Source organism: Microcebus murinus, chromosome 4 (assembly GCF_040939455.1).
Source record: "Microcebus murinus isolate Inina chromosome 4, M.murinus_Inina_mat1.0, whole genome shotgun sequence".
NCBI classification, from domain to species: Eukaryota; Metazoa; Chordata; class Mammalia; order Primates; family Cheirogaleidae; genus Microcebus; species Microcebus murinus.
The window spans coordinates 76,445,604-76,567,499 of NC_134107.1; the positions used below are offsets into that span (position 1 = coordinate 76,445,604).

A 121,896-nucleotide genomic window follows, 5' to 3' on the forward strand; every position below is an offset into this window, starting at 1 on the left:
ATAGATAGATAGATAGAGAAAGACAGATAGGTAGATATAGAGATAGAGATATAGAGATAAATGAGAGGGGATTTCTTAGTGGAATGGATTTGTGACTATGGAAGCTGAGAAGTCCCAGGCCAGGCTGTCTGCGAGCTGGAGACCCTTAAGAAGCAGTAGCATGGGCAGTTCAAGAAGGAAGCCCAAGAACCAGGGGAGCCAGTGTAATTCTCAGTCCCAGGCCTGGGAATCTAGAAAGTTGCTGGTGCGAGAGCGAGAGCTAGAGAGAGAGAACTGTTCTTCCTCTGTTTCTGTTCTATCCAGAACCCCAGCTGTCTGGATGCTGCCCACCCCACATCGAGGGCAGATCTTTCCCACCCACGTGCCGGTTTCCTCTGGAAATGCCTTCACAGGCAGACCCGGAGTGATGCTTTACCAGTTCCCTAGGTATTCCTTAATCCAGTCAAGCTGACACCTGAAATTAACCATCACACCATGCTATCTTGTAAAGTTCCTCTTCAGCCCACTTCTCCACTCCCCTTTCGGCTCAGCACCCTCACCTGTGGGGGCTAGTGAACTCTTGCTGCTCACACCCTCAGGACCCACGGAGAGTCCTCTGGAGTCCTGCGAGTCCTGGGCAGGGCTCACCAAAGCTATTCATATGTTTCGTGTGTTACTGTTTGTCTCCATCCATCCAGGCCACCAAAACAGAATACTTTAGGCTGCATAATTTACATAAGATAGAAATTTATTTCTCACAGTTCTGGAGGCTCTGGAGGCTGAGGAGTTCGAGATCAAAGCTCTGGATTCTATCTGATGAAGGCTCACTCTCCATAGGTGGCGCCTCCTGCCTTGTGGTCGCATGGTGGGAGGAGCCAGCCAGCTCCCCTCAGCCTTTTTCCTAGGGGCACTAATCCTGTTCACCAGGGAAGAGTCCTCGTGACTTGATCACTTCTGAAAAGCCCGACCTCTAGATACTGTTAAGTTCCAACATATGAATTTGGGGGTAGTGGGGGGGACCAATATTCAGCCCATAGCATGAATAAATAATAATTTATTTATGCGGCCGGGCGCGGTGGCTCACGCCTGTAATCCTAGCACTCTGGGAGCCCGAGGTGGGCGGATTGCTCGAGGTCAGGAGTTTGAAACCAGCCTGAGCAAGAGCAAGACCCCATCTCTACTATAAATAGAAATAAACTAATTGGCCAACTAACATATATATAGAAAAAATTAGCCGGGTATGGTGGCACATGCCTGTAGTCCCAGCTACTTGGGAGGCTGAGGCAGTAGGATTGCTTAAGCCCAGGAGTTTGAGGTTGCTGTGAGCTAGGCTGACGCCACAGCACTCTAGCCCAGGCAGAGTAAGACTCTGTCTCAATAAATAAATAAATAAATAAATAAATAAATAAATAAATAAATAAATATTTATTTATAGACTGCAGACTGAGTGAACCATACACTTTAGCCAGTTCCTGGGTCTTCAGTCTTTTATCTGTAAATACTGAGAGTGGAGAAGTGAACATTGTGTTGGGTTAATAGACTTGTAAAAGATTTTCTTTTTCTCAAGTATCCACAAAGAACATGGGGGAAACGAGCTATGCAAAGTCTCCAGTCTATTTCAGAAAGGGGACTTTCACGAAAATTATATGGATCAGGGCCTTCTCACTATGATAGTATCTTCTGCAGAATTCTCCTGGTGCTATCCCTCCCCCATCCCACCACTAACACAGCTCACAACCCATAACACAAAATCAAGGGGCAAGCAGGAAGACTTCTGATATTTGGCTACTTGGGGAGTTTCTTATCTCCATCCCACAGTTTGCCAGAGCTCTTTGACATTCAAGTCACTTCTTTGCTTCTCCAATCATTCCTGCCTTCCTGGCACCTACCATAATATTTTAAATTCAACTTGTAAGAAATAATTGCCTATCAGGAGGGCCATAAAATACTGCAGATAAGAGGAAATACAGATTGCAACAAAGGGAGATAATTACATAAACAGCCTTAAGAGATGTTTGGCCTTGGGGAAAATGTGACTCACTTGCTCTGCAAAATCACTTGTTAGAACACAGAACACAGAGGAGAGAGTAAAGCATATTCTAAAATCTTTTGATTTTCAGGGCAGTGCCAAGCTATTATGTTTGAAAATAGACTTCTGTAAAGAGAGACCTTCAGCCTCCACAATTTCAATAAACGTTAACATATACATTATCTTCCTTGATCCTCTCCACAGCCCTTGGGAGGTCAGCATTATGGAGCCCATTTTGTGAATGACATTACCAGGTCTGGGCTTTGCAGGAACAAAGGCAGGAATGTAACATACCTCCTGCGGGTATGGAAGCGTAAAACTGAGAGTGGGAAATATGTAACAGAGGGGATCATCAGAAAAAAAAAAAAAAATGGCAGAGATGTTTCCTGTCTCTTTAAAACTTCCCTAACTCTTTTTGGGAACTGTGGCCTGGCCCGCATCCCTGCCAGGGGGAGGGAGAACATCTTTTGTTCTTTGTGTTACAGGAGACAGCTCAGCCAGCCCAGGCCCAGTGCCGGCCTCCCAGGTGGGCCCAGTTGGGAGGAGATCACAGGCTTTGTCTTTGACAGAGATGGGTGATTAGAATGGTTAACAATAGCCTAGAAAAGGGGAGCCCTCCCTTTAAAAGGTCTGTATTTCTGCTTATGTTCAGGAATTTGGATTTTGAGTTGAGAAAGTCTACCATTTTCCCTCCTTTGCTGGCAAACTAATAAACTTCTCTTTCCTTCTCCTCAAACTACTTGGTCTTGTTCTTCTGTGTGGCCTCAAAAACAAGCACGGAGCTTCGAGTAACAGGAAGAGAAGGCAAGAAGTGAGGCTCCACAGGCAGGTAACTTTTCGTAGGCAGCTGGGGCCATGAGAGAGTTTTAATCAGGGGAAGACAGGTTGAGCCACCTCCACATGTGGCATGAAGAGTGAATGAGAGGGGCAGGGCTGGCACACGGAGGTGCTTTGGAGACCAGGGAGGCAAGTGAGGTGCTTCAGGTACAAACTTTATAGAGGTGCCCACTCTCAGAGTCGAGAAGGTGCCTCCTTAAATTGTGCCATCAGCATCTCACTTGCCTGACCCTGGTCCCAAGTCCAGCTGAGAATACGAGCGAATGCATCCGTAAGTGATCATTTACACATTACCTGAGGTGTATTTGCTTTCCTGAAAACCTTCAAGCTGGAGGAGTCATTGGTAAAAATTAGACCCTATAAAATGCTAATGCACCCAGCATGCAACAGCACACATAAACTTGACAGTGAGTGTGTCCAGAAAAGCTCCATCCCTCTCTCCTGTGGTCAGAGAAGTGGGTTTGACTGCTCAGGATGAGGTGCTTGGGAGGGTAATGACAATGGAGAAGAGAGAGATGCTTTTTCTTCTGATGCGGGAGCAACTCTATCAAAAAGAGATGGTGGCTCCTCGGGGCGCAGGGAGCTCAGCTTTAAGAGCCAAGATAACCCCGAGGAGGGCAGTGGCCATCTGTGTCTGAGGCAGCCTTAGACTAGAATACAGTCTAAGCTTCCTGGCACCCACCAGTGTGCTTCAGAGCAATGGCTTTTGAACGTATTTCCCTGGGTGCCCTCTAAACAAATAAATTGCAAACCACAACCAAAGCCTCAGGGATGAGCACAAACGGGATGATGGATGCAAAGAATAAAGCCTCACGGGCTTGTTGTGAAAATTAAGTGAGAGAGAGAATAGAAATCTGTGGAAGCACACTGCCGGACACAGTCTTTGCTCTCTCCGCGTTCATTCATTTCATCCTTTCTTTCTAAACTATGTAGGGAATCTTATTGGTAATAATAATAGCTGCTGTTTGTTAAACAATTACAAAAGTAGAATCGCTTTATCTGCATTATCTAATCTTTACACTATCCCCATTTTACAGATGATAAAGTCGAGGCTCAGAGAAGTTAATTTTGTTGCCCAGGAACACGAAGGTTGTATATATGGCTCAAAGGGATTTAAGTCCCAGTTTGACCCTAGCAGAGCCACACTGAGCGTGTGTGTTAGTCAGGGCACCCCTGCTGCCTCTCCTGGCTTCAGAGCCTCCGGGGAGACACATGGAGCACAGCACCTCTCCACTGGGTTCCATTTCGCAGACAGGCACCTCCAAGGAGAGATGTCTCAGCCTTGCCGAGGAAACCATTTCATGTCTCAAAGCTTCACACTGGGACTGCTCTGACAACTTATGACTTCTGTCAAAATCTAATTGTTTCCTGCTGTAATTTCAACTCATTGTGGCTTATTTAGTTGAATTGGAAACTCAGACTAAAATGAAAGTAAAATGTTATTTCACAATACTTATGTCAGGCCGGGTGAGGTGGCTCACGCCTGTAATCCTAGCACTCTGGGAGGCCGAGGAGGGCGGATTGCTCGAGATCAGGAATTCAAAACCAGCCTGAGCAAGGGTGAGACCCCGTCTCTACTATAAATAGAAAGAAATTAATTGGCCAACTGATATATATAGAAAAAATTAGCCGGGCATGGTGGCGCATGCCTGTAGTCCCAGCTACTCGGGAGGCTGAGGCATCAGGATTGCTTGAGCCCAGGAGTTTGAGATTGCTGCGAGCTAGGTTGATGCCATGGCACTCACTCTAGCCTGGGCAACAGAGCAAGAGTCTGTCTCTAAATAAATAAATAAAAATAAATAAATAAAAAATACTTATGTCACCATCCATCATCACAAACAGCTCCACCTTTCTCTAGACTTGTTGGCAACAGGGATTCGCGTCTCCCTTTCAAGATCATGCCCCAGTTGGTAAAAACAAAATGTATCTTTTTTGGGGTGGGTGGGTAACAAAATAAAAAGTATTTGTTGCCAAGGAACTGAGGCTCAAAAATCATTTTTTAATAGAATTCATGAAAAAAAAAAAGATGTAGCTTGATTTCCTAGCCCCCAGTCCCCTCTTCTTTGTACTTTTTCCTATTGATGTGCTTTTCTTTTCATGTTGAACTTTGAGGGTGACCTCAGATATGTCTATTTCTAGCATCATCTGGTTCCATCATCATCTGGTACCAAATATTCACCAAACGACTGAACTTTCATTATTGTACCTTCAAAAGAAGACAAAACAAGTTGTTTGGTCTCACTGACATAAGACAGCAGATCCTTGACATTTTCCAGGGGCTTTCCCAAGACTTTGACAAATCCCTCAGAATGGCATATGTTTTGCTGGCACCCGATTGCCCTCCAAATTGCATTTTCATCTACAACCTTACAACCCGATTGTCATTTTTCACTCATGTTCTATCTTCCTCTTAGTAAGCAATTGGGACTGACTGGACACTCACCGAAAGTCCAGCAAAGTTCTATTTTAACTCTTTGTGTGTATGGATAGCTCCTGTTCACATGAGGGACACAAGTCCTAACATTCCCCTCTTTAAAGTAGTTTGAACTGTGAATCTCAGACCAACCACAATGACTTCCTCTTAGAAAAGTTACTTTGGTCATTTTTCGTGGTAGGTAATCAAAATAGCTGGTATATATGTGATAAAAAGGAAATAACATTTAAGCGAGTTATTTATAATGATACCTGTTGTGACAGAACTGTGTCCCCCCACCCTAAAATCCATATGTTGAAGTCTTAACCTCCAATGTGACTGTATTTGGAGATAGGGCCTGTAGGGAAGTAATTAAGGTTAAATGAAGTCGTAAAGGTGAGGCCCTCATTGGGGAAACCAGTATCCTCATAATAAGAGGAAGAAATACCAGGTATCTCCTCTCTCTCCCTCCCTGCCTCTCTGTGCACACACAGAAGAAAAGCTACACGAGGACACAACGAGAAGGGAGATATCTACAAGCCAGAAAGAGGGTTCTCCCTAGACACCAGCCCTAATGTCGCCTTGATCCTGGACTTCCAGCCTCCAAAACTGTAAGAAAATACACTCCTGTTGTCTAGGCCATCCAGCCTGTGGTTTTGTTACTGCTTGAGCAGACTAATATAATACCACTAGATGGCCTAAAATGATGATTTAACCAACAAAAGCAGGAAGTGGTGAGGATTTGGGGAAAGAGCCTGGGAGAAATGAAGAAGTAGGGGATTGCAAACCAACTAATTACTCATGGGTTTTCAGTTGTTGTTTTTTAATAGACTTGTTTTTTAGAGCAATTTTAGGTTCACAGCAAAACTAAGTAGAAGGTACGGATTTCCCATATATCTTGTGCCTCCCACATGCACAGCCTCCCCCATTATCAACATCCCCCACCAGAGTGGCACATCTGTTACAACTGATGCACACCATTATCACCCTAAATCCATAGTTTACATTAAAGTTCATTCTTGGTGTTGTATATTCTATGGGTTTGGATAGATGTATAAAGACATGCACCCACCACTGTAGTATATCATACACAGAAGCTTCATTGCCCTAAAAATCCTCTGAGCTCCTAGTCATCCCTTCCTCCCCCAACCCCTGGCAACCACTGATCTTTTTACTATCTCTATAGTTTTATCTTTTCCAGAATGTCATAAAGTTGGAATCCTACAGTATGTAGCCTTTTCAGATTGGCTTCTTTCATTTAGTAATATGCATTTAAGTTTCCTTTATGTCTTTTCACAGCTTGATAGCTCATTTCTTTTTAGCACTGAATAATACTCCACTGCCTGTATGTACCACAGTTTATCCATTAATCTACTGAAGGACATTTTGGTTGCTTCTAAGTTTTGGCAATTATAAATAGAGGTGTTATAAACATCCATGTGCAGGTTTTTGTATGAACATAAATTTTCAATTCCTTTGGGATTGCAAAGGATATCATGGAGTGCAATTACTAGATAGTATGGTAAGGTTAAGTTTAATATTGTAAGAAACAGTCAAACTATCCTCCAAAGTGACCATACCATTTTGCATTCCCACCAGCAATGAATCAGAGTTCCTGCTGCTCCACATCCTTACTAGCATTTGGTATTGTCAGTGTTCAGAATTGTGGTCATTCTACATAGGCGTAGTAATATCTCACTATTGTTTTCTGAATGCTTTCATTTACCTATTAAATTGCAAATTCTCTTTAGAATTCTCATCATGCCTGAAATGTGCACATCTTTTCTGCTTGATTTTCAGTTTATAGTGACTCTCAAGTAAGCTGTTAAGTTGACTAAATGGCAAACCATCTCCCAAATAGTTAATGTTTAAGAAAAGGCTGGGTTTTAAAAACTACTTTAAAGAGTCTTTATGCAAAATGAATCATTGGACTTTTGTTCAAGATGCATGACAAGGCTGATGCAAGATGTTCCCTGCCTACTACAAACACATAGAAATGTCATTTAAAACTAAAAAAATGGAAAAATCCTGATGTCCTAAATAAGAAGTAAACTAACAGCTAAACTGGTAAGTAGGAGTTGATGTCAGAACTGATCGTGGTGATGTCAGGATTGAATACACATTTTAGATGTTGATGTTATATTGCTTTTGTGAATACGGAGGCTACATTCATTGATGGGGAAGGCGCAGTGGAACTCCCTGCCTAAAGCTGGAAGCCTGTAAGTGGCTGTGCTGTCAGAGTGAACCGTGGAAATGGGACTAGAATACTTACTGGCATGGGTAATGATATGAAGCTTCCCACCCATCCTGGACCATAGATGGAAAACCAGAGTTACCCACAAGAAGCTGGAAAGCAAAGACAGTCCTGTGCTGGGACGTAAGGCCAAATTCACCATGCTCATGGAATACGGAAAGCCTAAGCTGAGAAACAACTTTAAAACTCTTCACAGTGGTAATGACAGAATAATTTGATCAGATTCTGTAATAACAGCTATAAACCCAGAAAAATATCTTAAAACAACTATATACAGGCACTACAGAGGAACAAAATGTACGTAGAAATCAGATAGGCGTCCAACCTCAACATAGAACAATTACAATTGGTGTGATTTGGGAGTTTAAGATTTTTTGTCTGCAGACATTCCCCAATATACAGGAGACTCAGAGGACAAAGTTCAGGGCTCATGGAGTATCTGGAAAGTTAGGGGAGAAGTTGCAGAACAGAAAGAGAGGTGCAAAAAGGGTGAACCGTGAAATATGAATATACACTGAGCCCAAACCCTGTACAGACCACTAAGTTATGCATGTTTTGGGGGAGGCCCCAGAAAGCCTCACAGAGAAGCAGCAGGTAGAAGCAAAGGAAACTGAGTAGAGGCGTCAGTTGCTGCCCACCACAGGGATATCAAGGTTAATTCCTGTAAGACCGAAAAAAAAAAAAACCAAACAAACTCTTCAGAGAAACAGAAAATCCGGAGTCTCTCTAACATACTACCAATGCCCCCAGTATGCAATCAATCGAAAATCAGTAGACATGCAAAGAAACAGAAATATATGACCCTACTCTAGAGGAAAATCAAGCAATAGACATGACCTAGATGTTGCAATTAGCAGGCAAGAAACTTTAAAGCAGTCACTATGATCAACGTTCAAACATTTTATAGAAAAATATATTTAAAATGGATAAATAAAGAATCTCTGCAAAAAAGTTGAAATTATAAAAATAATCAAACGGGGGAAGGATGAGACTTCTGCAATGGTGGCATAAGAAGGTCAGGCAATTCCTTGTAAAGATAACAGTTATAAAAACTGGATAAAAGTATGAAAAACAACTATTTGGAGATACTACAAAAAGTCCAAATAACAGGCAGAAACTGGGGAAGAGTTTACTCATGAATGGCCAATTGTGTACTAAGTAAGAGATGTGAGTTTCTGGCTTTCTGTCCTCTTGGAGCTGCCAAGCTTGCCAAGCTCTGGTGATGAACCATGGCAGCCTTGCCATCTGGCAGGGACACAGACAGGTTTCAGAGCAGTAGAACAGCTGAAAATTTAAGAGAGAAATTCTGGGAATTAGAACACTACAGAAGGGCTGAGATCCAAAATCTGAGTCTACATTTTGCTAAAATCCTTGGCTTATCACTAAAATATGCAAATACAAGGGAGCCCTCCAGGGAGCCAGGCTTAACAAGGCAGAAGCTGAGAACTGAAAAAAAAAACAAAAACAAAAACAAGTAGAGAAGTCTGACCAAGGTGGCAGCATAAGCCCACTATAGCTCATCTCCTCCCACTGATTATAAGTAAAAACTCTAGACAAAATTCTAAAAGCAAGTACCTGAGGACTCTGAAAGTAAAAATATTAATAATAATAGTAGAAGAAAAATACAGATTGTGGAGGCCAGACAAAGCTTAGAGAAGTGATACTCCAAGGGGTAAGTTTTCCAGTTTTTTGTTTTTTCTTTTTTTCTCCAGGTTATGCCCTAGATGCAGAGCCTCATGGTAGAGCAGTGTAGGCAGCTCACATTTCCATAGAAACTCCATAATTCTGGCCAGGGGAACCTGATGAGGGGTGTCTGTGAGCTGGAGAGTATGTGTATATGGTGGTGGTGGCTGGGGGGTGTCTGATGAGGAGAGAAGTCTGAGAAGGGGATCTCCTAATTCTGTGTATAAACCAGTGTAGGTCTTGGAAACACCCCTAAGCTTCACATGCATGCGACAGACCCGTCAAAACACAGCAAAGTCATCGAGAACTACATTAAGATTTTAAACTGACACTCAAGTCTCTGACTAGCCACTGAGTGGTGCATATATGAGATAGACACAAAACAGTAGATTTGAAAACTGAACTGAGATTGAAAGTGTTGGTCAAAATGGGTAAGATAGAACCTGTAGCCTGAACCCAAGTGGGTCAATTGCCTAGTAAAACAACAAATTAACATTCTTTTAGAGGATTACAACAGGGCTTGAGTCTAAACAACATAATATGCAAAATGGCCAGGATACAATCCAAAATTATATCTGCTGCTGCAGATATAATGTTCTCTGCCCAAGAGGAAACCAATGCAATGAGACAGCAGGTGTTACTGAAGTGAAAGAGATTAATTCTGTGGAGCTCTAAGCAGGGAGACTGGAGGAATTCCTCAAATCCGTTTCCCTGAGAATTTGAGAGACATGGTTTTTAAGGATGGTTTGGCAGACAAAGGATTAGGCAATTGGGTTTCCTAATTGGCTAGGTTTGGAGCAAAATCACAGGGGTGTAGAAAATATTTTCTTGTATTGCTTCAGTTCCTGGGGTCACAATTCCACCTGAGTCAGTTTCTTGGTATGAGCCACTGGCTGGGTCAACCAATCCACTGGCATGCAGGACCTGGGAGATATCTCAGAAACTACCTTTAGGTTTTGAAAATGTGATGTTATCTATGGAGAAAGCTAATAATCTTTATGGCCACCAGCTGTGTGACTCCAGAGTACCAATTATAGAGAAGCAAACAGGGGACAGTGACTAATTATTATCAAGCAAACTGGGGGACAGTGGCTGATTATTATCATTGTTTTTAGCTAGGCCTGTGTCTTCACAGAGTTTTTAGGCCCTTACCCCAGTTCTTATCTTGCACCCCTTTATTGAAAAGTGTGGTTTCAATATGATGTATAAGGAACTAAGAAAATGTGACAAATTTTCAAGGAAAAATGACAATCAACAGATGCCAACCTTAAGAGGACATGGATATTAAAATTATTAGACTTTAAATAACTATTAAGCTATTATAACTATGCTCTATGAGATAAAGATAATCTCACTTGAAGTAAATGGAAAGGTAGAAGTTCTTGTCAAAAGAAAAACTAGGAAAAAAGAACCAATTGAAAAATTTAAAACTGAAAAATATAATATCTGAAATAAAATATTTACTGGATGAGCTAAATATCAGAACGGTTATAACAGAATAAAGACTTAATGAACTTAAACATAGATTGTTTTCAAACAATCCGATTTGAAGAACCAAAAGAAAAACTTTAACAAAAAAATAAATAGAGACTTGGGGATTTGTAGGACAATATCAAAAGGTCTAATATATATGTTATTGGAGTCCAAAACTTAGAGAAAAAAGAGAATGGAACAGAAAAAAAAATTGAAGAGAAAAAGTAGCTGAAAACTTCCTAAGTTTGCAACTAGACACCAATTTTGGGGTTCAAGAAGCCCAGTGAAGCTGGGCAGAATATATTAAAAAAAGCCAAGCCTATTCAGATCATAATCAAAATGCTGAAAACCAAAAAAATCTTGAAGTAGTTAGAGGAAAACAACAATTCAAATGAGTGTAAATTTCTTTTAAAAATCATGAAGGTCAGAACAGAACATAGCAGCATGACATTTTTAAAGTTCTAAGAGAAAAGAACTATTAACCAAGAATTACATGCATTCTACCAAAAAGAAATCCTGAATTTAGTATGGTTGCAGGATACAAATTATGCACGCATACATGTGCACACACACACACACACAAAATAACCAAACAGGATTTATCTCAAGAATGAAGGGCTGTTTTGATATTTAAAAATTAATTAATGTAATTTATAATGCTCTTAGAACAGAGGAGAAAACCTATGTGATTATCTCAATGTATGGAAAAAATCATTTGACAAAAATTCAGCATCTATTCATAAGTACTCTAAGCACAGTTGGAACAGAAGGGAATATTCCCAATATGATAAAATTTATCTACAGAAACTTATGGCAAATATCATATTTAATGGTGAAAGACTGAATGCTTTCTACCTAACATCAGAAATAAGACAAGCATATCCACGTTCACCACTTCTATTTACTATTGTACAGGAAAATCTAATTAGTGCAACAAGACAAGGAAAAAATCATGTCATATACATTAGAAAGAAGTAAAACCTTAGGTTTAAGTCTATTATCCACCGTGAGTTGATTTTTGTGAGAGGTGAAAGGTGCAGATCCTGTGTCAGTGTTCTACATGTGGCTATCCAGTTTTCCCAACACCATTTATTGAATGAGGATTCTTTTCCCCTGTGTATGTTTTTGTCTGATTTGTCAAAGATTAGATGGCTATATGAGGATGGCTCTATATTTGGGTTCTCAGTTCTGTTCCATTGGTCTGTGTCTCTGTCCTTGTGCCAGTAACATACCATTTTAGTTACTATAGCCTTGTAGTATAGCTTGAAGTCTGGTAAATTGATGCCTCTCAATTTGTTCTTTTTGTTTAAGATTGCTTTTGCCATACAGGGTCTTCTTTGGTTCCATATGAAGCATAAAATTATTTTTTCTATATCTACAAAAAATGATGTTGATATTTTCATAGACTTAAACCTAAGGCATGAAACTATAAGAATTCTAGAAGAAAATGTTGAAAAAACTCTTATAGACATTGGCCTAGGGAAAGAATTATAAAGAAGACCTCAAAAGCAATCACAGCAACAACAAAAATAAATAAATGGGACCTGATCAAATTAAAAAGCTTCTGCACAGCCAAGGAAACTATCACGAGAGCAAACAGACAATCTACCGAATGGGAGAAAATATTCACACACATCTGCTAAAGGGCTGATAACTAGAATCTATATAGAACTCAGGAAAATCAGCAAGAAAAAAAATCAAACAACCATATCAAAAAGTGGGCAAAGAACATGAACAGAAACTTTTGAAAAGAAGATATAGACTGATGGCCAAAAAAGATGAAAAAATGTGCAACATCTCTAATCAGCAGGGAAATGCAAATCAAAACCACAATGCGATATCTCTTATTTCCAGTGAGAATAGCCTTTATCAAAAAGTCCAAACACAATAAATGTTGGTGTGGAAACAGAGAGACAGGAAAACTCATACACTGCTGATGGGACTGCAAACTAATACAACCTCTGTGGAAAGTAATATGGAGATACCTCAAGGAGCTACAAGTAGAACTACCATTTGATCCAGCAATCCCTTTACTGGGCATCTACCCAAAGGAACAAAAGACATTCCATAAAAAAGAGATCCTCACTAGAATGTTTATAACAGCATAATTCACAATTGCAAACATGTAGAAAAAATCCAAGTGTCCATCAGTACATGAGCGAATTAATAAAATGTGGTGTATGTATACCATGGAGTTCTACTCAGCGACAAAAAACATTGGTGATCTAGCACCTCTTGTATTATCCTGGATAAAGCTGGAGCCCATTTTACTAAGAAAGTATCACAAGAATGGAAAAACAAGCATCGTATGTACTTACCATCAAATTGGTATTAACTGACCAACACATATGATAGTAACATTAAGTGCACATGTGGGAGTAACATTCATCAGGTGTTGGGTAGGTGGGAGGGGGGAGGAGGAGATGAGTATATTCACACCTAATGGGTGCAGTGCACACACTCTGGGGGATGGTCACACTTGAAACTCTGACTTGGGTGGGGCAAAGGCAATATATGTAACCTAAACATTTGTACCCCTGTAATATGCTGAATAAAAAAATTAAAAATTAAAAAAAAGAAGAAGTAAAACCAAGTCCAGACCCTGAGGGCTCACGCCTGTTATCCTAGCACTTTAGGAGGCTGAGGTGGGAGGACTGCCTGAGGCCAGAAGTTTGAGACCAGCCTGAGCAAGAGTGAGACCCTATCTCTACAAAAAAACAGGAAAAAAAAAAATAGTAAAACTATCTTTATTTGCAGGTAACATAATGACATACCTAAAAATCCTAAGGAATCTACAAAAAGAGAAAAATCTTCTAAAATAAACTACTGAATTTACCATGGTTACAGGATAAGAGTTCAATTAAAAAAAAAAAACAAAAACAACAATGTTTTTTGTATCTTGGAGCTACAAGAAGGAAAGAGAAGTGCCAGAAGTGAGACCTAACAAATGCCTTTAGTGGCTGACAGAGGGAAGGAAATTTAATCATATAGAAATTGAAGTGAGAAAAAGTGATTCAGCAAAACTTTATATAATAAAGGCAGAAAGAGATTCCAGCTTCCCCCGGAAAGAAAATTGTCTCCGGCTAATAAAATTGATTTCCATGTATAAGATCTAAAACAGCATTTCTGAGAGGCAGAGTTACACAGCTCTTCTTCCTTTGAAGTAACTAGTCTGGGTTAACTCCCTGCACTCTACCAAGGATAGAAGCTTCTGATCCCTGGGATCTACAAATGTTACTGACTTAAAAGAGGAAGTTAAAGTCAGACTCTTCTGGTTTCATTTCCACTGAGGGACCAATTCTTTGGCTATCACATTGACATCAAAGTGAGTGTTAGATAGACCTCAAACTCTATCTTCTTTTCTTGAATTCCTAGGTCAAATCACGGTATAAAAAGGATTCAGATTTGAAGAAGGAGAGAAATTTATGGGAAAAATTTTTTGTGGAGAGCTGTTGCCTATTTATGCCCTGCCCTCTCCCTTTGGATGAGAAGCGTGACTTTCAATCTTATTCATCTCCAGTCTAATAAAGGAGTTCCTTTGAGAGTCTGACATGTGTCCTCTGGAGTCTAGGGACACTGTGGACATGTGTCTCATTCTGGTCCAGGGGATCATAGAAGGCTGACTCATTGGTTTGGTGTTAGCAAAGAGAAGGTTGCCACACCGGAAGAGCCTGCATTGCTTCAGCGTGTCTAGAAAAGAATGCCTGAGTGTTTTCTGTGGACAAGACGTCAATCACATGGAGAGAGTGAGGAGACGGCAGTCTCTTATAAAGCCAAACATAGTCTTACCATATGATCCAAAAATTGTGCCCCTAGGTATCTACCCAACTGATTTGAAAACTTATATTCACACAAATCCCAACAAGTGAATGTTTATAGAAGCTTTATTTGCAAATGACAAAAATGGAAAGCAACCCCTATGTCCTGGAATAAAGATAAATGGATAAACATACTTGTATGTTCATACAATAGAATACTATTCAACAAAAAGAAATACAAAGGAATGAGCTGTCAACCCATACAATAATGGGTGAATCTCAAAGGTGTATGGCTAAGTGAAGGAAGCCAATTGAAAAGGCTACATACCGTATGAGTCCAACTCTATGACGTTCTGGAAAAGACAAAACTATAATGATGGTAAATGCATTAGTGGTTGCAAGGGGTTCAGAGTGGGGGGTGAAGTCAATGTTGAATAGGTAAAGCACAGGATTATTTTAGGGTAGTCAATGGATGGCAGATGGTAGGAGCTATGTTTCTCGCTGTTGGAGTGGGAGCTTTGAGATAAGCAAGGGGAGGAAGCTACATTGATCCATCCTGACAATGGATTAAAGTTGAAGACATCAGAATGAGCTCATGTTTAGTTTAATATAGACAGGTGGTTATATATAGAAATATTTCAGCTATGTATATATATACAAGTTAGTCTACACATACATATTTCCCTGCTTTGCCAGCTGAGGGGTCTTAGAAGTAATGACACCCCAGTAGCAATGGGCACACCTAGCACCCAGATCTTGATTTGTAAAATCATTTTTCAACAAAAGGAACCAATCTTCTTGAGGAAATAGCTGATTCTAAGACAAGGACAGAAAACATACAAGATAAGCCTGGAGCATCTTGTACCTCCAGAAGGAAAGGAAGTACTACAAATCCCCCAAAACAATAAAGAAAACCTGCATTGATGGAAGCATGTCAAACAGATACAGGAGCCAACTAAAAGACACCTAATGGCCAAACCTGGAACAAAATTAGCAAAATAAAATAAGTAGTATTGGATTGTAACCCAAGTATAAAATAAATATCCTTGAGTCCATACTCATATAAATAAATGATTGCATAAATAAATGGGAGAAGAGACAAATGTCCTGTACACCAGAATTCCAAATAATTTGTGTAGCTACTTCACCTTTAAGAAAGTGAAACATAACTCTGGTTCTTAAGTATGGGTTGTGGATAGTGACTTGTTTCCAAAGAGTGCAATATGATAAATGAGCCAGGGGTGAGGGTAGTAATTTCACCATGGAAAAACCTGAGAAACAGTATCTCAGCCAGGCAATCAAGGTTAACATCAGTACTGATAATTCATGTTTTGATATGATATCATGAGAACAGCATTTTACTTCTATGGTCTTTCGCTCCAAAATCCAAAACCCCATCTAGTCATGAGAAAAACACCACATAAATTCCAGTCAAGGGACAATCTCCAAAATACCTGACCAGTCCTCCTTAAACCTGATGAGCTCATCAAAAACAGGAAGAGTTTGAGAAACCATCCCAGTCTAGAGCTCAACACATATGACCAAATGAAATGTGGTGTCCTGAATGGAATCCTGAAATATAAAAAGGACCTTAGGTAAAAAAAACTAAGGAAATTTGAAGAAAGTACAGACTTTAGTTAGAAGTCATGTATCAATATTGGTTTATTAATTGTGACAACTATACCATGCCAATACAAGATGTTTATAATAGGAAAAATTAGGTACCAGGTATAGGATGTTGGTCAAAGGGTACAAAGCTTCTCTTAGATAGGATGAATAAATTCTGGAGTCACAACATGGTGACTGTAGTTAATAATAATGTATTTTATAGTTGAAAATTGCTAGGAGATCTTAAATGTGCTCAACCCAACGCAAATAAAATTATAATTATATGAGGTGATGGGTATGCTGATTAGCTTGGTTTAATCATTTCACAATGTGTCTAAATATATATGTAAACATCACATTGTACACCATAAGTATATAGAATTTTTATTTGTCAATTATACCTTAATAAAGCTGGAAAATAAAAAATAAGGTAAAATTAAAAGGCTACCTACAAAGGAAAAATATTCAAACAGCAGACTCCTTATCACCAACAATAGATGCCAGAAACAATAGAATAATATCCTTTAAAGTGTTAAGAGACATAATAGTTGGTCTGCTATTCTCTGCACAGCTAAACTATTATTCCAGAGTGAGGGAATAATAAAGTAATTTTTAGACTTTCAAAGACTGAGAGCTATTACTTTCTGTGAATCTCTCTGCTATAATAGATCAGACTTGTTCCTTTGATATTGATTCCAACTGCTTTTTTACACTACAGAGGCTAGACTACCAACCAAAAAAAAGAAGAAGACATATTCCAGGCCCTTTTTCAGTTAGTGATCTGCTTGGGACCCAGGTTCTGGCAAGGGGCACACTCACAGGGACTTGGAGGGAGTCAACTGTGTGAAGTAGAGGCTGCGTGAAGGTCAGTGCGCTCCTCTGGTGAGCATTGAGTTGGAGGCATTTGATTCCTTCGTGGCAGCTGCAGCAGAGAGTCTACTATCCTAAGTGTTGATTGATGGCTAGTTGCATCAGTGGATTTTCTTCTAGCATAGTCCCATAGGATAACTGGGCATTTCTTTTGGACTCTGTTCATAAAACATCCAAACCTGGTTCCCTAGTGTTCCTGAAAATCTTGTAATCTCTAGATGTCCTGTAATAAATTGCTTTTAGACGTAAACTAGCTAGAATGACTTCTGTTTTCTATCAACAAAGAACACTGGTTAATAAAGAATTTGTTCCAGAAACGGTGGCAGGCTATAGATTTTCAAGGAACTGGGAATCTGGGGTTAGTTGTCTTATTTCATCCGGTTTGAAGGCAGCGAGGATTGGCTTAGCAGAACAGCATGAGGCACGGGTGTTCCAGATCGTGCAGTGGCCAGGCAGTCACCACTGTAAGTTCCTATCAACCCTGTGGATTTGAGCAGGTCAAATGATAAAGGGGTTGGCCCGTGTCCGACTCATGGGGGTGGCGGGTGCGTGGGGACCACAAATCTCTCCTGTGGTTAGTTCCTGAGTTTCTAAGTGTAGAGTGGAATAGTTAACAACTGGAAGGATCTACACGTGAGAACAGTTACAGTAGTGTCAAAGTGGAAGCCCCTGAAGCTTCCCCTCCTAGTGAAGACAGTAAACCCGAAGCAGTACCAATCACATCCTTGGAGGAATCACAGAGGCTGGCGCCAACATTAAATGCTCGGAAGCTGCGGAGATGGTGATTTAATAAGCCCGTTCCTCTCACCTGCTTGGCCTCTCTACCTATGACACCTGGGTCTCAGGCCACATACCTAGGACTGGGAATCAGAGAAGCACCCAGTTTCTCAACAGAGGTGCTGGAAAGTAGAAGACAAAGGAGCAATGTTGGCAGGCAGCATAATGGTCTCCTGGAGATGTCCACATCACAGATCCCCACCTGTGAATATGTTCAGGCAGGGGAGAATTACTAACACTTTGCAGATGGATTTAAGGTTGCTAGTCAGTGACTTTTAGAGTAGCCTGGACTACCCAAGTGGGGCCAATATGGTCACAAAGGTCCTGGAAAGTGGAGGGGGAGGAACGGAAGAGGAGGGTCAGAGGGAGACATGACTAGAAGAAGCCTGGAAGGATGCAGTGTGTCTGGACTTGAAGCTTGAGGAAGGGGCCAAAGGCCATGGAATATGCGTGGCCTCTAGAAGCTGAAAAGGGAAAAGATACGGATCCTACCCAGAGCTAACAGAAGGGAATGCAGCCTTGCTGAGGCCTTAATTTTAGCTCCAGGACGCCTGTGTCAGACTTCCGATCTACCTACAGAACTGTTAAGATAATAAATGTGTGTTGATTACGCCACTAAGACTGGCAGCAATAGAAAACTAATACAAATGCTTCAAAATTCTATGAAGAAGTGCTTTTCAACCTAGTATTCTGATTATTGCTAATTAAGTATGAGTTTAATTTACGGACACTTTTAGACACACAAGATCTCAAAAGAAGTGAGTTCCTATGAACCTTGTCTTGGGAAACTGCTGGAAGATGTAGTCTTCCAAAATAAGGAAGTAGACAAAGAGGAAGGCAGGGATCTAGGAAACTGGACTTAATCTAACACAGGTGAGAGTAGAGGAAAAGGGTAACTTGCCCAGAGCAGTTCAGACAGCGCAAGAGGTCGGGGTGGGGGTGGAGGGGCTTGTGGGTGCCTGCCAAGACACTTCATGTGTGTGACTATGTTACAAAGGGGTTTCTATTTTTTTTTTTTTTTTGAGACAGAGTCTCACTTTGTTGCCCAGGCTAGAGTGAGTGCCGTGGGGGTCAGCCTGGCTCACAGCAACCTCAAACTCCTGGGCTCAGCGATCCTACTGCCTCAGCCTCCCGAGTAGCTGGGACTACAGGCATGCGCTACCATGCCCGGCTAATTTTTTGTATATATATTTTTAGTTGGTCAATTAATTTCTTTCTACTTTTGGTAGAGACGGGGTCTCGCTCAGGCTGGTTTCGAACTCCTGACCTTGAGCCCGTCTCGGCCTCCCAAAGTGCTAGGATTACAGGCGTGAGCCACCGCGACCAGCCGGTTTCTACTATTTTTAAAAGTTGAGGAAGAATTAGTGATATAGAAAACTAAGCAAAAAGCAAAGAGATATATTTTAATTCCAGAAAAACAAGACTGTTTTGTAAAGGAAATGTAATTGTCATATCCTGATTGTCTTGGCAGTGGACTTTATTTGCATACTTTAATACAGGTATAGATGTAACTTGATTGGGAGGACACAGGAGGAAAAGTGAAGGCCTGGGCCTCTGGGCCTCCATTTCCATTGTTTGTTTATAGACTGCAGGGGCACAGAATTGGATTAATCATAATCCTTGGTTTAACTCTTAACGTTGGCTCGTGTATGTCTTGTATTTAGTTTTCTGGTTAGTTATTTGATTAGTTATTTTTAATAATGAAATAAGCACCCATGAATCCACTGTCCAAAACAAAAGCTAGAACCTGCACAATTATCTATATCTAACCTTGTCCCCTTGCCCATACCAATCCACACCTCTCCCCTATCTGAGGCCATTAATATCCTGAATCCTGTGTTCATGATTCCTTTGCCTTCCTCATATTCAAGCTGAGCACCTCAAATTCATGACCAGTTTGAAGACAGAGTCCCTGATGTTTAGAAACAGGAATAGAGAAGGAGCTGTTAACATTAAGCACTTTGTCCCCATGAAATAGCAAATAGCTTATTCTCTGGAAGAGAGGTTATAAAACCTCAGAAAGGAGACAGAGCTCCAGAGTCTTCTCACATTAAATACCACTATTGTTTGTCTTTTTTTCAAAATGCATCCATCATTACATGTATTTTATTTTGTCCTTCCCTAACTACTCCTTGAAATGAAAGAGATTGGGGTGGGGGGCAGGGAGGATGCCCAGAGGTGCTGAAGCAAGATGCTAACAGTTCCATAGCACTAGGAGGCTGGTAGCATCTTCCTACCTTCTTCAGGCTACACTCTAAGACATGTAGGTTTCCCAAGTGGCTGCTCCAAACCCCAAATCTTCTTAGATTCCTCCCCAGCCCCAGACACCCCAGAAGGTCTCTCATCACCACAGAGGCCCTGGTGGCACATCACAGCAAGCTTGGGAACAGTGAGGGTTTAGCTGCATTCTGCATGTGCTGCATGAGGACTTGAGGCCTAGGCTGGCCATGGGATGGCTGTTTGCCTTGGCAACCTGCCATGGTCAGTCAAGCAGGCACCAGCAACTTGGGAGTCACTTAGAAGCTTTCTTGGAAGATGATTGTCACCAGAATTGAGCTCACAAGGCAGCCATCGATCCTGCCTCTACTAGGCCCATGTGTTCATTGACCACTGAGCTGCAAGGGCCCTTGGATTCACCTAGCCAAGCATTTTTTTCCAAAGTATGTAACTCAAGCACTGGTTTCTAGGATAGTTAACAGATTTTGCCTTTAGAAAGTGTCTCATACTCAAGGAAATTTGTAGAATACTAGATTTTAAAAAATTAAGATTCTGTTACACTCTTCAGAACCTAATCTCCAAGAGGACAGCATTTTCTCAATTTAGTTGCGTGATCTTCAGCATGTTACTTACATTAGCTGAGCTTCAGTTTCCTCATCTGCAATATGGAAATAATAACATCCACCTTGCAGGACGCTGTGATGTGAATGAGATAATGAGCTCGGAGCATTTAGCCCAGTGCCACACACAGAGACAGTGGCAGCGAATCTCAGTTCCCTCTCTTCCCGTGCCTTTCATTTTTCTTTCAAATTTTCCTCCAGGCTTAGCAAATTACCTCCATTTACGACCGTCCATGAAATTGCTTTAAAACTGATTTTCTGGCCGGGCGCTGTGGCTCACGCCTGTAATCCTAGCTCTTGGGAGGCCAAGGCGGGCGGATTGCTCAAGGTCAGGAGTTCAAAACCAGCCTGAGCAAGAGCGAGACCCCGTCTCTACTATAAATAGAAAGAAATTAATTGGCCAACTGATATATATATAAAAAATTAGCCGGGCATGGTGGCGCATGCCTGTAGTCCCAGCTACTCGGGAGGCTGAGGCAGAAGGATCACTCAAGCCCAGGAGTTTGAGGTTGCTGTGAGCTAGGCTGACGCCACGGCACTCACTCTAGCCTGGACAACAAAGCGAGACTCTGTCTCAAAAAAAAAAAAAAAAAAACTGATTTTCTGGGCTCTGGATGGCACCAGGGTAATCACATATGCGATGAAGGCTCCCACCCAGCTTACCTGGTAGAAGAGTGGGACCCTGGGCCCAGTGGGGGCAGAAATCACAGTCCACATGGGGAATATGGAGCCCACCACACGCTGCCAGGTGGGAGAATTGTTCTCAAGTCCTGAGTGGCAGCTCTACTTCCTACTAAATCGCCAAAGAACAGATGGAGTCCAGGTTAAGAAGCAGAGATTCATGACTACAGAAGAGGGAACTTGTCAGCAGACTCAATGGAAGAAACACTACACGAAGAGGCAGGGGGTCCTCCCTGGCTACTTACCGTCATCTGTAGGACGTGGGGGTTGGTGGCCGGCCTTCGTGCTCCCTTCATCTAATCTGCCTTGGTCCCCATTTTAAAGGTCACCAGCTGTGACCTAATTACAAGTCCAAGAGGCACAGTCCACACACTCAAAATAAATTTTATTGAGACTGGAGCAACTCACGATAAACAGCTCTTTACAGCACATTGGGACAACTCAAGTTTCATAAATTTCCACATTCACAAATACAAAAATCACTTTTTACTCTGGGCATACAGGGAACGGAGGGGAGGGGGCAGACCTAATGGGCCATAGGTGGGTGCTCCCCCAGAGAGGGTTTCTCTGGAACTTGGCAGTACATATGGTCACCAACGAACAGTGGTTAGACTTAACAATTTTTTGACATTACAACTGTATGAAAGTGATACGCATTTGGGAGAAACTATACTTCCAGAACTCACACAACAAAATTCAGTTTTTTACTTTCAGTACAGTATCCAATAAATTACATGAGATAGTCAATACTTTGTGATAAAATAGGCTTGTGTTGGATGATTTTTGCCTCACTGTAGGCTAATGTTAAGTGCTCTGAGCATGTTTAAGGTAGGTTAGGCTAAGCTACAGTGTTTGGTAGGTTAGATGTATTAAATGCATTTTGACTTACAATATTTTCAACTTGGAGAGGTTTACCAAGATGTAAGTCAAGGACATCTGTATTCCTAGACATCCTCAGAGAGGAGTGAAGCTTCCCCATCAGTCCCAGAGCAGGGCAGGCTTTCCGTATCCCTGCCGCCTGTTCTCACGCTGGTTCACAGCATTTCTTTGGCAGCATTAGCTACTTCTTGACGCGACAGAGACAATAAATACAGGCACATAGCCATTTGGCATGAAAATCCCACTTGGGAATCTCCATGGGCTTAGAGGACTCTCTCAGTCCAATGAAAGTCACTTTTTTTGCCCACTATTTAGTAGGTACGTTTTTAAAATTTTGTATCTTGAAAATTTTCAAACGTCTTCCTAAACGAACCTCCCTGGTTCGTTATAGGGAAGCAGACGATGGAACCAAGTTCAGTTTCAATTACCAGCCAAGGGACCCTAAGTGAATCTAGGACTCCTTCCCCCCCACATCTCAGTTTCCTACTCAGTTGCACAGCCTTGCTTTGCTTTCGGGATCTATCTGGGGCTAGAAGGAAACCTAAAGCCAGTGTGATATTAGCAATTATCTGGGTGACACAGTGAGTCACATAGGACCAGATGGAAGGTGATGAAAATAATCTGTCTCTGGAATGAGATTTCTCTAGCAAGCTGGGCCCTGAAGGAACAAGGTTCCTTAAGGATTCCATATTCAACACCTGAACCACTAGGATGATATTGCCAGCGAGTCTTCTTTCAGGAACTGGTGTGGAAAAAAAAAAACAAAAAACAAAAAACTCATTATTCAGACGACACAGAGAAATGACCTGTCTAGACAGCTTGGGAGGATGAGGCGTCTAAGCACAATTATTTCTAGCATGTTGGAAAGCCTGCTCCCTCATCTCCTGTGAAAACAGGGCCGTGTTTTACCACCCCGTGTGTTTGCGTGATTGCAAGAGAGAAAGAACTATGCCTCCTGCCTGAGTTCTGTTCCTTGGCAAATCATGGTGGCGGCTGTCTGAGGAGAAGGCACTTCCGCCAGGCCCTTCCCACCACTGGCTATGAGATAGGGCCAGTTCTGTCCGTGTGGTTACTGTTTTCACTTTGGTGACACTGTCTCCTCTCTTCTCCAACTCTGCTGGTGGACACTACTCCTGGAGAGGGTCTCAGAAATACTCTACTGTGCCCCTGTTTCTGGTGGATCATTACAGTTCAAATGGAAAATGAAAATCAGAATGAAAAAAAAAGCTGTGCAGACACACAAAAGAAAATGTTGCAAACAAATCCACAGCACGTTAACGGAAGTTATCACAAATGGATAGGATAAGGGAGTCATTTTTTAATTTTTTTCTTTGTGTTTTTCTGAATTTTTCAGTGACAAGAATAATTTCTCTTTGCTTTAAGGAATCCAAATTGGTCCATTCTTATCTATATAGGGCCAGGCCACTGAAGACTTGCAATTTATCACGGTCCTGTGATTTTAGAAAGCGAGGCATGAAACCTCCATGCCGGCTCTGGCTTGCTAATGTTTCCCTGGCCAATGAACCTGCGTGAGGCAGAGCTCTGGGCACCTGGGTCACCCGTCCCCACAGTATGACTCAGGCTTCCTTTAGGGACACCCAATGGCAGGAAGGGCTGTAAGGCAGCAGCTGCCTGACAGATGGAGGCAGTTGACTGGCTCAGTGCCCATCTGGGCCAAAGTTGTCCTCGGTTCACTCCCTCAGGGATCCAGGGTGCTATTCCTCACAGCACTTCTTAGATGGGAATTTATGAACACATGTTTAGTTGGTAGTTGCCTTTTAGTCTTCACATCACATGGGGCTAGGAGGCTGGACGTAGTTTCCTACGAGCTCGAGAGTCCTGCGGCTGCCAGCACTGTGAAGATGTGTGTGAGAGAGCAAGCTCTTTCCCAGGCTCAGCTGGAAACAGACTCCTCCGCTGCCCCTTCCCAGCCTCCTCTAACTCATCGCCACAATGGGTTCCACAGACGACAGGTCTGTCTTCCCAGCCTGGAGTTGGGAGGAGGGCAAGAGGTTATTGGCTAGTGGAGGAGCCTTCCGGCCATTGCTCTTCTCTGTCCAAGCCACCCTGAAGGAAGGGACTGGGGACGGTGGCCTATCCTCCTGAGGCTTGGGCGGCCTTTGGCACATGCTCAGTAATGACTTTAGCTCCACCCTGAAGTTCTCGTTCAGCCAGCAGTAGATGAAGGGGTTGTAGCAGGTGCTGCTCATGGCGAACCAGTGGAAGGCGAAGTAGAGGGCATTGTTGGTGCGGATGACCTTGCTGGACAGGAGGAGGACGTAGCAGTTGAGGGGGAACCAGCAGAGGGCGAAGAGGACCACCACCAGCATCAACATCTTGATGGTCTTCTTCTTTTTGCGCCGCAGGGCAAGGTACTGCTCCGTGGTCACGTCGCCGATGGTGTTGCACAGCCACAGCTTCTTGGCCACCCGGGCGTAGGCCACAGAGATGATGAGGAGGGGCAGGATGTAAAGCAGGATGAAGGTGGCCAAGTCCAGGTACTTCCAGAAGAGGTCAGCTGGCTCGGGGAAGTCGGGCAGGCAGAGCGAACGCACGGTGTCCTCGCTGTGGGTAGAAGGAAGGGAGGGAGAGAGAAGAGAAGGTGACACGGGATATTAGTGCACAAAGGCTTCATCCCTGGGAGCACTGGGCTCCCCCTCCTCTGGGGTCCTGGTACCTACACCTGTACCTGCCTTTATCTCAGACCCTGCTTCTAAGGAGTCTCGTCTAAACAGCTATAAAATGACAAAAATCACTCTAAGATCATTCATTCATTCATTCAGTGAATGTGTGCTGAAGGCTTGTAACGTGAAGACAGTAAGCTAAGTGTTGAGATCACCGAGGTAGCAAAATCAGACGCAGGGCCAGTTCTTCCCAAACCAGCGGTAGATCACCTTTAATGAACTAGTTTGCAGTTGCTGAAAACGGAGCGTTTGAAAGAAAGACATCCTCGTTCAGTGAGAGCATATGATAAAGAGAACTGAGAGGAGGTGGGGGAGGTAGAGAAGCCGGCCTCAGACAGAGGGCATGCATATGCGTCTCGCATCTCATTTGTGGCTTGTGTGAGAGAATTTAAGCTCATGTTAAGGCCTTGGCGATTCCCATCTCGGGCTGTGGGACCGCACGCCCCCTGGTGACAGAAGCCGATAACTACCGCCTGGTCCTGCAGACCAACTGGAAGGAGTAAGGAGGAAGCGAGTGGTTGACAAGAGAGAAAGCAGGGAAAGTGCAGAGCACACGCATGCACCCAGAGCACACGCATGCACCCAGAGCACACGCATGCACCCGGAGGCAACAGGATGGGAGCCAGGCAAAAAGAACAGCTCAGGGAGGCAGGTGCTAGTTACTCTGAGCACGGTGGGTTCCCTGGGGGCTCAGATTTCCCTCTATTGAGCTCCGGGTCCCTGCCTGGCTCAGGAGAAGGCACAGCGCTTGCTCCTCTGGGTCCCCAGACTGCTCTCTACGAAGTCACCTTACCTGTACTTGAAGGTGAATAACTTCTGGCAGATAGCATGCGGGAGCGAAAAGAACGTAGCCATGGTCCAGATGACAGCGATGTAGATGACACCCTTTGTGATAGAGATCCGGGGTTTTAACGGATGCATAATAACCTGGTGGACAGGCAGAGTGTGTCACTAGCTGGAGAAGGTTAGAGGCAAATGAGAAATCTGGATGATGCAGCTCACATGTCACATAAGGCAGGTCCCTTTTATAAAGTCAAGCACCCCTCACACTCATGACTGAGGCCCTGAGCTGCACCAGGTAGCTGCTCGGGGTGGGGGTCCAGCCATGCCCCACCCCGCAGCCCACCTCGGGGGGGTGGAAAGAGGGGGTCACCTGGATTCACAGACTCCTAGCAGTTCAAATGTCTCCTGCTGGTCATACCCAGGCAGAGCCAGGGCCCAGGGAGAGAACCAGGGAGGGCTCCCGGAGGTCTGCTCGCGGGAGGTCTGTTCACACGGAACCACGGCAAAGCCGGCACAGGAACGAGCCCGTGGTCAGCTTCCACCTCCTCAGGATCCGAGCTCGCCCTCCCAGGATTCCAGACCCCTGAGGTTGTGCAGGGCTCTGAGAGGGCCTGAGCTGACAGACACGAAGAGGAAACTCTCATCATTTATCACAGTGTTTGCTCACAGCACTGTCTATGAAAGCCGCGGCTAAAATCGCAGCGGGGCCCAGCTTTCCCGCGCCTGTAATAAAGCCATGATGTAGGCTTCGGGCTGAAACCCATCTTGAAATTGCCACTGTCTGTCAATCAATTCTCCTCAAATATTCAAATAAAGATTTGGGAGTTTAAAACCATCCTCCTTTTAAGATGAAAACATTATTTTTTCAAAAAGGCATTTTGGGGTAGGTGAGTCCAGGGTCAGGGGGAGAGGGCAGAAAGCTGCCACTGCCTCAGCGTGCCATCCCCGGGCATTCTGCCCGTGTCCTGAGGATTTTGTTTTCTCCCAGTGTTTTCAAGCTTCTGTGGGAGGAAGTGACAAGGCCTCAGAAGCTGACCCATGCATCTCCATTCTGGACTTGGCCATGTCTGCCCCTCACATGCCTGTGATCAGATTGCTGCGGGAAGTGGCAGCCTGGGGCAGAGGCCCTAAACACCGCTCAAGGACTCCATGGGCTTTGGGAGAGGACCCCATGTTTGGGTATATGTCACAGCAATGTGGCCAACATGAGCAAGACTCACCCCCCACACCCATCCCTCAGACCTGTCTTTAACTCACGGGTCAGCTCTCAGCAGTGTTAGCAGGGGTAAGCAGAGGCCAGGTAAAGGTGATCCAAGCCCTTCCCATTGAATTAGGGGAGGTTAAGAAAAGGCAGGAGATATTTCTATGCAAACTTCTCACACTTTGTACTAAAGCATCTGCTACATAAATAAAGAGTTGATTCTTACTAAATTATGGCATTTCAGAGATAAAGAGAGCTCAAAGTTTGGCTAGTCTAATCCCTCATCAGATGCACGAATCTTCTCTAAAACATCCCTATCAAGTTGTCATCCAGACTTTGCTTACATACATCTGGAGGCACGAAACTCATTACCTCCCAGGCAGGTTTGTCCGCCTTGGATACCTCTATGAGAAAATTCTCCCTCATACTGAACTGTATCTTTGAATCTGCACGTTTGAAGCCTCCTATCCCCTGGTCCTTGTTGCATCTCTTGGTGCTATTCAGTTAAGTCTCATTTCTCTTTGTCCTGGTGGCTCTTACGATACTGGCCTTGTAGGTTCCTTTGAGTTTTCTCAGAGCAGGATGGTCTAATGATCAGAGCGTGGGTTTGGAGCCGGGCAGGTCTCAGTCCTAATCCTAGCTTCATTAACAGGCACGTGATCTTCAGAAAGCCATGCATGCTCTTTTCTAAGCCCCCGTCCCTTGATTTAGCAGCAGTCTAAGCACATGACATGGGCTCCTTGAGTTCGCAGGTGCAAGGTGCCTGGCATAGAGCCGTCCTCTTCTGTGTCCTGTTCAGTTCCCGTCACCATAACTGCCCAGGTGCTTGCGATGGGGCCAGGGCAGCGAGCAGAGCCTTCCTGACCCGGGACAATGCCCTACTCCAATGCCTGCTCCTGCCACCTGAACGTCCTAGCTTGTTTTCCTCCTCAACAGCCGGGCCAGTGAATATCTATCTCCCACTCAGAAGCCTTGTCTCTGATCTGCAATTGTTTGTCACTTTCTTTTTATCTGATTTTCCAGGTTTGTTTTTCTACCCCTACAAGCAAGCTTATTAAGACAGAAAATGAGTCTTCATTGCAACAACAAACTGGGAACAACTTTCTGCAACGACTGGGACAAACGGTTTAATGTCCCTAGTCTATGTGCTCACATTCAACAATAAGAAGATAAACACACTTATTGGAAACTGGGCTAAAACACTGTCTTGAGAGCCCCTGCAATGCCCTGGAAAGCAAAGCAGAGCGGGGAGGACAGAGCGCTGGGGGTAGGTGTGCTCACCTGGTGGCGGTCCACCGCGATGGCCGTCAGCGTCAGTGCAGAGACGTGCAGGGAGCAGTACTGGGCAAAGCGGCTGACGTGGCACATGCCCTTCCCGAACACCCATGTGCTGTTCACAAAGCGGACCTGGAGAGGAGCCCACAGAGGTCAGGAGACAGACAGGGCCTGACTGTGACACCGACACCTACCAGAGGTCTCTGGGGAGCATACCCTTTGGGAGGCCTCTCCCAGCTCCTGCCTTCTTTCCATCTACAATGCTGAATTGTGGATCAAACATGATTTTCTCCAGCAAAATTCATCCTTGTTCATTCAGTTCAGCAAACCTTGATCATGCTTCTGGGCCAGGCCCTGTTAGGTACCACGAAAGCTTGGGAAGGATGTGGGCTATGGAGTTGGACTTCCCACCTCTAATAGTTTCTTACTGTACAGTCTTGGGCAAGATATGTGATCTCTCTGAACCTGTTTTCTCATTTGCATAAAAACGGGGGGGGGGCTTCAAAATCCCTACCTTATAGACTTAGTGTAAGGATTACATTTTTTTTAAGTCCATAAAGGCTGGAACACAGTGTCTAGAAGATTGTTAGAAAGCTATTATTAGAAAGAAATAATATCTATCTTTACATGTAATAATAGAATTCATTCTTGGGCCATACAAGTTCAGTCTAGTGGAGAAGACACATCTGAAAAGTCACAACTGAAAAGCGTGTGGGCTGTGCTAGCACATCTTGGCTAAACTGGCCTTGAGACTTATCATCTGGGAAGGAGACCCAGGGCCCTGGAGAGGTGTGGCAGGGAGAGATGACAAGCTCCCAGAACAGGGTAGGGCCCTGGGAGCAGCATAGCCCGCATCCCACTTCATCCAGGGCTATTTGCTCGTTCAATTAGTACTTGAGCAGCTCCTGTAATGTCCCATGCCCGAGAGAGACTGAGCACCCATTCTGATTAAGGAGCTTCCGGTCTGGGCAGACGAGGGCTCAACTAACTAGAATGCAAGACAGAAAGTGTCAGTGCTCTACAGAGGCCCAGACAAAGGGCGATGGGCCCGACAGGTAGGGATGGGAGTGGGCAGAGGCAGAGAGATGATTGAGATAGAAATAGGGCAAGTCAGCCCAACGAAAGAGTATAGTGTAGTGATTGACAGCAGAGTGTTGCCACTGATAGCTGTCACCTTGAACAGCTCTGAGCCTCACTTTCCTCGTCTGTAAAATGGGGCTAACCTTGTCACATGCTTGTTATGAAAACCAAATAAGATAGATAACACATGTACAGTAGGTACAACACTCCCCAGTATGTGGTAAGTACTTAACCCTTAAACCGCCATCATTATAATACAACATATGGGACATTGGTAGTGAGGAAGGATGTGCACATGTGGAGACGAGAATAAGATATGGGCACTGGATCAGAAATCCCAGGACCTGCTTGGGGACTAAGGAGTGGATTGATTTGGCTGGAGTGTGTGGACGAGAGTCACGATGAGTCTAGCCAGGTCTTCAAACCAGGACAGCAGACCCCAGGGACTTTACTCTATTTTGGCTAGGCAGGGAGGAGCCCTTGAAGCTTTTGAGCAGTCCTGTAATATTAAAGAGCTAGAAATCTTCAGCTACTCCTACTTCTCACCCCGACATTCAGTGAAATACCAAAGCCAACCAGTTCTGCCTCCCGATGGTTTTCAAATGTATTTCCTCTTCTTCAGTCCCAAGGCCACAGCCCTCATGGGGTCCCTATCATCTCTCACCTGGGCTGTGACAGCCTCCTAACAGCTTTCCTTGCTCTCCGGGTTTGTCCCCTTGTAATTCAGCCTTCACACTGCTGACAGCATTTTTCTTAACCAAAATCAGATTGTTGTCACCCTCCTGATTAGAATCATCGTGGCTCACGGGACAGAGCCACATGCCGTAGGAGTGTCCAGGCCCATTCTCAACCTGGCCCGGCTATTCTTTCTGGCCCACACCCATCCCCCCTCCCCTGCCCGCTCCTCCACTGGGCATCGCATCTCTGCTATGTTGCCCCAGTTGCTCTAAGTTCCCTCAACACACCGTGAACTTTGATGCCCCCTTGCCTTTGTTCTCTCCCGCCCCTCTGTCTGCACTAAGTGTTCATCTCGACCTGGGACATTCCTACTCAACCAGGTCCCATTGGAATGCCATATTCTTTGTAAAGTCTCCTTTGACTCTCTCGGGGGACTCTGGTAGGTCAGAATGAAAGGCTCCCTCCTCCAGGCTCCACCACATTCTGGGCATGTCTTTAGCATGGGAATTGTAGGCAATTGTGTGCTTTTCTCTGGATGATCAGAGCTGGGCTTCATGCTGACTGGAGTGTGTGAAGTGGATTGGAAGGGAGACGGGAAAAAAGGAGTCTGTCACCAACCAGCTGAATGCAGAACATCTTGCCCAGTTGAATACCTCCCCTGATCCTTTTCCCTCCCCCTACTTGCCAACACCTTGTAAGCTCAAATAGGAGTTTGGATTGGGGAAATTCTATGGGTCAGGTTCAAGGCCAGGCTGCTTTGCCTAATGCTGGAGGGGATGAAGCGGTGCTGGGTTCTCAGGACCTTGACATCCCCTGTCTCACAGAAGATCGTCTGGCTCTTAGCTAGCCTGAGGTCTGGGGCCTCCCCACCCCTTCCTGTGTCAGCTGCAGATCCAGCCTTGCATCCTGGCTCTGGGAAGCAGCACAAAGACCATGATCTGTGGCCTTCCAGTACCCAACTGGGTGGTGGCCCAGCTAAACCCACCATTGCAGGTTCTCAGGTCAGAAATCAAGGGAGGAGCCAAGGGGAGCCAGACAGGCTGCTGCCTTGTGCTTCAAGACAGCCAGGGAGGAGGGGAAGTATTTGAAAGCCCCCTGGTCTTGGCTAGTGCCGAGGGGACCCTGAGTGGCCATCAATAGGTTAGAAAGAGGCTGGAAGGAGAGAAAGAAAAGTCCATGATTTGGAGCAGTAGACACTAAACATGCTGCAAGAGTACCCTCTACTCCCAGTGGAAAGACCTCTGGATGGAGTTAGGGGATGTAATTCTCATCCTGGCTCTGCCAGTTACTAGCCAGGTGGCCTTGGACAAGGGATTGGACCTCTCTGTGCCTTAGTTTCCTCATCTGTAAAATGTGAGCAATGTTCTCATAAGTGAGGACAAGAGAGAGAAGGTGAGAATACTTTTTAAATGTAAGGCTTGGAAGGATGTTCACACCGGTTGTTGGACTTATGGGGGTCCATCCTCTTCTTTTTGCTTGTGGGTTACTTCTGGTTTTGTGTTATGTGCATGTGTGTGTGTGTGTGAGAGAGAGAGAGAGAGAGAGAGAGAGAGAGAGAGAGAGATACAGAGATGGAGAGGGATAAACAGAAACCGCTTTGGTAATAACTCAAATAATAGTAGTTATTCCATAAATTGATAAATATAACACACTACAGAAACATGCGTTATAACTGTCATTACGATTGCTCAGTCATCGCCCTCACTCCCAAATCATCCATGAGAGCCACACTCTCTGGTCCCAGATGGAGAGATATGACCACGAATGCCAAGTAGCCAGGGCTTGAGAAGGAAGCCAGTTAACCACGCATTTGCAAATGCCAGGGGCCTGCCCAGATCTGGCGCTCAAGCCCACCTCACCCTCATTCATTCCCCAACACAGACCTCCCCCACAGCCTCATTGTCAAACCACAGAAGGGAAATGCACTTTAAATAAGCGGTCAGGGAAATGCACTTAAGCTTCCATTAACAGTTAGCAATTGTTTGATATTTCAGTTGCAGCACAAAGCAGCATCCCGTGGGTAGGAGGTGGGCATTTAACAGGCTGCACTTCAGAGGGTGGGGAGGTGACCTAATAATCTCTGCTGACATTTCGGGGACTTCGATTTACTGCTCAATTATCAAGCAAACCCATGCCTGCTGAAATTAAACAGGAAATGGGCATTTATTTACAGCCGGCTGCAGGTTCTCAAATCATTGACCTAATGCCATCGGCTGCAGAAGCTCTGGCTTAGAGGTGAGGAGAGAGAAAGCAGGGAGGGCGGGTGACGGAAAAACAAAACCACAGAGGCGCTGACAAGAAGAAAAAGAGATGAGAGGTGAAGAGATCGAGGCAGACGAATAGAGAAACACAAGGACAGAAAAAGAAATAGAGGCAAAGAAGAAACACAGACTTCAGAGAGAGACGAAGACTGACAGGAAAGATTAAGAAACACAGGAGAGAGCTGAGAGATGAGAAACTGGAGGGGAGAAAGCAAGAGAGAAAAGAGACCAGGACGGGAGGAAGACAGGCAGAGGAGACAGAAATGAGGAGGAGGAAGAGAAACTGTGGCGGAGAGAGGAGAGAGCAGGGGGGACCCAGGGAGAGAGCCGGAGAGTGACAGAGGGGCTTGAGCGAGGAGAGGGAGACTGAGGCAGCGGGGCGGGGGGAGCCTGCCGGCAGGCTTACCAGCGTGAAGGGAGTGTTGAGTAGCGTGATCATTATGTCGGCGACCGCCAGGTTGACGATGAAGAGGCTGGTGGCCGAGTGCATTCGCTGGTTCTTGAAGATGACATGACAGACCAGGACGTTGCCGAAGAGCGAGAAGACGATGATGAAGGAGTAAGCCACGATGAGCAGGGCTTTCACCGTGGGGTTCTGGGACTCGGCCCCGTAGCGCCTCCTGCCCACAAAGTTCTGCCAGTCGGAGAAGCTGTAGTTGTTCCAGGGGAAGAAGTGCGAGGCGTTGGGCGCGGCCAGGGCCGCCTCCGGGCCCCGCTCGTCCGCCCGGCCCTCGGGGCGCTCGGTGGCCCGCGCCAAGTGCAGGAGGCAGAGCAGCAAGAAGTGAGGGACCATTTTGCAGGAGCGGGCGGGCGGGCGCAGGGGCGCAGGGAGCCGAGCGCGCCCCGGCCGTCCCGGGAGGCACGCAGCCCCCGACCCGCCGCGCGCAGCCACCAGCCCTCGGTCGCTGCGCTCGCTCCGCGTCTGTTTGAGCACTTTTATATCTCTGCTCCCACCAGGCTGCTAGCGAGCGCCTCTGCCCATTGGCAGCGCGGCGACGGTGACGCGCTCGGGCTCCCCCCGCAGTGCTGGCGGCGCGGCGGCTGCCCCCACGCCCGCCGGCTCCCGCTCCGGCTTCAACTCCTCCGGCGGGGCTGCCGGGTCCGCCAGCGCGCCAACGCGTTCGCTGCGTCTGCGTCCCTCCTGGGAAGGAAGCAGGCAGGCAGGTGGAAGATGCCCACGGGGACGGGTTGGGACTTTGTGGGGTCATACTGCCGAGACCGGGTCTGCTGGGTCTCCTTGTTCAGTGACAAGGATGAATTCCGTTTGTTTCCATCTGAGCTGTAGCCTTGGCACAGTTTCAATACCGAGGTGGATCACTGAGTCCCCGCGGTTCCCGGAACAAGGCAAACAGCGAAATAGAGACGTTCGGGGTTCACCAAGCCCCCTGGACATCCAGATTTCCGACGTGCTGGCGGGCTTATTAAAGGCTTACTGTGTCTTTCACAGCGCCCAGGAACGCAATGTGGGGAGCTTTGTCTCCCAAGGAAGTTCTTCAAGGCAGTTTCGACAGGATCAAAGAAACAAAGGAACTAGGCGCTTAGCTATGTGGCCGTGGAAGTTTGCAGTAGCCATATCTTTAAGGGATATTATGACCCACGCTGTTTTTCCTTTCTCACTTACTTCTTCAGGAAACCTTGGTATCTTGGTCGCCTGTTTTCACCCCCACTGTGCAAACTCCCCCAGGCAGCCACTCACCTGCCTGATCCTGCAGTTAAGACCATGAGCTCTGGAATCAGGGTCTAATTCCAGCATTGTCACTTCCTAGCTGTGAAATCTTGGGAAAGCTATTTAACTTCTTTGGCCTTGGTTAAAAGCTTTTCTTTTCCTAAATATGGGGTTTTCAGAAACCCCTATACATATCTCCCACCGCATTGCTCTCTGGTGCAGAGATGCAATATTTGGTCACTACTTGCAAGCACCCCCTCCACTCCCATTCTAATGGTAAACCTCATGTAGACTCCATCGCATCATCCCACCCAGCAAAGTAGTGTCCTTGTGTTGGGACCCAAACAATGGCTGAAGCCCAGGTATCTTCTGAGGTGCCCACTTGGCCCAGGGCGGAGCCTGCACCTTAGTCTCACCCAAACCCTGGAGGACAGACCCACCTACCAAAGTCCTCCCTTTTACTGGGCCATGAGGGGAAGCTCCTGTCACTTCTCAGTTGGCAACTTTTCCAGGAATGTTAGGCATCAGCTTCTATGCCCTCTTAAACTCCAGGGACACAGGTCAAGCTCTCCTATTGATAAACAATTAGAAAGTGGTTTGGTAAGTGTCATCATAGTAAGATACCAGGTGCACTTATCCAGATTGGACTCGGGAAAGTCTTCCCGAGTAGGTGACACTTCAACTCGATCCTAAAGGACCAGCAGGAGATAGGTCATGGAGGAGGTGACAGAAGGAAGAAGAGGAGTACCCCATAAGCATGGAGTTCTAGTATATTCACAGAGGTGGAGGTGAGTACAATAATGGCACCTTCAACAACTGCAGCAGTGTGGAGTAGCCTGGGTATGTCACACAAGGCTGGAGAGGCAGGCAGGGTCCTGAACAAGAGGGCCTCATAGGTCCCGCCAAGGATTTGAATGATCTCCTGAGGGCAGTGGGAATTCATGGAAGGGCTTTGGGTAGAGACTGGCATGACGGGGTTTGCATTTTAGAAAGAACGCTCTAGCACCTGAGTGGAGAACAGAAGGGCTGTAGCTTGAGGCAGGAGGTTTGAAGGCTGCTCAAGTGACCCAGGAGTGGAGGTGAGACCTGAGTCAAGGTGCTGGCAGGAGGAGGAACAAGGTTGATAGAGATTGGAGGGAGGAATCAAGGATGATTGCTAAGTTTTCAGCTGCATTAAAGTCAAACAAAAAGCACAAAATTCTCCATTGACCTCAACCCCTCCTAGAGCTTTTTGCCTTTCTTTCTCCATTATTTTATCAGCAAGTTCTCTTGTCTCCAGTTTTTCACTCCACATTCACTCTTCAACCATGTCTGGGGAAAGGGTGGTGAGCTGCCCCTCAGTTCCGCAGATTGAATTGGCAGTGCCCACAGGATTAAGTAGCTGAAATAGGGGATTGTGTGACTAATCCCCGGAGAAGGGACAGGGTGCCAGGCAGATGACATAATAGGTGTTCAGCTACAGGGTATAAACCAAGAGCCTGCCTGTAAATATGTAACTCAGGAGCTTGGGCAGACTTGATTTGCCATCAAGACAGCTTGGCTCCATCTCAGGGAGGCAAGGCTGGATATGATGGTATCTTAGAAAACAAAATCCCAGTCAATCTAATTTTTCCCAGTGTTGGGAAAGAGCATATGGGCAGAAGAGGACTTGTGAGCTTCAGGCACAGAGAAATAAGCCACAGGTAGGCAGTGTCCTTCCAAGCACTGTCTTCCTAGGCCATCTAACTAATGCCTTTGCTTTGGTCCTTGCTCATCACGCCCGCATCCATGCTGGGTGCCTGAAGGTGTCAGGGCATCCATGCTGGGTGCCTGAAACCTTCTCTCTGAAACAGGAGGTGAGGTGTTTTAGTTTTTAGCTTTCCCTAGAAGCATATCCTGAGACAGAGATTCCAGTGCAAGGGTTTATTTGGGAAGTGAAGGCAAACTCTGATAGGCAAGTGGAGAAGTGACACAAGAAGGGGAAGGCAGCCACTGAACAGTGTTGTCAAGCCACCTAGCACCGTAGGCTACTGGGACTTCATGCTGCTGGGAAGGCCAGTGTGAAGCATACACATGAGCCACCCAAGCCAGTGGGCGACGGAGCTGGGGTTTCTATACACCAACTCCTGCCAATCATTGGTTGAAGGCTTCTTCTCGGGGCATGTTAATTCTCCTGAGCTTCAGGCCTGCCAAGTAGGCAGTCAAAGGGGGTTCAGGAGGCAAAAGGCGGCCCCACTCAGGCAAATAAATGCCGATGCCAGTAGTTGGACTGCTGTGGTCTAAAGGAGTAGGGGGTCCTGACAAAATCCAAGGCAAGGCATTAAGTCTAGAGTCACATCCTCATCCAGGCATTCGGCTCTCCGCTTGGCCAGGCCTGGGCCTCCCGACCCCACTGAGGCAACCGAGCACCACTGCCCCAACTTACCCTATTCTTCTGGAACAACCCAATCTCTAATGACTTGTTAGAACATCTCCTCACCTTACCCCACACTAAGGCTAAGTTATTAAAAGAAGTTCTTTCCTCTGAAGCTGTATTGGTCTTGTAAATTACCACTGCTCTTACTAAGGAGTTATAGGAAGACACAAGCAGCTCTTACAGCATGAACCAGCTCTTCTTTTGTACATTCTGAATAGAACCAAGGACACTGTGTGTGGTCAGTATGTGCCTAATAGTAATTATATTTTGACATCTCTAATAATAGTCAAATGTATTAAACATACCAAAGAGCAAAGAGTTTAGTGATTAACTCTCTCAAATGGACTTGAAACAAACAACAAAAAATAGTAAACCATCTCAAAAGTACTTTAATAACAACAAGACAAAGAATTATAGAAAACAGTAGTCCCTCCTTATCCACATGGGATACATTCCAAAACCCCCCATGGATGCTTAAAACTGTGTATAGTACCAAACCCTATGTATACTATGGATGAATTTCTTTTTCCTTCTTTATGATTTCACAGATAGAAAATTCATTCTTATCACAGACCTTAGCAACCTCAGCATATGATTTTTTTTTTTTGCTTCAGTATTAAGTAGAGAACTTTCACCTTTTTATTTAAAGAAAGCACTTTACAGCTTCTCATTGGCTCATCCTAGTAGCCAGCATCACCTCTCTTGAGCTTTGAGCCCACCATTGTCTAGACACAATGTAAAACCTACATTCTGTGAAAATAACCATTTTCTGGTTCTGTTGCTGGATAACCACTTAAAATGAGAATTTCTTCATTAGATCTTGGAGGGTGCAGAAGGAAGAAGATACAGTTCCTCTAATAGGTACAGCCATGAAATTGTTTCAATGAGATCTTCTGTAATTGCTATAGGTTGAGTCACAATTCTTAGCACTAATTCTAATTCTATGCTCTTAATTTTTTTTTTTTATTTCAGGAAAATATGGGGGTACAAACATTTTGGTTACATGTTATGACTCTGCCATATCCCAACCATGATTTGAGTATGCTCTTAATTTCTATTGGGCTTTTTCTCCCCTACTTTTTTTTTATTTCTGCTGTGTGCTTTGTTTCAAATCAGATCCTGCGAATGTAAAAAAGGATAACTAATCCTAATGTTTAAGCCATTTAATTAATACTGCATTTTGTAGAGGGGAAATGATGATTAAAGTGGGGTTTTTTAAATAGCAACAATACCAAGTAAAAATTTTATTAACACTATTTCCAGAAAACAACACCAGATCTGCAACTAATTTTTATAGTATATAAGCAATTGCTATCATTGACCTTACAATCTTTTGAAAATGCTTTAGTAAGATTTTTTTAATTACCAATTTGAGGCTATTAATTTTGAGCACCAGAAAAAGGTTTTTTTTTCATATTAATTTTACATTGACTTCTATCTCAAAGTTCATGCTATGATAAAGACAAATTCTAGCAATTACAGTTGCAATTTTAGCTTGATGGCAATGGAACCAAGGGAGGTTTTATGTGCCAGGACTATGCTAATCACTTTATAAACATCATTGCATCTAATCACCACAAAACTGTATAAGGTACATATTTTTATCCACTGAATGAGGAAGCAGATATTCAGACTGAGTTGCATAAATCACTCAGCTATAAGGATTGAAGCCCAAGTCTGACTGACCAATAATCTTATCATTACTTCTGAATGAAGAAGATTTTTATAAATACACTAAAATAAAAAATAATAATAATTAAATAAAACCCCTGAGAATCAATGGAAGAAAGCCTTTAAAATGCATTTCATAAAATCAAATAAAATGAGTAGGTGTTGGTTAGGGTGTATTGAAAGAGGTGTTATCATGTTGCTGGTGGGAGTATAGATATATCCTTTCCACAAAGAAATTTGGCAAAATTGTCATATTCTCAAAACATTTTTGTCTCCTTTATCTGAAATCCCATTTTTTGGACTGTATCCTAGCATAAGGACAGAAATGTGGACGAAGATTAATGTATGTATAACTGACAGGATATTTAATTTTTAAAAAGGTCCTTGTTGTATATAATACATACATAAAAATTAAATGATACTATGTCTGGACTTTGCTTCAAATTAATTTAGACCAGGTTATTTTAAATGGATTGAAGCTGGGTGATGGATACATATATGTTTATTATACCATATCTCCATATAAAAAGTCTAAAAATACTTACATAAAAAGATTTCACCAAGTATCACTTTAGTGAAAAATATATTATACTGTGGTATTCCAAGAAGACAAAATATTATGAAGCCATTAAAATGGATGCTTTTGAGAAAACTTTAGTAACATAGAAAATGCTCTCAGAATAATACAAACAGGACAGGAAATGGATAAAAGTTCATTTTAACTATATAAAAGAGTTAAAAGAAGCAAACTAAAATGTTAATAGGATTGTGACCTTTTTCATGTTCTTTTGCATTTTCAAATTTTTCACAAATACCATTTATATTCAGAAAAAAAAAATAAAAGCCAGTAGTGACAGAGAATAGTCAATCTTTACCCATAACAGCTTCTTTATTATTGTCACTGTCAGAGATGGGTCACTGGTCTGCCCAGCCAACTGAGCCAATCTGACCCAGCTGGCAATTTTTGGTTACATGTAAGGTTTTTGGCAGAGGAAATCGGATTGTTGGCTTTGTAATTTAGACTCTATAATTCTACTGCAGAACATAGCCATTTGTGTTTATGAGATGTATTTCCATTGTGAAGGATTGATGGTGAAATTAATAGCTCTGCTTTATTTCTGAGTGCTCTGGAATTTTTTTTAAATGAAATCTATGTCTTCACATACTCATGCATTAAGTATTTAGTAAGAGCCTACTCTGTGCCAGGTACCATGCTAGGCTTGGTTTAAAAAAGGAAAAGATAAAAAGCAACTGAAGTTGTTCGAAAAGAAGGAGAGGGGTAGGGGAAACTCAGTCTAATGGGAAAGGCAGTGTCAAGACTTACAGCATCATGTAACAAAAGGCTGTGTGTGAACCCAGACTGGGAGTCCACAGGCTTGACAGAAGTCACTTGCTGTTAAGAATTTTTATTTAACAATTAAACTTCTAGGTATAGTATATATAGTGTGGTACATTTTCCTCACACAATTTAGATTTTCATACTCTGCTCTTAATTTCAGGCTTTTACAATATCCGTATATGTGATTTTTGGGATTAGTCTTAACTGGTGGGTCAAGTCAAGATCTCACTCTTACTTTCAGATCCTATGTGTTTACTTTATTGTGTACAGATTTTTCCTTTGAGAGGTATGAACACTATATTTCAAACACCACAACCTTCTGTGGTTCCACAGCCAGCAAGCGAAAATTTCAACTGTAATTGCTAGAATTTGTCTTTATTATAGCATGTGCATTTCACAGCACCTTATGAAATAGAAGTCAATGTAAAATTAATATGGAAAAGGATAACTTTTCTTTTTCTGGTGCTCAAAAGGAATGGACTCAAACAGCAATTTAAAAAAATCTTATTAAAAGCATTTTTCAAGAGTGTAAGATCAATGATAGTCATTGCCTACATCCTGTGAAAATGAGTTGCAGATCCAGTGATGTTTTCTAGAAATATACTTAACAAAATTTTTACTCGGCATTGTTAATTAAAAAAAAATAATACTTTAATCATCATTCCCCCTTTGAAAGATGCAATATTAATCAAATGGCTTAAATATCATAGTTAATCAGCTTTTCATGGTCTGAGGATCTGATTTGAAACAAAGCACACAGTAGAAACAAAAGAAAAGTAGAAAAAAATTGCCCAGTAGCAATTAGGAGCATAGAAATCAATTTCCAGCCGGACTGTACAGTTAAACATGAAAGGCAAAAACATGCAGTTCTGAAAGATAATAGGGAAGAATCTTCATGGCCTTAGGGTAGGGAATAGTTTTCTCAAACAGAACACAATTGGACTTCATCAAGTCCAATTATGAAATCATAAAAATCAAAAAAGTTCTGTTCATCAACAGAACTTCTGTTCAAGAGGACACCATTTACACAACAAAAACTAAGTCCAGATTTTAAAAAAAGATAAATTTGACTACATTAAAAACAAACTTGTATTGCAAAAAACACTTTAAGAAAAAAACGAAATGCAAACAACAAATTGGAAAAATATTGCAATGTATTGTAGACAAAGGGCTAATATCCATATTAAAATTACTTTTTATATAGAGGGGAGAGAAAAGGGACCGAACATCCTAGAAAAATGAACTATATACATGAACAAGCAATTAACCAAAAAGGGATGTAAAAATGGCCCTTCAAGTTCATCTTTCAAGTTCAACTTCAAGTTCAACATCTTTCAAGTTCAACTTCAAGTTCACCATCTTTCAAGTTCAACTTCAAGTTCAACATCTTTCAAGTTCAACTTCAAGTTCAACATCTTTCAAGTTCAACTTCATTCATAATAAAACTACACGGAGATACCATTTCTCATCCATCAGTTCAGCTAAGAATCAAAAGTTTGATTCTGATGGTGAGGCTATGGAGGAACAGGCAGTTTCACACATCGTTGGTGGGCATACAAAATGGCACAACCTCAATAGAAAAGAATTTGGCAACATTAATAAAACTACATATGCACTTACTCTTTTACACAACAATCACACTTCTAGGAATTTACTCTGAAGGTAAGACTTCCAAAAATATGAAAATACTAACACACAAGGTTAGGATTGCAGTATTATTTGTAACTATAAATACTGAAACTACCAAAATGCAGAAATATAGGAGAATGGTGGAATAAACTACAGTATTTAAACTCAAGGAAGTACCATGAAGAGAGAATAAAGTAAGGAAGATTTCTATAAAATGACATGAAGTAATTTCCAGGACATAATGTTCAGACGAAACAGAGTACATATAGGAAAAAACCTTTTATGTAAGACAGAAGGGGAAATGCCAAACAAAACAAAACAAAACAAAACCAAATCTGCTGACTTTGGCAAAAAGAAATTCAGAAAGAATAAACAAAAATGCAATTGGTTACCCAGAATGGGTGGGGCAGAAAGAGGTGAAAGGGAAGGAGAAGGAAATGATATTTGAAAGCACATTTGAATGGATTAGACTTTAGGAAGCATGTTAATGTACACATTCAAAAAATAAAATTAAATTTTGGACTTGATCCTGGACTAGAGGGAAAAATTATGCTATGTAAGGAAACTACTGGGACAATTAATAAAATTGGAAAATGGACCGTAAATTGTACCGTGGTTATGGAAGAGAATGTCCTTGTTCCTGGGGAATGTATACTGAAGTATTAAAGAATAGAAGAACAAGACATTGCAACCTATTCTCAAAAGACTGAAAAAGTATGTGTTCACATCTTTGATATGAGTATGTATGTATTTAACATATACATATATGTATATAAAATTTTTTAAATGACAAAATGTTAAAAATTGGTGAATCTGAATAAAGGATTAAAAGTTCTCCATTATTCTTACAAATTTCTACAAAGCCAATACTATTTCAAAATTAAATATTTTTAAAACACGATCTAATTTAAAGCACTACTTAAAATCTCAAAAATCAATATTGCAGTGATAAACCACTGAGGGTTTTCATGTATACCTATGACGGATTTATTTACTTATTTCATTGTTTACAGTAAAACTTTTTTTTTTTTTTTTTGAGACAAGGTCTTGCTCTGTTTCCCTAGCTGGAGTGGAATGGCATCATCATAGCTCACTGCAACCTCAAACTTCTGGGCTCAAGCGATCCTCCGGCTTCAGCCTCCCAAAGTGTTATTATTATAGCCATCTGCCATTGTGCCCAGCCCTTATGGTAAAAGATTTTAATGAATGCAAAATGGATCCCTTCAATTTCACTGCCTTCATTTCCAGACTATTGAAGGAGCAACGGAAATGCAGTTGTGCCTCTCATCCTGTTAGGCAATGCTTTTTGTCTCTAGCAAAATTTGCCCAGTTAGATATACTGCCTAATCAGTTCAAATGCACTAATAGATAGACTGGAGTTACATTTTAAGCTCAGAGTATAGAAAATATTGACTTTTACATAAAATATAACATGAAACACTTGAAATTAAACAGGCAATGTGATCAAGAGTACTTACGCACTAGTTCTGAGTATTTGTACATGAACCATCATAACTGCACAGTGGCTCTCAGAGGCAGAAAAGTGGCACAGGCCAATCAGCTTAATATAATCAGCGCAATCACCAGCCAAGAGCCCTTTAACAATTACTTCACCACTTTTAACTTGAAGGTACCACAGATTAAATATCCTTTTACTTGACCCAAACTGAGCAATAACATTTAAAACACACATTATAGAGCAGTGCAATTATCCCTCAAAATAGGCAATGATTAATTAATAGGCACAATTAAGAGGTTGACAAAGCAGATGTGGAAAAATCAGGATGTCACGATAAGTAGCAAGGAGAACATATACCTTGATATGGGGACCAAAATATGTGGCTATCTAATTGGGGGTTCTAATTCAAAAATTTTTCTTAGTAGTCATTTCAACAGTAATTCGAGAAACATGCACTTAACTGCTGACAGGGTGTATCTGGGGAGAGGATGACAGGTAAGCACATGCACTTTGATACATATTGCAATGCCTGAATTTTGAAGAGTATGCATTACTTTTACCATTTCAAAAAAGCTAAAATCAGATCTAGTCATCTGACAGGGAAAAGATATACAAATGTACATGGCGACAGCAAGTTGTGTGAACTGACTTTATAGAGATCAAACTGAAATTCTAGTGTTTTCAGACATAATAAACATTAAGTTCAAAATTATTAAAAGCAAATGAGACGGGGAGGGGTATATACAACCACAATGAGTAAGATGTGCAACGTTTGGGGGATGGACATGCTTGAAGCTCTTACTCGAGGGGGGAGGGGGGCATGGGCAATATAAGTAACCTTAACACTTGTACCCCCATAATACACTAAATAAATAAATAAAGCAAATGAGATAAGCAAATGACAAAATGTAGACATTTTTCATTCAAGAATGTGGAAGCTCACTGGACTCAAAACACCAAATCTTTATTATATAAAACTTTTATAATAATATTAATGGCAGTTAGCTTTAAAAAAAAACAGCAAAATACTATGAATTAAATGTACAACAGATACACAAAGGACATATTACTTTGGGGGAAAGTTGCTTTTAAATATTGTACATTTCCAAAGAAAAATTTGACATTGGGAGACATTTTATTTCACTCAATTTTTTAGTAAGAATTTTGCTCTTTAAAAGACATAAAAAATTTTTCTTCTTCTTCAACTTTTATATGTAAAAGTTTATATGGTAAATTCCATAGTAACAGGCTAAACCAGATGAAATACATATGTAAAGCAATTTACATGATTAGAAGGCTAACTATGGTATTACTGCATAGGTCTGCGATTACTGCATAGGTTTAATATTAATATTATTGCATAGGTTCTAAATCTATTGCAAATGCAGTGACTCCTCAGTTTTAGACTTATAGTTGCACCATCCTAACTGCATCTAATGGTAGAAGCACCACCTTGTGGCAAAATTAAGAGCTTTTAAATTACAGAAGTCAGGGCTGGTTAACCAGAGAGAACAATTCTATGGGTTTCTGAGGCACAGCGATATTTTATTTCTTGACCTGTATAGCAGTGCCACACGTGCTCACTTAATAATTTGTTAACCATATGACTTTTCTGTATTTACTGTATTTCACAATTTTGAATGTTTAGGAAAAAATGTTTTGTATGTAAATGAATTAAAGGCCATGTCTCAATGCTTGATTTTTCCAAGCACTAGTTATATTCCTAGAATTTCCTAGAACTACAATGCATTCTTAACCTTGTAAATGCACTGTTGTATTTTTAGGATATGAAACAAAACACCAGAAAAAGATTTATTCTTTGGTAAACAACAAAAAGATTCCCTACAGATGTTTTCCTTACAATGTTTTCATCCCTGCTCTCTCATAGCCCCCATGAGCAAATGCAGGTGCTCTGCAATCACCTAAAGACCTCTACACACCTATAACAACAGGTCTGACAATTTTCAAAAGAAAAAAAATAGATTTTCCTGCATCAATATAGAATATCAAGGATATATGACACAATTAACTTTGCAATAATATTTAATCAAAGAAGTTTTCCTTCATGTTTTATTTATCATTTCCAGGGCTTGATACACACTACTCACAAAATGACTTGAATTAACTGGAGAGATTTTCACCCTCTGTAACTGCTACCTTTCTTGGCCCAGCTAACTGCATCACATTTAGTACCTCTTTTCATACCTAGAGCAATATTTTTAAAGGGAGAAAGCCTTATTCCTTTTTCCCAGGAAGCTGTTAGGATACTTCAGTGACCATCTCCTCTCTCTTACCCCTCACCCATCTAACAGATGAATGAGAAGAGCCTGTAGCTGGTGCAGCTCGTAGCTCGGTCTGAGGCAGTGTGCCCTGTGCAGAAGCAACACTGAATCATCCAGACCTGCCTCCCCTCCTAGCTTCTATTCCATCATGCACAGCAATGCTCACTCCTGATTTAACCTCTGCTGTGTTCACATATTGGGAATATAAGATTTAGAGTGCAATAAAAATGTGGGCAGGTCCGCCTGAGAATACTTCACAGGACAATGCCTTTCACTGGGTTAATGCTACCTGCTAAAGTAACCCTTATGCTAAAATTAGGTACAGAAAATATTTTTTAATTAAGTCATTAGAATGTTATATAGCAACTTTTGACTGAGCCCATTTCAAAGGTGCCATAATATGGAGGCAGCCACTAGCCAAGTGTCTGTCTCCTATAATTTGACACATTCCAGGTATGACTATTGGTCATGAGTACCATTCAGTCAAACGTTTGTTTCTACCTATGAAGAAATGTCAGGTTGCTGCACTGCCAAGATCTATAACCTCCTTAAGCAGTCTATAAATATATCTGCCTCATAAGATTAAAGAAAGAATACTCTCAGGGGTCTTTTTAGGGAGTGTTAAAGAAGAGAATGGGATTATTTAGCTTAAATCTGAAGAGGCCAAATTCTTACTTCCCCCTTAAAACAAGTAAGAAAATATAAACTTAACATGATCTACTAAGATTTTTGGAATTGTCCATTCAGAAATATTTCATAGAAACCAAAGTTAAAATAAAATATTATTAACGAAAAGTCTTAGCACATTAGTCTTGGATATTCCACATTAGTTATATTTCAATATTGTAATATAACCACAAGGTTCAACTGACCATTCTATCTAAAAAAGTTCTTTGATATTTTCAAGAAGCTATAGTTTAAAATCTTTTAACCCTTTTTCTCCTAGAAATAGGTGCATGCATGAAAAAGAACTATTAACAGCAGAGAATAATAGAGAAAATTACTACAATTCAATGTGAATATAATCTTTTGAAATCTTTGCTACAATTGGAATAAAAAACTCAATAATTCTAACAGAATGTTCTTTTTAATAAAAACATATCTATTCAAACTAAAAGGTACTTCTAATCATTCAAAATCTTATAATAAGCATAGAAAAAAACACATCCTTAATAACAAATAGTGAGCTTAGGCACAGTTTTACATAGATTGTTTTACTTTCAAGAAGTCAAAAGCCTCTAGGAAATCATTAAAATTCACAAGAAGTTAAATTTTTTAAGCTCTTTCCATCAACTTTGGCTAAATGTAACTACATTAAAATACTGACACAGTCTATAATCATGAAGCAGAAATGTATAATGGTAAATTTATTTTAATCCTTATTCAAAAATGATATTTAAATAAAGCTGTTACTATACCAGATTTAAAAATAAGGAGAACCAATGCTATTATGTATGTTCTTGAGCTGTGAAATTTCTCCAGTAATGGAGTAATGTTCAAGGAAATGATATTCAAAAATATAAATTCTTAAACATTAGCTTTTTTCTGTTAAGTCTTTTTCAACTTCTTCAGTTAACAGCAATACTTCGAACATTTTCAACTGTAAACTCTTAGCTTGTAATGTTTTGCTTTTTCCTGTATCTTGAAAATTTCTAAGTGCCATTAAATATATTATCTTCTGTTTCTTCTTAAAGAACTAATGTTCATAAACGGATCATCATCGTCATCCTGAAAGGATATACAAATGTTATATTAATGATTGTTCCATGTTTCACTGAAATAAGATAGAAGTTCTTATGGGCAAAACAATATCAGTAATAGTCACTTTCTTCTTTCACATGGGGTAGACTCCATTTTTCCATTTCCTTTATAAATGCAAAATATATAAGTCTAATTAAATTCTTAGCAAGCATTAAAAGTAAAAATTTATGCTGCTATGTATGTGTATGTCTATATACCTGCAATATATACCATATACATTTCCTTCAATTATTAACTTTCATAAGGCAAATGAGGTGCGGGTATGCCAGAAAAAATATTCCTCAAGTCATTTATATGTGGTTTTTGAACAGGTTTTTTTCTTCAGTTACATTACAGGTTTATCTGCTATTCTGGAAATTCACAGCCAAAAAATCATGAAGCCACATGGAGAAGATCTGCCTCAAAAATAGCTGTAATTCTTATTTCCCATTACTCATTTAATGCTAGAAATAGCCTCTTAGACTGATGCAAAAAAAACACACAAAAAAAACAGCCTTGCAAAGCAATCTTTCAAACAGTTTTTTTGGAAAAAGAAGTAGATGGGTATGTCAAGAGTTACCATGCTGCTGGGCTATAATAGATTATACACATGGTAAGAATAAACAGAAATATCAAACATTAACTAAGAATTTAGTGAAAGACAACGAAAACTAACAAACCTCAGATAAGTACAAGGTATACATTTTGATAAGGATAACATAAAATTGATCTTTATGTATTTTATATTTTTATGTATTCTATAACTAAATATTCAGAAGATAAAGCAAATTTGTTTAAAATTTTTGATTTATATTTCTTTTAAGACATTAATAAAAGAAACTATTATTTGATGTTAGGCTTTGTTGATGGTATTAACACATTGGAATGTTAGCTAAGTTAACTATTTCATAAGAAATACAAATTCACTTTCATTTATTGATTCATCTTCTGCTATTATAAAAGGCAGAACTTTAATAAATCAGAGATAAGTCCAAGTTGAAGTCTAATAGAGAATTTGCTAATAGTTCTTTTTTGCAGTCCACATAAACTAGTACACAAATTTTTAACTGTAACATATAAACCATATGTATATCTATATGCTTTAGAATAAACAAAGGAGGCAGTAACTGCTCATTTCCCTCCTAGAAGCAATGTGCTAGTATTAATAGCAGATTGAGCTCTTGCTACTGTTTTTCTTCACAGCCTGAGTTGTGGTGAGCCCTCTCAAGCTGTTTAAAAACTACAGGTGAGATTTAGGGAAGACAACAGCAGGAGTCGAAGCTCAAAACGAAAGGGGTAAGTCATGTGTTGCAACATGGATAAACCTTGAGGACACTGTGGTATGTCAAATAAGCCAGTCACAAAAAGACATATCCTGTATGATCTCACTTCCATGATGTGACAGGCCTAAAAGAAACAGCTGCAAGCAATTCAATTAAAAACTAGCAAAGGCCCTTCAAATGGCAGCCATGGAGGAAAGGGAAAGGCCAGCATCCTACAGTCATGCAGTTTAATTCAACTTAATTGAAACAACAAATGAAAAAGGCAAGAGGCAAGTTCTAATTAGACCTCTTCCTATTCCTCCTCATTCAAGCTAGAGAACATCATCTTGGAGTTTCTCTCACACATTATCTTGGAGTTTCTTTCACACATCCTGCCATATGGCACTTCAGTCAATGCCCAAATACCTCCATGACACGAAAATCACCACCATGTACCATCTCATATACGATGCATGTAAAGCATACAGTTAGTCCTTAATAAATATTCCATTACAGTACTATTAAAAGCTCTTGGGATATCACCATCATCATTCATCCAAATATGAATGGCAGAAGCTAAAAAAATATTCTGATCCTACTGTTAACTGGGCAAATTAGAGTTGAGTCAATATCATATTTTACAAATCTGCAGGCTTTTTATATCTAAGATAATTACCTTGACGGGCACTCAACAGATGTTACTTGTTGACTCTTAACTATAGTTCAAAGTAAGGTTATCAGTGAACTATTTTTAAAAATAATTTCTAGCAATCAGCTAGTAGTCCCTATTTAAATTTTACAAAGTTAAAAATTAATTGAAATTTAACACTATTACTTTATTACCTCATCTGATTCAAAATCAACCCCTTTGGCTGTTTGGCTCTGGGACATGCGTTTGCTGGAAGATGCGCTTGACCACCTGAGGCAAAAAAACAAACAACAAAGACAATGAACTACGGGATGTATAAAATGTGCCTTTCTAGCTAATTTTTTCAATCTAGTAGCAGCCATGAATAAAAATAACACACAATTCCCTTCAATCTACATTAGAGGCAGTCAAAATGGAATGAGGAGAAAAAGGGCTTGGGGCCAAGGTTTGAATTACAGTTTTGCCATTTACTTATTATGTGGCTTTGGGCAAATTATTTAGCTTCTCTTTGCCTCAATTTCCTCATCTGTAAAATGAGGATAATAGTCTTTTAAAGATAAAATGTGTTAATATGCTTAAACACTTTGAACAGTGCCTGACACATATTAAGTACTACAAAAATGCTTATAGTTCTTATATTAAAATGTATCTACTACCAACTCCTACTTATGAAAATTGTGAGAACACTGAAATACTTTACATTCAAATCTGAGTTAACAAGAAAATCATGATTCCTACTCTTATAAGGCTTGACTTGTAGTAAATACCTAACTCTTTATTATTATAATAATAATTTTAATCATCTTGGATCAGAAGCCAGTAAACTCTGGCCAGCAGGCCAAATCTAGTCTGCCACCTGGGAGGTAAGCCTGGGTTTCACATTTTGAAATGGTTACATTTTAAATGGTTATTTAAATACCTACCTACATAGTATCCTCAATTTTGCCTCTTGGCCTACAAAGCCTAAAAAAAATATTATGCTATTAAATATGAAATGTCCAATTTTGAATAAAAGTTTAGTTTATATTTCAAACAAGAAGCAGTGCAATTAATCAAAGTATATGCTTAAACTATCAACACAGTTTTGCCTTTTTTTTATTTTAGCGTATTATGGGGGTACAAGTGTTAAGGTTACATATATTGCCCATGCCCCCCGCTCCCCTCCCCCCTCGAGTAAGAGCTTCAAGCGTGTCCATCCCCCAAACGTTGCACCTCTTACTCATTGTGGTTGTATATACCCATCCCCTCCTCCCCCCTTCCCCCTCCCACCCTCCTGACACCCAATAAATGTTACTCCTATATGTCCACTTAGGTGTTGATCCATTAATATCAATTTGCTGGTGAGTACATGTGGTGCTTGTTTTTCCATTCTTGAGATGCATCACTTAGTAGAATGGGTTCCAGCTCTATCCAGGAATATACAAGAGGTGCTATATCACCATCGTTTCTTAAAGCTGAATAGTATTCCATGGTATACATATACCACATTTTATTAATTCACTCATGAATTGATGGGCACTTGGGTTGTTTCCACAACTTTGCAATTGTGAATTGTGCTGCTATAAACATTCCAGTGCAGGTGTCTTTTTCATAAAGTGACTTTTGATCTTTTGGGTAGATGCCCAGTAGTGGAATTGCTGGATCAAATGGTAGATCTACTTGTATCGCTTTGAGGTATCTCCATATTGCTTTCCACAAAGGTTGAACTAGTTTGCAGTCCCACCAGCAGTGTAGGAGTGTTCCTCTCTCTCCGCATCCATGCCAGCATTTATTGTTTGGGGACTTTTTGATAAAGGCTATTCTCACTGGAGTTAAGTGATATCTCATTGTGGTTTTGATTTGCATTTCCCTGATGATTAGAGATGTTGAACATTTTTTCATGTTTGTTGGCCATTTTTCTGTCTTCTTTTGAGAAGTTTCTGTTCATGTCCTTTGCCCATTTTTTTAATTAAAAATATTAAATATTTTTACTTCTTTATTTATTTATTTTTCCAGAGGAACAAGAGCAGGTTACAGGAATTGCCCATTTTTTGATAGGGTTGTTTGATTTTTTTCTTGCTGATTTTCCTGAGTTCTAAATAGATTCTAATTATCAGCCCTTTATCAGATGTGTAGCTTGCAAAAATTTTCTCCCATTCTGTGGGTTGTCTGTTTGCTCTCTTGAGAGTTTCTTTGGCTGTGCAGAAGCTTTTTAATTTGATCCTTCTTAATGGTAGCTTGTTCATGCCAGCAGCAAAGAAGCCTAGAGAGCAAGTGGCAATGAAATCATGAAAGGCATTTTCCACAACTTGTTGAAAACTGAATAGTTTTTCTTGCAAGACGTGGTCCAAAGCCTGGAAGAAGTGGTAGTCAGTTGGCACAAGGTCTGGTGAATACAGTGGATGACAGAGAGTTTCCAAGTCCAGCTTCTGTAGTTTGAACAGCATTGTTTGTGTAATGTGTGATCTTGTAAGAGGATTGACCAATCTCAGCTGCTTCACAGCAAGCATCCTCATCATTTAATCCAGTTGGTTGGAGGAAACATCTGCTGACTGACCAGGTTTCATGAAGCTGTTGTGGATAATACCAGCGCTGGACCATCAGACACCATTAGCTTTTTTTGATAAATATTTGGTTTTGGACTGTGTTCGGGCACTTCATCTTTATCCAACCATTGTGCCAAAGGCTTGTGATTGTCAAAAAGAATCCATTTTTCATTACATATAACAATATAGTGCAGAAATGGTTCACCTTTATGTCATGACAGCAAAGAAAGGCAAGCTTCAAGACAATTTCTCTTCTGATACTCATTTAATTCATGATACTCATCTATCTAGCTTCTTTATCGTGCCCATTTGTTTCAAATGGTCCAATACTGGTGGAATAGCAATGTCAAATCTTGCTGCTGATTCACGTGTAGGTTGAGATGGATTCGCTTCCACCACAGCTTTCAGCTCATGATTAACCACCTAGGTCTAAGGTTGCCCACGTGGCTCAATTTCAAGATTAAAATCACCAGAATGAACTTCTCAAACCATCAGAGTACTGTGTGTTCATTAGCCACATCCTTCCCAAACACTTCATTGATATTTCACGCTGTCTACACTGCATTGGTTCCATGACAGAACACATATTCAAAAGAAACATGAATTTTTGACTTATCCATGATTTTACAAAAATTGCTGTTAAAAACAAATTTAAAAGACAATCACAAGCCAAAACATGTGTTTAAAGGAATGAGGAAGTACATTCACAATAAAAAAAAAAGTGTCAAAGTGAAATGTCAGAGCTATCAACTGTAAAACTTAGTACATATAGAAATTGGACATTCCATACTTAATAACCTAGTATTTACTGTCTAGCCCTTTATAATTTACAATTTTATTAACATGTTTTCAGATGTTCTTATAGCAAAAAAAAAAAAAAAATGTCCAAAAGTCTTGTCTAGACAAATTAAGATGGAAATCAAGGGATCTTGTGTCAGATGTAAACAGCAAAATTCACAGGTCCTCATACACAAAAGTAAGGGACAAGAGGATTTCTCAGGCAAACCTGAAGAGTAACTAAGGTTCAGAGGCAAAGGATCAGCAAATTTATCAGGGTCCACACCTAAGCGACAGAACTTAAATGCTTTAAATCTGTGGTTCTCAAGCCCTGGGCTGTAGCCTGGTACCAATCAGTCCGTGGCCTGTTAGGGACCAGACGGCAGAGCTCCACCAGCCTCCCCCTGCTCCCCACCATGGAAAAATTGTCTTCCACAAAACTTAGGAACTGGGGGGCCACACAGCAGGAGATGAGCTAGCAAGCAAAGGTTCATCTATATTTACAGCCCCTCTCCACTGCTTGAATCACCACCTGAGCTCCTCCTTGCCAACTCCCACCCCCTGACCCCCATCTGTGGAAAAAATTGTCTTCCAAGAAACCAATCCCTGGTACCAAAAAGGTTGGGGACTGCTGCTTTAAATTATAAATGAAATACCATACACACCCTGCAATTACTAAAAAATTCTGCAAAAATATTCTAAATCGTCATTCAGTTGCTGTCATTAGAAACACAAGTCTGTAAGGCTGATTTCAGATTTGTTTCTAAAATGTCCATTTCTAAATAGCCTCTCAAAATTTAAATGATTCTTACTGCTTACACAATAGTTTGAGAGCTTAATTACTGTGTTTAGAAGCAACAACATAGAGATGAGTTTGGGAGAATGCCTGGCTTGTGTGACTAATTGGGTGACCTTAGGTAAGTTACTTAGCCCACTGTGCTTCACTTTCTTCATCAATAAAATGGAGATGATAGAGTTATGATTATTTCTATCTCTTGGGGTTTTTGTGAGCATCACACAAGCTCATTCATATGTAAAGTGCTCAAAACAGTGCCTGGCACATAGGAAGTACTAAACTACTGTCAGTTTACTACCTCATGTCTAAATAAGAAGTCAACAGACATTTATATTGCTGAAAAGTAAACAACCCAAAATGATAACAAAATATTTTTCTTTAATATCCTCAAACATATGTCAAATACTAAAATAGTATTTTTCATTAATTCCTTGATCCACACCTGAAAAAAAACCCAGAAAGCTAGACCAGATTTGTTTGTTTGTGCTTTAATTTACAAAGGCAAGAACAACCAAAAAAAGACCTAGAAAGGGGCTTTCACTTCCTTCCACAACCTAAGGTATCCTGATATGGATTTCTTCCATATCCATTTATTGGATTTCTTCCAATAAATCTCCTTTTCCCTAAGCAAATTTGAGTTAGGTTTCTAGCAGCTGGAACCAAAGGAGTCCTGTTTAATATGCATAAATGAGCCTGAAAAATTCAAGTAAATCTTCATGAGCTAAAAGAACTCCCTCAGTTATCTACCACAAGATATATAAAACTACTTGCATCTGTGCCCATCTTAGTATTTTTACTCCTCCTATAAAGGCCAGTATGGGCTTATGCAACTTTATACTCTACTGGAATTTTCTCGCGTCTTTCTTGTTGCTTTTTCTACTTTACCCAAGCTTTAAAGATTGTAACTCCAGGATAGGAACACAAGCCTCTGCTCTCTCTGCCTTCTCTTTCAAGGTCACCCCACACACCCCAATGGCTTTATGTACCATCTGTATGCTGTCCCACGGTAAATCTAGGTATCATTCCTAACCTCTCAGCTGAGCTCCAGACTCTTATTTCCCATCACCTATAACCTCCTTTCATGTATGTTTTGCAGGCATCTCAAACTTTTCACATCTAAAGCAGAGCTTTTGATTAAATATGCCTATCATCCCCTATAAACATCTGTTCCTTTCCTCTTTTATGCTCTTCTCTCAGTGTATGGCACAATCTAGATGCTTGAGCAAAAAACCTGAAAATCAATCTTGATTCCTTATTCTCCCTTACTCCAAATAATTCTATCCATCCCCAAGTTTTGTTATGTCTATTTTCAAAACATACCCCCAAACCACCTATTCTTTCCATTCCCCCTGCCATCAGCCTGTGCAAGCCTCCATCATCTCTTAGCTGGACTCTGCTACGGTACCCTCCTTTCAGGTCAGCCTGTTTGCACTCCCATGTCCTGCAACCGCAGGGATCCTTTATAAATGTAAGTCAGACATCACCACTTCTCTCAAAATCCTTCTCTGACTTTCCAGTGCATTTATAATATATAAAAAGTTCAAATCCTCACCATGCTCACCTGTTCCTGCAGTATGATTTACTCCTGCCTCTTTCTATTCTTATGTCAAACCACCTCCTTTTCCACTGTTTCTTCTTCAAGAGACTTTGCATGTGCTTTTCCCTCTGCTTTTTGCAAAGCCAAGTCTCTCTTCTTAAAATTTCTATGGCCTCCTCAGAGGCTTTCCCTGACCCCTTCAAAGTGGATGTCTGTGTTCTATGCCACTGTTTGTTGTCACTGCACCCAGATCATCTCCTTGAATGCATTCTAACACATCCACTAGGACTATACTTTCCAGGATTGTTTCTATAGTTTGTTTCTAACACATCTGGTGAGCACCAGCTCAAACACTACCTACTATCTTTGATCTATCGCAGAAAGAGGTTGGCACTTCCTTTACATTTCATTAACCCTGAATAAAATTTATCCTGGTGGATTAGCAGTCCCCTGGAATTAGCATACCACTTTAGTATAAATTCCTTGAAGGGGTATTTCTTTCATCTTTCTAACACCAGCACCTAGCATATGTTTAAGGATCTAATAAGTGAATGTGGGGCTATATTTACCAACTTTTCCAATATTGACCCTTAATTCTCAAAGGGTCAATACTGTAGCCAGGGAACAAAAACTGGTTCCGGGGGGTGGGAATGGGGTGAAAAATTGTAGGGACTACAATGGTTTTTGGCCCTCTCAAGCTCGACCTTTCCCAACATAATTTCATTCTTCAGTATTTAATTTCCATATAAATTGTTTTTTCTCCTTAGGTAATGAAGAAATGGTTAAGATCACAGGAAAAAAGCTTGAGGAACACTGATATAAATCTCCCTCTCCCCTCCATTGCTCCTGTTCATGTCATGCTGGGATCATCACTTTCTGCCCTACTAAGCCAAACAATTCCCATCCTTGAAATTTCAAGTAAATTTTACTCCCTCAGTGAAGCTTTTTCTTCTTCCATAGCCCACACTAACCCACGCTTTCTGCTCCTTTTTCCACCTGCCCATAAGCACTCATATTATGTGTCTGTATCATAAAACTTCACACATAATTATATACTGACTCAATCATTCTTTAAAGAATTCAAAAATGTGTTCATTTTTCTTTTCCACTAAATTTAAGTTGCCCAAAGGCAGAAACCATCTTAAACATTTATGTCCCCCATCAGACATAATATAATACTCAAACAGAAAACAAGTATAAACCAGGTTTTTTCTTAAGTAGAAATTCTCATTAATTGAGCTTTAGTTAAGTTAGTATCCACCCAAAATGGTGACAGTAAACCAAGTCAAGCTTAACAGCAACAGGCCAAAAGCAAGAAGAAAAGCATGTAAATACTCTGAAGGCAGAATGAGCCTACATGATTCTCTTTTTAGTGTTTAGCACAGCACCATGTATAATTAAGTATATAAAAATATGATAATGACAAAAAGCTAAAATCATATATTAACATAATACAAAATTATTTTCTATTAATTGGAGAGAACAAGATTCCATTAGGAAAACCACTGGGTAATAAAGATAAAAGGAAATGAAATATAGGTGATTTAAATTTTCAATGAAAATACTTGTAATAACACTGCATCAACTCTACAAACTAGCTCTTAGTCTGTTTTCACTCCTCTATATACTTTACTGCTAAAAATAAGTCTGTTAAATTTCAGTGACATAGAAAAATATATAACTATAGAATTCTGGATAATTTTAATTTTTTTCAGATGTTTCTTTCTGCAGGAAGTCCATGAACCTACCTCTGTTCTGTCTTTGAAGTGGTAGGAAAAATGTCATCGTCTTCCACATCTGATTCATCCACCTCGATTACCTAAGGTGGAGGGTGGGGCACAAAGCAACAAATAGGTTTTGTGGGAATGGAACACCCAAATAAAAATAGATTAAATGATTAAATCTCAAAGTGTTTTTTTTAAAACATACAAAAAAGCCAAAATAAGAAGACAGAAACAAAGTGAGTAGCAACTATTATATTAGAACTAAAGGTCAGCCTGAGCTCCATCCAATGTCTCTCTTCATTCATAAATACTATTCTCTATTCCATGTTTTAGTGCACTTCTCTCCTGGCCATCCCTGGAGCGTGGTACCCAAAGGAACAGATTGGTGAATGACTCCCACAGGCTCGTGTGCAGACTGTGCCTGTGATTTTCTTCTTAAGTTCTGATGGGTCACCAGACCATCAGTGTTCCACCTCCAACTTTAAATGAGGTATCAGAATGTGTGGGACATACTGGATATCCTTCTGTTACATTTATCCCTGTTAAATATTGTTTGTTAGTGTTAAGACCCAATAAAGATATTTCTGATTCTTGATTCTGTCACTTAAAATACTAACTATTCCTCTACATTTTGTGTTATCTTGACACTTGATACGCACATTTCCTAAGTCTTCATCTAACTAAAGTGCAGATGAGGATGATGCCAAGGACAAAATACTGAACAAACAGCACCTGGGGCCAAGGATGCTGCTAGACATCTCACAACGCACAGGATAGTCCTTCACAACAAAGGATTATCTGGTCCAAAATATCAATAGTGCCACTACTGAGAAACCCTGATAGAGAGGAAATTGTATTGGCTTGGGAGTTAAGACACATGGGTTTTGAAACAGGTAACAGGAGAGTCATGCCAATACCAGACTCTTTGGAATCCAAAGGAAGAGCAGAAGGTCTATGTTAAATCTACAGCAGAACATAGAGATCTTTAGACTCCAACTTTTTAGGCTGTCTTGAGTCTAGCATCAGATGATAAGGCACAAGCTGGTATTATGAGAGTGTAAGAAACAAAAAGAACGCAGGTATAAATAAAACCTCTTATATGCAATGAATGCACCCTCAATATTAGCATACCATGCATGGGGCCTTTTGGTTCAATACTGTTATCCTTAAAAATATTACTGCACATTTAACACTTATGGATTTCTAATAATATGAATCATTATTTTTAAAAAGAGAGAAAAACAAAACAAAACAAAATCCTAGAAACCCTGAGGAAAGATGACCGGTATAGCCTCCCTCAGCCTCCACTATGGCAAGCAGTAGCGGTAGCAGAGAGAGAGAGAGAGAGAGAGAGAGAGAGAGAGAGAGAGAGTGTGTGTGTGTGTGTGTCATCCGTGGAGGCAATTCTGAATGCCATTCTGCTTGACAATTCAATAATTTTGAATACTGGCTTACTTATGGAAACTTGGTCTATTTGTGTATGGTTTTGTGAACAAAATTAACCCAGAGGCTTTAACATTGGTTATTAAGGAGCTTCACAAAGCTACTGAAGCACTAAAGGCTGCTGAAAATACGGCAAGCAGACTTTCTGGAGAAATTCTGATGAGATATGTCAAGCTCTGCAAGATGATTTAAAGACTGCTTTGTAGTCAAGAATGTACAATGAAATTAATGCATGCATCAGTGTAGAAATATTTTCCTTTTTAAAATAATTATAAAACCATAGCTTTATAAATCAGTGGAAAGTGGCTTACAGAGAGAACTATCTTATGTGTTTTCATTACATCTTGCTTTTTTTTTAACAGCTTTGGCATTATGTTCATATTTATGTATTCCTTATTTATGGCTCTGGTAACTTTAATTTTCTAAGCAGTCTAGCAGATGTACACATCTGCTGTACTTGGTTGATGTACAGTGGAACCCATCGGTAGTGATGTGTAGTAGTAGTTATGACTTATTGACATTTCCATTATAAACTTAAATTTTGAACTGTTTATGCCTAAAAACTGTGGATTTATGTTGTATGGGATGGAAGTTGACAGGATTTCGGCTATCACTTGTAAATTTTGATTGAGATTCATTATGTATATCAGAATGTTTTTTAAAAATAAGAGCATGGAAAACATTTCTAGCCATCTGCTCTTTAACAAAGAATATTTACCTTTCTAAACACTTTGTTGGGCAGTTAATAATGTGAACCAGATCATTTTTGTATTGACTGAAAAACTTTTAGAAACTTAGATTGTAAAGGAAATGACAGTGCTTAGCTTAGCATTATTTATATTTAATAATTTAATAATTTAAATCTAATGAAATAATTTAAATCTAATGAAAATGTTAGCTGAGAATTTTTTTTTAAGTTTTATACCCTATAAATGAAGGCCTAAAAAAATAATGTGTAGGCCGGGCATGGTGGCTCACGCCTATAATCCTAGCTCTCTGAGAGGCCGCGGTGGGTAGATTGCTCAAGGTCAGGAGTTTGAAACCAGCCTGAGCAAGAGCGAGACCCCATCTCTACTATAAATAGAAAGAAATTAATTAGCCAACTAAAAAATTAGGAAAAAATTAGCCGGGCATGGTGGCGCGTGCCTGTAGTCCCAGCTACTTGGGAGGCTGAGGCAGAAGGATCCCTTGAGCCCAGGAGTTTGAGGTTGCTGTGAGCCAGGCTGATGCCACGGCACACTAGCTCAGGCAAGAGAAGTGAGACTCTGTCTCAAAAAACAAAACAAAACAAAACAAAATAATGTGTAAGATGAAACATAGCCAACATGCAAAACTTCTGTTTACTTTTATTATGTAAAAGTAATTTGAGTGCTTACCTAATAAATCTTGAGTAGTTATTTAATAAATCACTAGATGGATGGTAAGTTTCAAAAGATATTCAATATTTTCTGAAGAAATAAGGATTTCTAGTCATTAAACAAAAACTAATCTAAAGTTCTGTATCAGGAATTATAAGTATATATAAGTATGGCTTTTTGAAATCATTTTGTGTGTCATTATTTTTACCCTTAAAGCTTTAACTCATGAAAGTGATGATAAAAAATAAAATTTTAGAAAATTTAAGATAATACTGATTCTGTTCTATAACAGAATCTCAGTGAAGTTTTTTTGGCAAGATTATAGATTTAATATGATTTTATTGTTTCTTAAATTTTAGATTTTGTTAGCTACCATTTAAACAATGGTATAAGCACTCACTCTTTAGTAGCATGTTTTGTTTTTCAGACAAGTTGAAGTGGTTTTAATAAGGCTGAGTGATATTTTTTTCTCTGTTGCCCAGGATAGAGTGGCATAGCATCAACCTAGCTCACAGCAACCTGAAACTCCTGGCTCAAACTCCTGGATCCTCCTGCCTCAGCCTCCCAAGTAGCTGGGACTACAGGCATGTACCACCATGCCCAGCTAATTTTTTCTATATATTTTTAGTTGGCTACTTAATTTCTTTCTTTCTTTCTTTCTTTTTTTTTTTTAGTAGAGACGGGGGCTCACTCTTGCTCAGGCTGGTTTCAAACTCCTGACCTTGAGCAATTCTCCCGCCTCGGCCTCCCAGAGTGCTAGGATTACAGGCATGAGGCACCGTGTCTGGCTGAGACTGAGCGATATTAAAATAAAACTTTCTCTGCTATTTTTAATAATCTAGGCTTTTGACCATTTTGACTTTTTAAATGCATGCCATTTTTACCAAGTACACTGCAAGGTCTATTATTCGCAGAACAGGTTGAGAGATAATAAGAACTTATGATATTTGATAACATCATATTTGATATTATATTTGATAATAAACACTGCAAATACAGCATGTTGTTATTTATAAAATCATAAAGACAACACTTTTGTTAACCTAATCCAAAATTTGAACATAGTTTTAGGCCATACAGTTGATAGTTTTACTTATGATTTTATAGATTAAGTTATTTATGTATGAAACAAAAAGCATGAAAATACACTGAGAAGGGAATATGTTTACAGAGGACTTCTTTAATATGTCATATTTCTTAAATGTAAACATATATATATATATTTTTTTAATTCATACTTAAGTAATGTTTAAGAAACAAAACAAAATAATGATACCATTGCAGTGTTGCACTTGTGACAATAATGAAACCATTTTGGTCATATTGGCATGTTTAAAAAAGTAAAGTTCTCTCCAGCTTTAATATTCCATAATTTTTCTTCTTTAATTTACTTTGTAAAACAAAGAGTTGACAATTCATATGTAGGAAACATAAATAACTAAAACAAACTATAAAACTTTTCCCCCTTACCTCTGAATAATTCTTAGTAGCAACATTTCGTGAGGGCTGCTGTCTTGTAGATTTAAAGACTAGAATGAAAAAGATGAAACATGCGTTGTCATATTTTTAAAATAACTTAGAAAGACTTGCACATTTCTTTAGCTGAAGGTCTTCTAAGTCCTATCTACAAAACCCATGATGACTAATTATAAAACCATTTATATTTTTTAAAATCTAAAGAGATGTAAAATTGTATGTTCAAATAACTCAATGCTTACCTGTCAGTCTCATGATTTCCCAGCTTATTCAAATACAGTAATAAGCAGTGCTCATAAATACACCCACACTAAAAATATTTTATAGAAAAATGCCTCAAGGATAACTCTGATCACCTAACCAACTCAACTACAAATACACTGAAGGGAAGCCTCCTAATCCCTTCCTTCTTTGTAGTCAGGATACCCTTCCCTGTGGCTGTATTAGGAGCCATGTGGTTCCAGAGGAGCTTTCTCATCCTCCTCTACCTTGACAGCCATACTGACTACCTAAGAAATGCACCAGAGGAGAATTCTACAAAACAGCCTTATCTTTTATCCCATGATAAAATTCCTTTGAATTCATACTTTTTTTGCCTTATAAACTTAGATACTTGAAATTTAACTAATCCTTTATCTTTCTCCTTCTTTTCCCTTGGGATCAAAACCTATAATAAATTTCAAACACGTAACTGAGGTTTATTTTCTCCTTTGCCTTACCAGTTTGCTAGTATCAAAAAAATCTCCTCCAAGTTGACCCACAAACTAAATAACAAGGCAAAGAAAGAAAGAGGATTTTAAAAAGCCAAACAGTCAAAGAATTCCACAAAGTCCAAAATTGTCCAAGTCAGAAAATGTTAGGAATCTTTCTACCTAGCCTAAGTTTATTATATGCTCATGTTTCTTATTCCAGGTTTTAACCCCAATCCTGTGATATCTGAGTGGAGAGATAGAAGCAGAGTTCTTATCTGCTCTGCTCAAATTACTGCTGTCACATCCCACTCTAACCAAAAGGCGAGAAATGGCAACGGAATGAAAGCCAGTGATCATAATACTTTCCAAGAATATTTCTGCTCAATATTTATTCACTGAGTCCTCAAACTCTGGAGAGTCTTGAAAATCAGACACCTTTCTTTTTATCCCCAGTAGATAGCAAAAGGTGAATAAATATCTGTGAAATAAATAAACCTGATCAGAAAAATAAGCACCGTGTTTTGTTCGGAAGGCAATATAGTGTGATGATTAAGAACTCTGGTTTTGGAGTTGACTCATTTTGACTTAGTAGCTTGACTATGGCCAAGTTCCTTGGCTTCTTTAAATCTCAATTTCCTCACCTGTAAAACAATGTTAATATTAATACCAAAATACTTCATGCAGATAACTGTTGACAGGATAAGAGGCAGTTAATATAAATAACTTAAGCAAGTGCCTAGCAGGTAGAAAGCATTCAAAATATGTGGCGATTAGTAGTAGTAAATGTAGCAGCAGTGGCACTCATAGTGATAAATTAATGTGAAGGTAGTGGCTTCAGAGCTATCTTTTATTTGCTTAGTCACCGTCCTTTACTAACTTCAATGGAAAAATATGGGCTGTCAATTCTTATATAAGTGCAATTTGTTCCTTTCCCAGTAAAATTTCAGTACATCAATAAATCTCCATACTCCATGGAGTTTGTTATAATAGAATTTGACTTTATTTATTTTTTCATTCCTCCACTTATAATAGGAATCCAGAATTTATAGTCTGATTTGTTGCTTCTGCCCCATAGTGATGGCAAGTAGAGTTAGTATCCTATGGTTATTTTGCCAGAGGCTTACAAAACATCACATCTAACCTGATAAAACTGTTTCACAAATTCACATTAAAAAAATCAGTTCATTTTTTTTTAAAAAAGGCCCAATATTGAAAGTAACCAGTTAAATTAGCAAAACCATGAGATCAAATCAGTTAGATAAAAGACACATTTAGACCAATGCTTTATATAACATACATCTCCATAAACTTACTGGAAAATGCTGCCACTGATACTATTAGCAGCAAGCATCTATTGAATTTTTACTAGGTGCTATGATCAGTACTGCATATACTTAAGCTCATTTACTATAACTACTCTGTGAAGTCAGCACAACATCACCAATTTTATAGCTAGACATTCAGACACTACCTAGTGTCGCTTTGTTGCCCAGGCTAGAGTGAGTGCCATGGCGTCAGCCTAGCTCACAGCAACCTCAAACTCCTGGGCTCAAGTGATCCTACTGCCTCAGCCTTCCAAGTAGCTGGGACTACAGGCATGCACAACCATGCCCGGCTAATTTTTTTTCTATATATATTAGCTGGCCAATTAATTTCCTTCTATTTATAGCAGAGACGGGGTCTCGCTCTTGCTCAGGCTGGTTTTGAACTCCTGACCTCGAGCAATCCGCCCGCCTTGGCTTCCCAGAGTGCTAGGATTACAGGCGTGAGCCACCACACCCGACCAGCACACATGTGTTTTAAATACAGAAAATAATTATAAAACCTCTGCATCTGTTCACTGTAGGCTGTTATCCAGACAGACTACCCAAAATGCTACCTCAAATATTTAAAAATCAAAAAACCCAAACAACTTCTTAATGCCATTTAAGAGATGATCACATAGTGAGGAATTACTAGGCCAAAACTGAACAAAAGCTAGACTCACAGAGGCAAGTGGAGTCCTTTCCCTGAGTTCACCTTCAATCTGGGAAAATGTTAACATTAGTTTTGAGAGTCCTGGAGGGGAGTGGGGAGATACTATAAACCAAGATTTGCCCCAGGTGGGAATTCTGATGCATTTCCCTCTTTCCTTAGGACAGACAGGACCCCAATGGTTAAACAGAGAAGTAGAGGTAAACAGGATTTCATAAGCACGTATCATCTGACTGGTCCAAATACTCTCAAATTATACATTTAGTTCAAAGTGGTCTAAGACTTGTGGTGCCCTACAAGGTTGGAGAAACAAAATGAATCTTCTCTGGAGGAAGACAGCTGCATCCAAGGTGTCTAATTATGGCTACTGATAATTTTCTAGGGATGACAGATAACAAAGCATGGAAGGAAATAAGTCGCCATAAATAAGAACCAACAGAAACAGAAATTAGAGACAACAGAAAGAGGCCAAAGACATTCAGACACTAGGTTATTAGACACAAAATGCAAGTCAAATATCCTTACTATGCACACATGAAAAAATACAGACCTAAAAATATCTGCAGGGAATTTTTAAAAACTATTAAAAGTGACAAGGCATGTTTAAAAAGAAACAAATAGAATTTCTACACCACCCCCCAACATACAATAAAAATTAAAAATTAAAAGGGCAGTTGAAAGAATAGATGAGTAGACTGGATGACTGATCAGAAGTAATGACTAGGAGTGTTGCACAGGAAGAGAAAACAACAGAAGATACAAAAGAGGTTATGAGTCATGGGAGGACAGAGTAAGTCTTGTATTTATTTAATTGAAGACCCAGAAGGAAGGAAAAAAAGAATGGCATAGACATCATATCTGAAGGTATAATAGCTAAGGATTTTCTAGAAATGATAAAAGATACCAATTCACAGATTCGTGAAGCCCAATAAATCCTAAGGAGGATAAAAAAGAACATCATATTTCAATTCGTCATAGTGAAACTAAAGAACACCAAAGTCAGCAAGCTGAGGGAAAAAAAAGATTACTTAGGAAAAAAAAGCAATAAGCTTAACTGGTATCTGATTTCTTAACAACAATGGAAACCCAAAGACTCACTTTAAGTGATTAATTCCATTCGTGTGTCAAGGAAAGCTTCATATGAAACAATTAAGCCAGTACTACAGAAGGCCATTTGGGCTCAGGTAAAGGTGGGTAATTGACAACATCTATGACTTTGTCAGTTGCATGCTATCCAACTGTTGGTGGTTTAACATACAAGTATTCATATTTTATTCACTCTTTTTCCATGTTCCTGTTTTCTTATTTTTTATAACAGTAACAATAACTAACATTCATTCATTCACTTATTTGAACTCCATGTCCCCCCATTCACAATACAGACCAGGCACAGGGCTGGGGTGCATGGGGGTAGGTTTACTCTGCCTCCTCCTTCTATACAGTCAGTTTAAGATCATAGCCTACGGTAAGCACCAGAAGACTAATAATGATAACGTTTCATAGATGCCTACTGTGTACCAGGCTTTTTGCTCATTTAATCTTCAGAATAACCTGATACAGTAATTATTCGCAATTCACATGTAAATAAACTAGGAGATGAGTGTCTTGTCTCAAGTCACAAGGCTGCCAAGTGTTGAACTCAGAGTTGAACTCTGCCTGGATCCCTGTCAATTTGCCAGGCTGTCCTCTCTCTCTATCTTCTCTGCTTTGTATGAGACCTACCAAGAATGGAGTGGCATCTTTCTGTATGCCATTTCCTAAATGGCAATAAAGACTTGTTTCTGAAGTCAAAAGTGAAGGATCTTAGCTGGCTTTTCTGAAGCACTGAATAATACTTGAGTAAAAATACACCAATAGAATTTTTGATAAGGTTCCTCAAGAGACATTTAATCAATTTGATGTTTGTATCCTTTCTCCAATGTCAGCTGTCATCCAATAAATGTCAAAAACTTCATTTAATGGAGTGACAACTCAATTCCTTCCAAGGTAGCTTACTCCATCTTTATATTAATTGGATAGGTTATTCTGTATAATGCTAAGACCCCTCTACTGAGAACCAGTAGCCAGGTTTCTTATCTTATCTTGCTCTGGAAATGACTATAGTGGTCAACTGCTGGTTCTGGAGTCCAAAGAACATGAGATCATTTCAAGCTCTGGTACTAGTTATGAGACCTTGGGTAAGTTACCTACGTTTCCAAAGTCTGAGTTTCCTTTTCTGTAAAACAGCGATAATATAATAAGTATCTACCCCACAGACCTGTTAAAAGGCATGCAATTTCATAAATATTAGCTATTGTTGTTACTATTAGTAGTTTTATCAACCCAGGACAAAACTGCTTAGCTCAGTTCCCTCATCTGTAAAATGAGGGGACAGAAAGTTGTTCTTAAGCCTTTGGGTCCATTCTATCAGATGATAAACTTAAGCATGCCTGCTTCTAGTTTTTTCCATCCATCCTCATTGAGCCGTGAGTCCTTAATCTGGAGAACATGGATGTGCTTCATAGGCGTCCCTGAACCCTTTGAAATTGAGTGCAACTGCATGTGAGTACTTATTTAGGGAGAGAAGACGTAGCTTTCAGATTCTTAGACAATCCATATGCCAAAATAGATTTAAAACCATTAACTTTGGGACTAAATAAATTAAACCTATTTCACCTTTCACATGATAGAACATATTCTATGGAAAGATCAGAATCTTTCCCAGGGTAGATACGCCAAGTCCCTTCAACCATTTTTTACATTATTTGGTTTCTCTTCTGAATGATCTTATGTAGTTGATGTCCTTCTTGAAATATAGTTCCAAAGTTAAGTACAGTATTCTTGGCATGATATATCCAATTCAGTACCCAGGAGAACTTCCTCACTGTGGAGGCTCACTACTTCTATGAATACTGCTTAAGACATCATAGATTTGGACAGTTAGGTTGACCTGCACAACTCTTACTGACCTAAGTTTTTTTCACCTGGGTTGCTATTAAACTCACATACCTCTCACAACTCTATTTGTGCAGCTGTCCTTATGGACATAAATGCAGTTTATACTTTTTACCCTTGATAAATTTCATCTTGGGAGAATTATTAACAGTTCAACTCCCCAGTGTGTCAAAAATTAATCCTAGCTGAAAAAGTGAGAAAACAATTAACCTCAAATAATAGATAATATAAATAAAATACATGCGAATATATTCTAAATGCTAGATAGAAAAAAACATTACCACCTATCTTAACGTATACTTTTTGTAATAAATATGACTAACAACTTAGGCTGATCTCATAAACTGTAATATTAAAAATAGTTTAATAGATCCCCTTAAGTTGAAGCCAATTTTTAGACCACAGAATATACACAAATTAATTCCAAGATCTTAGTCATAATTTTTTTCAAGTGCAGCTCACCTGACCTGTCTCTATGGACAGCAGAGACAGACAGAAGCAGCACAGGGAAAGCAAGAAAACAGCACATTAAGAGGTGGTTCCCCTCTCTTTGAACTACTGTCAGTATAGTAACTAACTGCCTCAAAGGGTGATAACAATAAAATTTGTCTAAAAGTAAGGAATTACAAACATAATTTTTGAAGCTTACCCATTTTAATAGCTCTGATGCATGGCAAAGATATATATATATATATATATATATTTGAGACAGAGTCTCACTTTATTGCCCAGACTAGAGTGAGTGCCGTGGCGTCAGCCTAGCTCACAGCAACCTCAATCGCCTGGGCTCAAGCAATCCTACTGCCTCAGCCTCCCGAGTAGCTGGGACTACAGGCATGCGCCACCACGCCCAGCTAATCTTTTCTATATATCTTAGTTGGCCAATTAATTTCTTTCTATTTATAGTAGAGACAGGGTCTCACTCTTGCTCAGGTTGGTTTCGAACTCCTGACCTCAAGCAATCCGCCCATTTCAGCCTCCCAGAGAGCTAGGATTACAGGCGTGAGCCACCGCGCCCGGCCATGGCAAAGATATTTTAAGGAATAATTTATCTGGTGATTCTAATTGCTCTTTTAAGTCTCCCAATGATGGTGACACAAATAAATGAGGGTTCCTAATGGGGATTATGTTGGTCCCCCATGTTGGAATTGATAAAGAACTTGCAGTTTATACTTACCATCTAAAACAGACATATTTCTAGATGTTGACACAGTAGCCTTTGAACTCCTGCTCCGGGTAGTGGTCTCCAGACCTGTGCCTGCTGTTAGAATGAGCAGTCAATATATAATCCTATCAGTAGCTAAGGTTTTTTTTTTTTTTAAACACACAATAGCAAAATGAAAGCTAAATAAAGTTACATAAAATAGTTTATTTATAAAAACCCAAAGACACATATAAGAAGAAACCAATCCATCTGACCAATCCATTTTCAGAGACTACTCTTTTAGACTATATTTGGTTCATATTTGTCCAAGTAAAATTTAAGAAAAAATTTTGTAAATGTAAGGATAATGAAAATCATCATTAGAAGATGGGGATTTCTCTCCCTGGAAATTTTAAACTAAATTTCGATTCATTTTCCCAGCATAAAATTCCTATGGATAAATATTTAATAGAAACAATTTAAAAATATCCCTGGAGATGGATTTATATAATTTGTCAGGAAGGCACTGGATCACCATTTTATGTTTGTTTGAACTATTCAATGACAATAATGTTACATTAAATACAATGATGGAAAATAATGTTAATGATTACTTTTAGAAATCAAATTGTCTGGGGGTAGTTTTTTCTTTTAAACAAATTTTATGATGCCCACTTTATAAGCATGTGGGTATTTGTATCTTGTGACAGTAATGACAATAATAATTTTGATGGATCTGAAATTTTCCTCTTCCTGCCAATGGCTATTAGCTAGCCATTTCCTTAACAACTCATATTTGCCTATTATCTTGACATGTGAGTGCAAATATAACATTAAATGTACCCAGAAGGTACTGTGAGAAAACACAGTGAAGCTTTTAAAAAATATGTGTTAAGAACAATTAAAACCCTGTGGGCATGTGACCATTCATTTGAGTAAATGGTACATGTCAGAACTGCATTAAAGACTGTCTTCATGCATTATAAAAATAAATTTTAAAAAAATTATGTTTTAGGCCGAGTGTGGTAACTCACACCTAGCACTTTGGACGGCCAATGGGGGAGTATCTCTTGAGATTAGGAGTTCAAGATCAAGCTGAGTGAGATCCCATCTGCACAAAAAAATAGAAAAATTAGGCTGTGGTGGCACACGCCTGTAGGCCCAGCTACTCAGGAGGCTGAGGCAGAAGGATCACATGAGCCTAGAGTTTGAGGGTACAGTGAGTTATGATGATCCCACTGCACTCTAGCTGGGGTGACAAACAGATGCTGTCTCAAAAAAAAAAAGAAAGAAAAAGAAAATTATGTTTTAGAATTAAAAACTCATTACTAAATTCTGACAAGATAAAATTCTGTATTTCCCACTCAACTGTCAAGTCTGAATGTGCAAAAGACTGTACTCAGTGCTAACCTCTTCCTCTTTGAGACTCTCCTCTCGATGTTGAATTCTGCCCTCTTCCTCCTCTTCGACCTCTTCCTCGGCCTCTTCCTCTGTTGGCTGCTGCTGAGATGCTATCATCAGAGTCATTGCCCATCTGTTCTGCTAAATCTATACTCATAAAGTCATCAGCACTGAAAGCAGAAGCAGAGTCCTCTGACTGAGATCTGAGAGCTCGGGCCCTATTCATGGCCTGAGAGGGATAACAAGGAGAAAGTACACATACAGAGATAATGCAGCATCCTGAAAATCATTAATATAGTCATTCAGATAATAATTTAATGTTGCCAAATTATCTATATAATTTTTCAATAATCGTGCTATAAAAATATGAAGACCTTCTCCACCAATCAAATGTAACATTTTTTAATGCTTACCTGTCAGATCAATTTATAATATTATAATACCTGTAAAATGAGACTTTTTGAAAAGGTTTACCAAGAAAAATAAAATTTCACAGATTCAAAACTTTCAGAACTAGAAGAAATATTAGCAATCATCCCTAATTTAGCACATCCTTTATAAGAGATTGTCATCATTTAAGCTACTTTTTAGAATGGCTCTTTATAAATAACAAGAAAAAATCTAAAAATAGCTGTTATCTGAGTAATAAAATGGGTCCTTTTGTTTTCTTATTTATTCCCAAATATTACCAAGTTTTCTATAATATACTAATACTTCTCCTAAAATATTACTTTTGTAATCAGAAAAATATGAACAATCTTATAAATTTATAAGAATTAAGTAGACTATATTAACGGAAAGCCTAAAAAAGAATCTAAACCAGTATGTCACATATTTTTAATCTGATAAGAAACCATCTGGAAAGACAAGTTTGAGAATTAACCAAATATTCTAACTCTAAAATGAATACATATTTTTGGATTAAAAATAGAATAAAATCAATTCTGCCCTGATTTTCCCTTAAAACAATCAAAATGTAACAAGAACAAAAACAAAACATTTTCAAAAAAATTAGAAAATAGCTCCAATCACAAACACACAAGCTATGAAGAAGAATTAATGAGTATAATGAATATTTGACCTGGCTAAGGGAGAAAGCTGAGAAGAGTTTAAGGCATTGTAGAGCTCTCCAAAATTGATATATATATATCCCAAGAAGCCATGACAACAGTCTCTCTTGCTTGCAATGGCAAATTCTGGGTCTAAGAATAGATGATCACATAATTTTTAAGCTCTGTGATACCATAAAGTAAGGAGAAACAGGGCTAAATAAGCAGATGTCAAGAAGGCAGACAGGATAGAAGTAGGAGTGAAGTGGGGGTGGGGGTAAGAAGTAATATAACCTCATGATGATGATCTTAGTTGAGGTGAAATAACAGCTAAATCACTGCATTAAGGGCTTGATGGCCTTACAATGCAAAGAGAAAAGACTTTAAGGAATACAACAAAAAATAAAAAGAAACAATGGTAGAAAGATTTCCGTTCATCTTTCCTGTCCCAAATGAAGTACAAGCAATCCTCCTTATTCATAAATTCCATATTTAGAAATTCAACTACTTGCCAAAATTAATCTGTGATCACAAAATCAACACTTGTGATACTTCTATGGTCATTTGCGGACATGGGCAGAGTGGTGAAAATTTTGAGTTGCCTGACACACACTTCCCAACTGAGGTCAAACAATGAGTCATTCTGCCTTCTTGTTTTAGCTTTTGTACTTTAGACAAGTGTTCTTTCTATAGTATAGTCATGTGTCGCTTAACAACGGAGATACATTCTGGGAAATGTGTCTGTTAGGTGATTTCATCTTTGTACAAACAAGATAGCATGTACTTACACAAACTTAGATGGTATAGCCTACTACACACCAAGGCTATATGGTACAGCCTATTGCTTGTAGGCTACAAACCTGTACAATATGTCACTGTTTTGAATACTGTAGGCAACTGCAACACAATGGTATTTGTATATCTAAACATAGAAAAGATACAGTAAAAATAATACAATCTTACAGGACCACTGCACATGACTATATATTTATTCCCACTTTTTTGCATTTTTGTGCTTTTGCTTGGTAATTTGGTGTTTAAAATGGTCCTCCAGCATAGTGCTAGAGTGCTATTTAGTTAAGTCTGTGATGTGCCTTATGGAGAAAATATATGTTAGATAAGCTTTATTCAGGTATGAATTTATAGTGTTCTTCGCTATTCGTTCAATGTTAATGAATCAACAACATATTTTAAATAGTGTCTTTAAATAGAAACACATAAACAAGATTATGCATTGATTGGTTGACAAAAATGTTGTAACCTGTGGCTCATAGGAATCTAACTCTGTACTTCCTCTAGGAGCAATGGTTCAGTACTTGCTAATTGAGTCCTACAAGTAACTTTATAGAATAAAACTACCACAAATAACAAGAAGCAGCTGTATATTTTTTAAAGTAGACTTTAAAAAGGTGACCTAAATTACATAATTGATAAGATAGATCTAACTGATACATGTTGAATTCTGTACTCTGAAATTAAATATACTTCTTTTTAAGATCCTATGAAACTTGATGGGTGTATAATAGGCTGCAAAGGAAAATCCCAATAAATGCTAGAGAGTAGAAACAGAATTATCATACTGTGTGATCATCATGCAATAAAATAAGTTGCTAATAATAATAAAGCAAAAATTCTGCCTCCTGAAGATTAACTGGAGTCAAACTATAAAATAAAACTAAAATTGTATAACATCTAGAAAATAATAACAAAAATATTGCATATCACATGGGAGAACTAAAGCAGTGCTTATAAGAAAGTCTATAGCCTGCTAAACAAGGATGAATGTAAAAAAGTTAATTCTGTATTCAAAAAGTCAGGAAAAATAAAATAATGCCTATCCAAGGAAAGTTTTAAAAAGAAAAAAACATATTAATAAATTTTAAACAAACACACATTTGTCTAAATACTGTACCTTCATTTTTATAATCTCAAACACTACATTCAAATCATATTTTAACTCTACTTTTTCTACACAAAAGACGAGTTTATTGCTATCTTTGAAATATATTACTTCTAAGACTTCACTTCATAAGTACAGATCTAGAGCCAATCACAAGGATGTTTCCATACACTTCTGGGAGATCTGAAATCATACTATCTTAGTATTATACTTTCTTTTTATTGTGGTGAAATATAAATTTATTTTTTAACCATTTTTGAATGTAGTACAGCGGCATTAAGAACATTCACGTTGTTATGCAACCATCGCCATCATCCATCTCTACAACTTTTTCATCATCCCAAACTGAAACACCCTATCAATAGTAACTTCCCGTTCTTCCCTCCCCAGTCCCTAGTAACCACTACTCTACTTTGTCTCTATAAATTTGACTACTCCAGGTATATCATATAAGTAGGATTATAGAATATTTGTCCTTTTGCATTTGGCTTTTTTCACTTAACATAACATTTTCAAGTTTTATCCACATTGTGGCATGTATCAGAATTCCGTTCCTTTTTAAGACTGAATAACATTCCATCACATGTCTATACATCATTTTGTTTATCCATTCATCTGCGGATAGACATTTGGGTTGTTCCTATCTTTTGGCTATTCTGTATCATGCTACTATAAACACTGGTATACAAATATTTGTAAGGCCCTTGCTTTCAATTCTTTTGGTTATATACCTAGCAGTAGAATTGCTAGATTATAGGTAATACCATGTTTAATTTTTCTGAGGAACCATCATACTGTTTTCCACAGGAGCTGCCCCATTTTTCATGCCTACCATCAATATACAAGGGTTCCAATTTCTCCACATTCTTGCCAAAACTTATTTTCCTTTTTAAAAAAGTAACAGCCATCCTAATGGGGTATGAAGTGATATATCATTGTGATTTGCATTTCTCTAATGGTTAGTGATGTTGAGTATCTTTTCATGTGCTTATTGATCATTTGTAAATCTTCTTTGGAGAAATGTCTGTTTAAGTCCTTTGCTCACTTTTTAAATTGGGTTTTTTGTTTTGTTTTCTTTTGTTGAGTTTTAGAAGTTTTAAAAATATATCCTGGAAGCCGGGCGAGGTGGCTCACGCCTGTAATCCTAGCACTCTGGGAGGCTGAGGCGGGCAGATTGCTCAAGGTCAGGAGTTCGAAACCATCCTGACCAAGAGCGAGACCCCGTCTCTACTATAAATAGAAAGAAATTAATTGGCCAACTAATATATAGAAAAAAAATTAGCCGGGCATGGTGGCACATGCCTGTAGTCCCAGCTAATCGGGAGGCTGAGGCAGTAGGATTGCTTGAGCCCAGGAGTTTGAGGTTGCTGTGAGCTAGGCTGACGCCACGGCACTCGCTCTAGCCTGGACAACAAAGCGAGACTCTTGTCTCAAAAAAAAAAAAAAAAAAAAATATATATATATATATATATATCCTGGTATTAATTTATTACTGGATATATGATTTATAAATATTATCTCCCATTCTGTGGGTTATCCTTTTCACTCTGCTGACTGCATGCTATTATAATACATTTTAAAAGACGATATTGACCCTGCCTCAAATTCAGATAGAATATAAGAAATTAGAGGTGAGGTAAACTAAGGACTATGGGTCAGACTAAGAATAGTTTTTATATTTTTAAAGGGCTATTTAAAAAAAAAAAAAAACCAAGAATATGTGATAGAGACCATATATGCCTGCAAAGCCTAATATTTACTGTTTGGTCCTTTATTTAAATGTGAATTTCTAATTAAAGAAAAGACTTGAAAGTTTTTCCATGTTAACAAGAGACTTTAAAGCATAATGTTCTTTCTCTGAATGAAAGGGCTAATAATTTTGTCTGTTTGTTTCAATAATTTAAGCATGGTACTGAGATTCATATTCTGAGCTAAATGACTCTGCAAAGCCGTAAATTATATTATATTATATTTGGCAAAGTGTCAAACTCCACTACCTAAGTTCTAAATAGTATATTGAGAATGGAAAAATGTCTAACATACTATGGCTTGCTGAAAAATTACCTAGGAAACATTGGTTACCTGCAAAAGTCTTAAAATATATCTGGGAATCTAAACTTGTAATTCTTCCCTTGTATAAAATGTTTACTCTTTCTCTTTTAAAATATTAAAGAAAAACTGAAATTAGTAGCTTCAAACACAAAGGAGCCATTCAAACATAAATATTTCTGTAATCCATTATTAAAAAATTCAAAGGGTTAATCAAGTTTAAGCCAGGTGATCTAAGAACCAGGCATCATTTCTTCTTAGAGCTTGAGTTTGGTGTCAGTCTTCTCATTTATAAAATGGGAACTGAGGTAGTGTAAGGTGCTTAGCAAAAGGATCCAAAAAATATTTTCTTCACAAATGTCTCTTACCTACTAAACCGAAAAAATCTTATGGACATAGACCATACCTTTTTCATACTTGTATTCCTAATATAACAGGTACAATGCAAAAGGTCTGCTGAATGAAAGCAATGAAATCAAAACCAACAATAAATAATTTATAACTTTTAAATACCAGATAGCCATCATAAAACACTAAGGACAATTAGAAAATAAGAAAATACATTTCAATCATGAATTCACCAAGTACCAGACCAAGGCCCAAAATTCAAGTAAATGGTTGCTAATTTATAGTTCCTGCAAAGGTACCTGCAAAGAGACTGAGAATACACTGATAAGGGTGCTTAAGACAATTTTAATAGCTTAGAACAGACGGTGGAAACTGTCTATTCACCCATGGTAACATTGCTAACCAAAATACCAGTTTCTTTTTTGCACAAAATAGTATCAGCTCAATGGGGTAATATTTTATCTTGTATCTATAAGATGCTTTGTTAGCAATTAGATATTATTTTAATTAATAAGGGCTCTTGTTGCATATGCTCCCCCCTGCACACACAATAAAATAAGTTTTAGAAAAGAGCAAAAGGAAAATTTTTTAAAAAAGCAATGTCAACAGGCAGAATATTTGCAGGCTGAACTGAAATCAATCAAAGGCAGCTATCCTTAGCCAACCCCTGCTCACTCCTACCCATCACACCTAGGGACCAACTATTCTAAATAAACCTACTAGATATTCTAGTTTAACAAACTGACATATAAGCATAGGAATTTACAGCAGAAAAATTACCTCTCGAACTTCGTCATCTTCTTCATTAGTATTTTTTTGTCTGCTTTCTCTGAAACGACGTACCTACATCATAACAGAGTAATCACAAACATGTTTATTCCAGTTATATAAAAATAAGGTAATGGCCTACAATTGATTAAGAAATGCTTTACATTATAACATAAAACTTGGAAATTTAACTACAATTTGTCTCACAGAAGAATAAGAAATATTTTTCCAGTTACTTACATTAAAATTTTAGAAATGTACTCTAAAAAAATATACTGGCCCCAAGCAAAATTATATACCTGCTGCCAAAATGTTAAATGTCACTAGAAAACAGTCTATTAGATTGCAGAGGAAAAAGATCCTAATATTCTATAGGTGTTATACTTTAGTACAACAGATAAAAACAAAAATCTCTCCTTGATGAGGCTTGAATATTTATTACATCGCTCAAATCAACCTTGTGCATCTGGCTGCAAGACATCCAGGGGGCTCTCTAAAATGTTATCTTAGGTGAGTGGGACCCTAAAAGATCCACTTTTATCAACAGTCAACTACTGAACGAATGTTTGCTGACTGTGGTCCTGGTACCAAGAGAGATAGTATAGCTTTCTTTTGTAATGGTTCCTGCTCACAAGGCTCTTATAATATAGTTATGTAGTTAGAGAAAAAGCCCCATTTATTTAAAATTCATTTAGCACATATTTACCTACTATGTGCCAGGCACTCTTGTAGGAACTGAGAATACAGCAATTAACAGAAGAGTCAAAAATTCTGCCCTCACGGAGTTTATAATCTAATGTATATATTGGAGAGGGGTAGCAAATAAGTTTTATATTTCAGAAGGCATCAAGCATCAAGTTAGCTAGACTCAGAAAGTTTATCCATGAGGAGCCTCTGGGATGGTTTTTCACTGATGGTTTTCAACCTGCACAATCTTGCTATGTGACCTGAGAGCATAATCCTTGGGAATACTGAAAAATCTTGGTGTTCAATCCAGTGACAATCCAGGTGTGCAAATAAGGACATTGGGACCTCATGCCTGGGCATCTCTCAGATCCTTAATGCCTGCCTGTACTTTTTCTCACTGCACTACATCCATTGCCTATAAATATAAACCTTAAGTGAGTATGCTCAGAAGAGTTTTGTAAGTCCTTTCAAATATCTGAACCTGTGAAATCTTTGCAAAAAGGTAAGTACTCAGAGAAAAATCAGGAAGAGAAATAAAAGTGTTGAGAGGTTACATCTCAGTAAGATGATCACAAAAGGCCTCATTGAAAAGGTAATATATGAGAAAAGGTTTTAAGAAGCAGGGAATAAATCATGGAAAAAACTGGGAGAAATCATTCCAATCAAAGGAAAGAATATGTGCAAAGGCACTAGGACAAAAGTATGCCTAGTATGTTTAGGAAACAGCAAAGAGGTTGCTGTAGCTGCAGCAGATATGAAGGTAAAGACACAAGTCCAGACTGAATAAAGCCTTGAAGAACTTTTTTTTGTAGGCAGGAGTGACCAGATCCAAAATATGTGAGGATTCAGTCAGCTGAATTGAGGATAGAATTGGGTGTGGAAAAAAGAATAATCCAGGTGAGAAAAGATGATGCCCTGTACCAGTGGCAGGGATAAAGGTGGTAAGAAGCAGTCAGATAGCATATACATTCCAATTTTCTTTGTAGAGACAAAGGAAATTCTAGACAGTCAGCATACAGGTGACAGAAAGAAAGGAGTCAAGGATAACTTCGAGGTTTTGGCCTGAGCAACTGAAAAAATGGTGCTTCCACTGGAACACTATAGGGGAGCAGATTTGAGAGCAGGGGATGAGAAATAGCAATTCAGAATGGAACTGTTAAAGTCTGAAATGTCTATTAAGCACCCAAATGGAAATGTCTAGCAGGCTGTTGGCTATGGAAACCCTGAGTTATAGGAGGGGGTTGAAAGTTATCACCAAACAGATGGCATTTAAACCCAGGACGCTGGATGAGATCATAAAGGGTATGTGTAGATGAAAGGGTATCCAAGGACTGAGTTCTGGGCACTCCAATTTAAGAGGTTGCAGAGATAAGGGGAATCAAGAATAGAGACTGAAAATATGCAAGCAGTGAGGTAGGAAGAAAAACGAGAAGAGCATATAGTCCTGAAAGTCAATGAAAAAAATGTTTCAAGAAGAGGTCAAGTGAGATTTAAGATAGCAAAAACAGCAGATTTAGCAATGGCAGTCACAGGTGACCTTGACAAGATCAGCTTCACTGGAATGATGGGGCCAAAAGCCTGAAGGGATGGGTCAAAGAAAAAAGGAGGGAGAAGAATTAGGGCAGAAAATATAGAAACTCTTTGAAGCAATTCTGCCACAAATGGGGAATAAAGAAACAGAGTAGTAGCTAAAGGGAAATGGGATTGAGAGTTTTGCTTGTTTTTTAAGCTCAAAGACAAAACATGTTTGTTACAATTTAGTAGAAGAGGGAAATACAAGAATAATACTTTTAAAAAAATGGCATCATATATAATAGTGCTCTAGGTGGTAAGCAGCATACCAAAAGTGCTAAGTCACTCATAGAGGAGACATGAATGAGTCAGGGTAAAAACACCAAGCAGGCACTATGTGTCAGGCAGTATTCGAAGGACTTTATGTGGCTTAATTTTTTTAATTCTCGCAACAACCTTGAAGGAGGTTCCACTGTTATCCCCACGTTTTAGAGGAAACCAAGGCACAGAGAGGTTAGATAACTCACTGATGGTAATAAAGGTTCTGATTTTGAACACAGGTGGTGGGATTGTGCATAGTTTTGCATCTTTTGGAATTCTTTTCCCACTTAACAATATATTGGAGATATTTTTACATGTTCTTCTTTAAAAATGTAATTTTTAATGGCTGCATAGAATTCTACATAGTATTACGTGCCAACATTTATTGTACCAAAACATTTGCAATTATTCTCTGCTATAGATAACACTAAGGTAAATAATTCTATACATAAATCTCTCACTATTTTTGCAGGAAAATTCCTGGGGCTGAGTTAAAGGGTAAATCTTCCTAAATCTCTTGATATACATTGCCAAACTGCTTTTCAGGAAAGTATTATGTTCAAACATAATACTATAACAATAATGTACCAGATACTATTTTTCGCAAATCACTGTCAATTTGACAAATAAAAAATATGAGTTTCTTTGATTATCATAGGCTAAACACCATTTTCATATGCTTATTAGCCATTTATATTTCTTTTATAAACTATTCACATCCTTTGTTCATTATTCTATTAAAATGTTTAATATTTTTTAAAAATTTATAAGAGCTCTGCCTACATACAAATATTTTCCCATGTCAACACTTTTAATTTAGTTTTCTGATAATTTGATGTGCAAACATTTAAAATTTCTATGTAGTCAAATCTAAACAGCTTTTCTGGTGTAATTCTACTGTTTTTATGCTCAGAATAAATTTTCTAGATAAAATTCAAAATCTCAATCAAAGCTTACTAAAAAACTGAAATGAGCAGGAATTTTCATCCTACAAGGTTCATCTAAAAGTACTTTCAAGATCTTCAAGAGAAGATACTATCTATGGGGAACACAACTAACATTTATTCAGTACAATTATATGTAAAACTATTCTAGGCACTTTCTAACTTAATCATTTATTATCTCAATTTTTTAGATAAGGAAACTAATCAGGCAGGTTAAATAGTGATTTACGAGAAAAAAACTCAGAGCTACTCTTAGAGACTGTCTAAATAGACCTAGACACCCAAATTAATTACTCACTTCTTCATCAATTTTATCTTCTAGGGCATCAATATGACGTTTTTTAAGAAATTGCTGTGTTTTCTCCAACTGGTATTTCACTAATTCCTCGATAGCATCTTTCTCCTCCTTGTCCACAAATTCTTGTACTGCTTCACCCATCCCTCTTTCTGTTAGCAGTGAGAGCTGGACATTCTGTAAGACAAAAATACATCACTGAATACAGAAATGGTATCTATTCCTTACAAAGTAGTTATGTATGAGCAAGAAAAATTACAGAATAATGTTACCGGGGAAAAATACAAAAAGTTACCTAGTTATTGAAGGGAAAAAAAAAAAACCCAAAACAGTGAACAGTAGTTAAGCCTACTGGTAAATATGATGGGCCAGAAAAAGCAAAGTCAAAACCAGAAGAGAGAGAGGAATACAGGACAAGTGACAATGTAGAGGCCTGAGTGGCTAGGATAGACAGTCCAGAAATGGAAGATGATGATTATGAGAGATTAGGTTAACCAGTGTGTAAGGCAGAATAATGGCACCCTAAAGATGTCTATATCTTAATTTCTGGGACCTGTGACGACATGGCAAAAGGGAATTCAGGCACTAATGAGCTGTCTGTAAACTAGAGAGATTACAGAGACTACCCAGGTGGGTCTGGTGTAATCACAGTTAATAATAACTAAATTATTAATTTAGTTAAATCTCAGCCCTTGAGCACATACCTTTTTAACACTCTGTAAGACAAATGGGAAGAATGCTGAAAGCACTTTTGCTGCATTCCTAAGCAAGATAATTGTCTCAAAAACAGTGGGTATAGACTGGAAAAAGTGCTAGGCAGGAAGTCAAGAAACATCAGGTACAGTATTGGCTCTACCAATAACCTTTACCAGGTAAATGAATGTTAAATGTCTAGCAGGTATGGGATCTGGTGTTAAAAACACAACAATGAAGCTGGGCACAATGGTACACACCTAGAGAAGAGAGAGACAGAAGGGAGTCTGAGGGAGAAACACCTGTGGGAAAGTGTTCAGAGAGACACAACATTGCTAGCTTTGAAGATAAAAGAAGGGAACCAAGAGCCAAAAAATGTAGGCACCTCTTCAAGCTGGAAAAGGGGAGGAAATGATTTCCCCTTAGAGCCTCCAAAAAAGGAACACAACAATGCCAACTCCTTGATTTCAGTCCAGTGAGACCTGTGTAAGATTTCTGACCTACAGAACTTTAAGGTAACACCTCTGTGTTGTTTTAAACCACTAAATTTGTAGAACTTTGTTTCAACCGCAATAGGAAACTAATACAACCAGAGGATCTTAGAGTGGCAAATACACATGGTAGTAAGTTTGAGTGCTTTCACCATGTGGCTATCTTTGTAACATAATTCTGAAATTACAACCATATGTGAGAAAATTACATACTGGATTAAGATTTTTGCAGTAGAGATAAAAAGATAGTGAGAGAATAACAACATCAACAGCCATGTTAATGATATTAATAATATTAAACACTAATTTTTCTTGATGTGCAGCAACTACAAATAAATGTAATTGTCACTCTACTTCACAGAAACATTTTAAGGATTCATTTTGTTAAACATATTCTAAATAAACATACCCTAAATTAAAATTAACATATCCTAAATTAAACATATCCCAAATTAAAATCTGCTATTATAAGATAGCCATTGTTCAAAATGTGAACTGTAGGAAATTACCTTCTCTGCAGTTTGAAAATACTGTTTTACAAGGTCTTCTACCCTTAGAGTTGTTCCTTCTGAAGGTTTTGTAATAAGCTTCCCAAAGTTGATCTCTTCTTCTAGAAAAAAGAAATCCATCAAAAAATTATAGCTTTTATTATGATGGTAAAGTGGCCAAACTCATCATAGGCTGTTGTCCGTGGAGATGGTAACACCAAACTTTATCAACTGCCAGCTTGCTCAACATGGTAAAATTCAAGGCAAAACAAGCCATTTTTGCTAACACCCACAGTCTTTTCCCCATAGTCAGTATTCCTTCTCCACATCTCCAAGTGATATATCTCTAGCAGGTGTACCCACATGGTGGACCACAAACCTCTGGAGGTCCCTAAGATCCTTTCAGAGGGTACACATGGTCAAAACTACTTTCACAATAACACTAAGATATTGATTGCCTTTTCACTGTCTGGACATTTGCACTGATGATACAAAAGCAATCGTAGGTAAAACTGCTAGTGCCTTGGGATGAATCAAGAGAGTGGCATAAAATTCTACCAGTAGTCACCACGACATACAATTCAAAACACCATAAGCCAGTTTCACTTAAGAATGTCCCTGATCTAACAGTTAAAATTATTAATTTAGTTAAATCTCAGCCATTAAGCACATACCTTTTTAACATTCTGTAAGACAAATGGGAAGAATGCTGAAAGCACTTTTGCTGCATTCCTAAGCAAGATGACTGTCTCAAAAACAGTGGGTATAGACTGGAAAAAGTGCTAGGCAGGAAGTCAAGAAACATCAGGTACAGTATTGGCTCTACCAATAACCCTTACCAGGTAAATGAATGTTAAATGTCTAGCAGGTATGGGACCTGGTATTAAAAACACAACAATGAAGCTGGGCACAATGGTACACACCTGTAGTCTCAGCTACTCAGGAGGCAGAGACTTGAGCCCAGGAGTTTGAGACCAGCCTGAGCAACATAATGAGACCCTGTCTCTAAAAAGAAAAAGAAAAAAAAATAAAAAAAAAAGAAAACCCAAAATACAAACTTGAAAAAGACAGGATCCTTGCCCTTAACAATAAATTATTACAATCCAAGGTGGTAAGTGCTATAGAGAATATGACATGTAGAGAAGAAAGCAATTATTCTTCCCAAAGAAAGCTGAAAATCATGTGCAGGTACTAAAGGCAGCTATCACTTGAATCAAAAGTTGCAGAACAAATAAGATTCACTGAGCAAAAAGGGGGGAAAAACATTTCGGGCAGCAAAAAAGTGTACAGAAAGGCCTAGAAAGGACGGCACAAGTTCAATGTTTCTCTTGGCAGGTGGTAGGGACAACTGAACAAAAGTCTTTTTTGAATTTCAAGGCAGGAGGGTTAATATTAACATTACTTCATAAATATGATAACTACGTTTTAATAAGCCAGACACTATGTTAAGACCATTTACACACTGTGTATCATCTAATCCTCACAATAATCCTGTGAGGCCAAGCACTGTTATTATCTTGTTTTTATAGATGAGAAAAAGCAGAAGTTTAGTAATTTGCATAATATCATACATATAGTTAAGTGGCAGAGCTGGCCAAAATAAAAGTGCTTACACTAAAACATATAAAAGTGCCATTGTTTCCACTGAGCAATTTATGTTTAAACAAACAAAACAATCACTAGAACAAAACTCAATATGATTGTAACTAAGGTAAGATAAAGTACTAATTGTATATTCTGTTTTTTTATGAATGCCACACCCATAACGTTTCAAGGAATTGATAAGGATGTGCAATTAAACCATTATCAAGAAGCAACTAATTAAAATTCACAACATAAAAACACAATTCTCTGATAGGGGTCCCCCACCTCTACCACCCAAAATAGTATTATATAAGCTCCACTTAAATATATGAATGATTGTTTCAGTTCACAGCATACCCAATTTCTGATCACAATTTGACAATGAAAATAGAAGCCCATTAAATTTAAGCTAATAAAAACTTAGGTAGCTTATTTATAAATGAGGGCCATCCATGTCTATGAAAATTCTCTGACTCAACAGCACTAAGGAGAAGAGTCTCTGTATTTTACATGATCAATATGTCCTGTGAAAAAGCACTATTTCAGTCAGATGACCTTATTTTGTAAGTGCAAAAAAGGACAACTAGTTTCTATGAAATTTAACTGAAAATTAATTACCTGGATCATCAGAAATAGCAAACTATGGAATACCTTATTTCAAAAGTTTGAAGTCTTCCTAGATCACTGTACACTTTAAAGTCAAAATATATAATAATGCAAAAATTGAGTGTATATTCTCTGAAAATTAATAATATGCAGTGATATTTATTTTGAGCAATAAATTTCTAAAGTCTGTGTTATTATTCAGCAGGACTGCTTAAAAAATAATGTTTGCAGAGAAAGCCTTACATTTCTTTATTGGTATCAATAGGTGTAAAAATGATTGCTATCTAATTTTTAGATGACAAGACGTTTAATTATTCCCACTATCAGTTTATTTGTCTAATATATTGCAATTATACTCAAAATCTGTCATTATTTTGTATTTCTTTTACTAAAGATGGATTATACAACCCTTTAAGAGCATTTTTTAACCTATAAAAATAACTAGCTTACCTGTTTTTTCCTTTTGTTCTCTATGCCTGAAAAAATGGATAATGTCTTTTGGATTTGCTACCCGATCCACAAATTTCTGGCTGAAGCGAAGAACACTGAAAGGTTCAAAACCTCCACTATAGTCCACCTGGAAATACAGAATAACCCCATGAAGGCTAGGTTTAACAATTTCCCAATTTTCAAGAAACATACTCATCCTTCAGTATTTATAGGGTTTATGCTCAATACTTTTAAATTTATAAATCAATTTGTTACATTTTAAAGATCATGATGGTGTACAATTTATCCTATTGAGAAAATGATTCTTGGAAGATTTATAAGCATAAGCAAAATACTTTGTTTAATGGAATCAAGATATAACAATAATTTCCAGTGTTGGAATGATTACATCTCCCTGTGACAACACTAATAGTCTGGGTACATCCCAGGCACACCATCTAAAAAGAAGGTGAAACTTCTAAACAATTTTCTGAACTTTCACAACAAAATAACAAAACCATCAAAATAAAACACCAACCCTAGATGCATTAGTTAACCGGTCTATCATTTTAGGGATGTGCCTTCCCACTAGACAAAGATGAATGCTGGGAGAATCCAGATAGCAAAGCATCAAATCTGTGAGCTTGGAGAATGATTACCTTCAAAACATGTTATCCTGCTGGAACTAATAATTTCTTTCAAGGCAGGCTCTTTCTTTCTAAAGAAGTCTATAATGCTAAATACACTTTACAAAGAGAAATATCAACTTTCCTTGTAAGAGGTATGATCATTTTCCTACACTAGGTGTTCTCAAAGTATGCTCTGGGAAGCTGCATGCTCCCATCACCAGCTTATCCAGAATGCTCCCAGCCCAACTACCACCCACATACGTTCATCACACATAGCGCTTTCACTACATTTTCTGTTCATTTACCTGATATTTGTTTATTATGTCTCTCCTTGCACCTCCACCTCCTGTAAGCTCAACAAATTTAAAACCTCATCATTTTTAGCATCACTGTATCCCCCAGCATCCATAACAGAAGGTATTCAATAAGGTTTGTTTAATGAAATAATGAATTAATGAGGCTCCTTTAGTCAATACAATGTAGTTTTGTAATATTATTAATACTTACATGACAATAGCTGCTCTTCTGATTCATGAATTAATTAATAATTTACTGTGTTTAGGGAAGGAAATGCCAGTTTTCTATTTAGGTCTAGTTAGTTCTAATGGTGTCAGACATACATAGATGAGAAAAATGGGATCTTTTGCTCTCATGAAGACTGACTATGTGGTTTCCTTAAAGTAGCTGCCTTTGTATCACCCATAGTCCCAGACCATCTCTACAGATGCCATGTTATAAAAGAAACTGCTAAGTGCTAAAGCTGTTGGGTCTCCCCAAAACTCCTCAGACATTTTAACAAGTATACTCTAGCCTAGCTTTTTATTTGTAATTTTCTGCTCCTAAGAGTCATAAAACTGATTCATTAAACTTTGTTGGGTATCCTCAATGTTCTAGGCACTCTGCTAAGGGCTAGGGACACAACTATAAATAAAACCAATCTTGACTGTCAAGAAAAACACAACTTAACTGGGAAGGCAAACGCACAGATAACTGTAAGCAGAATGTGACTGGTGCTTGCCCGAGCTGAGCAGAGTGGCATCTGGTTGGCAGTGCCCATCTCATAACAGCCAGGGACAAAGCAACCCTATTTGTCCCAGCTTGGCTTTTGGTCTGTGCCCATACATGGTTCATGCCTTGGACACGTGGGTTTAAAAAAAAAAATTAAAAAAAAAAAATGGAATTGGTGCTGTCAGAGGTATCTACAGAGTAGAACAAGTACATAGAGGAAGTAGCATCAACTTTGAGGGGAGGTCAAGAAAGGCTTCCTCGAAAAGGGAGGCTTGCAGGCTTAGGTGGGTGCTGATAGAGGTGTAGAGAAAGGAAGAGGGAAGTGCGCTCCATGCAACAAGATCAACATGACAAAGGTTCCAGTGAAACAAACTCCACTGGGTCCAGGGAACAACTTTTGGCCCGATAAGACTAGAGCTTAGGATGTGCTTGCAGGAAGAGGAGGAAGAAACCAAAGAGGTTGGTTTAGACTAGATCATATAGACCCCTGATACTATTCTAAAAAGTTTAGATTTTTTCCTGTTAGTCCCAGGGGATCATTAAGATGTTTTCAGCAGGAAAGACAAGATTGTGTTTTACAAAGACCATTTTGGCATTAGTGTGGGGGAAAAGCTAGCTGTGGGAAGACAAGGAAACTGGAGGCATAGTCCTGGTAGGATGCTGCAGCAATAGGCCAGTAAGTAATAAGCGCTTAGCTACAGCAACGACAGTGGGATACAGAAAAGGGACCACACCACTTACTGTGCATAATTTAATTCACTTGGATCTCATAAATCTATGATGTACAAACCCAGGGACAAGACATCCAGTTGCTCAAGGTCATACACCTAGTGGTAGGGCCAGAATTGAACCCAAGCAGGCTGGCTCTAGACTGGACTCTTTATCCCCTTTACATCCAGAATCCCAGGACTTCTCAAATTTTAATGTGCACATAAATTTCTTGGGGATTTTGTTAAAATGCAGTTGAGTCTAAGTGGTGCCTGAGATTCTGCATTTTTAATAATTTCTAAGGTGATGCCAATGCTGCTGGTATAAGGACCACACTTCTTTAGTACCATGCTTTAGGGGATCCCTAGATGTGCAAATCACATGAAGGTCTGGGTGGGCACAGTGGCTTAAACGTGTAATCCTAGTGCTCAGGTGCTCAGGGAGGCCTAGGCGGGAGGATCGCTTGAGCTCAGCTCAGGAGTTCAAAATCAGCCTGAACAATAGAAAAATTAGCCAGGTGTCATGGCACATGGCTGTCTGTAGTCCTAGCTACTCAGGAGGCTGAGGCAGGAGGATTGCCTGAGCCCAAGAGTTTGAGGTTGCTGTGAGCTAGGGTGACTGGTGCACAGCACCCTAGCCTGGGCAACAGAGTGAGACTCTGTCTCAAAAAGAAAAAAAAAAACAGAAACAAAAACAGGAAGGTCTAAATAAAAATTTGGGAGTCATCACTCTATAGATGGTTGTAAACGCCATATGCCTAGATTGAAAAAGGGGCTAACTAAGGGCTAGGAAGGGATATAGATAACTCAGAGAATGCCAAAGAGTGATGCAGTAAGATGAAAAAAAAATCTACTAGATTCGACAACTGAAGGTCACCTTTTCTACTTGATCCGATGAGGTCACAGCCTTTATTACAGTGAAATGGGGAAGAGAATGTTAGATAAGGAGGATAGGTTATATATTTTTAGGGGCTTGGACGAGAATAAGAAAGACAGGGTAGGAGCCAGGAGAAGGGAAAAGCACAGTGGCTAAGAAGAGGTCTGTGGTTACATCTTTGTTTATATCACTATGGAAAAGATAAGCAGGTTTATTAAGGCACAGAAAATAATTTAAACAATAACAAAAACAAACTGCATGTGTTATAGAGAAAAAAAGAGAAGAAAGTAAGTGAAATCAGGAGCTTTGTAGAGAAGGTTTGGGGAGTTAATGAGGTGGGCCCTAGTGAGGTAACACATAGCAGACTGAGGGAGATAAGAGTGCACCTGACATGCCTAAGAAACCACAATGAGGCCAACGTGCCTGCAACAGAGTAAGAGGAAGAGAGTAGTTAAAGGTGAAGTCAGAGATCACAGCTAATCCATTAAACAGAACGACAAATTATTCAGAAAATGAGAAAAAGAAGAAAATATCAAAACTATCAATTAAACTGTGATTAAGTCAAATCCTTACAGCTTCATTGTTTTTGTCTCCAGTGGTGATTGCTCTTTATTACAATAAGTACTCTTCTTACTACTTTTCAAAAAATCCATATAAACAGTATACTACTATACTTTGAAAATTAATACTTTAATTTATATAAATAGGACTTACTCGAAGGCGTATAAGAGGCTTCTCTGGCTGTTGAGAATTCCCCAGACGTTCCCGTTCTGCATTTTCAAGCATTACTGTAATCTTAAAACAAACATTAAAATTAAAGTATTAAATTTGACTTAAATTGGCTGAATAGCAGCTTATAATGCCTACCATAGGAACTTCTCTGAACTACTTAATCATCTTTATTTCCTTGGTCATTTATAACACCTTTTAAAATATACCTTCTTGTAATGCTCCCACTAATGCCATTCCTTAAAGTTTTTCTTTATAGAAGTTCTAAATAAGATAATTTTTCAATCTCTAAAGTAATTATTTAAAAAAAAAAATTTAAAACATTACTACTGCTCCAATTTTCTACTCATGTTGCAATAAGGCTTCTCTCATTTCACCAGCTTAAAACCAAATAAATCTAGCTTTCTCTGTCATATCATCCATAGGAGACTGACCAGAACATTTAGAAATCTACCTATAAACAAAGGATCTTGGGTTATTTATCTCGGAAGACTTCAAGTTAAAAGAAAGTAATACCATTGTCTTCAAATATCTTAAGTTATGTTATACCATCAGAGGACAAGATTATAAAATTTTAGAATTGAAGAGATCCAAGAACAAAAACACTTGTTCTGGCCAGGCGTGGTGGCTCACACCTGTAATCCTAGCACTCTGGGAGGCCGAGGTGGGTGGATTGCTTGAGCTCAGGAGTTTGAAACCAGCCTGAGCAAGAGTGAGATCCCGTCTCTACTATAAATAGAAATAAATTAATTGGCCAACTAATATATATAGAAAAAATAAGCCGGGCATGGTGGCACATGCCTGTAGTCCCAGCTACTTGGGAGGCTGAGGCAGTAGGATTGCTTGAGCCCAGGAGTATGAGGTTGCTGTGAGCTAGGCTGACACCATTCACTCTAGCCTGGCAACAAAGTGACATTCTGTCTCAAAAAATAAAAACAAAACAAAACAAAAAAACACTTGTTCTTATGAAGAGAACCAAGTTACAAGGAGGCAATACTAGAAGTCTTTTCACAAGTGGTTGAGTGCACAGTGATGAGGTATCTTCAGATGGCCAATTTGATAGCTGAACTCTAGTTGTCAGAAAGGTGCGGTGTATACAATGCTCAGAATGGCCCAAAGGAAAAAAAAAAAAAAAAAAAGAAAGGTGCGGTGCTGGGAATTAAAATCTTCCACCTTATAACTTGGTTCTGAGCTTAGGAACAATACAGAACAAGTGTTTTTGTCCTCAGATCTCTTCTAAGATTTTTAGATCTTAGATTTTCTTGTAAACTTAACAAAGCAGTCTAACTTTTTTTCTTTCTAACAACTTTCTGTGATGATGTTTTGTATCTGCAATATTTAATAGAGTTGCCTTGAGCCACCTGTGGATTCAGAGTACTTGAAATATGGCTAGTACAAGTGAAGAGCTGAATTTTTAATTTTAATTAACTACATGTAAACAGGCACATGTTCTAGTGATTATCATATTGGACAGTTCAGATCTCCAATAGGATATTGTAGGTCAATTCTTTGAATTCAACAAGAATTGACAGAGCACCTTTTTTGCCAGGTACTAGGTCAAACACCTAGGTATTTAAAATGGACCTTTATTGCTTTTGTGTCACCAGCATCTACTTTCCTCTCTGGATTCATGCCACCACTCAAAGTCATTTAGGTGGAGTTGCACCAGTGGATCTCAACCAGAGGTGATCTGGCCCCTCCAGAGGACATATGGCAAAGTCTGGAAATAGTTTTGATTGTTATGACTGGGAAGAAAGGGTACTACTGGCATCTAGTAGGTACGGGCCAAGAAGGATGCTGCTAAACATCCTACAATGCACAGAACAGCTTCCCACAACAAAGAATTATCTAGTCCAAAATGTCAACTGAGCCAAGATTGAGAAACCTTGGGCTGACTCCAGGAAAGGGCATATTACTCATGTCTGGATGCAATCAATGCAAAATCAATCAATCATATAGCATCTTTCTGGCTTCAGAGATTGGGTTTAGGGATGCATACATGACCTCGGCCCAGTGAAACTCAATGCTAGGGGTTTATCTGGAAATACTAAGAAAAAAAATTCAGCTGTAAAGATAACATAAATCTGTGGGCCACCATGTGAAAATGTCTTCCTTATAGAGAAGCTTAACACAGAAACCAGCAGAGTAGGTGGCAGGGGACTGGACATAACAGAAAGAGAGAAATTAGCAATCCTAATTTGAGTTTCTGGAGTCAGTCATCTTGAAACCAGCATACTATTAAACTTTTTAGTTACGTGAACTACAGGTTACACATTGCTTATACAGCTGTGTGACTATGATGACTTACTTTATCTTAGGTTCAGTTCCTTGTATGTAAAATGTAGATGGTAGAACCTACCTACTTACAGCATTGTTGACTGGATTAAATGCTGTCAACAGTGCACAGCACATATAATCAGTAAATATTGATCATAATTATTATCATTCTTTCTACTTTACATGAATTTTATGATAATAAAATATAAAGTAGAAAAACTGGCACAGAGTGAAGAACTGAGTGTCAGTAATTAGTGTTATTAAGCCGTCCACCTACATATTATTAAATGCATTCACCTGATTTCAGTAATGCCTCCAGAATTTCTAGAGGTTTAGGCGTAGCAATCTGCATAGAAAGGGAGGTATGAGAATTATGCTGAAGGTACAGGGTGAATAGCCAACACATCTTAAGATTTTATTTGAAGCACCTTTCAGGGTGAAAGGGACATTTAATAGAGATTATTAGAGAGGCAAGGCTTTCCACATGCACTACAGTATTCTCTTATCCCAATCAAGGCCACTGCCTGCTTTCATAAATAAAATCACAAATTGTCAAATCGGGATTAAAAAGGAGAAAGGATTATGTATATGTTTTTGAAAAGAAGGAAAGAACCTGAAAGAAAGATTTAATTAAGGTTTTTTTCTATATCCAGCATTCCTCAATCTCAATGACTTAAAAAAAAAGATTTTTGACACAACTAAACTCATTTACTGAACAACAGTGGTTCTTTACAGGCTTCATGAGAATGCAACCAATATAAAGGCCTCTCTCTCCTCTATGAAATTATGTACTACAAGGTAAATAATTCCTCAACTAAAGCAGGCCTCAATGACTCTATCTAAAAGAATTACCTTCTCCGAACAGAAGCTTTGTATGGCTTGGGTTACTTTAGGATTATCTGGGTTAAAAATGTCCAGATGATTAGCCAGAACAACATCCTCCATATAAAACTGCCGCACTGTCTGAAGAGGAATTTTCTGCATATTCATCTTCCTCCCTTTAATACGCAGCAAACCAACATGTCTAAAATGGAAAGAAATGAAAATCTAGTCACAATGCAAATTTTCTCAGGAAAATGTGCACATAAAAGCTATCATATTCTCACTTATTTTCTAAAAGTATTTCTTCATAAAATCATACCCTTAAAAATAAATTTTTGGCAATTTAATCTTAACGTTACCAAAGAAAAAAATGGTAAACATTCTTCTTCCCCAGAATAAAATCCACTCATCCATTATTCTTCCTGCTTGAACAAATATATAATCTCATAAGGAAAGACAGACATTACAATAAGTATAGTAAAATGTTATCAAGACCATGAAAACAGTATATATAGACTACATTATGTATAGATGTATTATGTATGTATGTATGTATATACATGTATATACATAAAATGATTTAGCAGAATCATGGGAAAAAACCCAACATACATCCTATTACCATATTCTTTAAACCTATTATTATCATCATAGCAATGAGAACTTGAATAGATTCAAAGGGAAAAACGCATTATAAAAATTAAGTTCAATCACTGTGAAGTACTCTTTTTTATCACATCATTCTCCTAAAGAATTAAAAGAAATGAAATATTCTATAATATTGCATTTGTAACCAGAAGAAAACCTCAATTAAATTCCCTTAACCCTTTGCACTCGGATGTCAAGTGTGACTCTACATGGTTAGCATCGACACGTAGTTTCACCAATGGGGGAAGGGGGATTTTTGTCTATTTTTCCAGTGTCTTTTCTTGTTTTCATTAGCATGAAAGGACAAGTAAAATGTAAATGCAGAGATGGTACACTAACTTCCAGGGGTAGATTATTATCCACTAACTTAGAGCAATGTTTAGATGGAAAGCTCCATGTAATCACACCTCACCCTAACAAAAAACACAAAGATTGTGTTGTTTGTTCTAACAGAAAAATCAAAGGAGGAAGAAGAGAGGCGATTTATATTTGCAAAACTTGTGAATGTAAACCAGGTCTTCATGTGGGTGAATGTTTCAAAAAATATCACACCATGAAAAATTATAGAGATTAAAATTACTCTTTGAATGTATCAATAATTTGAAATATAAAAAAATCCAAATAAATAAGTTTGTATGAAAAGAAACTCCAGTTTTTTATTCTACTGCCGCACTTTGTAAAATCTGGGGTATTTAAAAAATTAAATCCCGAGTAGAATAAAGGAATCGAGAAAAAAGCAAGCAAGTGCAAAGGGTTAAATCTCAATTTAAGGTAATTTGTTTATAAATGGACTTTATGAAATTAGTAGTCATCACCTGTAGCATCTAACTTAAATGTAATAAATAAAAATGTTAGTCTTGACTAGCTCTCTGGGAGGCCGAGGCGGGCGGATTGCTCAAGGTCGGGAGTTCAAAACCAGCCTGAGCAAGAGCGAGACCCCGTCTCTACTATAAATAGAAAAGAAACTAATTGGCCAACTAATATATATAGAAAAAAAAAAAAAAATTAGCCGGGCATGGTGGCGCATGCCTGTAGTCCCAGCTACTCGGGAGGCTGAGACAGAAGGATCGCTTGAGCCCAGGAGTCTGAGGTTGCTGTGAGCTAGGCTGACGCCACGGCACTCACTCTAGCCTAGGCAACAAAGTGAGACTCTGTCTCAAAAAAAAAAAAAAAAAAAAAAAAAAAAAAAAAATGTTAGTCTTGAATATGCCTAATGAGTACCAAATCACTAACACCAATTGCATGCCCTGTTACTGAAAATGGCTTAAAATCTGGGAAAACAATAAGACTATACAGAATGATCAATCTTCATAAATAAATCTATCACAGAAATAATAATACTGCCAGTACCCTGAACTTATGGGATGATTAGATTATTCTAGCAAGGATTTCTTAGAAATTGATTTGAAATATATAACAATTACTTACTTCTTTACAGCTTCTCCTGGAGAAAGAGAAGTAACCACTGAACTTCCAGGTTGTGATATATAAAAGAGTTGTTGTTCATTTTTGGTTGGAGCTATTTTACACTCATGCTCATGGCCCCAAATAACAAGATCAATGAAGTCATCCAAAAATTGTTCTGGAATAAAGTTAGTGCTTCCATGTTTACTCCTAAACCAAGATTTTGAAAAATAAATAATGTAAATTTATAATCATATAGAAAAATTTCATATTAGGTCTCTAAAGGTCTTTTGATCCATTCTCTGAAGATTTATTACATCATTTTATGTGCCAGAAACTGTGCAAGGGATTAGAAACGCAAAGGTAACTAATATCTAATTCTTGACCTCACCAGGTTTATAAACTTGCAGAACACAGAGAAGTAGGAACCTTAAAAAAGGAAACAGTCAATTCTACATTTAGAGGAAGATCATGAAAGGCTTTATGCAGGAAGGACTCCCCCTTTGGTCATGTCAGAAAAGCATAAACTTTATCAATAGCAGAAACCTATAAATCAGTATGATTGTATACCAAAAAAATGAATATGGAAAATGAAATTGAGTTAAGTATAAATGTCCAATAACTTTTTTAATGTTGTCTTTTTTTACTGATTATGAAAATAATGGGAGTAAAAATGTCAATCTTACATATGAAATAAGAGTTTCCAATATCAAATATTGTACAAATAAGTGATTTGCAAACTCTGGTTTTATACCTAGACTAGTTTTTTAAAGATATATGAAACCCCAAGTGAAGACAAGAAGGAAACGTTTTCCCTAACATTAACTTATATCATTGGAGATTTAAGTTAAAGTGTTCAAATACTTCAACCTAGCATTTGCATAATCCAAACCAATAGTCTTTCATTCACCCAACAAATATCTACTTCATGCTAGACATGCCAGGCTTCTTCAAGACATGGAAGACACAGCAGTGGACAAAGTCCTTGCTCTAGTGCAGGAATTAAGCAATATACATTGAGCATCCCTAATCCAAAAATCCAAAATCCGAAATGCTCCGAAATCTAAAACTTCTTGAGTGCCTACATGACACAAGTGGAAAATTCCACACATAAGTACTTTTTTGAGAGAGACAGAGAGAGTCTCGCTTTGTTGCCCAGGCTAGAGTGCTGTGGCATCAGCCTAGCTCAGAGCAACCTCAAACTCCTGGGCTCAAGCGATCCTCCTGCCTCAGCCTCCAGAGTAGCTGGGACTATACAGGCAAGCACCACCAGGCCTGGCTAATTCCTTTCTATTTTTCAGTAGAGACTGGGTCTCGCTCTTGCTAAGGCTGGTTTTGAGCTCTTGACCTCAAGCGATAAGCGATCCTCCTGCCTTGGCTTCCCAGAGTGCTAGGATTACAGGCATGAGCCACCACACCTGGCCCACACATAAGTACTTAACATAAACTTTGTTTCATGCATAAAATTATTTAAAATCTTGTTAAAATTATCTTCAGGTTATATGCATAAGATATATATGAAACATAAATGAATTTTGTGTTTAGACTCTGGTCCTATATCCAAAATATCTCATTATATATGTGCAAATATTCTAAAATCCAAAAAAATCCTAAATCAGAAACATTTCTGGTCCCAAGCATTTCAGATAAGGGATACTCAACCTACTATACAATACGTACATGCTCTCGTGTGTGTACGTGTGTTTAACTCAACAGGCAATGATAGGTGCTATAAAGAAAAATAAAGGGAAAAGTTACATGAAGGGGCATATTATCCTCCATATACATAGGGTAGGCAGGAAAGGCCTCTCTGACAAGTAACAACTGAGCAGAGAACTGAGATGAAGGATAGTATGCAAGGGAAGAAAGTCCTAGGCTGGGGAAGAGCAGATGGCAAAGGTGCTAAAGTAAGAAAGTGTTCATAAGTTCAGGGAGATCAGTGTGGCTAAGCAGAAGGAATGCAGGGAAGACAGTGGAATCAGAGAAGAAGCAGGCTGTGTATCCAGGAATTTTTTTTTTTAAATGTAAAAAACATACATCTAGGGTATGAGATTATCACGATTACTAAAAAAAAGCAGGATAACTCTCAAATACAACATGATGCCATTGTGCCTTCATGGAGTGCTGGCTCTTTCAGAGATGACACTGGTAGGCTGGTTCTAATTTGTGACCTAGAAGCTGATCGAAACATCCTTGTTGATAGATTCTGCACAACAAAATCCACTTCTGATTCTTCCTTCTTTTGCACAGAGGTAAAAAACCCATCAATGTAGAGAAACAAACGGGAAATAAAATAAAGTGTAGAAGACTCAAGAATTCTCAATCTGAAAAATCCTTCTGTTTTTTTTTTTTATAACTCTTATGAAAGCAATAACAAAAGAAGTTATTTATGAATGCACAGGTGACAAATGAATCCTAGCAGTGTTGCAGAAGAACCACATAATCTCAGTGCAGGGAGTGGGAAGAAAAAGAGCTAACAAAGTAACTTTGGAAAATGGTGTTTTGACTAAATATACTAAGGGTAAAGACTAAAATAACTTACATAAACATTGTACCCAAGTTGGCAAATTTGTTTCTGACATGGGTATGGATTAGCAATTTTGAAAATACTTTATATGCAAAACCATCATTGAAATAATAAGTAAATATATTGTAGATAATAGAATCTAAGCTTCTGCTTGAGAAAGAAGTCATCATGAGGAAGGGAGAAGACATAAATGGACCCTGTAGGGCTGGATTAGAATCAGCGTGAACTCATAGTTGTTTCTTTAACATATATATAGACAAATATAGAAATACAGATGTGTGTGTATATGTGTGGGTTATTATACATATCAATACAAATATATTTCCTTAACTCTGTTTGCTGAGAGGGCTGAGAGAGTCGCATAGCAATGAGCACAGCCAGTACCAACAATAAAAAATAATACAAATTTAAAAACAATACAGTATGACAAATATTTGCACAGCATTTATATTGTACTAGGTAGCATAAGTAATCTAAATTTAAAGTATACAGGAGGATGTGTACAGGTTACATGCAAATGTTACTCCATTTTATATAAGGGATTTGAGCATCTGAGGATTCTGAAATCCACAGAGCATCCTGGAACCAATCCCACCTTGGATATAGAAGGATGATTATAATAAATTATATAATCAGGCCTCAACTCTCTCAGATTCTTTCTCTACAACTTCTCAGGTTTGTCCCTCCCATCTCATTGCCATCACTGTCCCAATCTCACATTTTTTACTGCAATGATCACATAATAACTCTTGCTTCTTTAAGTCTCTCTTCCTTTCACCCGTACCTTACCAACAGATTATACTTCTTAAAGCTACTAACAAAAGAAAGCTAATCTAGTTATATACTCATATTCTGGAAAAAAACCTGCATATATGCACCGGTACATGTGTATAAGAATGTTTATAACAGCAAGGTGTATAAAAGCAAAAATCTGGGAATGACATATTAACTATTCACATCAGTAAAATTGAATTGAATTTCTATGCAGCAAAATCGATGAATCTCAGTAATGTAATGTTGAGCATTAACTATTAAATATACAGCATGATACAATTATGAATATATATGTGATTAAACAACAAAGAAAAATAATGGAATGATCAATCCAAAATTAAGAATAATGAGGAGGCAGATAGGATCAAGGAAAGGGATGGGATAATGTACTGATTTAAGATTTTACATTTTTGCTGAATTTAGGAATATTAATTCTATGGTTATTATAATGGCTTATCCATATGTTAAAAATATTATTTTATAAGTATTAATATACACTAAGAAAATATTCAAAACGAACTCACACAAAGCTAAATTTTGCCTGATCTTGCACTAACAACCTTGAAAGATTCAGGGCATTTAACTGAAACTGATGTGCTTAGAAACAGAGATTTGGAAAATCTCAGTACTTGGCTCAAAAAGTTTCAGAGAATACTTTTACCTGTTCTGATGAATCACAAATAAGTTAAACCAAGAGTTCTCATCTTCTTTTGGTCTCAACATTGTTACTTTTTTATTGACAAACATTCGATAGAGCCTTTCATCCGGAATGGAGCCTGAAATGGACATTACATTATTTTTAAATTGTTTTCTTACTTCGGTTTAAAAAAAAATGAATATATTTTGCTTCTAAATTATGTGTTGTCTGAAAGTATTTCATTTTACTGTTTAGAGATATATTGGAATTCCAGAATGATTCATTAATGAATATGTTCCAGGTTCTTGAGAGCAGTTAATTGTATTCAAAAAATGTTTTACATTTCAGGAGTATGTACCTTTAAAATCAGCAAAATGTGGAATAAACATGTGAGTTGCCTCTACTTAAATTCTTAGTAAAACTTCTAGTTTTCACTATCTTTTTATTATAAATCATAAGTATACATACTTTTGATGTGATGTATACATAACATTCACAGAAATAGATATTGAAAGGGATAAGATTCAGTATTTAAAAACACAGTATTCTTATTTATATTATAAAAACAAAAAATAAATAAAAGTATTAATGCCTTTTAATAATTCAATGACTTTCAAATAATTCTTTTCATATTCCACAGGCTCACCTTGGTCTAAGGGAAGGAAACCAACAAAAACAAGTCAACAAAATAATTACAAATTGTAAATATTATAAAAGGGGGAAAAACTAGGATACTAAGATGGAGAATAACAATACAGGGCAAGGGTACACTGATTAGAAAAGGTCTTAGAGGAAAAGCCAACAACATCGAAGTACGGGAACTAGAAGTGGCCCAGCGCCCAAAGAGAATTCCTCAGGTGTGGCCAATGGACTAGATGGCTGAGGTAGAACACTGAACATATAACTGAGACAAAACAATCAAGGCATTCAAAGCCCAGGACATTAGGAAGTTAATCTACTTAGGTGTTGGAAGCACTGAGAACACTGACAAAATTAAAGGTGGGTAGGTAGGTAAGAAATCTGGGGGAAAGGGGAAGGTGGTTTAGCCAGCCGGCATAAGCCTCAAAGGAGCAGGGTGTTTGCGGGCAGGAAGGGAAGTGGTGGTGGGTAGTAAGGAGAACAATGATCCACTCCTCTGCCCAAAGACCATGAGTGAGAAAACTCCATGAGACACAGGAACTACAGGGCCCAGCTGGGCTTCACCAAAGGTCAGAAAATGGAGGCAACATTCAGAGAAGAGAATGACAACACTGAGGACTATGCCCATTACAGAAAGACTTCTAGAGTTTCCAGGGAAGGGTTGGGGTGAGGGTAGGGGTGGAGGGTGGAGACAGAGTTCATTTAAGGAAAGAAGAACAGGATGAGACAAGAGTTGGCAGAAAATGGATGACTGAAGAGATGTGTTTCTGGTGCTGACTGAGGCATAATGTATCTGTCCTTAGTCTGAATGTAGGAGAAACCTTTTTTTGGAGACTTGATCCCTAACTTTGCAGTAATTAAAACAACTGTTACAAGCTTTCTTTTAAAAAAGTATATTTCACTTCTTGCTCTGTCAATTGCAAAAGCAGACATAATACCCAGACCTCATTTTCCATATTTCTAAAATATAAACACCTCTGCTGCTTTTCTATCTACTTGCCAGAGATTATGAAAGCTGGACAAAGGCTGTAAACTAGTGGCTACTGTATTGGAAAGCGAAGCTTTAGACCTTTCAAAGACTTTCAAAATATCAAAATGCAGTTTTGCTAATTATTCTATAATTCTAACATTCAGGATTCTGTATCTGAATCTAAAAGGAAAAAAAATAATAAATAGATAGTAAAAGAAAAATATTTTTCACCCAAACTGCTATTAAAAACAGGTATTAACAGCTATTGGTCCTTATTATATACTAAAAAATTTTTACCAAAACCTTTCATCATTTTTTTACAAACTCACCAATAAGGAATAATCAGATTTGCCCCACTTTTGCTGAAGTTATCTCTAAAATCCTATTTCCTAATTGTTTAAACGATCACTTATTGACATAAATAATAAAGTAAAACCATCTTACCTAAACCATACAGTGCAATTTTTGTGCTTCCTTTTTGAAGCAAAACTGGACTAATGTCTATCTTCTCCACAGACATTGAACGTCCAAAGTGATTTACAAATCCAGCACAACTTAAAATATCCAGGGCACAGAGTGCATCTGCCTATGCAAAATAATTTCAAAGAATATTAATGTGTATATAAAAATAGGTGATCTGTATGCATATCACCTGTTAAAAGCATACTTCATGTACTAGTTACAAAAACACAGAGGAGGATAATGTCTTCTTAAAACAAAATTACAAAAGTAAAAGTATTTGCTACCTTTCTTCTATTTCAAATCACCTACAGCAACTGGAATCACATACTAAATACAAAGTTAACATCTCATCAAAGTTTATCATGATGTCACTAAAAATAATAAACATCAGCCATGAAATAAATGCTTTGTAATATTAAGCAGACCTCTTAAAACCTGGGGAGAGAAGACTATAATTAGTGATTCATAATATTAATAACCAGATAAAACAAAAAGATCCTTTGAGCTTAGTATCTCTAATTTTACTGCCACATCAAATAGGTAATAAAATAATCTAATTTAGATTTAAAGATGTTTGTAAAACAATCATTTCCTGTAAGTGAGATTTTATAAGACAGACAAAAAAGCAATAGTAAACCGTAAAGCACTTTACAAATATTAGATATTTATTCCTACATCTGGCTACTTATTGTTAACCTTAGCACTCATGAAGTAAAAACATAGCTCATACACCAATTCTTATGCCAGATTAAAAAACAATTAAAAAGCAATATAAAAGCTTATGATGATTAAAAAGTCAGTTTGACTTTTTGATTCAATATGACTATAAATTGCTAGGAAAAGGGAAAGGAATACTTTCCACAGACTAAACTAAATATTTCTAAAATTTGAACTATAATAAAACAATAATTACCCCCGTGGGATCATCATGATTGCCATGAATACTAAACACTGGAATTGAAATGTTGAGATTGCCATCTTGGTAGTTCACCCATGGAAACCTTAAAAAAATAAAAAGTTAAGTAAAGTTTCTATAAGGGACAAAAGCTGTTTCCCCTAAGATTCTCCTCCAAAATATTAATGCAATCATAGGCAAACTGTATGCTCTGAATTGGCAAATGACCACTAGTTCAGAGCTTTAAAAATGGAAAAAAAAAAACAAAAAAACATAGGCAGCAATACATTTCAATTAAAGTTCGAAAATACTTTGACATACTACATTTTACAGAAAACCCAACAACAATAAATGGTGCTTGTGAATTGTATGAAAGAGTGGGACATGTGATTAATAAAAACTTAATAGGCCTTCAAAATTATGAAAACCTTTGTGTAAAGTGTTTATTTGTAGTGCGGGGAGAGGAAAAAACCCATGTACTTTAGAATCCAAAAGACCTAGATTACTACTCTACCTATGCAACTTAAAGTCTCCTGCCAGCTCCTGTCCCCAGCCTCTCTTCTCAGAGGCAAAGAATGTTAGCAATTTCTAGTGCATCTTTCAAAAAGATCTTATACCTATACAAGTTTATGTGTTTGTGTGTCTTATATGAAAGTATTATACACAAGTAATCATTCACTCGAGCACACAAATATACTTACTTACTAAAACCAAAGTTGACTGACTGATCACTGATAATTTCAAACTGGACAGGACGATCACCCATACAGTATTTTCTTAACAGCTCGAGGCAGGTATGTAATGTTTTCCTTGAGGGCTTATTTTCATGAAAAAGATCACCACCTAACAAAATAAAATCCACCTAATCAACAGAAAATGGTGTTAAAATTAGTAGGTTTTACAGGTAAAATTTTTGTAAACTACAGATGAAAGAGGTAGAAAAAAACACTACTAAGTAAGATGATTTAAAATTTTACATTTTATTTATCCAAAGCGGCTTCCAATCTGGCAATTAATCTCACTCCAATTTACGTTACCAAGCCACCTTCAAAAAGGCCATCTTTAAATTAGTACACCAAGTCCCTGACTCAGGCCATCCAAGGTGATCATATTTCTTTTTTTATTATTCAAATCAAACATAAATTTGGCACTTTAATAGAAAGTACAGGAAAGAGATACCAAGTTCAATTCAAATTATTCACTCAATTCATTCAACAATTATTCATAGAATTCCTATAGGTACCAGTAGGTAAGGAAATAGCAATCTACAAAATAGATGATGTCCCTGTGTCATTAAGTACTGACGAGGTGCAAGACCCTGTAATGGGCCCTAAGGATACAATGATGAATAAAATATGATCCCTATCCTAAATATGTTCACATTCTAATGGAAGAGACAAACTGTTATGCACCTAAATGTAAGTCAATCTCTGACATAAACTGGAATGAGTATGTAAACAACCAGCAACAGAAATGACATTATAGTGAATTCCAACTCAGGGGAGCACAATTCATCTGAGGATAGAGTCCAGGAGGGATGTGCTAACTTGGGGCATATGAGTTGTACTATGAAGGATAAATGAGATTTTGAGGAACAGAGTTCTAGGAACAATCTCAGTGAAGGAGGGAAAAAAAGTCTTATACTCTCTTTCAGGAAGTACATAATCTAACTAAAGAAACTTAAGTTCTTAATTATACAAAGGAACACTGAAATACAGATCACTGTGGCCATAGTATTAATAGCTAGGGGAACTTTAATAAAAATGTGGGATTTAAGGATTTAGGCTAGGGCTTCAAGAAGAAACATGATTTAAGAAAAATGATCATAATAAAGAGATGGAATCAACAAAACAAAAAATATATTTGGGGAAATGAGGAGTTGTTGCTTAATAGGTTATCACCTTTGCAAGACGAAAGGAGTCCTGGAGATTGGTTGCACAGCAATATGAATGTACATAACACTACTGAACTGCACATTTAAAAATGGTTAAGAGGGTAAATTTTATGTTATATATTTTTTGCCATTATTAAACCATTTTTTAAAAATATTATTAAAAACTGGCTTTTAGTGACTCCAGGAAACATTGAGAAGAACTCAACACGCTTCTGTGGTATTCCTGCCAAAAGCGTAAAATTTGAATCTAATCATGAGGAAATACCTGATATATACAGTTTGAGGAACATTCTACAAGATAACTGGCCTGTGTATTCTTCAAAACATCTGGGTCATGAAAGACAAAGGCTGATTCAGGAAATGTACCAGATTAGAGAGGAAAGAGAAATTACAACTAAATGCAACATATAATACTGGATTAGAACCTGGACACTACCAACCTGTCCCCAAATTACTATACCAGACAATACTGGGACAACTGGCAACATCTTAAGATTATCTAAAAGCATTGAATCAATATGAATTTCCTAGTTTTGATACGTGTACTTTGGTTATACATGCAAGTTACTTCCAAATGATTCAGGAAAAAACCAATTGTGTATAAAGAAAGAGAAGATAAAGCAAATGTGATAAAATGTTAGAAAATCTGGGTAAAGGGTAAGGAATTCTTGTACTATTCTTGTACTTTTCCATAAGTCTGATATTCTTTCAAATTAAAAGTTTTCAAAAAGAGTCCAAGGAACGAGGCAACAGAAATAAGGCTGGTTAGAGGGCATTGGGTCCATATAACAGAGGTCTTAAAAGTCAGGAAGAATTTAGACTTCAATAGTAAGAAACACAAAATACAAATTAAGGGAAAGAGTGAAAGTAGTATGCATAAGTCCTAGCATGTGGCTATTAGGGGTGGAGCAGTTAAGATTAAGAGATGTAGGGAAAGGAAACAAAAAAAACGTAAGGGAAGGAAAGGACAAAGTAGAGGAAAGCTTACACTGGGGGGGGGGGGATGTTTTAGGGCCTAAGAGTTAAAACATAAGGAGTACATGTAAGATTCTCTGGCAGGAAACAGACTTCCTTTGGCCTTAAGTTTCTCTACCCTCAGGGAAGGAAGAATCCATCTTAAAGGGAGACAATACTAGCCATTCCCTCCATTCAATTAAAAAATGTAAAGGAGTACCTACTGCTCTCTAGATCCTTTCTAGGTACTAGGACACAGCATGATTTTTCACTCTGGTGGTGATTTTTCACTTCTAGTGAAGAAGACTGATAATAAACAAACAATTCAATGCATCGTTTCAGATGTTGCCATGAGAAAAAAATAAAGCAGAGTAATGTGACAAAAGAGTACATGGAGGTATCAAGGAAGACCTCTCCAAAAAGGTAAAACTTGAACTGAGAAATCAACCCTGCTAAGATAGAGGTGCTCCAAGCAGAGAGAACCAAACATACAAAAGCCCCAAAGTAGAATAAGCCAGTGTGGATGCAGACTGTAAAACAGGCAGATAGCTGTAGGAAACAAAGTCTCCTGGTAGGGCCCCAGATCATGTTGAACCTTGTAGAATGCATTTTACTCTAGAGTCAATGGAAGGCCATTTGGAAAAGTTTAAGCAGCAGAGGGACATGATCTGATTTATTATTTTAAAAGTTCACTTTGGCTGCTACACTAAATAGATGTAGGGGAAAAGAATGGAAGTAGAAAGACCAACGGGGAGCTACTGCAGGCCAAGCAAACTATGATAAAAGTTTTGGACTAAGTTTACTGGCAAGATAGAGAGTAGTAGAGAGGTTCCATACGTATTTAAGAAGAAGAACTAAAGGCCTCGCAGATAAACTGCAGAAAAGTCAAGGTTAGAGATGTTAATTTACAAGTCACCAGCATTATTCTCCAACTCTCTCCTGGGCTCTAGACTGACATTTCAACTGCCTGATAGAACTCCCCTGAATGTCCTATTGGAATCTCCAACTCTAAATTTGTCTAAATCAGATTCATCACCCTCCCGCATAAAGTATCTCTTCCTTATTTACTCATTTCTATTATTGATATCCCCACTCACTCAAATGCAACACACTTCAGAGTCAACGTCACCCTCTTTTCCATCATCCCCACCTCCTACAGCCAAAGTACAAAAAACCTACCTTTGTAATATCTTTGCATTCACTTCCTTTTTCACCCTTAATGCCAACACTTTTAAAAAACATCAAACTGCCGGGCGCGGTGGCTCACGCCTGTAATCCTAGCTCTCTGGGAGGCCGAGGCGGGAGGATTGCTCGAGGTCAGGAGTTCGAAACCAGCCTGAGCAAGAGCGAGACCCCGTCTCTACTATAAAATAGAAAGAAATTAATTGGCCAACTAATATATATACAAAAAATTAGCCGGGCATGGTGGCGAATGCCTGTAGTCCCAGCTACTCGGGAGGCTGAGGCAGGAGGATTGCTTGAGCCAGGAGTTTGAGGTTGCTATGAGCTAGGCTGACGCCATGGCACTCACTCTAGCCTGGGCAACAAAGCAAGACTCTGTCTCAAAAAAAAAAAAAAAAAAAAAAACATCAAACTGATCTCTAATTCATCCTATAATACCCTGCTGCCAAAAGACTTTTTAGCAAATTGGGTACAAACTCCTCAATCTGTCATTTGAAGCCCTCCTTAATGCATCTCAAACCCTCATTTCTAGTCTTTCAGCATGCTTGCTAACACGTGGCCTGCTGGTAAGCCAAACTGACCTGCTGGTCCTCCAACATACCTCATATTGTCTCACTTCTGTGTCCTCACTCCTGCTTGAAATGAATGTACACTCCCTAAGCTCCTCACTTGTCCTAAGTCTACCCCTCTTCAAAAGCCCCTGTTAAATGCCACCTCCTTCATTAAGTTTGCCTTGCTATATGCTCATTTAAATGTGATCTCTTCCACCTCTAAACTCTCAGGAAATGCTGTTTATAATTTTCTTATGGCTCTTACCACACACCTACACCTGAGCATTGTGGATATTTGTCTTAGCCACAAACATACTGGTTTGTATGTATGTTCTCTGAAAGCAGAAACTTATGACAGTCATCTTTACATTTCAAATAGAAACTGCCACAGGATCCTGCACTTAGTAAACACCTGATAGACATTTATAAATTTTAACAGACATTTGTAAATTTTACTATTTACAAAAGCAGCTCCTACTCGAATTAAGGACACACAACATACAAAGTCTACTTTAGGCTTTTAGTACACTGATATTCAAGTAGGCAATCTGTACCCCTGAGCTTATAACACAAATCTCTGACTTCGGAAAGGAAAAGAACCTGTTGACTAAGGGAATATAGTAGAAATTGCACAAATATAAACCAAACTCACTTCATTTTCCTGGGCAAGTCTTAAAATTTCATCAAGTGTTACAAATGTATCATTTCCTCTGACTGCATCTTTCTCCATAAATCCAAGATGAATATCCGTTGCAACTAAGATTTTAAATGTATTTTCATCATCACTGTATTAAAGAAGAAACATTTCAATATAATTCACTGAAAAGATATTAAAACAAATTGAGACCTAAACTTATAAAATAAAAAATAGCAGTTACAGAGTAAAGTCATTTTGCTAGTCTTAGACTCTGTCTGAAAATTTGAGGTATTCAACAGATAATTAACATCACATAGTTTTCCTAACCACTAATTCAACATAGAACAAATGTACACGAATTTTATAAAGGTTCTCTAACTGCTTTAAAGATGTATAACCTTGTATGTAACATGGACCCGAAACTTTGCTTGTTTTCCCCTTTTGCTTCACAGCAAAAATGAGCGGGGCTTTGACCCATATATCTAACCTTGCTGTTTATCTAATTTTGCACTTTTCCAGGAAAATCAGTTAATTAAAAAGTCGTCTTCTAATTTTATAAGTAGATTTTATACTAATATGCTACTAACTTACATTAAGGTCCTGAAGACACTTTCTTAACATCACTGTCTATAGAAAGCTAGTTTTTTTTTTTTTTTTTTTTGAGACAGAGTCTCACTTTGTTACCCAGGCTAGAGTGAGTGCCGTGGCGTCAGCCTAGCTCACAGCAACCTCAAACTCCTGGGCTCAAGTGATTCTGCTGCCTCAGCCTCCCGAGTAGCTGGGACTACAGGCATGCACCACCATGCCCGGCTAATTTTTTTTTTCTATATATATTAGTTGGCCAATTAATTTCTTTCTTTTTTTTTATAGTAGAGACGGGGTCTCGCTCTTGCTCAGGCTGGTTTCGAACTCCTGACCTCGAGCAATCCGCCCGCCTCGGCCTCCCAGAGAGCTAGGATTACAGGCGTGAGCCACCGCGCCCGGCCTGAAAGCTAGTTTTTCATTATTAAATTTGCCAAGTTAACAAAACAGAATTGTTTCAATCTAAATTAAATTTGCTAGTATTCAAAGGTATTTTCATGTAAAGCAGCAATGTAGTAGTTATTAATATTCTTTTAAACTTAATGTACTTTTAATTCTTTAAAATACTTGTATACCTGAGCTCATCTCAACTCCCACAAGTAAAGAGGCAGGCATTAATATTCCTGAAAAATGATAAGTCTAAACACAGAGAAATTAAATAATTTATCACACAACTAGTGGCAGAACCAGAACTAAAACCCACAATGAAAACTCAGGCTATTTTCTCTAAACCACAATAAACTTTAAAAAATATATTGTATATATCTCCAAATTCAAATTTTTATATGCAAAAGATATTTCCACAAAGGATCTCTCTTTAAAGACTTCAAAAATGATATGCACACAGTTCTGATTGCTATATATAAGCAGGTAGGTCAGAATATTTTTGAGATCATATGACTACATGCTTTCATAGCAATTTAAAATGTGTTTTCACATGAATTCTCTCAAACCTCAAAATTAATTTGAGAATGGCATTATTATTCCAATTATACAGATGGAGAAACTGAGGGCTCAGAAAAGTTTTTTCCACATAACTTTTACAATCCTTTTATTTCCATTTTACTCAAATTCATTTACAGTTTATTCAATACTAGAGCAAGTTACTCTAAATATCTATTTAAACAGAACTACACTAAGATTTCATCAGGAAAAGTCAAGTTTATTTTATTTTTTTTTTTCTAGGGGAGTTAATACAGTTGTAGGAAAAGTCAAGTTTATAGCTTCAATAATTTAAGACAAAGCCTAAGAACAAAACTTACATGCTATAGAACTATACCAAATTACTGCAAGACTCCAATCTATAGCAGTATATTATCTTTTAGTTAATAAATACATAGTATGGATTTTTATACATTACAAATATCCTTTTTGATGACTCACATTCCTGTTCATAGCCAGGTTCCTTACCTACTGCTAATTTATTAAGCTGCTAATTTATTTTAAAATTTTTCTTTTATGGTGATCATACCTGTTGGGCTTTAGAAACCCAAAATAACAAAGGATTCTAGAAGTCACATGCTTACAGTGCATCTGCAGGACTCATTTTTACAGGCAGTCCAGATCCTCTGGGACCAGATTCCTCTCCAAGAACCCCTGGGTCTTGTGTTCAAGTATATCAGAAAGTACACTCGATTCCAAATTCTGAAAACAAAATTACATCATAAAACACAAAATTTTTAAAAGGCTGCATGTATTTAACCAACATAACAGAAACTGCACACAGTACAGATGTCTTACATAAGTAGTTGACAATTTTGGAAACCTCATTTTCATCTAAGCACTCACTTATACTTTGTTTTAATGTGATATGCTAAGAATAGAAAACATCTCTGGTGCCATTCTAGTTTCACCATTATGATTAAACTTATCTCTTATTTTCGTTTTCCACACTCCTATGGAAAATTAATGAGTGTTAAATAGGCAAAAAGGGTCACATATAGTTCTGGTTTAGCACACAAACTCTGTATGTGCAGAAACGTTTAAGTTGCATGCATGGTTTACTCTGGAGCACAGAGACAATCCTGTATTTCCTGCTCTGACACAAGATTTTTTTCAAAGGACGGGGCTTGTTTTTGAAGAATAGGTAGTATAAATAAACAAAAAGCTAGTGTTTAAAGCGAGTGTAAATAAACACGTGGTCTGCGGAAAAACATCTTTAGCCTCCAGCAGGACAACTGAAAATGACCAACAAACTTGGAGAGGAAGGGTTGCCACCGCGAAACAACCCCTCCCACGTCTTAAGTTCCAGACTCTGTCGGGATAAGAAGCTTCCCCTCGCCCTCGACACGGGATTCTGAAGTCAGAACGAGGAGCCCTCTAGAACCCCTTCCCGGCCGACTCGGCCCATCTTCCCAGAGAGTCCAATTCACTCTGGCCTTCCGCCCTGGAACCTGCAATAATAGGAGACGGATGTGATTCCTAAATTACCCCACACCTGGACTCTTCAAAGCCCCACCATCGGGACCCAAGGCCGTCTTCTATCGGGCAAGAAACAGCGGGATTCGTGAGAAGAAAACCAAACAGAACTACCCGAGCTTGCCTCTGAGAACCAGCTGGTCCATAAAGCTGAATTAGGCGGGATCTGTTTCTCTCGCGATACCTTCTGGATGACGTAGGCGCTGCAAGCCCAGTTTGGCTTTCATTGGCTGCCGATAGGCCACGGAGGGCAGGGAAAGTAGCGGCGAGGCCCCGCCCCCGCACAGGAGCCAATCCTAAGCAGCCGAGGGGACGAACCCGGAAGCGAGATCCGCGGCGGCGATTTTCCCTGGTATAAGGTGGGTAGCTCTAGCGTAGTCTCCGACCTCGCTTGCTGGTAAACTCGCGCCATCTGTGAACTCTTGGGCTCGTTCGGGCGGGGGACCTGTCGACCCAGGTCAGGCCCCGTCTTAGGTCCCAGGGGTAGGCCGAAAGCTGCTTCTCCGCTCTTGGCTGTTGGAAGGCCGCAGGCGGGACTCCCGGGCCTGTGAGTGACCAGCGGGTGCCAGAGGGCCGGAAATGGCAGCCCTGTCCCTTACTCTCACTCTGTAGACCCTAAGGTTTACGGGCCTTTATTCTGTGCTTCCCCTTATTGTCGTCCCTGTGTCCTCAAGCCTATGTCTATTGCTTTGTGCTGAGAACGGTAAGATGTAGGGCAGTGAAAAATAATGTGGAACTTTTGAATTAGAGTATCTGGCCTTTCAGTTCCATTGAAGAACCTTTGATATAGGGCAAGTTGTTTTAATCAATGCGAGCCTCAGCACTCCAACCTGTAAAAGGGGGGTTGTAGCCCCGCCTGTCACTGAGTAGTTTTTGAGGAGTTGACATAGGCTCTCTTTCAAAATGGAAAGTGCTCTTTAAGTTAGGAAACATACCCTATAATCTCCTGATGGAATATCATCACGTAAGAAACTTGCTCGATTTTTTAAAATCTCTGAATCAGGTAGATACACCGGGGTTCGATTTTTTAAATTATATATACCAAGAAAATTTTACATATGATTTACTGTATCTGGATCTATAAATTCAGAATTTATATAATGAGAGGGGAGTTTTTACAAAAAGGAAAGTCATGTTGAGGGAAGGGATTAAGATCTGGGCTATAATGTTAGTATATTTGATATAATTACACATGAAATTTACATTATTTATTGGCATCCATTAAGTGTTTAATGAATTGATGCATGATCACTTTTGTGTTGTTGCAAGGTTCAGGAACTAGTTTGAGAGTAAAGGAAAAAGTGGTAATTCTAAGAGGTCTAATAAAACACAAAGCAATTCTGATGAGGTCTCTCAATAGACTGAAAAGCTGAGCGGGTTTCAGAAATCCTTTAGCACAATCCTTACATTTTATAATGAAGTAACAGACCCAGTGAAGTTATTGGTCATAACTCATAATTTTAAACTTGGGTTTAGTGCTTCTGCCCTTTGTAATAAAATATAATACCACATTAGGATTGTGTACTATTAAACTTATGAAATTAGGTAGAAAGAATCAGTATCTTAGGGATATGCTTAATTCTGGAACTTCTCAGAATCCATTCCAATCAAAATCAAGTGATGGGACTTTAATGCTACAAATATTTCTTAATGCCTGGTGTATACAAGTGGGACATAAATGTAAGTTAAATGTGGTCCCTATCCCTAAGTTTATAATCTTCAGGGGTTAAAATAAGAACAAAGTTAATGGTGAAATAAGACAAAATATAGCTACAAAAAAGGTAGAAAGCACAGATCTAATTGGGAGTATCAAGAAAGAATGTTCATCTTCTACAGTTGTCTTAAAAAAAAAAAAAGAAAGAATGAAAGAGATAAAATCTGAAGAGCTTTGAAAGACTGATAAGATTTCAACAAATATAGTTGGGAGGCTGAGAAGTGGTATTTTAAAATTACCTATTAGTTATTATCATTTTCTTTAACTGACTGAAGCTTATATGCTGTGTAACTCTTTAAGCTGATACTGGTTTATAAATTAATATGGCAGGCTAGTAGAGTAAATCACTTCCTCCAGGAAGCTTTCCTTATTTCCTTAGGACTAGAAGAATTTTGACCCTCCTGTATACTCATGATATCCAGATGTGATCCCATCATAGTACTTACTGTGTTGTCTTTGCCAGTCGCTTCCACTAGACAGCAAGCTCCTAGAGGTGAACATGTGGATCTTATTCATTACTGAATCCTAGTACCCAGAGACTGGCACATACTGGACATTCTATTCATAGTTGTGAATGAAGGAGTGAATTGACAGCCAAATTCAGTTAAAAACAAGGAATAAGAACTATAGATGTCTATCAGTGAATAGGACTACTTTTTAAAGCAGTGAATTTTCCTAGGCCTGAAATTATTAAAGTAGAAATAGATCTTATTTCAGATATTTTGATAAAGATATCTGCATGGATGAGAGATCGGGAGGGATGTCCTTTTGGGGGCTAGTCTATCTTTAAGAATCCCTAATTCTTTGAAGTGTTTTTTAGGAACTAGAAGTTTTTGTTTTATACACTATATTATCTATGTGTCTATAAAAATCTTAAATGTACTTGCCTTTATTATATTAGTTAAACTTTAAAAACTTCATCATTTTTAGCATAATATCTAAACCAATAGATTTGAAACAATAGTTAAAATAGTAAAACAGTTATGATAATATGGTTGACTTAGTAGAAAAAAACAAAAAGAAGAGTTAGACCATTAAAGGTAATAGATTACTGAAATCTGTCAGCTCCAATATTTAGTATATGTAATGGGTATCATGATAAAACAGCAAAGAGTTTAGATGGGGTTTATTTGTGTATGTTTGCAAGACTATTATCAATGCTGTTGATAAAGCCTCAATTACTGTTTTACTAATAATTTTTTGTGTTTATGATTTCAGATTTCAGATCTTGATGAATAAAATAAAATAGACATAATTCATCCCTAGAAAGATTATTCATACCCTGGAATTTGAAATGCTTTTTATTTAGAATAATAGTAAGAATGGAAAAAGAAAAAGTAAATGATGATGAAAAACAAGACTCAGAGAATTCCTTGGACTTTTCTGAACACTTTAACCAACTTGAATTGTTGGAGACACATGGACACCTTATTCCCACTGGTACTCAAAGTCTCTGGGTAGGAAATTCTGATGAAGATGAGGAACAAGATGAAAAAAACGAAGAATGGTATCAATTGCAAGAAAAAAAAATGGAAAAAGATCCAGGCAAATTGCTTCTTTGGGCTGCTGAAAAAAATCGGGTAAAAAAAAAAGAAACAAAAACCAGAGGGAACCATAACAGTAGGAAAAGCACTGGGTTGGAGCCAGCAGAGCTGTCCCTGACTCTCTATTTGGTTTGTAACTTTGGGCAAATCCTGCCGCTGTTGAACCTCTATTTTCTCATGTATAAAGATGGCCATGATAATACCTACCTTTCTTATACAGGATTGTGGGGATCAAATGAGGAAATATTACATGAAAGTACATGTTAAGCTACAAAGTGTCATATTAGGTACTGTTTGGAGGTTTAAGAGTAATTAACTCTACAAAGATTGCAAGCAATCATCTACATTTTGAAATCATTTGTATTAGTCCTTGGGATCATCCTAGAGATATGTATTATTTAGGAAAGAGAAGATGGGAATTAACACTTATTACATGCCAAGTATACTAGGTGCCTTACTACGTTTAATCCTCACATATCCCACAAGAAAAGTAATATTCTTCTCTTTTACAGAGTAAGAAATTGAGATTCAGGAATATTAATTTGCTTAGGATCATCCAAGTAGAATTAACACCAAAAGCCTGTTGTCTATGCTCAGCCACTTCCACCTCATTTTACTCAGTTTCCCTGTGTCTGTGTTAGTAAACTAATAACTAAAAGGATCTTGCATTTTAGATCGCTTTTTAACCCAAAAGCATGCTGCAGCCCACCAGAGGTTCATAGAACAAATTGAAAATCATGACCTGAAGGCATGTTTCTGAGGTTATATTTAGAAGGAATTGAGCTCTTGAATCCCTAGATTTCCTTGTCACTACTTTATTATTCTGCTGAAAGAAGTTTACTTTTAAAGGTTTTATACACTATGCATATTGGTGTGATAATCCTACTATAAGAAAAATCAGTTATTTTTTTTTGCAGATGAAATATACCACAGTTATAACCTATATTCCTCGAGGACTATAGCTTTTGTGCAATAAACCTTAATTGGACCAAGAGTAAATGTATGGTTGATATTCAGAGAATCTCATTCTTAGAAGCCACATAGTACGGTTAACACTAACTTGTTAATTCATACATCAGTTGTCCTCTCTTTCCAAAAAAGAAATCTTAAATTATTTTCATTTTAAAATCATTTGCTAACAAGTAAGTTTTTATTTAACTTAGTTAAATCGAACACTACAAGACAGTTACATTGTCTTTATTGTTTTGGTTTGAGGTTTTTTTTTTTTTTTTTTTTTGAGACAGAGTCCCGCTTTGTTGCCCAGGCTAGAGTGAGTGCTGTGGCATCAGCCTAGCTCACAGCAACCTCCAACTCCTGGGCTCAAGCAATCCTCCTGCCTCAGCCTCCCAAGTAGCTGGGACTATAGGCATGTACAGCCATGCCCGGCTCATTTTTTTTTCTATATATATTAGTTGGCCAATTAATTTCTTTCTATTTATAGTAGAGACAGGGTCTCACTCTTGCTCAGGCTGGTTTCAACTCCTGACCTTGAGCAATCCACCCTCCTCGGCCTCCCAGAGTGCTAGGATTACAGGCGCAAGCCACTGCACCCAGCCTTGGTTTGAGTTTTTAAAGGATTTCTCTTTTTTTCTTCTTAGCTTACTACAGTGCAGAGATTACTTTCTGAAAAGGCCACCGATGTGAACATTAGGGATGAAGATGAGTATACCCCTCTTCATCGAGCAGCCTACAGTGGACACTTAGATATTGTCCGTGAGCTGATTGCACAAGGAGCAGATGTTCACGCAGTGACTGTGGATGGCTGGACGCCCCTGCACAGTGCTTGTAAGTGGAATAACACCAGAGTTGCTTCTTTCTTACTTCAGCATGACGCAGACATCAATGCCCAAACAAAAGGCCTCTTGACCCCCTTGCATCTTGCTGCTGGGAACAGAGACAGCAAAGATACCCTAGAACTCCTCCTGATGAACCGTTACATCAAACCAGGTCTGAAAAACAACCTGGAAGAAACTGCATTTGATATCGCCAGGAGGACAAGTATCTATCACTACCTCTTTGAAATTGTGGAAGGCTGTACAAATTCTTCACCTCAGTCTTAACGGTTCTAGTATTTTTCTTAAGTTTCTAAGTGTCAGTGCCTCTTGTGTGAGACATAAAATATTCCCATAATGCAAAGTTATCATCAAATGTCTTCAGAAACTCAGTGGCACTATTTATAATGCTATTCCAAGTGAATCGCCTGATCTTGATGTCAAAATGTATTTGAAAGTTGTTGAGATATATCTTTAATAATTTCTGTGGAGTTTGTGATTTTTTATCAGAAATAATTTTAACCTGCCTATACTTAGAAACGTGACTTGGGTTGTATAGAAACTAATGATATTTTTGGTGCTGATCTAAGAGAAATGTATTTTTAAATGTCCCACGTCCTGGATGTTTGTTGAGTATTTAGTATATTGACATATATTTTTATAAGGTGAGATAACTCAGAATTTAATTTTAAGGTTTTAAATATTCTGGTGCAGTTCAGCTGTGTTCTCTATATTACCATAGCCAGTTGTTTTCATTTTAAATCAGAAGAACTAACATATTAGTGACTTGAATCTTAATAAGTTAAAGAAAAAAACACCAAAAACCCAGATCTTTGTCCTCTAGAAAACACAGACCGTTTTCAGGAAGCAGTTAGCTAGGTGTTTAATCCATGAATGTTGTATACTGCCTCCCCTTACCACAATTCACATGATCCTGTGGACAGTCCTACCTCACGCTGTTCAGCCTACATGATCCTTATTCTAATGGTGAATCAATATGACCTTTTAGACATGCACACAACTGTACCTTGGTCCAAGAGATCATAATATATCTGCTATCCAACTGGCTTTACCTGCCTAATCTTGCTGGTTTGGGTATTGCTCATATAAACTCTTGAGTTCATAGGAAATAGTGATTTTCCAAGATCTTCATTTTATATAGACTATACAAAGTGACCAGGGCAAAGGAATTCTAAGAGTGGGGATGATTATTATATTGGGGCTAAAATCACAAAGTGTCTCAGGCTTTAAAATAAAAACTGTGGATAGTGACAAAAAGCATAAATATAAATATTCAAGAAAAATAAAGTGTAAGGTTTGAACAACAAAAAAGCATGAATTACCTTTTTTTTAACCTGTTTATCTCTTTCTTGAATCCAGAACATAATTATTAATCCAACATGCATATATTTGTTTAATACCTACTCTCTCAGTCTCTCTAGCAGCAATTTCCCATTGACCATCTAGCACCCTGTAACTAATCCGGAAGAGTTTTCTCCCAATTTCTTAACACCAGAACTAACACCCCCTAGGGGAAGGGAACTAAACCAATTGCCCTTTTCTTCAGCTATCCATTTTAAATGTCCACCAAGCCTTATCTCTTTTAAGCTAGCCCATGTGACTCAATCACCCTAGACTAAGTAATAATGTTATTTAATGAAATATATGTAGTTAGAACAAATTAGATCATCTCAAAAAAGTTAAAGATAAGATATGAACTGAATCATTGCAACAAACAGGATCCCAAGAGTTAAGAGAGCTTCAGTTATTTTGTAGTCTCTGGCGAGGAGATGATTCAGTTTCACAGTATTAGTATCTCTGACAGGGGTTGTGGTAGAAAGTGAGAGATTGCTTTCTGTGTAATCCACGAATCTAAATTAGTGACACTAAAGGACAGGTGCAACTGACTGACAGTGGTAGATTAGGACGCCATTTGTCCAAGTAGCCAGCTGAGCAAGGCTGTCTCTTCTGAAAGTCACAGAGCCCCTGGCTGCTTTTCCACTTGAGATTGGGTTGCATCCATGATTCTAAGTAAACTTTCCATTTAAGTGTGGACCTAAAAAGCCTTTTTATTTATGATAAGGACCTGAGTTGTAACCACTCCCTTGTTTTCAGGCCTTAACTCACCAGTGCTGGACAGCAAACTCTAGATAGAAAAGAAGTCCCATCCCTGAGGGCAGAATTTGTATTGTTTGCTTCCTTTATATTTCCCTTAGTATTTATCAGACAGCTTTGTCCACACAAGGCATTCACTAATCATTCTTTTGACAGCATCACTTACCTGTACTTTCCAGTTTAAGCAGGCTAAGTAGCCAAGTTTGCAAACAGTTTTCTTGAATCTTGGATATTTATACAAAGGCTTTTTAAAAAATAAAATCTGGGCCAGACACAGTGGCTGACACCTATAATCCCAGCACTTTGGAAAGCTGAAACAGGAGAATTGCTTGAGACCAAAAGTTTGACACCAGCCTGGGCAACATAGTGAGACCCGGTCTCTACACACACAAAAAATAGCCAGGCATGGTGAAGTGCACCTGAAGTCCCAGCTACTAGGGAGGCTGAGGCAGGAGGATCACTTGAGCCCAAGAGTTCCAGGTGACAGTGAGCTGTGATGCACCACTACACACCAACCTGGCCGACAGAGTAAGATGCTGTCACTAAAAAAATAAAAATAAAAACTAAGTTTTTCCTAACTAAGGGCTTAGTTTTGATAAATGCTTGAGGAAAAGGTGACTTTTGTCATTGTTTAAGAGACACATACTTCTTAGGCCCACAGTGAAACTAGTTGGCTTTGCTTTTATGAATCTTAAATAAATATGCTTTTCCAGGGAGCCTTCTGGCCCACAGCTTTCCACAGTGATGAGATTTAGAGTCTTTATTCTACAATATGAAGACATTCATTTATTTCTATTCTTTGACATCTATTGTGGTATCCATCACTATTCTAGAAGATCATGATCAAAAGAAGCCCAGAGACTACTCTGAGACACTTCTCATACCAAAGTGAAATCCCTGGATCAACTCTCAATTCATGATCAACACATATACCATCTTCACCTTACCTGCAGTGGCTCTAGGAATCTATGCAGCTGCCTACAAAATAAGATCATCAAATCATTGATTATGCCTCTTCCATAGCTGGTTTATCATAGGATGCTCCAGTCCTTCTGTAGGATTACTATTAATAGATAACCATTCAACTTGTTCAATATGAAGTGCTTTCTCTAAATTTAGGATCTATGTTTATTAAATTCAGAAGACAGTAAACTAATAAAGATTGAGTATAGCTGATTGATATTTAAAATTCCTGGAAATTTCCCTTTGAAACCCTAAAACTTCACTTCTGGGGACCTCAATGGGAACATTCTAAACCAGAGCTGTCAAAGAATCATAATGTGAGCTACATATGTAATTTTAATTCTTTTCTAATAGCCATATTAAAACAAAAATGGATAAAATTAATATATATTAGTCTAAACATCCAAAATAGATTTCAGCATGAGATATACATTAAAAATTATTGAGATATTATACCTTCTATTTTTGTAGTAAATCTTCAAAATATAGTGTGTATTTTATAACACATCTCAGTTCAGACTAACCACATTTCAAGTTCTCAATAGCCACATTTGACTAGTGGATACTCCATCAAACAGTGTAGGTCTAAATGCCTGATCATTCCCTGGAGATGTAGAAGGATGGTTATGAGGATCGTTAAACTTTAAGTCAGACAAATCTGGGTTCAACTCTTGAGTGCCACATAAGTATGACTTTGGGCAAATGAATAGCTTCAGTTTTCTCATATGTAAAATGGGCATAAAATCTATCTTGTAGTGTTGTAGGAATAAATGACATAACATAGGTAAAGAACCTATTACATGAAGGTACTTTAAAAATGGTATTGAGTGGTTCTGTTCCCCAGCATTTCAAGCAGAAATGCCCATCCTGCTTTAGGTATTTGGATCCTTAAAGATCCCATATGTAGTTTTTGTTTGTTTGTTTGTTTGTTTTTTGAGACAGAGTATTGCTCTGTTGCCCAGGCTAGACTGCCATGGCATCAGCCTAGCTCACAGCAACCTCAAACTCTTGGGCTCAAGCAATCCTTCTGCCTCAGTCTCCCGAATAGCTGGAACTATAGGCATGTGCCACCATGCCTGGCTACAATAAATAAATAAATTAATTATATATATATTATTTGTCCAGCTAATTTCTTTCTATTTTTTAGTAGAGATGGGGGTCTCACTCTTACTCAGGCTGGTCTGGAACTCCTGAGCTCAAACAATCCACCTGCCTCAGCCTCCCAGAGTGCTAGGATTATAGGCATGAGCCACCATGCCCAGCCGGCCATATATAGTTTTCCCTTTATATTCCTATAGTGTCTCATGACCTTCCAGTAAAATATGCAGTATAGAGCTTCTTTCAAGAATCTGAGCAGCTCCACTACTAGAAAAGGCCTACCCCATTTCCAAAGGTTCCTGCCATGAATCAAAGGTCTTGCTCCAACAGAAGAAAAACTCAAGGAATAAATAAAGCAAAAGAATTGCAGCAAATATTAATAATTACAAGTACTAGAAGGAAATGAGATTCAGAGAGAAAATGTATTTCCAGAGTGGATCCAGGGCCTTGAAATTAAGAATGGCTTATTGCTCATGTTCTGTGCAGTCTCTCAATGCCCGGTTTTTGTTAATGCTGAACAAAAGGAATAAAAACACAAAAACATTCATTTTTGGTTCATCACTTTAATTCAAAACTCAAGTACATCTAATAGTCTTCACTATGAATTTAATGACATGGCCATATCTTCCAGTGGATCTCACGGTAGCAGAATTTGTAGGCCAGAAAATCAGCTTAATGAAAGAAATAGTTTATAAAATCTAAACACAAGCTGCTCCACAATTTTTCTTCCTTCCCTTGTCATTACAATATGTTCAGCATTTCATCTCTACTAGATGTACAGTACCTGACAATTAGGAAAACATCATCAGAGAAAATAATGTGAGTTCAGAAAGGGCACTGTCTCCTGTGTGGTCACTAGAGTTCTGTTTTCAGATACAGCTGCCTTAAACAGGCAATTTTTAGCAATCAAAAGAGAGAGAGGCCAGAAAGTGAGCCTGCCATCATTAAAAAAAAAAAAAAAAAATCAGATGTCTATTAGGTTTTTCCAAACTGCAATTTAATAACTCATGAAGAAAATGTATACTGACTGCAAGGACCAACTCTAGGTGTAAGACATAGCTCTGCTGTGAGAGTCATATGAAGATCTGATACAACAGTGAGATGCTTCAGTGTATGTACGAGAAAAAATGCACTAGAATTTATATTATAATAGCTTTCATGTGCTTTTGTATTATTTCCTATTTGATGATATGCAAACCTCATAAGGAGAATCAAATACAAGAAAAAGATATTAGGCTCCTTTCATCCTTTCTTTTGATTTAAGTCTGTACCTTTGGACAACAGGTGGTTTTGGAGTCCATCTAGAAAGGTAACTACGTCAGGGTTTCTCAACCTCCACACTATTGACATTTGGAGTCAAATAATTGTTGTGGGGGGCATCCTGTGCATTGCAGGATGTTAGCAGCATTCCTTGCCTCCACTTACTATCAGTGGCACCTCCCACCCTCCCACCTCCAGTTACAACAACCAAAAATATCTCCAGACATTGACAAATGGCCCCTGACGTATGTCTTCAAAAATCTAAGGCAGGAGATTTCAGAAACCTAGCCAGCCTTCCATAGTTGTTTTTATTAGCATGCAAGTAAATTTTATGTAAAGCAAGTTTCCCTTAGATTTTGTTAGGTATTTCAAATATTTATTAGTGTACATCCAAAAATTAGATAATCATTGATTCTACTTTAGATTTTTAGTATTTTATTAATGAAATCACTTAAACACATTTAAAAACATTGGGCTAAAACATACACTCAGAAAAGGACTCTCCAATACTGGGTGTTGTTTTTAAGAAAAATTTACTCCCTACTCCCAGTTTGGGCCTCTAGGAAATTTACCCTTTAGGTCAGATCAGCTTATTTATAGAGAAATTCAATTTCTATGAATGTGAGATGATAGTTACGTTCTCATTTTTAATGGTTGGACCATTACAAATGTAATTATTTTATTGCATTGCTGAATAAAATGGCAATTAAGTTAACACACACGTTTTGCTTCTAGATAAAAAAAAAAAAAAAGATAAGAGAAACTAACAAACTCTGTCAGAACAGTTCCAAGTATTAACTGGAGAAATAGAAGACAATGTCTTAGACTGGGCGCGGTGGCTCACGTCTGTAATCCTAGCACTCTGGGAAACCGAGGTGGGTGGATCTCTCGAGGTCAGGAGCTCAAAACCAGCCTGAGCAAGAGTGAGACCCCGTCTCTAATAAAAATAGAAAGAAATTAATTTCCCAACTAAAAAAAAAAAAATATATATATATATATATAAAAGATTAGCCAGGCATGGTGGTGCATGCCTGTAGTCCGAGCTACTCGGGAGGCTAAGGCAAGAGGATAGCTTGAGCCCAGCAGTTTGAGGTTGCTATGAGCTAAGCTGATGCCATGGCACTTTATCCCGGGCAACTGAGTGAGACTCTGTCTCAAAAAAAAAAAAAAAAAAAAAAAGAAGACAAGGTCTTAATGTTGTTACTAAAATTATTTTAATTTATTATTTAAATAAAAAAATCATCTGGTATAATTTATTTTGGCAATTACTTTTACTTTAAAAGTTAATTCTAAGATGAAATACATCAAAATCATAATGTACAAAAAAAGCACATTTGTCAACCTACTATGTGGTTTTGTCGTACATATTATACATTTCAGTAAATACCTGATATTAGGATGCTGGGCCATTGGGTATAGTTATAATCAGCTTTTGTAAAAACTGCCAAAACAGTTCTCCATAGTGACTGTACCAATGTACACTCTTAGGAGCAGGGAATGAGTGTTCCAATTGCTCCATATCCTCCCAACCTTTGTTACTTGCCAGGTTTGTTGCTTTTTGTTCCTTTTGTTTAATAGCCATTCTAGTGAATGTGTAATAATATTTCATTATAGTTTTAATTTGCATTATCCTGATAACTAATGACAGGAGCAATTTTTATGTACTGATTGGCTATTTGGATCTCCTCTTTTGTGAGGCGCTTGTTCATCTTTCTCCATTTTCTCATTGGACTGTGTGATTTGTAGGAGTTCTTTATTCTGGATACTAGTCATTTTTTTGATACACATATTGCAAAAATGTTCTTCCAGTCTGTGGCTTGCCTTTTCACACTCTTGATGGTGATTTAAATGAAGAGAATATCTTAATGACCTCTAATTTGTCTATTGTTTTTCTTTAAAGTTAGTGCTTTCAGTTTCCTGCTTAAGAAATATTTACCTATCCCAAGATCATGAAGATTTTTTTTCATTGTTATTATCTAGAAGCCTTAGTGTTTTACCTTTAGTGCTATAATCCATTGTGAGTTGATACCTGTGTTTGATGAATGCTAGGAGTCAAGGTTCATTTTTCCCATATGAATATTCAATTTACCCAGTTCCATTTACTAAAAAGACTGTCTTCTCACAAACACACACACAATATAATGTAGTGACACCTTTGTCATATATCTGGTTCATGTGTTCAATCTGTTTCTAGACTCAGTTTTGTTTCACTGATCTGTCTTTGCCCCAATATCACAGTTTTAATACTATAGCTTTATAGTAAGTCTCAATTGTGTATAAATATTTATATAAATATTTCAACTTTGTTCTTATTCTTCAAGGTTGTTTTTGCCATTCTTGGTCCATTGTATTTACTTTTCAATTCTAGAATCTTGTCAATTTCTATTTTAAAATAACCCTGTTGAGATTCAGATTGCAATTAAATTTATAGATATATTTGAGGAGAATAAACAGTATAATATTCAGCATTACAATTCTTGAATATACTATAACATATTTCCACATTCATTTAAGTATTCATTAACTTTGATAATGTTTTAGAGTATTCTAGTGGCATTCTTTTTCTTTCTCTTTTTAAAAATTTATTCTTATGTATTTGGCAGCTTTTGATGCTATCCTAAGTGGGTTTTTTTATATTCCATTTTCTATTTTTTTGTTGCTGTATATAAAAGAAAAATTTATTTTTTCTATTGACTATGTGTCCAGTGACCTTGATAAATTAATTCCAACAGCCTATCTGTACTTCATTTGAATTTTCTATGTATACAACCATGTCGACAGCTACTAATAACAGTTTAATTTCCTCCTTTTTATTTTTTTAATGCAGTAAATAATATAGCTTGATTTTCAAATGTTAAACAACCTTGCATTCCTACAACAATCACAACTTAATCATGACACGTTATTTTTTAACATGATGGGTTACATTTGCTAACATTTTGTTTAATATTCAAATTAATCTTCATGAGAGATTGACCTATAATTTTTCTTTTTAATAATGTTCTTTTAGATTTGGGTATAAAAATGAGTTGGGAAGTGTAAACATTTTTTTCTAATTCCTGGAAGAGGTTGGATAGAATTGGTGTTATTTCATGCTTACATGTTTGGGATAATTCACCAGTGAAGCTTTATATGTTCTTTATGGGATAGGTTTTAATTTTGAACTTAATATCTTTAATAATCATATTTTTATACAAGGTTGTATTTTATGCAAGGTTGTTTAACATTTGAAAATCAAGCTATATTATTTACTGCATAATTTTATACATATTTTATAACTACTTCTATTAGGTTTTATTTCTTCTTGTACCTATTTTGGAAAGTTATCTTTTTTAAGTAATTTCTCCATTTCATCTAAATTGTCAAATTTACCAGCATGAAATTATTCAAAATATCTTAATATCTGTATAATCGTTAGGTATAGTTTTACCATTTCTGATATTGGTAAAGCTAGTTTTAAAGAAATTTATTCTGTGATAACTGACACAAATTACATTCAACATCTTTTTTTTTTTTTTTAGACAGAGTCTCGCTTTGTTGCCCAGGCTAGAGTGAGTGCCATGGCGTCAGCCTAGCTCACAGCAACCTCAAACTCCTGGGCTCAAGCAATCCTGCTGCCTTAGCCTCCCGAGTAGCTGGGACCACAGGCATGCACCACCATGCCTGGCTAATTTTTTCTATATACATTAGTTGGCCAATTAATTTCTTTCTATTTACAGTAGAGACAGGATCTCGCCCTTGCTCATGCTGGTTTCGAACTCCTGACCTTGAGCAATCCGCCTGCCTCAGCCTCCCAGAGTGCTAGGATTACAGGTATGAGCCACCACACCTGGCCTACATTCAACATCTTTAAAAATAGTTCACTTAAAATTCAGAAATGTTTCTTGTTTGACTTTTTTCTATTGGCTCTTGACAAAAGTTAAGAACATAATGTTAAAATAGCATCATGAGTCAATCTTATGAAATTTTTAAGTATTTTTACTTTCAAATTATATAAACCTGTGGTAGATAAGGATATATTGAGTATAAGTCATTTAAAATAATGCTTTGGAAATTTTTTCAGGCATTTGGACTTTTGATAGGTGGAAGGGTTCAGCAAAAAGCCAAGGCGTGTTGGCAGTGACACAGTTAGGTGGAAATGGGGATATATTCAATTCAAATATGTTGAGTAAAAGTCACACACACACACACACACACATACACACACACATATACACACCAGCAGTTCTCTTCAAATCAGATCTTGGACAGAATGTGAGCTCAGCTATATTAAGGTTAGGGAGTTTAGTATGTTTGTTCATTGCTGAAACCCAGCACACTGTAGTCATTCATTAGCCATGTATTAAATGCATGAGGCTTGCCTGATCTGCCTCTAGAAATCCCGTGGATACTGGGGAGCAGTTTGAAATCTGTTGAACTGGATGATCTCTAGCCCTCTCACTGCTCCAATGTTTTATGACTTTGTGATGTTCAGCTAGCAGTTAGAAGGGAAGGACTAGAGTCAGAATAAAGACTGAATCTGTAGATATTTAAAAGGCACAGCCTCAAGGTGATAATTAAAATAGTGCCAAAGGAGAGAAAAGAGCAAAGATCCAGGAGAAGCACTTGAGAGAATGCCTACATGGATGAATTAGAAATTCTGGAAGAATGCTAACAGGAATGGGGACATAACCTCCAGAGAGGTGGCTGGGAAAGCAGGAAAATGTACCATTTTGGAAACCAAGAGGAGATTTTCTAGAAAAATGGGATATAAAATATTGTCAAATGCCATTAGAGGTCAAGAGACATGGGAAAGCACAACTTGATTTGGAGATTCAGAGGTACTTGACCTGCAAGTGACCAAATTCAATAAATTAGTGATAGTAGAAACCAGACTATAAGAAATTAAAAAGTTAACTTGGGTGTGAGCAACTAAAGCCCCAATGTAAATTATCTTGTCAATAAAATAGGCAACAAAGGAAAAGAAGTAAAATTATATAAACTTGAGATATTTAGCATGGCAAAGGGAATAATTTTGTATGTTTTTGAAAAGAAACGAAACAATCAGTAAAGGGATAAGAAAAGAAATAAATCAACCGACAGAAGACAGATAATAGAAATCTGGAGGAGTTTCAAGTGGAAGAGGAAAAG

The 121,896-nt window shown here is 38.3% G+C and overlaps 3 protein-coding genes, 1 non-coding gene and 1 pseudogene across 8 annotated transcripts; 2 read left to right on the forward strand and 3 right to left on the reverse strand.

Annotated features, from left to right (window-relative positions):
* Window positions 1–21,573: 21,573 nt before the first annotated feature.
* GPR83 (G protein-coupled receptor 83) lies at window positions 21,574–32,943 on the reverse strand. Its single transcript, XM_012739683.3, has 4 exons — window positions 32,447–32,943; window positions 28,028–28,153; window positions 25,556–25,689; window positions 21,574–24,643 (listed from the first exon to the last, which is right to left on the reverse strand). Exons 1-4 carry the CDS (start codon window positions 32,831–32,833, stop codon window positions 24,016–24,018), a joined length of 1,275 nt encoding a protein of 424 aa, XP_012595137.1. The 5' UTR covers window positions 32,834–32,943; the 3' UTR covers window positions 21,574–24,015.
* Window positions 32,944–43,143: 10,200 nt separating this feature from the next.
* On the reverse strand, window positions 43,144–106,471 carry MRE11 (MRE11 double strand break repair nuclease). Of its 2 annotated transcripts, XM_012739669.3 has the most exons (20): window positions 106,320–106,471; window positions 105,409–105,526; window positions 103,316–103,448; window positions 98,784–98,944; window positions 98,101–98,188; window positions 97,170–97,311; window positions 95,141–95,255; window positions 91,203–91,388; window positions 89,157–89,328; window positions 86,013–86,093; window positions 82,099–82,225; window positions 79,480–79,580; window positions 77,790–77,963; window positions 74,040–74,102; window positions 67,923–68,142; window positions 66,546–66,629; window positions 59,763–59,821; window positions 55,516–55,586; window positions 48,327–48,402; window positions 43,144–46,209 (listed from the first exon to the last, which is right to left on the reverse strand). In XM_012739669.3, exons 2-20 carry the CDS (start codon window positions 105,426–105,428, stop codon window positions 46,153–46,155), a joined length of 2,130 nt encoding a protein of 709 aa, XP_012595123.2. In that variant the 5' UTR covers window positions 105,429–105,526; window positions 106,320–106,471; the 3' UTR covers window positions 43,144–46,152. The 2 variants fall into 2 exon arrangements, with proteins under 2 accessions (XP_012595123.2, XP_012595125.1); XM_012739671.2 differs by lacking the exons at window positions 105,409–105,526; window positions 106,320–106,471 and having other exon boundaries at window positions 98,784–98,925; window positions 103,316–103,402.
* LOC142870832 (uncharacterized) lies at window positions 63,792–63,916 on the reverse strand (annotated as a pseudogene).
* On the forward strand, window positions 83,722–83,852 carry LOC142870837 (small nucleolar RNA SNORA48). The gene has a single exon (XR_012919165.1). It is a non-coding gene; the product is annotated as a small nucleolar RNA SNORA48 (small nucleolar RNA).
* An 89-nt stretch (window positions 106,472–106,560) lies between the features above and the next one.
* ANKRD49 (ankyrin repeat domain 49) lies at window positions 106,561–112,502 on the forward strand. Of its 4 annotated transcripts, none has more exons than XM_076002445.1 (3): window positions 106,561–106,659; window positions 109,233–109,687; window positions 111,157–112,502. In XM_076002445.1, the coding sequence occupies exons 2-3, from the start codon at window positions 109,337–109,339 to the stop codon at window positions 111,616–111,618; spliced, it is 813 nt and encodes a 270-aa protein (XP_075858560.1). In that variant the 5' UTR covers window positions 106,561–106,659; window positions 109,233–109,336; the 3' UTR covers window positions 111,619–112,502. The 4 variants fall into 4 exon arrangements, with proteins under 4 accessions (XP_075858560.1, XP_020142249.2, XP_075858562.1 ...); XM_020286660.2 differs by having other exon boundaries at window positions 106,563–106,659; window positions 109,233–109,594; XM_076002447.1 differs by having other exon boundaries at window positions 106,630–106,697.
* The last annotated feature ends 9,394 nt before the right edge of the window (window positions 112,503–121,896 follow it).

Bases quoted from the DNA above. Each gene is read 5' to 3' on its own strand.
- ANKRD49 (XM_076002445.1), top strand. From the start codon at position 109,337: ATGGAAAAAGAAAAAGTAAATGATGATGAAAAACAAGACTCAGAGAAT. The intron at 109,688-111,156 runs GTTTGTAACTTT...TTTTCTTCTTAG, and splicing joins TGTCCCTGACTCTCTATTTG to CTTACTACAGTGCAGAGATT.
- MRE11 (XM_012739669.3), bottom strand. From the start codon at position 105,428: ATGAGTCCTGCAGATGCACT. The intron at 91,389-95,140 runs GTAAAAGTATTC...ATCTTGGTTTAG, and splicing joins TTTGTGATTCATCAGAACAG to GAGTAAACATGGAAGCACTA. The intron at 74,103-77,789 runs GTGAGTAATTAA...GTTATGATGTAG, and splicing joins AAGATAAAATTGATGAAGAA to GTACGTCGTTTCAGAGAAAG.
- GPR83 (XM_012739683.3), bottom strand. From the start codon at position 32,833: ATGGTCCCTCACTTCTTGCTGCTCTGCCTCCTGCACTTGGCGCGGGCC. The intron at 28,154-32,446 runs GTAAGCCTGCCG...GCTCCTCTCCAG, and splicing joins TCAACACTCCCTTCACGCTG to GTCCGCTTTGTGAACAGCAC. The intron at 24,644-25,555 runs GTAAGGTGACTT...TTCTACCCACAG, and splicing joins TTATTCACCTTCAAGTACAG to CGAGGACACCGTGCGTTCGC.